The following is a 143,188-nucleotide window of genomic DNA, read 5'->3' as shown; positions in this document are numbered from 1 at the left end:
ACCTGTACATTTGCTAAAGGCCCCGCCAACCCTACCCCACCCCCAACCCCTTCGGCAAACCAAAAAATGAAGAGCCTTTGCAGATGTGATTGAGTTAAGGATCTTGAGATGGGTGGTTACCCTGTACCATCCAGGGGGAGACAGAGCAACCGCTGTGGTGCTGAACAGGGGGAGGCAGGAGAGTCAGAGTCAGAGGAAATGAGAGGACAGAGCAGAGGCCGGAGTGATGGAGTGATGCTGTTGCCAGCTCAGAGGATGGGGGACAGAGATGGGGGACAGAGCCATTTGCAAATGGCTGCTGCTGCTGCTAAGACGCTTCAGTCGTGTCTGACTCTGTGTGACCCCATAGACAGCAGCCCACCGGGCTCCTCTGTCCTTGGGATTCTCCAGGCAAGAATACTGGAGCGGGTTGCTATTTCCTTCTTCAAGGCATGCGTGCATGCTAAGTCACTTTAGTCGTGTCCAACTCTGTGCTACCCTTTGGACAGCAGCCCACCAGGCTCCTCTGTCCACAGGATCCTCTAGGCAAGAATACTGGAGTGGGTTGCCGTTTCCTTCTCCAGAAAATGGCTTCTAGAAGGTGGAAAAGACAAGGAAAGATTCTCCCCTAGAGCTTACAAAGGAAACCTAGGCCTGTAGAAATCCTTGACTGCAGGCCAGGAAACCCATTCATACTTCTGATCTCCACGACTAGAAGATCACAAATATGTGTCATTTTAAGCCACTGAGTTTGTGGCAATTTGTTACAGCAGCAACGGGACATAAATATAGGAATGTTTTGCTTTGTTTCGTCACTCACTAAGTTGTGTCCGACTCTTTGTGACCCCATGGACAGTTGGCTGACAGGCTCCTCTGTCCATGGGATTTTCCAAGCAAGAGTACTGGAGTGGGTTGCCATGTCCTTCTCCAGGGGATCTTCCCGACCCAGGAGTAGAACCCACGTCTCCTGCATTGGCAGGTGGATTCTTTTCCACTGAGCCACCTGGGAAGCCTGAAAACATGAATACGTATACCTTAAAAATGAAGAAAATCAGGGACTTTCCTGGCAGTCCAGCGGTTAAGACCTCGCAATTCCAGTGCAGGGGGGCATGGGTTCAGTCCTGATCAGGGAAGTGAGATCCCACATGCCCTGTGGCCAAAGAGAAAAAGAGAATCAGTCATCTATAGTCCACCTCCTAGAACGAACTCATGATTTTTAATATCTGTAGCTCAGCAGTCAACTGAGGACCAGAACTGTGAGAAGTCATCTATAAAAGCTAAGTGTCATATAGCTAATGCTGGCATCTCCCATTGTACCCACTAAGAGGGACTCGATGCTTCAGTTCAGTTCAGTTCAGTTCAGTTGCTCAGTACCTAGTGCCCAAATCTGGTGGTTCTGAATACTGTGCTCCATTAAAAGGAATCAGAACTCCATAGCAAAATGGCGGGTTTCAAGGTTCAGGCAGAAAAGATACAAGACGTGCCCCCCAAGTATTATTCCTCCAGACAGTGAGGAAGTGCCAAAGAATCTGAGGAACTATTAGAAGGATAAATGCTTGGACAGCTCCCATTGGAAAATCTGAGAGAATGGTATTATTAAATTATAACTATTCTTCCTTGATTCTATTATAAGCATAACCCAAAGTAAGAATCCACAAGTGCATACGGATATAATTATGTAAATAAAAATAAATATATAGGGAAAAGGGAACGTGCTTCCTTATGGTAGAATGTTGACTAATGAAGGGGTAATAGGATTAGACAATGCTATTTGGAGCTACCATAGTAACAATCCTGTCAGGAAGAATCATTAATGTATGCTACAGCGGGAGGTGAAAATTTAATGAGAAACAGGATTTGTAGATGGTCTCAAGTTCTTTCCCCACAGGATACTACAAAAGGGAAAACTATAACTTGCCAGTGGAGAAACCTGGCCACCATCTTAACCGAGTGATCAAAGTTAACGTGACCAGTGACGAGACAAACTGGCAACAGGTGGCTCTGATACGATTGCAACACAAGGACACAGCATGCCCGCGACACATAACCTGAGCTTCATCGTGAGGAAACACCAAACAAATCACAGTGAGAGACATTTCACAAAGCAACTGGCCTGCACCCTCCAAAAGTGTCTACACCGTGAACAACAAAGAAAGACGACATTGTTCCTTATTCAAGGGGACTAAAGAGGCCTGACAGCTGAATGCAAGATGAATTCTGGATTGAATCCCGGACCAGGAAAAAACAGTTTTTCCTCCCTTCTTTATAAAGGACATTAGTCATGCCACAGCATGGATGAACCTTGAGGATATTATGCTTAATGAAATAATCCAGCCAAAAAATGACAAATATTGTGTGATTCCACTTTTATGAAGTATTTACTTAGAAGAGTCAGATTCATAGAGGCAGCATAGACAGTGGTTACCAGGGGCGGCGGGAGGGTGTGTGTGTGGAGGTGGGGGCAGGATGGGGAGTCATGGTTCAGTCAGTAGAGAGTTTCAGTTCAGGATGATGAGCAAATACTAGAAATGGTTGGTGTTGTTCTTTCGTGTCTGATTCTTTGTGACCCCATGGACTACAGCACGCCAGGCTTCCCTGTCCATCAGTTCAGTTCAGTTCAGTTCAGTCACTCAGTCGTGTCCGACTCTTTGCAACCCCATGAATTGCAGCACGCCAAGCCTCCCTGTCCATCACCAACTCCCCCAAACTCAGGTCCATCAGAGACTTTTCCAATGAGTCAACTCTTTGCATAAGGTGGCCAAAGTACTGGAGTTTCAGCTTTAGCATCATTCCTTCCAAAGAAATCCCAGGGCTCATCTCCTTCAGAATGGACTGGTTGGATCTCCTTGCAGTCCAAGGGACTCTCAAGAGTCTTCTCCAACACCACAGTTCAAAAGCATCAATTCTTCGGTGCTCAGCTTTCTTCACAGTCCAACTCTCACATCCATACAAGACTACTGCAAAAACCGTAGCCTTGACTAGACGAACCTTTGTTGGCAAAGTCATGTCTCTGCTTTTCAATATGCTATCTAGGTTGGTCATAACTTTCCTTCCCAGGAATAAGCGTCTTTTAATTTCATGGCTGCAGTCACAATCTGCAGTGACTTTGGAGCCCCCCAAAATAAAGTCTGACACTGTTTCCACTGTTTCCCCATCTATTTCCCATGAAGTGATGGGACCAGATGCCATGATCTTGGTTTCCTGAATGTTGAGCTTTAAGCCAACTTTTTCACTCTCCACTTTCACTTTCATCAAGAGGCTTTTGAGTTCCTCTTCACTTTCTGCCATAAGGGTGGTGTCATCTGCATATCTGAGGTTATTGATATTTCTCCTGGCAATCTTGATTCTAGCTTGTGCTTCTTCCAGCCCAGCGTTTCTCATGATGTACTCTGCATAGAAGTACAGCCTTGATGTACTCCTTTTCCTATTTGGAACCAGTCTGTTGTTCCATGTCCAGGTCTAACTGTTGCTTCCTGACCTGCATATAGGTTTCTCAAGAGGCAGATCAGGTGGTCTGGTATTCCCATCTCTTTCAGAATTTCCCACAGTTTATTGTGATCCACACAGTCAAAGGCTTTGGCATAGTCAATAAAGCAGAAATAGATGTTTTTCTGGAACTCTCTTGCTTTTTCCATGATCCAGCAGATGTTGGCAATTTGATCTCTGGTTCCTCTGCCTTTTCTAAAACCAGCTTGAACATCTGGAAGCTCACGGTTCACGTATTGCTGAAGCCTGGCTTGGAGAATTTTAAGCATTACTTTACTAGTGTGTCAGGTGAGTGCAATTGTGCGGTAGTTTGAACATTCTTTGGGATTCACATCCATCGAGTTGTTGATGCCAACCATCTCACCCTCTGTCGCCCCCTTCTCCTCCTGCCTTCAATCTTTCCCAACATCAGAGTCTTTTCCAATGAGTCAGCTCTTCAGATCAAGTGGTCAAAGTACTGGACATCTGAGAAGTATCTAATACTGCAGTGTGTCACTACCGGACACGGTGAGAAGACGGCAGCCTGTGAAACAGAAAGCAGGTTCACCAGCTCCTTGGTCAGTGGCTTCCAGCTTCTGCATCTGTGAGGAACAGGTTTCTGTTTCTAGCCACCCAGCCGGCCTGTGGTATTTTTATTTTTATTATAGCATTCCACATGGACTAAGGCAGTGGTGATGGTTGCATAACATAAGAAATGTACTTAATGCCACAAATTGTACACTTAAAAATGGCTAAAATGGTAAAATATAATATATTTTACCATAATAAAAATAATTTTTTAAATGGCAACTTAGTAAAAGGATATTCTTAATGGCAAAATGTGTATAAGGTCTGTAGATTATACAACAATGGTGTACCATTGTTAATTTTTTCTTTTTGATAAGTGTTCTGTGCTTATGTAGAAAGTGTCCTTTAAAAAAAAAAGGAAACATATAGTGAAGTACTTAGGGGTAAAGAAGCAACATGTCTACAATCTACTTTCAAATGGTTTATATTATACATATTAAAAAAGTATATATTTAATGTATACACTTATATACAAATTATCCATGTCTGTATAGAAAGACTGGCAAAGCCAGCATTAACATTTGGGGAACGTGGGTGTAATGTATATGAGAATTTGTACAATTACCCAGACTTTTCTGTAATGTCTAAAATTATTTCAAAATAAGTTGTTTTTTTTAAATTAGAAGAGGGAAATAATTGGAAAGAAATGAAACACCGTCTGGGGAAAACACTTCTAATGTCTGTGGTTGAGATGCAGTGAACTGTCTGGGCCCCCCTGGCCCTGAGATGCCCTAACTCTCAGGCCCAGAAGTGATTGGTGGGGAAAAAATAAGGCAGATGGAGAAAGACAAATACTTATATGTGGAATCTTAAAAACAAACAAACAAGCAAAATAAAACCCAGCTCACAGATACAGAAATCAGATTAGCAGTAACCAGAGGGGAAGTGGGTTGGGAGTGAGCGAAATGGGTTCAACTGTACAGTGACTGATGGTAACTATTATAATTGTGATCACCTTGTAGTGTATAGGGCTTCCCTTGCGGCTCAGCTAGTAAAGAATCTGCCTGCAGTGCGGGAGACCTGGGTTCCATCCCTGGGTGGGAAAGATCCCTTGGAGAAGGGAAAGGCTATCCACTCCAGTGTTCTGACCTGGAGAATTCCATGGACTGTATAGTCCACGGGGACGCAAAGAGTCGGACTCGACTGAGCGATTTTCACTTCACTGTAGAGTATAAAAATTATAAAACGTCGAATTGCAATGCTGTACACCTGAAATATATAGTAATAATAATAGACAAGCAGAACAAATGGATGGTGATGGAAATCCCACCCATATGGGGGGCAGTGGGCATTGATTGGGAAGGCAGGAGTGAATTCTGGGCGGTCCTGGAAATGTTCTGTGTCTTGATCTGGGTGCCCAAGTTACAAGTTTCCAAGACGTTGTAATTAAGCTCTGCGCACTTTTTACCCTGTTGCGTGTATGCTCCATTTGAAAAGGTTTAGACCGCCCCCATCCCCACCTCGACCTGCGCGCTGAGATTGCGTCCACGTAAACAAGGCATTCCCTCAGACTCGATGGAGATTCGATTTACATTGTTTGTTATTTCGTTGCTAAGCAACACAGTCTAAACGGCACAACCAAGCGACGCCTACTTTGATAGCCAACCTAGGGGATGTTGCTAAGCCAAGGATCCTAGAGTGCTCAGCACGAACAATCCCCACCCCCAGCCCCTTTGTGCTCTGTGGTAGGGGGCTGGGAAGAGGTGAGGACCCCGGGGTGGACCAGCTCGGTCGCCCCGGCGGAAGTGGGCTGGCTGCAGCGAGCCGCCATCCCGCCTGCCTGCCGCATCTATCGCTATGGCAACTGCTCGCTGGGTTCTGGGGCTAAAATGAGGCTCCGTGGGTGTCAGTCCGTGATTGGTGGTCTCACCTGCCTGCGGAATCGTGTGGCCTCAGGAGGGAACTGATGAGTCACTGCAGGAAAATTAGACTGGATCACTCATGCAGAAACGGGACAGATTTGAGACTGGGGGGACCCAGGCCTCAGAGAATGTGGTGAAGGTTATCTGAAGGGCAGGGGTTGTCAGGGCATCAACAGAAGGAGGTGAGGCCCAGCTAAAACCGAAAAGAGGTTGACATAAGCAAAGATCACCCAAACGAGAAAAACAAACGCTGCTTATTCAGAGCTTGCTGATGGAGCAGTCAGCCACACTCCTGTGTTTGGCAGAGGCTCAAAGACTCGGGGAGGAGTGGCCGAGCGCTAAAAAAGAAAATGGGAAGCCTGCAGGTGTGCCCTGATCCGAGGCGGTTGTCATGGGGAAGCTGGAGGCTGCCTAAGGGGATGGGGGTGGGGGGTGTCATCCTGTGTGATTGGCCAGGATTGCGTATTTGGCGTTCTCTGATTGGTCCTGCACTGGAAACAGGGCCAAAAATTAGGGATGCTGACCGTTCTGGGTTGCTTGCTGCAGAGGCTGTGGTTTGGCTTCCCCGGGTTGTTTGCAGCAGCTTGTGGTCAGAGTTCTATTGTCATACGCGGCCTGGCTGTTGTCACTTTGAATATTCAGGGTTTCAGTGAATACCTAGATGGGAGATAGTCAGGAGAGGAGTCCTTGCAGTCCTGTTAAGGAGGGAGTGAGGTACTGTGCAGTGTGGGGGGGGGGGGGGCACCTCTGAGGCCCACCCCAGTAAACACCCATCTGAACTCAGAGATACAGGGTGTAGGGCACCTCTGATGGGGACTCACAGAGTCTCTTGTGAGTCAGGAACTCACAGGTTGTTACTGACACAGGGTTCGAAACGCCATGTGAGGCCACTTCACTGAGTAACTCACTGAACCTGAGTGTTCCCTTCAGACTGTGGAGAACTGAATGAGTTAATGTGGGTCAAGTTCACTGGACTGTGCCTGGCACTTGGCAAGTGATTGGTCAATGCTAAATTTTTTTAAAATATTATGTTAGAGTTTCTGAATAATTGGTGAAAAAATGAAATTAAGTGTACCATTAGGATTCATGTCAGTAGAAGGGTCTAACATCTAACCGCAGACTAGGGTGAAGAAAGGTGGTGATGAGTGGATTGAAGGGGCCAGCAACGGAAACACATCATTCGTGGGCACCAGGAGGATATATGTTTGGTTCAGCCTAGACTGCATGCCTTCCCCAGGGGCAGAGGAGAAAGTGGGGCATAGGCCAGTGGGGAGCCTGGCAAGTCCCCTAAAACTCTGAGTTTAGAGTGAAGAAGGAGCCATTCTCTGAAAGAGAGGCAGATCTTGTTGCTAGGAGAAGGGGGGATGAAGAGCTTTACACACACAGATAACACATCTGTGTGGTCATATGCTTAAAGTCTGTGCAAAAAGAAGACTTCAACCTAAGAAATCTAGAAATTTAGAACCTAAGAAATGTAGAAATTCTAGTTAGACCCCGGAGTTACATCTAAGCAGTCAGAATACTAATCATGACATGGGTTTTCAGAGTGAGGTTGTAAAAAGTTTTTTTTTCCCAGTAATGCTAGATGTGTGTGTGTGTGTGTGTGTGCACACTAAGTCGCTCAACTGTGTCCTACTCTTTGCAACCCCACAGACTGTAGTCCACCAGGCTCCTCTGTCCATGGAATTTTCCAGGCAGGAGTCCTGGAGTGGGTTGCCATTCCCTTCTCCAGGGTGTCTTCCCGATTAAGGGATTGAACCCTGGTCTCCTGCTTTGCAGGCAGATTCTTTACTGTCTGAGCCACCAGGGATGCCCTTAAAACTAGGTAGTCATACTAATTCAGTGATAACCTTTGAGCACAGGAATCAGGTCTTAGACATACCAGACGGGCTTATCTTCTGGGTTTAAAAACATATTTCACAAAATAAATGATCAGTAAATGTTTAATGATAATGAACATTTGTAAGGGGAGGCCTTACAAATAGCTGAGAAAAGAAGAGAAGCAAAAAGCAAAGGAGAAAAGGAAAGATATAAACATCTGAATGCAGAGTTCCAAAGAATAGCAAGAAGAGATAAGAAAGCCTTCTTCAGCAATCAATGCAAAGAAATAGAGGAAAACAACAGAATGGGAAAGACTAGAAATCTCCTCAAGAAAATTAGAGATACCAAGGGAATACTTCATGCAAAGATGGGCTCGATAAAGGACAGAAATGGTATGGACCTAACAGAAGCAGAAGATATTAAGAAGAGATGGCAAGAATACACAGAAGAACTGTACAAAAAAGATCTTCACGACCCAGATAATCACAATGGTGTGATCACTGACCTAGAGCCAGACATCCTGGAATGTGAAGTCAAGTGGGCCTTAGAAAGCATCACTACGAACAAAGCTAGTGGAGGTGATGGAATTCCAGTTGAGCTATTCCAAATCCTCAAAGATGATGCTGTGAAAGTGCTGCACTCAATACGCCAGCAAATTTGGAGAACTCAGCAGTGGCCACAGGACTGGAAAAGGTCAGTTTTCATTCCAATCCCAAAGAAAGGCAATGCCAAAGAATGCTCAAACTACCACACAATTGCACTCATCTCACATGCTAGTAAAGTAATGCTCAAAATTCTCCAAGCCAGGCTTCAGCAATACGTGAACCGTGAACTTCCTGATGTTCAAGCTGGTTTTAGAAAAGGCAGAGGAACCAGAGATCAAATTGCCAACATCCGCTGGATCATGGAAAAAGCAAGAGGGTTCCAGAAAAACATCTATTTCTGTTTTATTGGCTATGCCAAAGCCTTTGACTGTGTGGATCACAATAAACTATGGAAAATTCTGAAAGAGATGGGAATACCAGACCACCTGATCTGCCTCTTGAGAAACCTATATGCAGGTCAGGAAGCAACAGTTAGAACTGGACATGGAACAACAGACTGGTTCCAAATAGGAAAAGGAGTATGTCAAGGCTGTATATTGTCACCCTGCTTATATAACTTATATGCAGAGTACATCATGAGAAATGCTGGGCTGGAAGAAACACAAGCTGGAATCAAGATTGCCAGGAGAAATATCAATAACCTCAGATATGCAGATGACACCACCCTTATGGCAGAAAGTGAAGAGGAACTAAAAAGCCTCTTGATGAAAGTGAAAGTGGAGAGTGAAAAAGTTGGCTTAAAGCTCAACATTCAGAAAACCAAGATCATGGCATCTGGTCCCATCACTTCATGGGAAATAGATGGGGAAACAGTGTCAGACTTTATTTTTGGGGGCTCCAAAATCACTGCAGATGGTGACTGCAGCCATGAAATTAAAAGACGCTTACTCCTTGGAAGGAAAGTTATGACCAACCTAGATAGCATTTTCAAAAGCAGAGATATTACTTTGCCAACAAAAGTTCGTCTAGTGAAGGCTATGGTTTTTCCTGTGGTCACGTATGGATATGAGAGTTGGACTGTGAAGAAGGCTGAGCGCCGAAGAATTGATGCTTTTGAACTGTGGTGTTGGAGAAGACTCTTGAGAGTCCCTTGGACTGCAAGGAGATCCAACCAGTCCATTCTGAAGATCAGCCCTGGGATTTCTTTGGAAGGAATGATGCTAAAGCTGAAACTCCAGTACTTTGGCCACCTCATGTGAAGAGTTGACTCATTGGAAAAGACCCTGATGCTGGGAGGGATTGGGGGCAGGAGGAGAAGGGGACGACAGAGGATGAGATGGCTGGATGGCATCACTGACTCAATGGACATGAGTGTGCGTGAACTCCGGGAGATGGTTATGGACAGGGAGGCCTGGCGTGCTGCGATTCATGGGGTCGCAAAGAGTCGGACACGACTGAGTGACTGAACTGAACTGAACTGAATGATAATGAAGGCATACAAGAGGACAACAGGAGATTCAGCTTAAGAGCATAATGGTGTCCATAAATACAGGAGTGAGGGGTGCCAGGTAACCCCTGAAGTTTCCTTTGGGCTCCACACTACCTAAGGTAAAAATTTCTGGGAAGAACTCGCTTTAGGGCCACTACACAATTTCAGATTAGAACCCAAAGTATCAGAGAAAAATGCATATTTCAACAGACTCATCGATTAAAGAGACCACCGTCTGTTGGGGCCCCGGGAGCTGCCTCTGGAGGCTGCATGTAACCACACGTGGCAGAGGGTTGACCCTGGAGGTTTGGTTGCAGCCCCTGGAGCCAGTGAGTCAACACTGAGGTTCAGATGGGTGATGAGGCATGCATGTTAGTTTCCTGTGACTGCTGTAGCAAATTGTGGCAAACTGGGTGTCTTAAGACAATGGAAATTCATCTCTAACAGGTCTGGGGTTGAGAAGTCTGAGATTAAGGTGTTGGGAGGACAACGTTTCTTACAGAAGCCCTGAGGAGTGTTCATTCCTTGTTTCCTTCAACTTCTAGTGGTTGCTGGTGTTCTTTGACCTGTGGCTGCACCACGCCAATCTCTGCTTTCATCTTCACGTGGCCCTCTTCTCTGTGTGTCTCAGATCTCCCTCTGCCTCATTCTAATAAGGACACCTGCCAGTGGATTCATGGTCCACCCGGATAATCTAGCTCAGATGGCAAAGAATCTTCCTACATTGCAGGAGACCTGAGTTCAATCCCTGGATGAGGAAGATCCTCTGGAGAAAGTAATGGCTACCCACTCCAGTTTTCTTGTCTGGAGAATCCCATGGACAGAAGAGCCTGGTGGTCTGTAGTCCATGAGGTTGCAAAAAGTTGGACATGACTGAGTGACTAACACTTTCACTAACACTTGGATAATCCAAGATGATCTCATCCCCAAATCCTTAATTACATCTGCAAAGACTTTTTCTAAATAAGGTGACACTTACAGGTTCCAAGGATGTGTTTTCGAGGGCTACCCTTTAGCCCATGACACTCATCTTCCCAAGGCGAGAACATTAAGACGTTCAGAGTTCACTCCTGAAAATGCTTGTTGCATGCCATGGAGCTCCTGGAATGTTCTAGGGCTGAACCGATGAGCTCAAATGGAATAGCCCATCATCCATTCACCCTTGGAGATGGCATTCGTTGCCAGCCTGCGGTAATCTGACATAGCTGGGATATCCAACAGGGTTTCATGAAATTCCTGGGCTAAAGGATCCTCTGGATATGGAAGTTTTTATGGCCAACATAGATGATTTTCTACTCTCAAGGGTGGACTTCTTGGTCCATTTATCCTTGGGGGTCCTTGGGGCTTGTATGGCTCAGCATTTTGCAGACTGCATGCCCAGGCACTCCAGCTGTGTGAGATAGCCTCTGAGAAAAGAGTTCAGTGATTAAGAATGTGTGAACAACACTGGTGACTGTATCCCCGCTCTGTGGATCCTCAATACATTTAAATAGATTAAAGGTACTCAGAAATCCTATGGTGGAGAAGCCCAGTATTTGCCCCTCAGAAATCATACTTGGCTTTGGAAGGGAGACCTGTTGAAGAGGAAATGTACCCTCAGATGTTTGCACTGTGTCTTCTGTGTTGGCAGAATGAGGGAATGTCAGATTCCACCTCCTTCCTGGCTTTATTTGCAATCTCGGAACTTGTGCCAACTGCTGACTGTAGTGGACTCTGGTCTCTGTTAGCCACCAGCTTGCCTGCTGACACTCTGCTTTATCCCAGGGTTCAGCCGTGTTTGCCCAGGACTTACTGACTTGTTTGAAGTTACAGCAGAGAGTACAGAATCCTTTGTTGTGCACATCCTCTGTGGTCCTCCTCACATTTTGCTCTTTTACAATCATCGAGGGGCATGTGGGTGAGCTTTTGTGGCCATGGTACCAAATAGAGCATCTCCTTTAGCTGCTTCATTGAGTAAGAAGGTCAGATGTGGTAACTCAATTTAAATTTGTGGGACTTACACTCAACTTCTCTTTTTCTACCACGGGTCTCTTCAGAAGGAACTTTCAAGGCCCAGTTACATCACATGGACAGTCAGGATGCTGTCCCTTGGGAAGACCTGTAGGAGTCAACAGTGATTTGCCTTTCTTTTTCTGTCTCTCCTTCCTTCCTTTCCCTTTCTTTCTTTCTCTCTCTTCTTTTCCTTTTTTCACTCTTTCTTTGCAAGGATTAGGAGATGGACACAAACAGAACAAGGTTGTCTTTCATTGGGAAAATTACAGGAGAAGTTTTTAATAAAGAGCTTAAGAGATTTTGTAAAAATACACTTGTCATTGTGAATATCAAGAAAGTTTTTAATGGTAGCATGTGCTTTCAAATGAAAGAATAATTTAAAAATTTGGTTGTCCTACTCGTGAAAAAGATATAAGTGAAGGACTGTAGCTTTCATGTTTTACTCCACAGATTTTGTTTTTACTTAAAAAAATATGTTTTGGGGGCTTCCCTGGTGGATCAGTGGTAAAGAATTTGCCTGCCAAAATGCAGGAGACATGGGTTCGATCCCTGGTCCATTAAGATCCCACATGTCACAGAGTAACTAAGCCCGTGTGCCACAACTCTCGAGCCTGTGGTCTAGAGCCTCTGCTCTGCAACAAGAGAAGCCACTGCAAAGAGAAACCCATGCTGCTACTGCTGCTAAGTCACTTCAGTCATGTCCTAACCCCATAGACGGTAGCCCACCAGGCTCCACCATCCCTGGGATTCTCCAGGCAAGAATACTGGAGTGGGGAACCCATACATCAAGCTAAAGAGTACCCCTTGATAGCCACAAGTAGAGACAAGCTTGCACAGCAAGGAAGACCCAGTACAGCCTAAATAATAATAATAATAATATGTTTTTTGTTGTGCCACAGGCATGTGGGATCTTAGCTCCATGACTGGGAATCAAACCCAAGCCCCCTGTATTGGAAGCACAGAGTCCTAACCACTGCCAGGAGGGAAGTCCCTACTCTATTGATTATTAATGAATGGTGAGACTCAGTAACTATTACTTCAACCAACGGATCAACTCAGTAACAGTAATCATGGTCCAACCTGACATTCTGACTTCCTGATGTGCTGCTGCTACTGTGATGTGCTACCATATGAAAAACACATCATCTATGAAATATTCTTCTTGACGGTGAAAGTCGCTCAGTTGTGGCTGACTCTTTGCAACCCAATGGACAATACAGTCCATGGAATGCTCCAGACCAGAATACTAGGGTGGGTAGCCTTTCCCTTCTCCAGTGGATCTTCCCAACCCAGGGATCGAACTCAGGTCTCCCACATTGCAAGCAGATCCTTTACCAGCTGAGCCACAAGGGAAGCCCAAGAATACAGGAGTGGATAGCCTATCCCTTCTCCAGTGGATCTTCCTGACCCAGGAATTAAAACAGGGTCTCCTGCATTGCAGGCGGATTCTTAACTTGAGTTGCCTCAAGTCTCTAGGCTATCTTCCAGTTTATAGGAAATACAGAGGCTGAAGGAACAGTTAAATTAAACCAGGACAAATCAATCAGACAAATCTAGAATGAAGAATATTGTATAAAACAAGTGTCCTGTGATTTTCCAACAGGCATTGTCATCGGAAAATGAAAAGTACAAGGACCATTTTAGATTAAGGGAGACTACATAGGCTTAAATCAGCAGCAATGCATGAAGGTCAGTTGGATACTTGTTCGAAAAAATCAAAACAAAACTAGAAAAGACACTCTTGGGACAATTATAGAGACTTTAGGTTCTAGATATGATGGCTTTAAAGGACATTAACTGTAGGAGATACTTGCTAAAGTGCTTAGGCAGAAAGCTGTTCACACACATTTTTTCAAATGACACAGAAAAACACAATGATTAGAATACATGGCTCCAACTTCCCTGGTGGTCCAGTGGTTAAGAATCCACCTGCCAATGCAGGGAACATGGGTTCAGTCCCTGGTCCAGGACGATTCCATGTGCCGTGGGGCAACTAAGCCCACTAGCCACAAGTACCAAGCCTGTGTAACCTAGAGCCTGTGCTCTGCAAGAAGAGAAACCACCGCAATAAGAAGCCCACGCATTGCAACTGGAGAGTAGCCCTGGCTCGCCGTAGCGAGAGAAAGCCCACAGGCAGTCATGAAGACCCAGGGCAGCCAAAAATAAACAAACAAATAAAAAATTATTTTAAAAAATCCATATGACTAAATGTTAATAATTGTTTAACATTTAATTTAACATTAAAATAATTGTTTAATTCAATGTAAATAATTGAATTTAGGCTGAGAGCATATAGGTGTTTGTTGCGTTATTCCTTCAACTTTTCTGTACGTTTGGTTGGTGGTTTAGTCACTAAGTTGTTTCTGACTCTTACGACCGCATGGACTGTAGCCTGCCAGGCTCCTCTGACCATGGGATTCTCCAGATAAGAATACTGGAGTGGGTTGCCATTTCCTTCTCCAAGGTCTGTACGTTTGAAAATGTTCATAATAAAATGTGCAGGAAAAAACCTGGTCTTGAGGGCCTTCATCTCAGTAACACTTTGGCCTAAATTGCAAGTAATTTTTATGTGACTGTTGTATCTGAATGCGTTAGGGATAAGAAACACTTGGTACTCTGTTTTGATGATTTGATTCAATGTACCTCCTTGTTGAGACTGTTTGAAGCACTGAAATTGAATTCATTATTACTGAGAACAGATATAAAAGTACAGACACACAAACCTAATACATTGTTGTTGCTCAGTTGATATTTCAGCTGCCATATAATTGAATCTCTTGCTAAGAAAGGCATTCATACACATGTTGCTATTTCGGCAACAAAAAAGTATCTCCTGGAAAATTATGCTTTGCTTATTAAGCTAATATTTATTGACTTACTGCTACATGCCACGCCTGTGTTGGCCTAAGGGAAACATCAATAAATGAAAGATGGGTGGTTGGGGGTTGGGGGTGGGTGAAGGCACTGCTGTTGAAGATCCAAGGCCACAGACTTCCAAATGCACAAGGACAGAGGTAGCCTCATTTATGCTAAGTTCAGAATTCTCTAAAGATTTTGCTTGTGCATACCTTAAAAAATTATTAACTTCATTTCTTGATAAATAAAGTTTCTCATTGTATGTTTAAATGGTAGCAAAGATATAATTCTGGAGTAAAATTCCTATTTTTAAATTGTTCCATCACTTTAAGAAACGATCCAAGTAAGTATGATTTCTTTATAGTCTTTTAAAAATTATTAATTGGAGGATATTTACTTTACAGTGTTGTATTGGTTTCTGCCGTATATCAAGATGAATCAGCCATAGGTATACATATGTCCCCTCCCACTTGAACCTCCCCCACACCCCCCAGGTTCTTTAAAATCTTTGTCTGGTAATCCTCATATCTGAAGTCCTTGTTGGATGGGTTCTGTTATTTGTTGTCTGGTCTTCTTCACACATATATTTGGTCATGTTTAATGTGCAGCTCAACTTCTATGTGAGTCCATTTGTGAAAATTCTTTGAAGGCTAGTGTTACGGACTGAGCTGGCTCCCTAAAATTAATTTGTTGAAGCCCTAGCCCTCAGTGTGATTGTATTTGTAGATGGAGACTTTAAGGAGGTAATTCAGGTTAAAGGAGGTCATAAGAGGAGGGCCCTCATCCAGTAGAACTGGTGTCCCTACAGGAAGAGAGACACCAGACACGCATGAGCACAGAGCAAAGGTCATGTGAAGACACACAGAGAAGGTCTCCATCTGCAAGTCCAGGAGCGAGGCCTCAGGAGAAGCTAACCTTTATGGCACCTTGGTCTTGGACTTCTAGCCTCCATAACTGTGAGAAACACACTTCTGTTGTTGAATCCCCCAGTGTGTAGTATTCTTTTAGGGCTGCCCTAGCAGACTATGGTACCCCACTGCAATACTCTTGCCTGGAAAATCCCATGGACGCAGGAGCCTGGTGGGCTGCAGTCCATGGGGTCGCTAAGAGTCGGACATGACTGAGCGACTTCACTTTCACTTTTCACTTTCATGCACTGGAGAAGGAAATGGCAACCCACTCCAGTGTTCTTGCCTGGAGAATCCCAGGGATGGGGGAGCCTGGTGGGCTGCTGTCTATGGGACCGCACAGAGTCGGACACAACTGAAGCGACTTAGCAGCAGCAGCAGCAGCAGACTAAGGCAGCGAGAAATCAAGTGCTTTCCTCTGGAGAGAATTTGTGTTTGCTTTTGCCAGATCCTTAGGGGTCCCAGCAGCACAAGATCATTTTCAATGACGTTTACTGCTTGAGATTATTTGGTCACTGGGGTGTCATGAGTTTGAGATGCAATCCATTCCAGGGCTGGTTCATGGGTACAATTTTCATAAGGCTCAGCAAAACCAACTTTTCCTAGAACTTTCAGAGAGGGGGCTTGACTTTTGGTTCACTAATCCTCTTGAGATGGCAGCTCTGTGGGCCTTGGGGGAGGATCCCGGGAGAAGGTCTTTTAATAGTTGTTTCCCCTTGGGCAGGCTCTGGGCTTTGATGTTATTCTTGCCCCTGGAATCTGTCAATACACAAGTTCAAAGTTTGCCTGTATCAGTAGAGCAAAAGCCACGGCTGTGTTCCGTTTACATCAGGTCCTTAGATTCTGGCCTGTTAGTTTTTATTTTTTGTCAATGCGTCAGTGGTTTTACAAATATATTTTTTATATTTTGTCAAGCATTTTCAACTGTTGGTCTAAATAACCTGGCCTGCTATATTCTTAGAAAGGGGAAGTGAACATCATAATTTTTCTCAATACTTTAAGTGAGAAGTGTTGTGTTTGTTTCCCTCTCCAAACATATTTATTTTAATGGACGGAAAATCGCTTCACAATACTGTGTCGTCCTCTGCCATACATCCACATGAGTCAGCCACAGGTATACGTATGTCCCCTCCCTCTTTAAACTCCCTCCCAGCTCCCACCCCTTCCCATCCCTCTCGGTTGTTACAGAGCCCGGATTTGAGTTCTGAGTCATATGGCTAATTCCTGTTGGTTGTCTATTTTGCGTATGGGGTATACGCTTCCATGCTGCTCTCTCCATTCGTCCCATCCTCTTCTTCCCTCCCCCGCCATGTTCCCAAGTCTGTTCTCTGTCTGCATCTCCATTTTGCTCTGCAAATAGGTTCATCGGTACCATCTTTCTAGATTCCATACATATGCATTAATATACATTGTTTTTCTCTTTGACTCACTTGACTCTGTATAACAGGCTCTAGGCTCATCCACCTCATTAGAACTGACTCAAATGCATTCCTTTTACAGCTGAGTAATATTCCATTGTATATATGTACCCCAGTTTCTTTATCCATTCGTCTGATGATAGACATCTAGGTTGCTTCCATGTTCTAGCTATTGTAAACAGTGCTGAGATGAACACTGGGGTACATGGGCCTTTTTCAATTTTGATTTCCTCAGGGTATATGCCAAGAAGTAGGACTGCTGGGTCATATGGCAGTTCTCCTCCCAGTTTCTTGAGCAGTCTTCATACTGTCTTCCAGAGTGGCTGTATCAAATTACATTCCCACCAATAGTGCAAAAGTGTTCCCTTTTCTCCACAGCCTGTCCAGCATTTATTGTCTATGGATTTTTTTGATTAAGGCCATTCTGACTGGTGTGAGGTGGTATCTCGCTGTAGTTTTGATTTGCATTTCTCTCATAATGAGCGATGCTGAGCATCGTTTCATGTGTTTAGTAGCCATTTGTATGTCTTCTTTGGAGAAATGTCTCTTTAGGTCTTTTGCCCACTTTTTGATTGGGTTGTTTGCTTTTGTGGTATTCAGTTTTATGAGCTGCTTGTATAGTTCAGAAATTAATTCCTTTGTTAGTTGCTTCATTTGCTATTATTTTCTTCCATTCTGAGGACTGTCTTTTCAGTTTCCTTTGCTGTGCAGAAGTTTATAAGTTTAATCAGGCCTCCCTTGTTTATTTTTGTTTTCATTTTCATTACTCTGACCGCTGGGTCATAGAAGATCTTTCTGTGATTTATGTCATAGTGTTCTGTTTATGTTTTTCTCTAAGAGTTTTATAATTTCTGGTCTTACATTTAGGACTTTAACTCATTTTGAGTTTATCTTTGTGTTTGGCATTAGGAAGTGTTTTAATTTCATTCTTTTGCACGTAACTGTCCAGTTTTCCCAGCACCACTTATTGAAGAGACTATCTTTGCCCCACTGTATATTCTTGCCTCCTTTGTCAAAGATAAGGTGCCCACAGGTGTGTGGGTTTATGAGAAACTCTTTTAACCTGAGGTTTCCACATAGACTTGAAGGCATCCATGAACTCTCAGGAAACTGTATGCAACATTTTGAGTTTATGCAATTTTTCTGGGAAAAAAGCCCGCAGATTTTGTCAGATTGTAAGAGGTGCTTATGACTGAGATTCCCCAAATTTGAGAACCACTATTTCACAGTTCTATCAGAACTTAGCAACTTTCATTTAAAAAATGATGTCAGAAGAATTTCAGACTCAGAAGAGTTGCAAGTACAGTCCAAAAAAGCTCCCATATTCCTTCACCCAGATTCACCAGCTTTTAACATTTCTCTCTCTTTCTCACACTTGCACACACAAACACACATTTAGTCTTTTTCTGAACCATTTGACTACAAGCTTCAGACCTGATTCTACATCACCCCTAAATATGTGCATTTCTCTAAATGAGGACCCCTCAAGAGATCGAGAAATCAGCACTGATACAACGCTATCATTCAAAGAACCTATTAGAATTTCAGTTTTGCTACTTGTCTTGAAAATGTCTTTTCTGGTCTTCAGGTCCAGGATTTTCATACATTGTGGTTAGTTGTCATGTGTCTTCTGCCTCCTCCAATCTGGAACTGCTCCTCAGTCATTCTGTCTATCATGTCCTTGAGAGTTTAAGAGAATACAGGCCTGTAGACTGGCACTCAACCCAATTCCATTGGATGTGTCCTTATTCTCAGACTCAGGCATGCATTCCTGATAAACTTTGATTTTCTCATTATGTCAGTCTTTCCCATAGCTGATGACTGCAAACTTGATCATCTAGTTATGTTTGGTATAGTCACTGTAAAGCTATTATTTTTCTTTTTAATGATTGGGAAATGTTGCAGTAATATGCTAAAATGCTCTTCCTCATTGAAACTTTACCCATTGTTAACCTTTATTGACAACTCCAGTCTGAACCACCGTCAGGTTGGAAAGTGGTTTTTCTGTTTGTATCATTCCTTTTTACACTTACTGGGTGGCGTTATACTGCAGAGGAAGAAGTTTTTTCTCTCCCTACTGGTTTATATCACAATGAGCTCATGGATTCTTGTTTTATTCAATAGGCTATAATCTGTTACTGTAGTACGTATTTTCATGTTCAAATTGTCCCCAGCATGGCAAGTGGGAGCCTCTTTGGGCCAGTTTCTATATCCTTTTAGCATAACCCTGCCAATTTTTGAGCACTTCCTTAGCTTGTTCACAATGTTCTAGGCTTGTCTTTGGTTTTCCTGCCCTAGCCCTAAAATTTGACATTTCCTCAGAGTCTTGGTTCCTCTTTTTTCCCCATATAAATCTTTTTTTGTAAAATTTTGACCTTTATTTTTTTAGAGCAGTTTAAGGACCCAGGGTGCTCACGATGGTACCGACGGCTGAAACCTGCCTCTTTGTCTCCTTCAGGAAAGCGCTCAAGCATCTAAGAGTGAGTTGTTATGTGGCTGACTTTGTCTACAGCAATTTATTTTCTGAGTAAAGCATTTCCAGAGTGGGTTTCCAGGAAATGGCAACCCACTCCAGTATTCTTGCCTGGAGAATCCTGTGGACGGAGGAGCCTGGGGGGCTGCTGTCCATGGGGTCGCACAGAGCTGGACACAACTGAAGCAGCAGCAAGGTTCACAGAGAAGGGAGAGGAAGGTACACAGATTTCCACGTACCCATGCTTGTTGTTGTTCTGTCACTAAGTTACGTTCGACTCTTTGTGACCCCGTGAACTTTAGCACACCAGGCTTCCCTGTATAGTTGCCCCCCCCCACCCCCGCTATCAACATTCTCCCATGATATCTTTGCTACATTTGCTAGAATTGACACATCATAATCACCTCAAGTCCATGACTTGCGTTACACTTCACTCTGTGGGTTTGAGCAAATGGATAATGACATATGTCTATCATTATGGTATCATACAGTCTTGGTTCCTTTTAGTGGGACATGGTATTAGAGACCAAAGTCTGTATTTTCAGTGTGCTCATAGCTACTGGGACATCACTGCATGGAAATCCTCTCAGGGGACAGACCTAAGAAATATATATAACATATATATAACATTACATAATATATATTTACCAGTATATGTACTTAATGTCTGATATGTATTACATGTTATATTTGTAGACATACATATGCAGTTGAGCTTTGAACAACATGGCTTTGAACTGCATGGGTTCGCTTGGACTTTTTCAATAAATATGTACTATAGTATTACATGATCCGAGGTTGGTTGACTCCAAGGATGTGGGACCACAGATATGAAGGCTCACTGTAAAGTTATAGTCAGCTTTTGGACTGGGTGGAGGGGGTGTGTCCGTGCCTCAAACCCCCTACATTGTTCAGAGGTCAACTGTATATATTTTTATATCTGTTTATATGTTTAAAAATGAGTTCCTAATGATACCTATAGTTCCAGTCCAAGACTCAGGGTTCTTCCTAGCCTTCTCCTTTTCCACGTTAGTATTTTCTCTAACAATGGAAAATCTGATGGTCATTATTCAATGTAAAAAATTGTCCAACCCCACCAGTCTTCCCTTCTTTCTGCCACCTTGCCTCTCCCTTCAGCACCCATGTTCTTGCCCACATTACTGTTGTATCTCATCACAGGAAAGGAAGAGAAATGGAAGAGAAAAATGGAAGGGAAGATGAAATAAGAGGGAAAAGAGACCAGGAAGGAAGGTGAGTTTAATGTTAAGATAATGTCTTCAATAATTTGCGGATGTTAACAATGCTAAGCTTATAGCAAGGCATTTTGCTTAATTGCTGTATCAGAAGCAATTCTGTGTAACTGTTGCAAAGTCTTGGGTTCTCTATAAACATGGGCTCACAGTAAAAAGTTGAGAGTGTAATGGTAGTGTTAAGAGTATGGCTGTTAATGGGAAACAGGTGAGGTTTAAAAATCAGAGGTTTGGAGTCAGAAGGACCTGTGCTTTAATTTTGGTTCCTCTTCTACATATGGCCAAAAGCAAGTTACTTACCAATTGTGAGTCTCAGTTTCCTCATCTATAAAATGGGTATAATATTTTCTTCACAAATTGCTACTAATGTTCATTCATAATAGGGATTAGGGTTAATTATTGTTATTGTTAGGGTGTTAGAGTTAGTGCTCAAAAATTTATACTGTTGTCTTCCCCCACAAGCTCTGTTGCTCATTTTATTGCTATATGGAAACCCAGAATTACTATAGTATTCTCATGGCAGAGTAACACAGACACACACATACACACGCACATGCACACACACACACACACACACACACACACACTCAGGCTAGAACCACATATATGCTATACCTTTAAGTGTCTCTTTTGACTAAAATAACTTTTCCCAGGGTAAAATTCTGTATGAATTCTAATTGGTGTCCTTGGATAAAAGTGTGGCAAATTAAAATATTTTTTTACAATCTTGGTGTACTTGTTTGAAAACAATGAGAATTCTAACTATAACACCTCTCTATAGTTTTGGGCTCCTTTTCTCCTGGGAAATGCTTTTTCTGCACTTCAGCAACCGAGTTCATTGGCAGCGTACATATTCTTACAGACCCTCATCATTGGGTTCAGGGATGTGTACCTCGCTGGACCAATTAACTGTCCTTCCCTGAGAATTACTGACTTGGGGCTGGAGAGCGTCACCCTCAGCCTGTCTGATGGAGAAGCTGAAGATATGGCCTTGAGAGCTATCAGTCCCCAGCCACGTGGAGGAAGCTGGTCTGACCACAAGAAGCTGATGGACAGAACGAAGCAGAGCTGAGGGGTGTGGGCAGAGGGAAGACTCTAGTTCCAGCAGTTCCAGAGGCCCACTGGACCACTACACTTGTCACAGTTTGTTCATGTCAACAGTACACTCCTCCCTTTTGTCTGCGGGCTTAGTTGGGTTCCTGTCAACGGTTAACTGCATCTGCTAGCTGAGTGACTTTATTTCCAAGGCCCTGTTGTAAGGACCACTGCCTGACACATAGTAAGGACTCAGCAGATGTTACTTGATTACTCTTATCTTTAAACTCCAAAGGCTGAATGAAAAAACATTGGGGCAGTGCTTAATTCTTGAAGTAACTTTCCTTAGAGCACCACAGAAAGACGTAAAGACAAAGGCAGGGAGCCCTCCACCCACACCACATACCTTCCTCCAATTCTAACCCTGTTCTACTGCCCGGAGGTTCACATACCTGCTCTGACAGACCGCTAGCACGTCCCTCAGTAAATCTCAAAGTCTACATCTCAGAATCCTACCCCCTTTTGCTTTATGACACCTGAGACTGGGTCTGAACTGGTGGTGGTGAACTGCGCCCCTAGTCTGAGCTGAGACGTGCCCTGCCACAGGCCTCAGTGTGGACGTGCCTGCTCCACATGTTGGGTGGGAGGAGTGGGGACTGAGGTATGAGCCTCCTTCAGATACAATTTCTTGGGAGACAATATAGTCCAAACATATTTAAGGAAAAGTTTAAATATGTTCAATTCTCAAGGTCAGCCCTTGAAATTAGTGGGCCTCCATTACTGCATCAAGAATTTGAATTCTTTCCCACCTTGGGCAACAAGAGTGACTGGAAAAATCAATGGCATTAGTCTTCAAAGGCTTCTGTTTTTCTGGAAGTCCTCCATTATCTTTAATCTACGTCTCATTCTGATTGATGAGGCTTACAGGAAGCGGGGATCTTCCCAATTCCTTCACTCTCACAGATAGAAAAAGTATTGCTAGCATTCTTATTTTTGCAATTCATTTATATAGTCTTTGAAATATATTTTCTTAGGATTACCTATATCTCTAGTTCTACTCAGGCAATTCAAAGATGGTGACATAACTTGTATTTTCTAAATAGGTTTTTTTTTTTCTTTTAAATTGGAGTATGGTTGATTTAAAATGTTGTGTGACAGTTCTTCCTTTAGAGTAAAAAGCAGGAATTACAGTGAGGAAAGGTGTGTGCTGATCCAGGCAGGGCTGTCTTTCATCAGGCAGAAGCAATTCACCTCTGGCCAGGTAAACGTCCACAGCTCAATGTATCAAGCCCTGTGCACAACCTGTCAACTAAAAGGATGTAATCACAACCTGAAAATAGTTACCTGGTGGGAATGTTTAGGACTCGAGAAAACTGCTCCAAGGACGCAGGTGGGGAAGTCAGGCTATATACAAGTTTACAACCAAGGGAACTCGCGGTCTGAACATCAAAGATCAGGCTATCAAGTTAAGGAATTTAGCATTCCAGGTATAGGAAGATGCAACGCTCTGGGCTCACTGAATTCATTCCTTTCACATGCACCTCAGCTACGGGGGGCGGGGCGGGGGGTCAACTCCGTTTCCTTATTCACCTTGCATTTCCCCCAGCTCCTGAGCAATCAAAGGCGGGGTTGGGGTAGCAACATCCAGAGGATTGCAGTTTGGGATTCGTATTTGGAGGTCAGAAATTGCTGATGGCTGTGACACTTAGTAACAAAGTGAGTGAAGTCGCTCAGTCGTGTCCGACTCTTTGAGACCCCATAGACTGTAGCCCACCAGGCTCCTCTGTCCATGGAATTTTCCAGGCAAGAGTATTGGAATGGGTTGCCATTTCCTTCTGCAGGGGATATTCCGAACCCAGGGATCTAACCCATGTCTCCTGCATTGCAGGCAGACGCTATACTATCTGAGCCACCATGGAAGCCCCCTTAATAACCAATTTCCCTTAGAGGCGGATGTTACAGCCTCCAGCCTAAGCAGTTTATTGAAGCGGTCCTTCCAGTCAAATGAAGAAGTCTCCTGGGGGAGGGATGTCGGTAAAGTTAGGACTTGCCTTTCTCATACTAATGACATTTTAGCACTTCCTCAAAACGTGCATCAGAACTGCCCACAGGTGCGGAACAAAAGTGCCTATTCCTGGACCGACGGAGTATCGGGCAGGAAGAGGGGAGTGGAGCCGGGTGCAGAACTCGTCTTTTCACAGGCGCCCAGGTAGCTCTTCAGCCCCGAGGCCCGCCTGTGTGGTGCACCGCGGTGCGGCGGCGGGTGCAGGGCTCGCTCCCGCTGCCCTCCTCCCTTGGCTCCGTGCCTTCTCTGTCGCCGCCTCCCCGCCCCCACCTCGGTGTCATTAGAGTTCAGTTCCTTCTAAGGTTTCAGCCTCGCCGGCCGCGCAGCCCTCTGGACAAAGCCCAAGTGGCCCGCGGCCCACGACAGTGGCCACCCCGCGGCCTGTGGAGGGAGTCGGAGGGTGGGGAGGGAATGTCCCGCAACGCCCCCGCGGCCACCGCCCACTGAGCATGCGCACAGCGGCGCTACCGGAAGTGACAACACACGTCGCGGAGTCGCCCCGCCCCTTCCGCCTGCACGCCCCGCCCAGGCCTCGCCCCTCCGCTCTCCCCGCCCCTCCCCCTCCCCTCTCTCGCCCGCTTTCTGTCAGCCTCTCTCCCTCTCCCTCTCCCCCCTCTCTCTCTTCCTCTCTCGCACCTGAGCACACGCACCTGCCCGGGCCCGGCTCCGCTCCCTCCTCCTTCCTCCCCTTCCCTCCCCCTTCCCCGCCCCGGCCGGAAGGCTCCGGCCGCGGCCGCTGGAGCCTCGCGGCTGCGTCACCGCCGCCCCCCCAGACAAGATGGACACCGCGGAGGAAGGTAAGAAGGCAGCGCCCGCGCCCTGTGCTTGCGGCTCCCGCGGTCGGGTCGGGCCCGTGCCGGTTCCGTGCGGCGCTCGAGGAGGGCGGCGGGGCCCGGGCGGCGCGTGAGGTGGCGGAGTGGGCGGGGGGCGCCTCCGCTCGGGTCAGGGGCTCGCGATGACAGCGTCGCGAGCGGGCGGGACCGTGGCGGGGCCGGCACCCGGGCCGTTTGCTCCGCGGAGGAGCGGGGCGCGAGGGGCGGCGGGGAGCCTGAGGGGGACCCGTCGGCGCCTCCAGCCGTTCCCCGCGCGCCCGCGCGGGTCGTGGGCCGGGGGCGTCGGGCTGCGGTGGCCGGCGTGGCTCCCCGACCCACCCCCCCACTCCGTCCCGTCGGCCCCGGGGGGCGACGGCGCCGTCGTCGCGGCTCGAAGTCTGAGGGGGCGTTTTCTACGTCCTTCTCCCCCCTACCCCGCCACACTCGGTTTTGTCCGTCTTTTAACGTTGCTTCGCCCGGCCGTTCCAGCGGCCCGACCCCTTCGCGACGAAACTTCTTTGTTGACTCTGAAACTTCGCGAAAAACACCTCGCCAGGTGACGGCCGAGTGACCCCTATCTGAAGCCCTCGCCCTCTTGCTTGCGTGCCCCCCACCGGTAATTTGTTTACAGACGAGGAAGGAGCAGGCCCAGCGAGGTTATTCGAAGCAGGAAGGCTCTGAAGAGACTCCTTTTGTTTGGGTGCAGTTTATTTTGTGCTCAGCCCCTGACACCGATAAGCAGAGTTTGTGTGTGTGTGTGTGTATGTGTGTGTTTGCCTGGTGGGTGCGTGTGCTTTGACACCAGCTGACTCGTAAGCAGAATACAGAAGAGAAGACACAACTGAACATCTGTGGCTATTGACATGCATTTGCTTTATTCAGTGAAAGTAGTTAGGTTGTTTTTAAGCAATTTTATCTTCCTAGAGTCTATCGAATATTGAGTGAGTGTATAGATGAACTTACTAATTTGTTTCTTGTTTTGATTATCAGTGAAGATACATTTATGCTTGAGGTATCTTATGTGGGGATGTGATAAGCGTCTTTGAGCCTTTCAGATTGTGACTCTTGGTGATTTTAGATGAAGATCGTTGAGGACTGTCGTGGTATGCAATAATTAGTGGTAGAAAATATGATATTGTCCATATATGTAATGAGTGGAGGGGATCAATGTATCATTTTTTAAAGAAGTCTTTTATTAAGAACCTCAGCTGTAATGATATTTTCATGTTATACTTGACAGTTTAGAAAGCATAGTTACATGCCTTCACATTTGATCTTACTAAAAGCCCTGTGGAGTAGGTAGGTATTATCTTTTATAGATGTGGAAGTTATTGGTAGTTATTTTAGTTAAAGTTTGTCCAGGTTTCACACCCTAATAAGAAAGATTTAAACCTAGGTATCCTAATTACAAATAATTTTCCTTTCATTGTGTTTCGGCTGTTTCTATTATGTACTGTGAGTGAAGGAAAGATCATTGCCACAGGAGACTCCTTTGGAAACAGTCAAGTGAAACTGCTGAGATTAAGAATGACTTTTTTTGGACAGGTGGTCCTAGTGTGTAAATTTCTGTCTACATCCATACATCCTTTTGGGTTCAAATTTTAGTGACTCAACCTAGTAATACATGTGTTTATTGATTTATCACTTGATATATACCGGCATGTTTTATTAAGTTCTCATTCTTCGGGCTTATGCATTTAGTACCTGCATACACTTACCGTACAATAGTGGTGATTCAGGAATTGCAGAATCTCAGTCTATGTGGAATCGTGGAAGACATATTTTCAGTGTGCTTCTTAGTGCACTTTTTTTTTTTTTTTTCTTTTCTGTGTAAAATTATAATCAGGATGAGGTATAAATGATGTTTATGTACTAACTCGAATACTGTTCTCTATTGAAATAACTAACATTTATTGAGGGCTTGATGTATGGGCATGTCCTTCACTAAACATTTTACACACAACTCACATTTTACATACAAACACTTATCGGTAGGTAGCATTCTCTTTTCACAGATGAGGAGACTGAGGGTTAATATGATTAAGTAACTTTGCCAGGGTCATAACAGGTGACCGATGTCAGAGGCAAGATTCAAACTCAGTCCTGTCGGACTTTGTGATTACGTTAGATATTTCAGACCTCATGTTTAAATTAGGTATTTATAAGTGGATACTCTGTGTCTTCTTGGTGGCTCAGATGGTAAAAAAATCTTCCTGCAGTGCAGGACACCTGGGTTTGATCCCTGGGTGGGCAAGATGCCTTGGAGAAGGAAATTGCTAACCACTCCAGTATTCTTACCTGGAGAATTCCATGGACAGAGGAGCCTGGTGGACTGTAGTCCATAGAGTCACAAAGAGTTGGACACAGCTGAGCAACTTTCACTTTCACCTTGTATCCAATGTTGAGATAACTGAATTTTTGTTACTCTGTTTATAAGATGAATCATTTATATGATTGGCAAAGTGTAACTTTGAATTTGTTTTATGACACTGTTAGCTATGAAATGAAAGTGACTTTTAATACTTCTCATGCCTAATTTTGCAAAATTCCAAATTAGAAGTCTTCTGAAATTTTCAAATTAATGTAAACTTAACTTGAAAAAAGGCTGGAAAGAGCAGGAGGATTACAGAAGATTTCATGATAAAATGATATAGTGACGATACCAAAAAGCTTGGAAGCAACATCTGTTTGCTAAATGAGTTACTACAGGTTATTTCTTAAAAAAAATGCAGTTGGATTTTTATGTGATTATAAAAGAAACTTTCTTTTTGTAGGAGACTTGGAAAATATGGCTAAACATAAAGAACATAAAAATTTTAAAAATCTTTAAATTTTATCACTCATTGTTAATAACACCGAAGACATTGTTTACTTACCTGTTTTTTTATTATGTTAATATGAATAGATTGTTACTGAAATACCAACCAGCAAATAGTGTTAACTCTTCCATCTCTTTTAAAAATGCATGTTGCTTTCCCTTAATGGTACCATATATGATGTTATATGCCCAGAATGTTTCATATTTGTAGTAAAAACCCTGAATTGTTAGAAAAGTGATTGTTTGCCAGATTTTGACCCTTTGTATTGTTTGTTCTGTATTAAAGTGTTCAGTCTATTCAATCTTATTTTTGCAAAACCAACAGGTATATCATCATTCTCATAATACAGGCATGCCTTGATTTTATTGTGTTTCACTTTATTGAGCTCTGTAGATAATGATTTTTTTTTTTTCCCAACAAATTGAGGGTTTGTGGCAACCCTGCACCAAGTCTGTAGGTGCTGTTTTTCTAAAAACATTTGCTCACTTGCATGTCTCTGTGTCACATCTTAGTAATTCTTTCCGTATTTCAAATTTTCTCATTATTACTGTATTTGTTATAGTGATCTGTGATTTACTACTATTACAGTTGTTTTGGGGCACCATGAACTGTGCCCACAGAGAGAGCAAACTTAACTGATCAATGTGTGTTTTCTGACTGCCCCACTCACTGCTGTTGCCATTTCTTTTTTTTTCTCCTCAGGGCCTCGCTATTCCCTAAGACACTATAATATTGAAATTAGGCCGTTTAATAACCCCATAATGATCTCTTTTAAGTGTTCAAGTGAAAGAATAGTTGCCTGTCTCTCACTTTAAATCACAAGTTAGAAATGATTAAGCTTAGTGTGGAAAGTATGTTGAAATCCAAGATAGGCCAAAAACTAGGCCTCTTGCTTCAGCTAGCCAAGGTGTGAATACAAAGATAAAGTTGTTGAAGAAATAAGTGCTGCTGCAGTGAACATACAGATGATAAGAAAGAGAAGCAGCTGTATTGCTAATAGAGTCTTAGTGGACTGGAGAGATCAGGCCAGGCCCACACTCCCTGAAGCCAAAGCCTACCCAGAGCAAGGCTCTCACTCTTTTCAGTTCTGTGAAGGCTGAGAGAATGGAGGAAGCTGCAGAGGAAACATTTAAAGCTAGCAGAGCTTGGTTCATGAGTTTTAAGGAAAGAAGTTGTCTGTTTAACGGTGAAGTGCAAAGTGAAATAGCCAGATGTCTAGAAGATCTAGCTGAGATAATTCTTGAAGGTGGGTCACACTGAAGAGCAGATTTTCAGTATCCACGGAACAGCCTTATATTGGCAGAAAATGCCAACTAGGATTTTAATAGCTGGAGAGGAGAAGTCAGTGCTTGACTTAAAAGCTTCAAAGGACAGGCTGACTTGTGTTAGGGGCTCATGTCATTTTAAGTTGAAGCTGTTGCTCATTTACTATTCTGAAAATCCTAGGGCTCTTAAGAATTATGCTAATTCTACTCTGCCTGTGCTCTGTAAATGGAACAACAAGGCCTAGATGACAGCACATCTGTTTACGACATGGTTTTCAGAATATTTTAAACCCACTGCTGAGACCTACTGCTCAGAAAAAAAAAAAGATTCCTTTAAAAATGTTACTGCTCATTGACAGTGTACCTGATCACCAAAGAGTTCTGATGGAGATGTGCAGTGAGATGAATGTTGTTTTCATACCTGCTGACAAACAGAATCCATTCTGTAGCCAGTGGATCAAAAAGTACTAATAATTTTGACTTGGAAAATCAAAGTCTTATTATTTAAGAAGAAATTTCTTAAGCTTATAGCTGCCATTTGTTGTTGTTCAGTTGTAAAGGCATGTCTTACTCTTTGCAACTCCGTGGACTGCAGCATGCCAGACTCCCCTGTCCTTCACTGTCTCCTGGAGTTTGCCCTCATTCATGTCCATTGAGTTGGTGATGTTATCTAATCATCTCATCCTCTGTGGCTTCAGCAAGCTGACATGGAGATAATGATTCCTTTGATGGATCTGGACAAAGTAAATTGACGACATTATGGAAAGGGTTTACCATTGTAGATGCCATTAAGAACATTTGTGATACTAGAACAACATTGTAAATCAATCATCATTCAATTAAAAGAATAAATAAAAAATTTTAAAAGAGAACATTTATGATTCACAGGAAGAGGTAAAAACATCAATGTCAACAGGAATTTAGAAGAGTTTGGTTCCAACCCTTGTTGATTTTGAGGGGTTCGAGACTTCAGTGGAGAAAGTAATTGCAGATGTGGTGTAAATAGCAAAAAGCCTAGATTTAGAAGAGGAGCCTGAAGATGAGACTGAATTTTGTAATTTCATGGTAAAATATTAACAAATGAGTTGCAAAGGGGTGAGCAAAGAAAGTAGTTTCTTGAGACAAAATACACTCCTAGTGAAGATGTTATAAAAGTTGTTGAAATGACAGTATAGCATTTAGAATATTATGTAAACCTAGTTGGTAAAGCAGGGGCAGGGTTTGAGAATTGATTCCACTTTTGAAAGACATTCTGTTAGGTAGGTAAACTGCTCTCTCATTAAATCTGTAAATGTCAGAGCTTGAGAAGATCTTATATCTTTCTCATTTTGTCAGGAGTCTGATTCTGCAACACACTGAGGTTATCAGTTTCAAAGAAAAAATGCTGTCCTTTGCCAAAGGGTATGTACTTTTAAAAAGTAAAAGCACTGCAATATTGGAATTGATGTTGCAAGCAAGTATTGATGTATGAAACTCTCATTAAGATATTAAACATTTTGGCATAGTAGAGTGCTCTTATTTCAGCCCAGTGATACATAGAGCTGACGTTTTTCTTTTTCATTTTCCTAAATTACTGCTCAAACTAGCAAAACATAATATAAAATCTTATCAGCAGTTTTTCATGGACTGCCAAAGCAATTGTTCTTAATGCTTTGTGAATTGTATTCATTGGGAAGGGATGAAGCTCAAGTGTGTCATATTGATCGTGTTCTGTAGTATGGCAAAACCTTGAGATGACTTAGATTTGGAAGCAATGAGTTCAAAGGATAGGAAGTTGTCAGAAGCAGACAGCTAGTTACTGTCTTTCTGGAACCACATGGTCTTTTATCTGTTTCCAGTAATGTCTGCTTCATTGTTTTTGCCACGAATCAGCTGTCACTGCTTTGGCATGCCCATGGCCAGGCATACATGCAGTTATTTGACAAGTGCTTACTGAGCAGCTGTTACGAGCCAGGCACTATTTTATGCACCTGGGGTAGGTGGGTAGCAAAATAGACAAAATCCCTTTTTTCATAGAGCCTGCGATCTTGTCTTCGGCTTGGTAAAGGAGGAAGGGAGAACAGAAAATAAACGTAATAAATTATACGACAAGACAAGATGGTTATATGTGCTGTGGAGAACAGTCAGTTCAGAGGGAATGAGATGGGTGAGAGAAGGATGAGAGATGAAGGAGGATTACAAAGGGGCCTGAGTTAATTCTGGTGGTGATGGATCTGTCATTATCTCGAATGTGGTGACAGTTTTACCAGTGTCAAGCATATCAAGTGGTATCCTCTAAGTGCATCTGATTGTATGTCAGTTATCCCTCAGTAAAGCTGTTTTAAAAAATCCATTGTCTTTTACTTACGCATGACTTTGTATCATCATGTATTGATCATTTGGTAGCTATTGGATCAAGTTATGCAAATCTTCCAAATGTTGACATGTTTCCTGTATAATATAAAAGTCACATTGATTAAGGACACCACTTATCTCAGAAGGGCTTTAGATATTTGGGAAACTGTCATGCTTATTGTGGTGGAAACAGGTTTTCTAAAATCCTAATCTTTGCTTGAAAGTTTTGTCATTGGCAGCAAATATTGTCAGTTGGTTTCTTTGGTTCTTAGACTCACTTCATTCTTTTGTGACAGTACTTGCCACATACCTGCCTGAGTAACTGTTGTCTGTCAGGCTTTTTTTTTCCTTCCATAGTAAAAATGGTGTTTCAGTGGCGTAAAAGCAGTTCCAACTGGTCATACCAAAGAATAATCCAAGTGCTTTTTCTTGAGACAATCATTGCTGTTGAGCCTGAGCCCAAGAATGAGCCTAGACTCCCTGTATTTTTCAGTTCTTAAACTTTTCACTTGGTTCTTTAAATCTTCTTTTTTCTTTTTATTTTGTATTCAGTGAGGAGACTGAAAACACAGTAACTTAATTAGAGGAAGTTGAAAGAATTATTAAGCTGTGGTAAGAGAATAATTATAAAGATGCCAGGACTGCTGTAAAGGGTGTGGCTGGGCCTGAGGCAAAGTGCAGGTAGGAAGACTTGGGAGGGGTGGGACTCTTCCTCACAGCTGTGGTTCAGACTGCATTGGAGAAGTACAGAGTTGTCCAAGCCAGAGCTAGCCCACAGTTTCTGGGTGAGCAGGTAACACCACCTCCCCCCACCCCACCTCGCCCCCCCCTGCCCCAGGGCGTATGCAGGAAACCCAAGGTTGGTGGATGGCTAGACATGCACAGAGAGTTAGGGTACCGCTGTGGGTGCAAGGCCTGAAGTGTGTTGAGGTCTTATCAGTGGGGCTGTGAGAAGCTGGCAAACCCACTGAGAGTGCAGCAGGAGCAGGCATGCTCCAGGCCTCCTGTGTTGTCCCTCCAGCACCCTCTACTGACAAATCCTTTTCTGAGAACTGTTTTTTTAAAAGAGTCCATCTCTTATTACTGAACAAGTAGTACTGAAGGGTACGTTTGGAGCTGAGAGGAATCAGACTGATACTTGGCACACTCCTGCTGACACTTGGGAGTTACTGCCTCTACTGCTGAACTTGAATTTGCCCACTGCTGGGCAAAGCCAGAAGTAGAAAACGGCGGTGCCCCTTCCCTCCGTCTCTGGTCCCACAGAAGAGCGTCTCACCGACAGAAGGTAACTCAAGTCTAGTAGTAGTTTTCAGGCTGGAAACTAGTTTTGGGGCTTCTAGGAGCAGTAGTGCAGGTGAATGTTAATTTTGTAATGACCTGTAATCTGAAAGGATAAGAAATAACTAAGCTTTGGGATATATGGATTGGAATTTTAAATCCAGTTTAAATTGGAATTTAAAATTTTCAAGGCCTAATTACCAAATCCACATTTAAAAAGTATGTATATGTATATATACTTCCGCAGTCAAAAAGGAAGTGTTTTCCACAAAATTTTAGTTCAACTTTTTTTCTTATAGTTGTAAAAGTAGCAATGAAACAGTAGAAACTAGGGAAGGAGAAGAAAATCACCCATATTCTCATCTAACCCACTTTAGTGGCTGTCATTTGTGTGTCTTTTCTCTTTTAGGCTGTTTAGGTTTCTTACCTAGTTGGAAGAACAGTGTGTATTCATTTTTTAAATCTGTGCTTTGCTTATTTAATATTATGCATTTTTTCTATATTGTCAAATAGTTGTTAAATTTGCTGTTTTTAAGGGACTATAGACATTCCAAGTACTGAATGTACCACAGTTTATGTAGCCACACTCCTGATCTTGGCTGTAATATTTTGAGTATTGTGGCCCTGCCAAGAGACATGTAGGATTTCCCCAACCAGGGATGGAACCCACACCCCCTGCATATTGGAAGCGTGGAATCTTAATCACTTGACTGCTAGGGAAGTCCTGAGTAATACTTTTCAATAATTGTTTACTGTAATCATAGCTGCTAATTATAAGATTTTTGTCGATAATCAGATACTGAAAATCCCTTGTTACTGCAACCAAGTGAATCAGCGTCAACTTTAGCAGTCATACAAATCATGTTGTTAATATGTATCCTCTATATTATGTGATGAAATGGCACTCTGCCTGTGAGATTTTCCTTCCCAAAATATAGCTCCACTCTAATCATGAGCAAAAACCGTAAACAAATTCTGATAGAAGGGCATCTTGTACTACTCCTTGAAATGATAAAAGTTGTCAAAGACAAGCAAAGTCTGAGAAACTGCCAGAGCTAAGAGGAGCCTAAGGAGACATGACAACTAAATGTAATGTGGATTCTGGAACAGAAAAATCACTTTAGGTAAAGATCAAGGAAATCTGAATAGATTGTTGACTTTAGTTGATGATAGTGTGTCAGTATGGGTTCACTAAGTGTCATAAAAGTAACACCTTAATGTAATAGAAGTGTAACATCCTAATGTAGGGTGTTAGTAATAGGGGTACTAAGGATGTTAGTAATAGGGGTACTGGGTATGTGAAAACATTGTACTGTCTTCCCACATTTTCTGTAAATGTAATCTGTTCTAAAAAATAAAGTATATTAAACCATTGCTTATTAAAATTATCACTCATTTATCACCAGAAGGAAAGTGGAAACTTTTTGAAGTCTTAAAGAGCTTTCGGGGTACAGTGGTTTAAGAGTTAGGATGTACCCAAAGCTATGAGTTGGTCTGTATTTTTCCTTAGAATAGATGCTTAGAATGTATGTGGTGAACTGGATTGTTGGCTAAAAAAGACAAGGGATGGGCTAGCCCTAAATGGGTGCTGACTTGGTAACCTCACACTATTGGGCTTTCCCTCTCCCTTTCATCTCCTAGGCTGTCTCCTTGCTCAGTCACTCAGGATTTGAAGGTTTCATTCAGAGTACCTTAATTGAGCTAGGTACTGGGCTAGAAACTTTCAAAAGGTATGCTTTGTGAAGATACTTGTTCAGTCGCTCAGTTGTGTCTGACTCTTTGCGACCTCATGGACTGCAGCACACCAGTCTTCCCTGTCCTTCACCGTCTCCCAGAGTTTGCTCAAACTCATGTCCATTGAGTTGATTATGCCATCCAACCATCTTGTCCTCTGTTGTCCCCTTCTCCTCCTGCCATAAATCTTTGCTAGCATCAGGGTCTTTTCCAGTGAGTCGACTCTTCGCATCAGGTGGGCAAAGTATTGGAGCTTCAGCATCAGTCCTCCTAATGAATATTCAGGGTTGATTTCATTTTGTGAAGATACTAAATATTCAAATAAGCAAACAAACTAAGCAACAAAAGTTGCTACAGGATTTAACAGAAGTTTGCCCTTGAAAACCACTAAGAGCTTTTTTAGAGCTTTGATTTCTAAGTAGGTTTGTGTTCATAACCAGCAAAGTGCATTGATTTTACTTTGGCCTGAACAAGATTTGTAATTTTACTGCATGTAAATTTGATGGAGCCTTACTCCACCACTTTTCATTTTTAGTGAAGGGCCTCAGGCTGCATCTTTTGTACACTTAGCTCTCCTTTTGTACCGTTGGCCTTGTTATTCTGTTGAAGTTTCAGGTGGTGGAATTGATCCTACTAAACAAAATAGATTATTCATTGACTCCCTCCCCGCCCCCCCTTTCCCCTTTGAGGCATTTTATTTGCACGTGTTAAACTCCTTTAGGAAAGAAATTCCAGGATTTCTCTCCTGTGTGTTTTTGTCTTGTTTCTTCATGGTCCTCATGCCACTTGAGGTGGTCAGGACAATGAAACCAAGCTAACAGAATGGAAGTAGGTTATTTTGCCATTTTCTAGGTTTTCAGATTGCACTTCCAAATCTAGGGCTGGTCACTCCACACTTGTTAACTTGCCTGTGAGATTCACTGTAATTTTCCCAGCCCTGTGATCATCAGTGATTGGAAATTCACCAGTGTAAGCATGCTTCATCATCACAGTCAGAAACCAGATGATGACTTGGGAGCATAGCCTGATAAGGACCTAGTTTTGGTCTTTCTTTTCAGCATTGTTAATACTCTTGAGAGCATGGAAAGATGGTGGAAAGAGTTTTCTTTGAATTTCTCTGTTGGTGGTAGTTATGCTTGTTTTAGTTTTGTGAATCTGCTAAGATCCTTTATAAAAAAGGAAAGGTTAATTTATGTCTTAGTCACAAACTACCCCCAAACCTGAGCAGCTTAAACCAACAAAAGGTTGACGTTTCTCACTGACATCACATCTCAAAATGGTCCTAAGTTGGATCACCTGGAGATCTAGATGGGAGACCGTGTTTTTGATTCCACAGTCCATGAGGCAGGAGCATGGAGTGTGATGGAGTGTGTTCATCGGTGCCCAAAGCCTTCTGTCTAGAAGTGATGCCCATCACTAGACCTCATATTGCATTGCCCATAGCAGGTCACATGTCCATGTAGGGTTTCAGAGGTGACAGGGAAGTGCAGTCCCACCACAGACCCAGGAAGTAGAATGCCGGAAACATTTGATGACCAGCACTGATGATTCCCACAGTCCCTTGCAACATGGTTGGATGGAGTAAATGTGCTCACTGCCATACGTTTCACTCTACAACTTCATTAGACCACATTTTAGAGAGAGAACCAATTTTTTTCCATGTCATTACCTTTTCTCGTTTCCTGTTTCTCGTTTCTCATTACCTGTTCTTGACTCCTACATCTGTTTAGTCACTACCGTAGAAAATCTTTTGATCTTTTTCCCCCCCCAAGTATAATTAAAGTAAAATTTACCTTATTTAATGTCTGTGAGTTTTTGACAAATGCATGCAGTCATGTAGCCACCACAATCAAGAAGATATAGAATACTTCTTTCACTACTCAAAATATCTCCATGCTTTTTTATGGTCAACTCTACCTCCAGACCCTGGAACCACTCATCTGTTTCTGTCTATATATTAGGTTGGTGCAAATGTAATTGTGGTTTCAGACCTTGAATTTCAAATCATTATAATTAGGCTCAAACATATCTTTATTAATCAAAATAGGAACCATTATAATCAACATGTTTTTTGCCAGTGGGAGGTGCTTGTTTATTCTTGTAGCATAAAAGTCCATGCTTCGTGATTCAACAAACTCTTGGAAAGCATTTTCTTTCTCCTGCTGGTTGTGGAAGCATTTTTCCTACAAAAAGTTGTTGAGGTGCTTGAAGAAGTGGTAGTTGGTTGGCCAGAGGTCAGGTAAACATGGTGGATGAGGCAAAATTTTATAGCTCAATTCCTTCAACTTTTGAAGTGTTGGTTGTGCAACATGCGGTTGGGCATTGTCATGGAAAAGAATTGGGCCCTTTCTGTTGACTAATATTGGTTTCAGGCCTTGCCGTTTTTGGTGCTTCTCATTGCTTTGCTGAGCATATGTCTCAGATGTAAGGGTTATGCCGAGATTCAGAAAGCTGTAGGGTATCATATGGGCAGCAGACCACCAAACAGCGACTATGACTCTTTTTTGGTGCAAGTTTGGCTTTGGGAAGTGCTTTGGAGCTTCTTGGACCAGCCGCTGAGCTGGTCATCGCCAGTTGTCATATAAAATCCACCTTTCATCACATATCACAATCTGATCGAGGAATGATTCCTTGTTGTTGTGTAGGATAAGAGAAGATGACTCTTCAAAATGATAATTATTTTTTGATTTTCGCTCAGCTTATGAGGCAGCAACGTTTTTCACCTTTCCAGTTTGCTTCAAATGCCAAACGAGTGTAGAATGTTGACGTTGATTTCTTGGGCAATTTCTTGTGTAGTTGTAAGAGGATCGTTTTCAATGATGACTCTCGGTTGTTGTCACCCTCCGGTGGCTGGCCGCTAAACTCCTCATCTTTAAGGCTGTCATCTCTTTCGCAAAACTTCTTGAACCACCACTGCACTGTACATTCATTAGCAGTTCCTGAGCCAAATGCGTTGTTGATGTTGTGAGTTCTCTCCTCTGCCTTATGACCCATTTTGTACTCAAATAAGAAGATAGCTCGAATTTGCTTTTTGTCTAACATCATCTCTATAGTCTAAAATAAATATAAAATAAACAGCAAGTAATGTCATTAGCAAAAAAAAAAAAAAACCCAAGAAATGTGCATTAGAATGATGTATAATGTAACCACATTTAAGAATGTGTTCCAGCATCAAACAGCAAATTTCAACAATGCAAAAACCGCAATTACTTGTGCACCACCCCAATAGTTTTGCCTTTTCCAGAAAGTTATAAATGGAATTAAACAGTATGTAGCTGTTTGAGTCTGATTTCTGTCCACTTAATGCATTTGAGATTTATTCACATTGTTGCATATATCAGTAGTCTTATCTTTTTTTTAAATTGCTGAGTGGTATTCTATTGTAGGAATGTGCTACAGTTTATCCATGCCCCAGTTGTGGAATTTTGGGGTTGCTTGTTTCAAGTTTGGCAGAATTACACATGAAATTTACATAGATTTCTGTGTGAACATAAGTTCTCACTTTACTAGGTCAAATACCTAGGAATAGGATTACTGAGTGTATGATAAGAGTATATATGTTTTTGGTTTTGTCATTTTAACAGGTATATAGTGGTATCTTGTTGTTTAGTCACTTAGTCATGTCTGACTCTTTTGCAACCCCTTGGACTATAGCCCCCGCCAGGCTCCTCTGTCCATGGGATTTCCTAAGCAAGAATACTGGAGTCGGTTGCCAATTCCTTCTCCAGGGGATCTTCCAGACCAGGGATCAAACCTGTGTGTCCTGCATTGGCAGACGGGTTCTTTACTGCTGAACCACCAGGGAAGTCCGTGGTACTTTACTGTGGTTTAAACATTTTTTAAATGTGGAAAAACATACATAACAAGAGTTACCATCCTAACCATTTTTAAGTGTGTAATTCAGTGACATTAAATATAGGCACATTGTTGTACAGTTACCAACAACTTAATGTGATTTTAATTTGAATTTCCTTAATGATGTTTGCATTGCTTTCATGATGCTAACTTCTCTAGGTTAGCATAAGAAGCAGCTGTTCAAATCTTTTGCTGAAACTTTTTGGATTATTTTCTATCCTTAAGACACCAATTAGTAAGCTGGACGAAGGACTTGAATAATTGACAGAGAAAAAGAACATGGCAGAATGTGGAAATAATCTAGCTTTACTAGTAATAAAACTACTTAATTAGCTATTGTACAAGTTATTTTTGTCCTTATATTTAGTAATGCAGTGTGTTTTTATTAGACGGAGCAATCTACCATTCAAATGCAAGAAAATAAAGTTGGAGGGGAGAAAGCAGAGATATGTAGGATATTAACATTAAATTATGAAAATTTTAATGTTAATAAAATTTGGCCACAGGACTGGAAAAGGTCAGTTTTCATTCCAATCCCAAAGAAAAGCAATGCCAAAGAATGTTCAAACTACCACACAATTGCACTCATCTCACATGCTAGTAAAGTAATGCTTAAAATTCTCCAAGCCAGGCTTCAGCAATATGTGAACCGTGAACTTCCTGATGTTCAAGCTGGCTTTAGAAAAGGCAGAGGAACCAGAGACCAAATTGCCAACATCCGCTGGATCATGGAAAAAGCAAGAGAGTTCCAGAAAAACATCTATTTCTGCTTTATTGACTATGCCAAAGCCTTTGACTGTGTGGATCACAATAAACTGTGGAAAATTCTTCAAGAGATGGGAATACCAGACCACCTGACCTGCCTCTTGAGAAATCTGTATGCAGGTCAGGAAGCAACAGTTAGAACTGGACATGGAACAACAGACTGGTTCCAAATAGGAAAAGGAGTTAGTCAAGATTGTATACTGTCACCCTGTTTATATAACTTATATGCAGAGTACATCATGAGAAACGCTGGACTGGAAGAAACACAAGCTGGAATCAAGATTGCCGGGAGAAATATCAGTAACCTCAGATATGCAGATGACACCACCCTTATGGCAGAAAGTGAAGAGGAACTCAAAAGCCTCTTGATGAAGGTGAAAGTGGAGAGTGAAAAAGTTGGCTTAAAGCTCAACATTCAGAAAACCAAGATCATGGCATCCGGTCCCATCACTTCATGGGAAATAGATGGGGAAACAGTGGAAACAGTGTCAGACTTTATTTTTCTGGGCTCCAAAATCACTGCAGATGGTGACTGCAGCCATGAAATTAAAAGACGCTTGGTCCTGGGAAGGAAAGTTATGACCAACCTAGATAGCATATTCAAAAGCAGAGACATGACTTTGCCAACAAAGGTTCGTCTAGTCAAGGCTATGGTTTTTCCTGTGGTCATGTGTGGATGTGAGAGTTGGACTGTGAAGAAGGCTGAGCGCTGAAGAATTGATGCTTTTGAACTGTGGTGTTGAAGAAGACTCTTGAGAGTCCCTTGGACTGCAAGGCGATCCAACCAGTCCATTCTGAAGGAGATCAGCCCTGGGATTTCTTTGGAGGGAATGATGCTAAAGCTGAAACTCCAGTACTCTGGCCACCTCATGCGAAGAGTTGACTCATTGGAAAAGACTCTGATGCTGGGAGGGATTGGGGGCAGGAGGAGAACGGGACGACAGAGGATGAGATGGCTGGATGGCATCACTGACTCGATGGACGTGAGTCTGGGTGGACTTCGGGAGTTGGTGATGGACAGGGAGGCCTGGTGTGCTGCGATTCATGGGATCACAAAGAGTCAGACACGTCTGAGCGACTGATTTGATCTGATGAAAAAATAAAACATTCTAGAAAACTTGATCATATAACTGAGGTATGCATGATAAAGTTGAAAAGTTCTCCTTTGGAATTTGGGGCTCTGTTTTAATCCTCATTTCTTCATAAACTTGCTTGATATCGTTGGGTTCGTTTAGAACTGGAGTTAGCTGATCTCCGTCTGCTCCCCACTTTTCCTTGGTGTCAGAGGCAGTGGTAGGGTTGAAATTTTTCTTGTACTGTTTGGCTGGATTACAGCAGCAGTTATTGTCTATAAAGTTTTCTGGCTTACTGAGTTGCCCCTTTACTGGTCCTTTGGCTAGAGGGAGCAGGTTTTCATGGGGACTTTTTTTGGTCTGCTCTCGTTATTGTTTCTAGGTTGCCAGCTTGTCCACCTTAATCTCTAGTTCAGGCTCAGTTCATTTCAGTCATTCAGTTGTGTCTGACTCTTTGTGATCCATGGACTGCAGGACGCCAGGTCTGGTCTCCCTGTCCATCACCAACTCCCAGAACTTAATTCAAGCTCATGTCCATCAAGTCAGTGATGCCATTCAACCATCTCATCCTCTGTCGTCCCCTTCTTTTCCCGCCCTCAATCTTTCTCAGCATCAGGGTCTTTTCTAATGAGATCCAACCAGTCCATCCTAAAGGAAATCAGTCCTGAATATTCATTGGAAGGACTGATGCTGAAGCTGAAACTCTAATACTTTGGCTTCCTGATGCGAAGAACTGACTACTCCAGGCTACTTAAGGCAAAACACAAACCCAGAGAACTCACTACTCACTGCTGTGTCTGTTGTTCCTTGGGGCCCCAGCTCCTTTTGCTGGTCTGCCTTTGCTTCACTCTTTAGTCTTCTTATGTGTGTTTCGTATATAATATCCTGTGTTTTTAGCTGTCCTTGGCAGGAGGAATAGGGAGAAGACTATTTTATCTTGATCTAGAACTTTCCATTCTTTTCTAGTCTTTACTGCTGTCTTTCTCTAGGAGGAAACTTTATCCTGATTTTCTAGTGATACGTGTTTTTCACATTTTTGTATTTTTTTACATTTGGAATTACAAAGAGTAAGTAACTTTTTGTGTCTGGGGTTCTTTATCACTCAACATCATTTTGTGTTGTTGCTGTTCAGTTGCTAAGTTGTGTCCAACTCTCTGTGACCCCATGGACTCCAGCACTCCAGGCTTCCCTGTCTTTCCCTGTCTTCTGGAGTTTGCTCGAATTCATGTCCATTATATATGGACACATACACAAATATATGCAGTTGATCCTGAAACAACAGTGGCTTGAACTACTTGGGTCCCCTTTTATGCAGATTTCTTCCAGTAATTACATGGTGTTGCTCCTCATCCCTGTTCGTGGGTTTCATGTCTATAAATTCAACCAACTGCAGATCAAAATTTTCACGCGCCTTTGCTTGAATCCGTGGATGCAGACAGAACTTGCAGATGTGGAGGGCTGACTTTGGGACTTGAGTGCCCTGGAGTTTTGCCGCATGTGGGGGCTCCTGGAAGCAATCCATCCACGGATACTGAGGTAGAGGTGTACTATAGGCAGCATACCCATGTAAATTAAGGAAAGAACTTCTTTCCCCAACTGTGATCCCTGCAAAGTAGCAACTGTTAATAGCTCTTATCTATTTTTCCAGAATAAATGTTTGGCCATGACCTTGCTTTGTTTCAGGTTTTTCTGCTGAAATATGGATTGGCAGGGAAGAAGCTTCCATGCCTTCTACTCCATGTGCACAGACTAGCGAAGGAAACTTAGTTGAGGATATAGACCAAGCGCAGCCTAGCTCTTAGGCAGCTTTTCTTGGCCTCCAGTTCGCTCAGTCAAATCTGACTCTGCGACCCCGTGGACTGTAGCCTGCAAGGCTCCTCTGTCCATGGGATTTTCTAGGCAATAGTACTGGAGTGGATTGCCATTTCCTTCTCCAGGGATCTTCCCAAACCAGGGATTGAACCTGGGTCTCCTGCATTGTAGACAGACACTTTACCGTCTGAGCCACCAGGGAAGTACTGATAAAGGGGATCAGATCAGATCAGTCGCTCAGTCGTGTCCGACTCTTTGCGACCCCATGAATCGCAGCACACCAGGCCTCCCTGTCCATCACCAATTCCCGGAGTTCACTCAGACTCACGTCCATCGAGTCAGTGATGCCATCTAGCCGTCTCATCTTCTGTAATCCCCTTCTTCTCTTGCCCCCAATCCCTCCCAGCATCAGAGTCTTTTCCAATGAGTCAACTCTTCGCATGAGGTGGCCAGAGTACTGGAGTTTCAGCTTTAGCATCATTCCTTCCAAAGAAATCCCAGGGCTGATCTTCAGAATGGACTGGTTGGATCTCCTTGCAGTCCAAGGGACTCTCGAGAGTCTTCTCCAACACCACAGTTCAAAAGCATCAATTCTTCGGTGCTCAGCCTTCTTCACAGTCCAACTCTCACATCCACACATGACCACAGGAAAAACCATAGCCTTGACTAGACGAACCTTTGTTGGCAAAGTCATGTCTCTGCTTTTGAATATGCTATCTAGGTTGGTCATAACTTTCCTTCCCAGGACCAAGCGTCTTTTAATTTCATGGCTGCAGTCACCATCTGCAGTGATTTTGGAGCCCAGAAAAATAAAGTCTGACACTGTTTCCACTGTTTCCCCATTTATTTCCCATGAAGTGATGGGACCGGATGCCATGATCTTGGTTTTCTGAATGTTGAGCTTTAAGCCAACTTTTTCACTCTCCACTTTCACCTTCATCAAGAGGCTTTTGAGTTCCTCTTCACTTTCTGCCATAAGGGTGGTGTCATCTGCATATCTGAGGTTATTGATATTTCTCCCGGCAATCTTGATTCCAGCTTGTGTTTCTTCCAGTCCAGCGTTTCTCATGATGTACTCTGCATATAAGTTAAATAAGCAGGGTGACAGTATACAGCCTTGACGTACTCCTTTTCCTATTTGGAACCAGTCTGTTGTTCCATGTCCAGTTCTAACTGTTGCTTCCTGACCTGCATACAGATTTCTCAAGAGGCAGGTCAGGTGGTCTGGTATTCCCATCTCTTGAAGAATTTTCCACAGTTTATTGTGATCCACACAGTCAAAGGCTTTGGCATAGTCAATAAAGCAGAAATAGATGTTTTTCTGGAACTCTCTTGCTTTTTCCATGATCCAGCGGATGTTGGCAATTTGGTCTCTGGTTCCTCTGCCTTTTCTAAAGCCAGCTTGAACATCAGGAAGTTCACGGTTCACATATTGCTGAAGCCTGGCTTGGAGAATTTTAAGCATTACTTTACTAGCATGTGAGATGAGTGCAAATTGTGTGGTAGTTTGAGCATTCTTTGACATTGCCTTTCTTTGGGATTGGAATGAAAACTGACCTTTTCCAGTCCTGTGGCCACTGCTGAGTTTTCCAAATTTGCTGGCATATTGAGTGCAGCACTTTCACAGCATCATCTTTGAGGATTTGGAATAGCTCAACTGGAATTCCATCACCTCCACTAGCTTTGTTCGTAGTGATGCTTTCTAAGGCCCACTTGACTTCACATTCCAGGATGTCTGGCTCTAGGTCAGTGATCACACCATCGTGATTATCTGGGTCATGAAGATCTTTTTTGTACAGTTCTTCTGTGTATTCTTGCCATCTCTTCTTAATATCTTCTGCTTCTGTTAAGTCCATACCATTTCTGTCCTTTATCAAGCCCATCTTTGCATGAAATGTTCCTTTGGTATCTCTGATTTTCTTGAAGAGATCTCTAGTCTTTCCCATTCTGTTGTTTTCCTCTATTTCTTTGCATTGATCGCTGAAGAAGGCTTTCTTATCTCTTCTTGCTATTCTTTGGAACTCTGCATTCAGATGTTTATATCTTTCCTTTTCTCCTTTGCTTTTCACTTCTCTTCTTTTCACAGCTATTTGTAAAGCCTCCCCAGACAGCCATTTTGCTTTTTTTGCATTTCTTTTTCATGGGGATGGTCTTGATCCCTGTCTCCTGTACAATGTCACGAACCTCATTCCATAGTTCATCAGGCACTCTATCTATCAGATCTAGGCCCTTAAATCTATTTCTCACTTCCACTGTATAATCATAAGGGATTTGATTTAGGTCATACCTGAATGGTCTAGTGGTTTTCCCTACTTTCTTCAATTTAAGTCTGAATTTGGCAATAAGGAGTTCATGGTCAGCCACAGTCAGCTCCTGGTCTTGTTTTTGTTTACTGTATAGAGCTTCTCCATCTTTGGCTGCAAAGAATATAATCAGTCTGATTTCGGTGTTGACCATCTGGTGATGTCCATGTATAGAGTCTTCTCTTGTGGTGTTGGAAGAGGGTGTTTGCTATGACCAGTGCATTTTCTTGGCAAAACTCTATTAGTCTTTGCCCTGCTTCATTCCGTATTCCAAGGCCAAATTTGCCTGTTACTCCAGGTGTTTCTTGACTTCCTACTTTTGCATTCCAGTCCCCTATAATGAAAAGGACATCTTTTTTGGGTGTTAGTTCTAAAAGTTCTTGTAGGTCTTCATAGAACCATTCAACTTCAGCTTCTTCAGCGTTACTGGTTGGGGCATAGACTTGGATTACTGTGATATTGAATGGTTTGCCTTGGAAACGAACAGAGATCATTCTGTTGTTTTTGAGATTGCATCCAACTACTGCATTTCGCACTCTTCTGTTGACCATGATGGCTATTCCATTTCTTCTGAGGGATTCCTGCCTGCAGTAGTAGATATAATGGTCATCTGAGTTAAATTCACCCATTCCAGTCCATTTGAGTTCGCTGATTCCTAGAATGTCGACATTCACTCTTGCCATCTCTTGTTTGACCACTTCCAATTTGCCTTGATTCATGGACCTGACATTCCAGGTTCCTATGCAATATTGCTCTTTACAGCATCAGACCCTGCTTCTATCACTAGTCACATCCACAGCTAGGTATTCTTTTTGCTTTGGCTCCATCCCTTCATTCTTCCTGGAGTTATTTCTCCACTGATCTCCAGTAGCATATTGGGCCCCTACTGACCTGGGGAGTTCCTCTTTCAGTATCCTATCATTTTGCCTTTTCATTACTGTTCATGGGGTTCTCAAGGCAAGAATACTGAAGTGGTTTGCCATACCCTTCTCCAGTGGACCACATTCTGTCTGATAAAGGGGATAAGCCACAGCTAATCAGGTGTGTGGCTCGGGGCCTACTGAACAGTCAGTGTTTGCCATAAAGTGTTGTATAGCTGAGGCTTATCACCATTCTGGTTGATTTAGAGGAACAATCTTTGCTTTTCCATTTAGGGAAATATTCATACAGAAAGTATGCTTGAACAAAACTCATGTAGTCACAACTTTATCATGTGGGAAAAGACAAAGTGTCAGTACTACAGAAGAGATTTGTGATATTATTTCTTGGATCAAATTCTTTTTAGAGTCATTTAGATTACATGGTTTTAAATTAGAATTGGATTGTTGGTCTCATAGAAATAGACCTTTAGGAATGTTGAGACAGATTATTTAGATCTTATTCTGCTTTCTTTCCCTGATGAGGATATAGACAGTGAAGTTTGAACACATTTGTTTTTGGCCTTGCTGTGTGGCATATGAAATTCTAGTTTCCTGACCAGGGATTGAATCCATGTCCCCTGCATTAGGAGCTCCAAATCATAACCACTGAACTACCAGGGAAATCCCCTGACACATTTTTAAAAACATGATCACTAAAATAGGAAAATTGCTAACAAAAGTTTTTATATTTGTGTGTGTATATTAAATAAACCACATGGTAAGTCCCTCTACTAAAGAACTTCGTGATAAAATTGGACTTCGTAGTGTTTAGTAAAATAGAAGTTCAGCTATGGTATTTTCACGGAGAAGGCAATGGCACCCCACTCTAGTACTCTTGCCTGGAAAATCCCATGGATGGAGGAGCCTGGAGGGCTGCAGTCCATGAGGTCGCTAAGAGTCAGACACGACTGAGCGACTTCACTTTCACTTTTCACTTTCATGCATTGGAGAAGGAAATGGCAACCCACTCCAGTGTTCTTGCCTGGAGACTCCCAGGGACAGAGGAGCCTGTTGGGCTGCTGTCTACGGGGTCGCACAGAGTCGGACACGGCTGATGCGACTTAGCAGCAGCATGATATTTCCAAATTGCATGTTTAACCTTTGATTTATATAGTTTAAACGTTTAATTACATAAATTTAAAATTCTCACAAATAGATCGATGTAGTAAGCCATCATATTGCCAGCATCTCGATTCGACAGATACAAGCACGGCTGACAGTTCTCTTATCTCAACGCTTTCCCTCTTGCTTCCCCACACTTCTTTTGGATTGTTTTAAAGGAAATCCCAAATATGGTATCTTTTCATCAGTAAATGCTTATGTATTCTAAGAGAGAATAACATTAAAAAAACTAACCATAATACCGCTATCATACTGCTTACTGTCTTTATCCTCCCAAGTTTTAAAAGGCCTGTCAAGGGGCTTCCCTGGCAACCCAGTGGTTAAGACTCCACACTTCCTCTGCAGGGGGCACAGGTTCTATCCCTGGTTGGGGGACTAAGACCCCACATGCTGTTTGGTGCAGCCAAAAAAATAAATAATTAAAAAAATAAAAATGCCTGTCAGTATTATTGCTATTAACATGATGATTACTGACTTCTCTTTAGGTTATCTCTATAGTCCCTTTTGTCTTTGGATATAGCCTACTAGGGATGTATGATCATGTTATCAAGTCTCTAAAATAATTATTATCTGTGATTAAGCTTGATATACACAGGTTCATTTGTTTTTGGCTTATTTTCTACTTTGTTTGATTTTCACTTTTATTATTATGTAAAAGAGTTACATGATTCTAAAACAAGATGATTTAGAAGCCTAAATATTCCCTTTTCTTTCCTTTTATATAATCAGCGGAGCTTGTGAAGTCTCTGATAAAATAATAATATTGTGTACGTGTGTATTTTGAGAGAGTCATAGTTTACTGTCAATTTTACTGTGGGGAAAAAAATTATATAGGGCAGTGGTCCTCAAACTTTTTTGGTCTCAGGATTCCCATAAACTCTTCTGAAAGACTCAGAAGAACTTTTTATTTGCCATATAAGAGAATAAAAACATTTAGAAATTTTTATTCACTTAACACACTCATTATGTGTTAATATACATTTTTCTTCATGAAAATAACCATATATTCTAAAGCCAGAATATTGGTGAGAAGAGTGGATTTGTTTTATATTTGCATATCTTTTAAATGTTTGGTTTAGTGGGAAGCAGCTACATTCAAACAGTTGTGTTCTGTAGTCTTTGGAAACCTGCCACTGTACACAGGCAAGACAGTGAGAGAAGACTCTCCGTGTTAGAGCGGAGATAGTTTTGACCTTGCAGGGCCCCAGTGAGTCCCAGTTCTGTACTGTAGACTCTGTTGAGCAGAGCTCTGGGGCTGATTTAGATTTGTTATGTTTGCTTAGTTTTGTGTTCCTTGGTTTGTCCTTTAGAAGGATGGAATCTTCTGAAAATCAGTGTCTGGATCTAATGGAGATCCAGTCTTCCCAATCGCGCTCAACTCCAGCCCTGCCTGCCCCTTGCGGCCCTCCTGTGGAGTGTGGGGGACTGTGGTGCCCTGGTGGTGGATGGGCGCACCCCGCAGTCTCCGTGGTATTCCCGCCCGCAGCGCCCGCGAGCCATAGGGGCCTCCGCGTGCGTATCTAGGAGGAGTCAGGCTGACCGACAGACGTTTGCCCGATCCTTGGTGGTGGTCCGCACGTTACCTCCCTGCGTTCCGCTGGCCAAGTGTGCCAACAGAGGCTCTCCCTGGCCCAACCGCAGTCCTTCGCCGCATAACTGCTGGCTGCCAGGGCGACGGGAGGCCAGCGGTGTTGCCACTGCTTCCCTCTGCCCTGTGTCCTGCCTGCCACACTGTCTCTGCTGCACCCTACTTCCTGCCCCCGGGGCCGCTTGAGTGCTGGGGGAGAGACAGCAAGAGGTGGAACTACTTGCCCTGTGACTGTACCTGCCCGCCCACACTTGTACTCAGACTCCCCGTAAGTGGGGGATCTTGTGGTGGCATATGCCGGTCTCTAAAGTTAATCCACAGAGGTCTAGGCATTTCTGCTGGTACCAACCCTGACATAGCGAAGGACTTTGAGTGCAGGTTTGGCTTCTACCTGCAGAACCGTGGCCATTCTAGAACTCACCCACGCCCGTGGGCATCTGCAGCTCAGCTCTGATGATTCTAGGTCACCAGGAGGGCATGTCCTGTGGCCCTGTTAAGTTGTGCCGACCAGGGCAACTGGGAATTGGGTGATGAGGAACCCAGATTTGGTTCCATAGAGGAAGCCTGGTAATGGACTATCCCAACCAAGGGGTAGCAGACTTGTTACTCGAAACCCAAGGGTGGAGAGGCAGTGATGAAAAACAGAACTGGTCTCTGAAGGTCTGGTAATTGGAATGAGTCCACTTAAAATTCTTTAAGGTGGATCCATTGCATGGCAAGTCTAGTACCTGCAGCCGAGGTGGTGGTGGTTTAGTTACTAACTCGTATGCAACTCTTGTGACTCCATGGACTGTACCAGGCTCCTCTGTCTCTGGAATTCTCCAGGCAAGAATACTGGAGTGGATTGCCATTTCCTTCTCTAGGGGATCTTCCCTGAGAAGGAAATGCATTGCAGGCAGATTGTTTACTGACTGAGCTATGAGGGAAGCAGCCAAGGTAATCTCCAGCTTCAATGGTAGGGTGTTGAGTTCGGCGCAGTTAAAATACCGTGTGATCTGCCGCCTGGGTTTACAGATGGGGAGCCTCCGCCCCTATCCCCACGCCCTGCTTCTCGACCTCCTGGCTCCTAGCCCGGTTTCCCTGGGCTGACGTGTGGGAGCTGCCTGAACACTGCCGCTGGAAATCATGGCATGGGACCGTGGTTCTGTTTTGTGTTGGAACTTTGCAGAGGCCGATTAGACGCAATGGCTGGGACGTTCCTACTGCACCGCTAGAGCTCAAAGTCTTAGATTGATGCAAAACGGACCAGAGTGAAAGCTGTTGCCATGGATGTTTTTATTAATTAAGGATGAAGGTGTAAAAAGGAGGTTCAAAGAGATTCTGATCCCATATTGTCTCTCCATAAACGATGCCGACTGCCAGCGTTATTTCCGGTAATGTGCGGGTAGCTTACCGGAAAGCAAAGTCCTTCCCATGATGGTAGCTGCAGTGTCTGGTTCTAGAACTGAAATTTAAAGGCACAGTGGTGCAATCTGTGCTTAATTTGATACAATTCAGATAACTCTCGACTCCATGGGAACCAGGATTGACACTTTTGATAGCTTTTTCCTGGGTGGTGGTGAGTGGCTTTTCTGTCTTCCTGGAGTGATTTGTCTGGTTTGTAGATAACAGGGAGACTAGTGTGCTAACCATAGGTTACCCCAAGCGCTTGATAGCCTTAACTTCAACAAATATTGTTTAGTTGCCCAAGATTGAGCAGTCACAAGTCTGTGATGCCCTTAAGTGGCCAGAACCGCACCACACTGCTCAGCATGTGTGCTTCCAGTCGGACGGGTGCTGGAGATTTCATTATTAAATCCGTTAGAGGTAGGCTCTGGGTTGCAGTTGTTAACTCATTAATGAGGAATTCCCTGTAAGAGAGTAGATCAGAAGTTTACATCAAGTCCCTGCCCCTTGTTCACACTGCCCATTGCCCTTCACATTCCCACCTTGGGGTTGGTATTTGGCCTTGGTGGTTCGCTGAGAAGCCGTTCTAAATGAAAGTCACTACCAGGTTTTGGTAGGTGGTCCTGCGGAAGGACCACATTAATGAACGAGAGAGCTTGATGGCGCGCTTTCAGTCCTCTGCATGTCACCCACCACCCCAGGCAGACTGACGGCGGTGCAGTTAGAACCACTTGGGGCAGGAGTGTGAGGAGGAGCTGCTGCCCTCTGGCGGCAGACCCATATCCCTGCACTCCCATGATGAAGATGAAAGTCACTCAGTTGTGTCTGACTCTTTGCGATCCCTTGGACTGTACAGTCGGAGAAGGTAATGGCACCCCACTCCAGTACTCTTGCCTTGAAAATCCTATGGACGGAGGAGCCTGGTGGGCTGCAGTCCATGGGGTCGCTGAGGGTCGGACACGACTGAGCGACTTCACTTTGACTTTTCACTTTCATGCATTGGAGAAGGAGATGGCAACCCACTCCAGTGTTCTTGCCTGAAGAATCCCAGGGACGGGGGAGCCTGGTGGGCTCCCGTCTATGGGGTTGCACAGAGTTCGACACGACTGAAGTGACTTAGCAGGACTGTACAGTCCGTGGAATTCTCCAGGCCAAAATACCGGAGTGGGTAGCCTTTCCCTTCTCCAGGAGATCTTCCCAACCCAGGGATCGAACCCATGTCTCCCACATTGCAGGCGGATTCTTTACCAGCTGAGCCACAATAGTTTCTGCTTAAGGCGGCCTCTGGCTGTTTCTCTCTGGCCTTCGTGGTCTTGGGGTGCCCCCTCCACACCCTGATTGTGTGTGTGTCTGTTACAGTGTCTCCCTCTAGTGGAGGGTTGTCCCCAGGGCCACTCACTGCTGTTTCTATAAGTCCTGAGGTAACGTTTTTGTGAAGTTTAAACTTAGGACTGGACTTAGGACTTTAAAGTGTTAGGAGAAGAATGTGATTGATTTTTGCTTATTTCTATCTATAGTCTGTTAATTATGAGGGTGTGCAGTTTTAGAGCTTCCCTGGTGGCTCAGACGGTAAAGAATCCGCCTGCAATGCCAGGAGACCTGGGTTCGATCCTGGAGTCAGTAAGGTCCCCTGGAGAAGGGCGTGGCAACACACTCCAGTCTTCTTGCCTGGAGAATTCCATGGACAGAGGAGCCTGGATAGTTATAGTCTGTTGGGTTGCAAAGAGGTGTCACGACTGACCGACTAAGCACCATGCAGTTTTAAAGAAAACCACTGTTTCTGTCATTTTCAATTTTTATTTATTTACAGAACTCTGATACAAAGAAACAATTGACCTTTCTATATAATAGGGATTTTAAGTTTCAGATATATTTGATTATCATCTTGATCACCCTTTTCAGTTCTCCATGATGTTAATGATGTTTTATGTAGTGACAGAGTCTTACTTTGACAAGCAATATTTTAGTCTTTGGTGGTCTATTTTTCATAAATTATAACCAAAATAATTCAGTTCTTCTTTTTTCATTAATAGACATATGTAGAGTGTGTCGGTCAGAAGGAACACCTGAGAAACCTCTTTATCATCCTTGTGTGTGTACTGGCAGTATTAAGTTTATCCATCAAGAATGGTGAGTCATCCTTTTGGAAAATTTTTGCCTGAGCTTCACTTTTGTCATCTGTATAATAAAGGGAACTGTTTCAATGACTTTTTCTGTAACTAGATATTTAAAAAAATTTTTTACTATGTTTGGAGATTATCCCTATTGCTTGTTACCAAGCCATGTCATTTTGGTATATTGTCTTTTGCCCATTTGTTTGTTTCTACTGTGGGGAGCTTATATGTTCATGGGGAATATTACGGTTTTGTGGTTTTGCTTAGGATGGTTATAGCTTACATTGAGGAAATGCTTTGTGTCAGGGAATACTCAGTGCTTCTGTACATTTTAGCTCATTTAATCCTTACAACAGAACTGCGAGGTTGGAGTATTACTGTCATTCGCATGAGGAAACTGAAGCATAGAAAGGTTAACTTCTCGGTGGCCCAGCCAGCCAATTAGTGATAGGCCTGGCCACCAGGCAACAGTGTTATTAAACCAGTGTTAGAACTGATGCTGATGCTTGGAGATTCTTTTTATATTCAGTGTTTTTGAGGAGATTACAGTTTACATTAATTAATTGTTCAGTTTAATCTCAGTTGCTTTTTAGTAGTAGAAACTCGTGTTTTTTAATCTTTATTTGTTATAATTCTGTACTCTTCGAGGGCATCAGTGATAAAAAAAAATTAAAGATACTCGAATTTAAAATCGTAAAAGCTCTGTGATATGTAAAACTTTAGTAAAGCAATATTAGTTTTCAGTGAAACCTCAAAATTTCCTTGTCATAAATATTATACTTATGAATATGTTTGTAATTGCAGCTTAGTTCAGTGGCTGAAACACAGTCGAAAAGAATACTGTGAATTATGCAAGCACAGGTTTGCTTTCACACCAAGTAAGTTCTTCAGAAGTTTTCACTGCACTTCTAGATTATAACTGGCTACCTAAAGGTGTTTAAACAGTTTTAAAGCAACTATGTTTGATTTAATTTGTTTTTGATAGTAATAGAAAGTATTGCTATAGCATTTTGGAAAGCATTTTTTAAAATTACATGTTAGCTTTTAACACACACATGTGTGATTTAATTTGTGAGATATTTCTTTCTTTCCCTTTTGTATTTTAGATGAGTTCAAACATATATGAAGGTATAATGAACCTAAGTGTATCCATCACTCAGTTGCATCCATTTTCAACCCATAGCCCTTATGTGTAGTCCCCTGTGCTCTTTAACAGCAAGCATTTATTGTCTCATAGATTCTGTGGATCCAGAATCTGGACCCACCTTTGTTGGCTGTCTCTGGCTCAGCATCTCTCATATGCTTGCAGTCAGTCTTGTCAGCTAGAGCCCCAGTGTCATTTGAAGGCTTGGCTTGGGAGCTGTGGGGTGAGGTCTTGTTCTGATCTCGCTCAGGTGTTTGTTAGGATTCAGTCCCTTGCAGGCCGTTTACTGGGGGCCTGTCTCAATTGCATGTGGGCTTCTCTGGTGGTTCCCTATGCTCTTGTTCCCACATCTCCATTCTTATTACAGAAATTCTATTTATGATTTCATATGTACATATTTTAGCATGTACCTCCAAGACAAGGGTTCTTTAAAAAAAAAGAAACAAAACAGCTATAATACCATTATTTACCCAGAAAAGTGAGTAATTAATGATGCCTTAAATTTGTCAAATGTCCCATCCCTGTTAAAATTTGGGATATCTTTTGAGTTAAAATTGTGTTGGTTGTAATAATAACAATAATAATGACAAATATTTAATTCACTTTTTAAAAACAAGACTTTTTAAGCTCAATGTTTTGTAAGCCTATGGTAAATATTTTGCAGATCTTTAGAATTCCAATTATAATTTATAAGTCTTTTGCCTATTGATTTATACTTAATATTATATACTTTATAAATAAGTAGATGTTCATACTGGCAAGGTATCAAGAATTTGAAGCATATTTTCACTCTGGGATCCTAGTACATTGCTCTTCTTTCTCTTCTGCCCCCTCCCCCAAAGCTTTTTATGCTTTAGTGTTTGTTTTAAGCATCTTGAACTGCTGGGTGTAAATTCTGTAAACTAGTGTTAATTTTACTTTGTTTTTATGTAAAGAGTATATATGATTAAAATCATAACAGTTTACCCTTTGAATGTTGATTGTGCTAAAATGGGAGCGGGGAGTGGCTAATGGACCCCACTGGGCTGTTTGCTCCTGTAGGAAGTAGCTCTGCTGCAGATTCTTGTGCACTGTGAGTGCTGCTGCTGAGGCTAGTATTGGGGGAGGGTTCTTTTTTGAGGACCTCTGTCAGCTTCATCTTTTGCTCCTACCGCTTTAGGTGATCTTTGATAACTCTGGAAACTAGTTGGTTATATTGTTTGAATGCTGAAATGTGTGTGAGTTAGCCTTGCATAAAGTTCCTGGCTCTTGAGTGAGGGGATGTGTACATCTCTTGAATCTTTTTTCCTGCTCAGAGGCCTATTTTGTTGGCTTTTATATTTATGTGATTTGCTCTCATAAATGACTTCTGGGTAAATGTAGTATTATGTTGTAACTATTTGAATTATTTTTCATATGGGACAAAATACTTAAGTGCAATGCAAAGGTCAAAAGTTAGATAGTTCTATATGCCTACAAAGTAACCTATTTTTGAATCTTCATGAATTTGAACTTTTTCCTTTTCCCCCCTTACAGTTTATTCCCCAGATATGCCTTCACGGCTTCCAATCCAGGACATATTTGCTGGACTGGTTACAAGTATTGGCACTGCAATACGATATTGGTTTCATTATACACTTGTGGCCTTTGCATGGTTGGGAGTTGTTCCTCTTACAGCATGTGAGTATTCATTTCCCTACTGCTGGAGTTGTTTAAATATTACACAACTGTTTAATATTATAAAATATTTTTTTCAGTGATATTTATTAGATATTATAATGTTGTGTATTAGGAAAGCCTCATTTAGAACATGTTATTTACCTGAATGAAAAACCATTTTTTAACAAGTGAGCTTCTTAAATGAATGTGGGAAACACAGCATACAGAGGCTAATAATGAAAGTTCATGAGAGAATTAAAAAACCAAAATCAAAGCATAATTGAAAGGAAATTGACTTTTACTCTTTGAAGTTTATCAGAGCTTTCAAAAATGGCAAAAGATGTGTTTTTTTGAGATTTTTTTTTTTTTTTGTAATCCCCCTCTAAAAAACACATCCCCAATGGTCCTGGAGAATTGGGAAGTGTATTTTTCAAATATAGGAGTACTTCTGGGAAATTGGTATACTAACTCTTAGTTGATTCTCTCTAGGTTCTTTGTGTTCTTAAAGACATGGAGAGGAGTCAGTAGTATATGTGCCAGAGTATGTAGATAGGATTCTTTAGAGTTAAATGCAAACAAGATTTTTACATAAGTGTGATTAATATCCTCATATCTTCTTAAATAAGCTTGATGAATTATGAAAATCTTATGAGAATAGCAGAATAGGTACTATTCACTTGAAGAATGAATTAGTAAGCTAGAAGACTGAGCAAGTTCTCTGGGATATGACTCAGACAAGAAGTTGTAAGTATGAAGGAAAAAATTGAGAGATGGAGGCCACATCCTGTTGTTTCAGTATCTGACTAGTAACTAGTTCCAGAAGGTAAAAGAGAAAGCTGAGTCTGATAAAGGAAAGAGGCAAAGCTAGGCCCATTCTAAAGTTTTCCAGTGCTGAATAGGGTAGTGTATAGATATTATGCTTTCAGATTATCCTACAAAGTAATGACAGTCAGGCTGGCTGAATGTTAGAAGACAGCTGAAGCTTCAAAATTTGACAAAATTTTTGAACCTAAAATCTTCTAAAATTATTCAGATAGAAGGACAAATATAGACATTTCAATAGAGGCAAGGAGTTGGAAAGTTTACTACTTCAAATTATTTATGAAATAGTGTTTGAAGACATATTTTACTAAGGAGAGCAAGGAATCAAAGAGAAAGGTGTAATTTACAAAGAAAAACAAGTACTTCTTACAGCTAAATTACAATTGTTGTTAATCTACAATAATTGGAGTAGGAAATGGCTGCCCATTCCAGTATTCCTGCCTAGAAAATTCCATGGACAGAGGAGCCTGGTGGCTACAGTCCATGGGGTTGCAAAGAGTTGGACACGACTGAGCATGCATGCACTACAGTTTTTTAGGTGTCGATCTGAAACTAAAATTCTAGGTGATCTTCACATGAAAGAATCTTGTGAGGGGAGGATAGAAATGAGAGCGTTTTAGATTGTTTGTTTTACTTGTGGGGAAATTATAGATGCTTTAGACAAAACAAGAAAATATAGGCCTAGCCAAGTAAGAGTCCTGAACTAGCAAAGGTGATTAAGAGCAGAGGTGCCACCACTGTTCAGGGGAGGAAAGATGGTCATTTCAATAAATATATAGCATCAACTGGTGGGGCATATGGAGAAAAACGAACCATACCATCATCTCCCACCTGACCCAAGTTAATTTTAGATAGATCATAGTCTGATTGTGAACATTAAAATTTTAAAAATTTCTAAAAGATAATATGTTAGAATAACTGTAGAAGAAAACATTGAGAAATTTGACTTAATTAAAGTTAAGGTTTTTAATTCATGCTTAGATACGCTTAAGAGAGAAAGGCAAGCTACAGAGTAAGAAGGGGTATCTGCAGTTCATATATCTAACAAGGACTTGTATCCAGGATATTTGCAAGGAGTATATAATAAAAGAACTATTAAATCTAAGAGAAAGGCAGACAAGCCAATTAAAACGTGGACAGCAGATGTGAACAGGTGTTTCTGGAAAGAAGATTAAATAGCCAGTAAGCACGTGACAAGATGCTTAGTATCATTAGTCATCAGGGGAAGGTACAAGAAAGGTACTCTGCAGAATCAGCAGAATGGCTGAAGTTAAGGAAAAAAACAGTGCCAAATGCTTTTTATTAGGATGTGGATCATCTGAAACATGTATTCATCAGTGGTAATGAATATAAATATGGTATAACCATCTTGGAAAGCTGTTTGGCATTATCTTTCGGTGGTTAATATTTTCAATACATTATGACCCAGCAGTTCTATTTCTGGGAATATTGATTACAGAAATATTCACAGGACACAGCCTTGTGTCCACTGAAAGACTTGTATACAATAGTGTGATCACTGCAGCTCTGCAGATAGTAGTTTAAAACTGGAACCAACCAAGTAACAGTAGAATGGATTCTGTGCACTTATCCCTATAAGGATATTCTACGTAGTGATGACAAAAGGGCTGGCTGTCGTGACATAGGATAACATGGATGAACTTCACTTCTTTGAGAAAAAGAAGCCAGGCACAAAGAGTATGAATTGTATGATTGCATTTACCTGACTTTTTAAAATAGGCCAAACTGATCTGCAGTGATAGAGATCAGAATAGTGGTCACCTTGTGCTGGAGATACTGACTGGGAAGTGGCTTGAAGGAGCCTTCTGGAGAGCTAGAAATGTGGAGAATCTTATCTGGGTGGCAGTTACTTGGATATACAGTGATGTAAAAATTCACGCAGATACACTTAAGATTTATGTGAATTTTACCTTAATAAAAAAGTAACGAAACTTAGAGGTAATCACTTGGAGAATAGAAGTAAGATGGTGAGTTTTTATCCTAGGGAGTAGGAATAGGAGACAGTGAATAAAATTTGAAGTCCAACAAAGGACAGGAAAGACAAGAAGAGAGGACAGAGAAAGCTGAGTAAAAGTGATCACAGTAGCTGTGATCACTGTGTACATATGAAATTGTTCCACAACGAGAAAGAAGTACAAAACAGCCGGGGCTGATGTTGGAGAGATTTGTTAGCTAACAAAACACAGGAACAGTATTCACCAGCCAGATACTCTTCAAGATGAAACACTTTAAATGAGGAGAAGCATTTTATTTCATATTAATAAAAGAAAACTTAAGAATTTTTATGCATCAGCAAACAGGACTTAGAATGTAAAACATTCAAAGTCATAATGGAAAACTAACACACTTCTCTGAAATCAATAGATCAAATAATCAAAAATTAAGTAAGGACTTTGAGGATTTAAGTAACAGGTAACAAGCTTGATTTCTGTTCTGACTTGTTTACACATACACTCACACACAATTAAAATCTATGTCATACGTTAGCCAGAGAAGGCATTGGCACCCCACTCCAGTACTCTTGCCTGGAAAATCCCATGGACAGAGGAGCCTAGTAGGCTGCGGTCCATAGGGTCACTAAGAGTCGGACACGACTGAGCGACTTCATTTTCACTTTTCACTTTCATGCATTGGAGAAGGAAATGGCAGCCCACTCCAGTGTTCTTGCCTGGAGAATCCCAGGGACGGGGGAGCCTGGTGGGCTGCCATCTATGGGGTCGCACAGAGTTGGACACGACTGAAACGACTTAGCAGCAGCAGCAGCTTTAAGTTAGCAATGTGCCCATGACTGTCTTCATGTAGGAAGGTGTTGAACTGCCCTGTTTTTAAGCACACTAGTAAGGAGGCCTTTAATTTATGAATCCATTTTATCTGCAGACAATTGGCCTTCTGTCAGTTTTATTTTGCTATAAACATACTTGCTTTGAATATTTTATACACAGATAAAGCAATTTGTATTACAGAAAATCTGTTCCTATCTTTCTATTTTGACTTGACATTTGAAAACAGCCATTGAAGTTACTGTAAATTTTTGGTACAAGGCTATAGAGGATGCTTAAACTAACACACAAGTACTGGTTTGAAAGAAAACCTCAACTTTTGGGCCCCATTTCCAAATCTATTCCTGCATGTTCTGGTAAGAGGATAGGGAATGGCTGTATATTGACCTTTACTTCATATTTTCCCTTCATGGCCAGATTGAAGATTTTGTCCTTTAGTTAGAAGACCCTTGAATTTGTGTTTTTAAAAAATTGGTTGTTAGTTTGCTATTCATAGCATTGAAGCATGTACTCTACTGAAAAGTCCTTTTAATTTCAAAAAGCGTGTACCCCCAAAACTTCATTTTCATGAGCAGATTCAATGAATTTTGAAATTCTAGGTTAAAAAAAAATTCTCTGTATTATAATTTTGGAGATCTTTTCTGGATTCCTCCCCCTCTTTTTTCCAAACATCTAAGCTCATTCAGTAAACACAAGTAAGTAAATCTAGAGAGAATCTAAACTTTAAACATTATTGTGTAATACTTACTCTTTACTATCTCTATTTTTAATGCTTGATCTTTTTTTTTTTTTTTTTAGTTTAGTATTTTGAGATTCAAACTTGCAAAGACTGTTTATTTCAGTGGCATTCACACTTTCCCTCTGTTTAACTGAATGACTGAGTTGTGATGAGAGCTGTGACTGTGCTGTTGTGCCCTTTCTTGGCAGGCCGCATCTACAAGTGCTTGTTTACTGGCTCTGTGAGCTCCCTCCTGACGCTGCCGCTGGACATGCTGTCCACGTGAGTATTGAACCTCATGGCGGTGGAAGGCCGCGCAGTGGGAACGGTGCTCATCTTTTCTTCCACATGCTTGGATTTGTTGTGATTTGAAAAGTCCTTCTATTCCTCTTACCTATTCTAACAGCTACAGGGGAAGCAATTGATAAATGAGAATGATGTTTTAAAACATACCGTCTTAAAGGAGTATTTGGTAATAGTGGGAAAGCTAGTTAAGTAAGCTGTCACATAGTGCGAGAAAATCTGTTGTTACACGTAGATGCTGAGAGTTCCTTTAAACGTGTTTTTAACAACACAGATGTTTGAAGCCAGATATCTTTTTAAAATGTTTTTTTGATTGTTAGGTTATGGACTCTAAAAACTTGTTGACTGTAGCTTTATTGTATTTTAATTTGACATGAAGCATTATAATTGCAGTTTCTTGGGAAAGACATGTGACTTATATTTTTATTATTGATGTTAGAATTAGAAATGCTGTGAATGATTAACTGTATCAAGATCATTAGAATATTAAGCTTGCAAAAGATTGGACCTCTGCTAAATCTTCTTTTGTACCCAACTGACCTTAGGTTTCTGATCCCTAAGTAAAGGCAAAGAACAATATAAGACTGTTTTTTAGAATAGAGGCATTCAGATTATATTATGAAAACAAGCCAAATGACAATAGAAGAGTGCAGGAGAGCATGTTTCATTTCTGATAAACAAGAAATCAAGTCTCTGCATCGTTATTTTGAATTATGGTTGAAAATACGTAGAAACATTAGATGTGTCAGCAGCTTGGTTTTCCTACTGGTGGTTTTACCTGCTGGTTTTACCTTTTTGGATAAAACAGTTAAGTTATTTATTTCTGTGTCTTTGACAGTATAGGAAACAGAAAAAAGGTTTTGGGTTTTATTCACATTAGAACAGCTTCTGAAGTAATGTTCATAAGTAGATAGGAATCTTGGAAATAGGGCACTAATGGCTGTGGCCATGATAAAAAGGAGAAGCAGTGATTTGACACACTTGAGAATTTAGAAATAGTGTAATAATATTACCCTTTGTATGAAAATACTAACCTGTGAAGTGATTCAGTGGAAATAAATACGACAGCATTCCTATATCTGGACATCAGGTTTTTATCTCAGCCATCTAGAACACAATTGTAGTATGGAGGCAAGGAAAATCAATCTTAAATGGCTGAAGTGTCATTCATTATGTCTCTGTGTTTATGACATAACTCACCTCTGGCTTTCCTTTAGAAATTGTATACTGAAAAAAAGCTCATGTTAAAAATATCAAGGGAGGTCAGAAAAAAGTTAAAAGTGATGAAAGTTACATTTTAACATCTATGAAATAATAAAATAACTGTTTCAAACAGGGTGGTCCTGTTCCATTTAGTTTGAGCCTGAGTTGTATTTATCATTGTATCTTTTGAGAGAACAGTGTAGCAGCCAGTCAGTATCCTGATTATTTAGAAAAGATGACTTGAGGTCCCTTGTGTGCTGTTCCAGTAAAGTGGGCTGTATTCCTTCTTTTATGGTTTCTGTTTTGAGTGGCAAAATATGTTAATATTTGCCAAAGCTTAAATTGGGAGGCTTTGGCTTTGTGAAAAACCAGGTGCCTATGGAAACCACCATGTCAGAAGTTTTAGTGTTTTGGTCTCAGGGCAGTATTCTACTTGCCTACCGCCTTTACTGTTTGTTGGTGGGACCCTTAAACATCTGATTGTTTGGCTGGTGTGGTCATTTAGGTTGTGCACTGAGGTTGTAACGGAAGGAACCCTGGCACCGGAATAAAGTTGCAACTTTTTGGTGACCTTGGGCAAATCATTGGACGGTCTGAACCCTTGTTTTTTCATCAGACAAAATTCATACTAAGTTTTTATGTGTATTTGTGAATTTAATCTTTGAACAGCCCACTCTTCAAAGTGGGCTGAACCCCACTCCCTGAGGCACGTTTAGAGATTAAATTCACAAATATATGTGAAAACCGTGTGTGAATTTTGAGCACTGTTACTCAGTAGCACAGTTACCAGCAAAACGCAGAGCTGCTGCTTGCTTTACGTTGGCAGGCTCCCCTTTTCACGCCAGCCTGGTGGGTTAGGGCCACGCCTGAATTGCCTTCATGAGCTTCCTCACTGCCACCGGAAGAATACTGGAGGCTTGGTGGGGATCGTTGAAAGAAATTGTAAGCGTGGGTAGATTTTATAATCTCATGCTGCCTTTTAGAATGTGAAGAATTGAACCAGTTTTTCTGAAAGCACTTATAGTTAAATCACTTATTTTTTCTGAGTAATGTTTCATTTTCTCTATATTTTCTGAAAGTTTACTTAAAATTTCTTAGTACCTTAGCAGGCGCTACATATTCCATAGCCCAGGTCTTCAACATCTCAAGGCACAGTCTGTCAGTTAACTATTACTACAAAACGTGCTGTCTCCAAAACTTGGTGCCTTAAAACAACAAGCGTTTTAATTCACTCGTAATTCCAGGGGTTAACAGTTTGGATTGGGCTCAGCTGATCAGTTTACCTGTTGGACTTGCCTCAGTTATGCCTGTGTGTCACTGAGGTGGGATGGTCTAAGATGAGGTACTTTGGTTCTTGCATATGACCTCTCTTCCAGAAGGCTAGTGGGGCTTCCTTACATGGTGATCTCAGGGCAGCCTTCTAAAAGGGTGAGGATGGAATCTTGAAAGCTCTCTTCTAGGCTTTGGAACTCAGGAATTCTCATTTATGGTCCAGATGGTTCCCAAACCAGCCCAGAGTTAAGGTGTGAGGAAAAAGCAGAGGATTCTACCAGGAGTCTGTCACTGTTTCAAGTCTGCGGTGATCGGTTGCTGTTCTTACTACTGGTGACAAGACAGGAGTCAAGAGGGGTCCCCACCTATCAAAATTTTAATGGTCTGGAGGGTTCCTTACCAGAGGGGTGATTATCATTCCTCTTTCTATTAAGATATATTCCAGATAGTATCTGAGGACCACATTATTCAGTTTGCAGCTTAAAGGCTGAGGTCTCCCAAATTGACCCTTCCTTAAGTCTCTATGAAGGGAAAAATGTCATTTTATTATGGTAGTGAATTTTCCAAAAGCTCCCAAAATTGTTGAGTTACCTTTGAATTATTTTAAAATCAGACATAGACCAGGGAAGGATATGCTCCTTCAGAGAGGAAAAGAACAAAGAAGTGTTCAGCAGTGTAATACTCTGTGTATTGTCCTGTGGATTGCCCATGATCTGTCAGAATTTGTTGAGGAGCTAACATACTTTAGTGTATTTGTAGTTAGCGTCAAAATTCAGTCTGCCTTCTGAATGAGGCGTTCATAAAGCTTCCCACAGGCTTCTTGCCTCACGTGTTGTGACCTGTGCGTCTCTCAACCTTCCTGTAGTGTCTTTGGACCTTACTAGAGGCTCTTCTTTTTGATTTGCTGATTCTGTTCATTCTCATGGGTTTAAGTATGAGCCAACCAAGTTGGTTAAACTTGTGTGTAAAATAAGGATAAGAAAATTCTTAGTAAGTGTTGGGCAGAGTCATTTATCTTTAGTAAATTCATGCATTTAATACTTGACCTTTGTCCAGTATTTGGCTACTCTTATTTTTTGCTTGCTGCCTTCATTTTTCTCAGTCATCCTCAAAGAGGCTGGATAGCTGGTTTATGTAGTTCTGATGTTATTCTTTGCCTTCTGTAATATAAACACATACAATACAAATACATAAATACAAATATTTGACCCTCTTATAGATAAAGTGCCACCATCCTCAGAAATAACTCTTTTTGAGAGACTGATTTTCACCAAAAAGTTACCACTTTTCTGGCTGTTCTTTCTAGATTTTTGTATAAAGTGAATGTTACCTTGGTTTCTTAACTTGAAGTGTTCTTTGGAGTAATTCTATATACCTCTTTTTTTTTAAACAGGGACAACTTGTTGGCGGATTGTTTGCAGGGTTGTTTTGTGGTGACGTGCACACTGTGCGCGTTCATCAGCCTGGTGTGGCTGCGAGAGCAGATCGTCCACGGGGGAGCCCCAATCTGGCTGGAGCATGCCGCTCCGCCCTTCAATGCTGCTGGGCATCACCAAAATGAGGTAAACCCTTCCGTCCCCGAATTCCTTTGATCTGGGTGGGACTACGAATTATTGTCCCCCTCCAGGATCCAAACGCTTGACTCCCGTGTCCCTCATTGCGAAGCAGGACAATGACAAGGTTTGGGAGAAGTTTAAGGGAGAAGTGAAAAATCAGAAGCACGTGGCTGTGACTTTGCCTGTTAGTTTCCTGGTGAGATGGGGGCAGTATTAGGTTGTGTACCGAGTGCGCCTTCATTCCCTTCACCTGGGCTAACAGCTGCCTGGAACTTAATATCCAAATCTCCTTCATGTCCTTTTGACGTGCTCCTTAACATTAAGGAGGCCCCTTGCCCTCTTTGTTCATTAGTGTCTTCATGTGTAAAACAACTCAACCTTTGTCTTGGTAGAAACATTACCAAAAGTAGAAAAAAAGGAATACTGTTGATAACAGTCTTGTACAGTTTTTCTTTTTCTTAATGAGAGATGGCATGCAAGATGAAGAGCGTTTGCTTGAGGCATTACGAAGAGGACGGTATGATAAATGATTTTTAGTATCTTGTTTACTGAGAAACTACAGGGCTAAAGATATAGAAAAAAAAGAACTGACACATAAAAAAACAATTTGCACCTTGTAAAATTTTTATTATGAAAAAATTGACTATAAAATTAACTCTATAAATAGTTAACGACAGTTTTTCATTTAAGTACCTTCGCTTTTTCTAGTGTTAGGATTGATTTCATCAAATTCCGCCATACCCTTTTCTCTACAGATTTAAGGGTACAGCTTCTTTGAAAACTACACATGTGAAAAAATGGGACTATAAAGCAAGTATGCTTTTCTTAATCTAGTGTTAGTACTTCATCATTGTATCTCATATTCTCTTATTAGAGTCTTTGTTACCTTTATAGGAGTTCAGTGTTTTAATTAACTGCAACTGGGTCTTTGCATTTGGTGGGTTGCAGAATTCAGGAAGAGGCAGAGAAATGAGTGTGTGGGAACTGATGACGTTCCTGTGGACAGGCTTAACCTGCAGTGCAGACATGAGAAATCTTTCCTCAGGTGTTAACTGATGACTGAGAATTAAGTTATATATCAGTATGTGTGTAAACAAGTAGAGTGCATAAATACATTTTCATCCCTGAAGTGATCAGTAAAAACAAGAGATTGCCTTATAAAGAAGGATTATGAAATGATGTATTCAAAATAGCCAGATTTGTTCATGTATTTTCTATAATGCTTTGTGAAATGTTAATCTCTAAATTATACTGAATGAACGTGTATACTGTTAAGTGAGTTGTGTTCTTATATTACCAAGTTGGTACAAATTCAGATACATTTAGAAGAGATGCCCTTGAGAGCTGATTTTTTGGAATTTTAGTAGAGTTTTTGTCTGTTTGCTAGTTTTGTTTTTTTAGAAAGGAGAATACAATTTGGAAATACAGCAAAACTGAGACAAGTTAGCCAAATTTCTGGTCTGTTCTGTCATTTTAGGCTCCAGCTGGAGGAAATGGTGCTGAAAATGTTGCCCCCGAGCAGCCTGCTAACCCCCCAGCAGAGAACGCAGTGGTGGGGGAAAACCCTGATGCCCAGGATGAGCAGGCGGAGGAGGAGGAGGAGGAGAACGAGGAGGAAGACGACGCGGGCGGGGAGGATGCCGCTGACGCCAACAACGGGGCGCAGGGTAATGGCTGCGGCTTGTCCCCACCCTTCCTCCACGACCATGAGTCCGTTCCCAGCTCCCCGGGGAGGGCTGCAGTCTTCAAAACTTCATGGGTTTGAAGTTCTGTTTGTAACCTGATTTTACTTTATTTTAGCAGACTTGTATTTATGGGCATTCATAAGCATGACATTCGTTTTAGCTATGAAGCAGGGCATGTTTTGTGTTTTAAAATTCCTCACACAGGACTTTTTATAGGATGGATAGGAAGTTGGAGTAGATACTATATTTTTTAAAAAGAAATTTTTAAAAAATACTATATTTTTTAAAAAGGAATTTACTACCATTTTATCTTATTCCTTTGCCATCTTTATTGAGTCAGTGCAACTTCTCTTATTAAAGAATTCTTGAAGTGTATTCCGCAGGCCAGACATCACCCAGAGACACTCATTTTCTGGCAGTATGTAAAAACTCTAGAATGTAAAAGAATGTCTGAGACCAGCCCACCAGTCAGCTGCCAGTAGGTCACCATGTTCTTTTCTTTCTCTGGCCCCAGAGGTTTCCTGTCAAGTGCTGCACTGTCTCTGGGTCCACTTACCATTGCTGAGTGTTTCCTCTGCACAGGCATGCAGACACTAGGTCCTTGCCTTCCTGGAATTTCTGGTCTAGTTATGAAGCAGAAATACCCAAGTGAGCGAGTCTGTTATTACACAGTGTGATAAGTGTGCAGCTTACTCTGGGGGTGCTCCTGAGGAGAGACCTGTTTGAAATAATTCCCTGGGTAGCTCAGAGTAAGTGATAACCTGAGCTGTGGCTTGAAGGATGAGAGGAAGCCAGGTGTATAGTGGGAGCAAGGGGCCTTTGAAGGGAGAGGTGGGTGTATGTTCAGAGGCTCTGCGAGTACAGCTGCAGTGCCCCAGTGACAACCCTGGTTTCCGTCTGTTTCATGCAGTGGGTCCTGCCTGGACCTTCTTCCCTTCCTGTTCCACACAGTGTTTATACTGATCTCTTGCCCTTAAAATCTGTCAGTGATTTCCCCATTACACTAAAGAACAAAATAAAATCCAGGCTTCACTTTCCTTTTGTATCAGTATGATACGATCCCTGTCTGTCTTTCGTAAACATCCTCTACCACCCTCTTCCTCACCCAGAGAGTTCTAGTTGCCTGGGTTCTTCACTTTTCTCAAATCCACCAGGTTCATTCTTGATGCAGAGCTGCTGAATTCCTCTATTTCACATAATCCTATTTATGTCCTTTTTAGCACTTATGTCACAGTCTGGAATCATCTAATTTATTTTGTGCATTGTGTTTGTTTATGTTTTTAAAAAATTGCCTAACTAGCAAATACTCAGTATGGAAAAATTTTAACTTTGGTTTAGCCTATTTTAACTGTTGTGTTTAACAACAGTTATAAAACACTGTTAAACACAACTTAAAAGAAAATGTCTTATTATTTATTAAACTCACATTCCAGAAGTAATATTTAAATTATATTTCCAGATGACATGAACTGGAATGCTTTAGAATGGGACCGAGCTGCAGAAGAGCTTACGTGGGAACGAGTAAGAGTTCTATCTATTAAGTGTCCTAGTGTTTTAATTCTAATGTATGTCTTAACGTTGGCCGTATTTAGATGGATACACTGATTTTGCAGTTATATTTGATGAAAATAATTACCAGAACTTCAGTTTCTAGAGGAAATTAAGTGATACATTGTGATGAAAATACTACAAATACTATGATAAAGATATGTTAATGCCTTTTCTATCTTTTGGTACAAACCTTGTTTCACTTATGAAATTTATAACTTGAAATTGTGCACTTTTTAAAATGAAGTAACAATTTAAATATAAGTATTATTCTGATATTTCAGTTAACAAAACAGTATAGTGTATCTTGAAATCTTGACTGGCTCCATATCTAATGTAAGAATAAAAATCCAAGATGGAATTTTTTTTAACTTTATATAATTTGGATTAAAAGGATAAACAAAATATAAAACTCCTACGATATGTTTTTCAGTCTCTGAAAATGATAGGCTCTTTTGGAAAGTAGTGGGTAAATATTATGTTTAAAGATATTGAAAGGAAAATGAGCTTTTTTCATAAATAAAATTTATTTTTAATAAAATTTATTTTCATAAATAGATAAAAATCCTGTTGAATCTTGATTTAATGCTTATTATTTATTTTAGATGCTAGGACTCGATGGATCACTAGTTTTTCTCGTAAGTAAAGCTAATCTTTTTTAATAATAGAATTGTAACTTTATTTGTCTTAGTGATTCAGTGATCTCAAATTTACAGTATTACAGTATATGGTTGCTTTTTATACTAAGGTCAAAATGCCATTTGATTTTTGATTACTTGGTGTATTGAAGAAAGTCTTTTTTGTGTATTGAAAATATTGGCAAAGCATAAACATAATGCTATTTTAAAAGGAAATTATTAAAAATATTTGAATTTTAGAAAAGAAAATGAAATACAAAGTTGATGGTAATTCAGAAAACTTGGCCTTCTTTTAAAGTCCCAGCTTGCTGTGTTTTAATGCCTGAATTGGTGAAAACAGCAGCTTTGAGATGTTCACAGAGAAAGCCCTGTTTGCAGAGCCTCACCTGTGTTTACCTTAACGATAAAGAGTACTAGTCTAAGGTAAAGAGCAGTTCTTCGAAGAACTTGTTCTTTAAGGTGAAATGATGTTTTTTCCAGGTTCTGTGATATAAAGTCACAGAACTCGCCCTTTGGGATTTTTGAATAGCTTTGGTTATCAAGATGATTTTGGCTGCAGGTAGCCAAACTCCAACTGACTGAAACTGTTAACATGAGAGGAAGTCCAGAGGAAGGATGGGCTTCAGGTGTGCTTGATCCAGGGGCCCAGCAATGTCATGGACCCAAATAATTTCCCTCTGCCGTTCACAGTATTGGCCCTCCTCAAACTGCCTCTGGATGGAGCCAGAATAGGAATTGAGCTCATAGCTTGAGGATTTGAGGAACTCTATCTGATAATAATTCTCAGATTAGTAAGAAGGTTATATTCGTGAGCTCCTATTCAAGGTTAGATCACAGTCAGTATCAGTTCAGTTCAGTCGCTCAGTCGTGTCAGTCTCTTTGCGACCTCATGAACTGCAGCACACCAGGACTCCCTGTCCATCACCAGCTCCAGGAGCCTACTCAAACTAATGTCCATTGAGTCGGTGATGCCATCCAACCATCTCATCCTCTGTCATCCCCTTCTCCTCCTGCCCTCAATCTTTCCCAGCATCAGGGTCTTTTCCAATGAGTCAGCTCTTTGCATCAGGTGGCCAAAGTATTGGAGTTTCAGCTTCAACATCAGTCCTTCCAGTGAACACCCAGGACTGATCTCCTTTAGGATGGACTGGTTGGATCTCTTTGCAGTCCAAGGGACTCTCAAGAGTCTTCTCCAACACCACAGTTCAAAAGCATCAATTCTTAGGCGCTCAGCTTTCTTTATAGTCCAACTCTCACGTCCATACATGACTATTGGAAAAACCATAGCCTTGACTAGACGGACCTTTGTTGGCAAAGTAATGTCTCTGCTTTTTAATATGCTGTCTAGGTTGATCATAACTTTCCTTCCAAGGAGTAAGCGTCTTTTAATTTCATGGCTGCAGTCACCATCTGCAGTGATTTTGGAGCCCCCCAAAATAAAGTCAGCCACTGTTTCCATTGTTTCCCCATCTGTTTGCTGTGAAGTGATGGGACCAGATGCCATGATCTTAGTTTTTTGAATGTTGAGCTTTAAGCCAACTTTTTCACTCTCCACTTTTCACTTTCATCAACAGGCTCTTTTAGTTCTTCTTTACTTACTGCCATAAGGGTGGTGTCATCTGCATATCTGAGGTTATTGATATTTGTCGTGGCAATCTTGATTCCAGCTTGTTCTTCATCCAGCCCAGCGTTTCTCATGACATACTCTGCATATAAGTTAAATAAGTAGGGTGACAATATACAGCGTTGACGTACTCCTTTTCCTATTTGGAACCAGTCTCTTGTTCCATATCCAGTTCTGTTGCTTCCTGACCTGTATACAGGTTTCTCAAGAGGCAGGTCAGGTGGTCTTGTATTCCCATCTCTTGAAGAATTTTCCAGTTTATTGTGATCCACACAGTCAAAGGCTTTGGCATAGTCAATAAAGCAGAAATAGATGTTTTTTGGAACTCTCTTGCTTTTTTGATGATCCAGCGGATGTTGGCAATTTGATCTCTGGTTCCTCTGCCTTTTCTAAAACCAGCTTGAACATCCGGAAGTTCATGGTTCATGTATTGCTGAAGCCTGGCTTGGAGAATTTTGAGCATTACTTTACTAGCGTGTGAAATGAGTGCAATTGTGCAGTAGTTTGAGCATTCTTTGGCATTGCCTTTCTTTGGGACTGGAATGAAAACTGACCTTTTCCAGTCCTGTAGCCACTGCTGAGTTTTCCAAATTTGCTGACACGTTGAGTGCAGCACTTTCACAGCATCATCTTTTAGGATTTGAAATAGCTCAACTGTGATTCCATCACCTCCACTAGCTTTGTTTGTAGTGATGCTTCCTAAAGCCCACTTGACTTCACATTCCAGGATGTCTGGTTTAGGTGAGTGATCATACCATCATGATTAACTGGGTCGTGAAGGTCTTTTTTGTACAGTTCTTCTGTGTATTCTTGCTACCTTTTCTTAATATCTTCTGCTTCTCTCAGAGCTATACCACTTCTGTCCTTTATTGAGCCCATCTTTGCATGAAATATTCCCTTGGTATCTCTGATTTTCTTGAAGAGATCCCTAGTCTTTCCCATTATATTGTTTTCCTCTGTTTCTTTGCAGTGATCACTGAGGAAGGCTTTCTTATCTCTCCTTGCTATTCTTTGCAACTCTGCATTCAGATGTTTATATCTTTCCTTTTCTTCTTTGCTTTTTGCTTCTCGTCTTTTCACAGCTATTTGTAAGGCCTCCCCAGACAGCCATTTTGCTTTTTTGCATTTCTTTTCCATGGGGATGGTCTTGATCCCTGTCTCCTGTACAGTGTCATGAACATCTGTCCATAGTTCACCAGGCACTCTATCTATCAGATCTAGGCCCTTAAATCTATTTCTCACTTCCACTGTATAATCATAAGGGATTATGATTCTATACAGTCAGTATAGAAGCTTGCTATTGTTTAGTCGCTCAGTCGTGTTTGACTCTTTTGTGACCCAATGTGCTGTAGCCCGCCAGGCTCCTCTGTCCATGGGATTTTCCAGGCAAGAATGCTAGAGTGGGTTGCCATTTCCTTTTCCAGGGAATCTTCCTGACTCACGAATCGAACCCATGTCTCCTGCATTGGCAGGCGGAGTCTTTTTCACTGAGCCACCTTTTGTCCTTTATTGCGTTTAGTTTCTCATAGATGAGAGACCTTAAAGAAGGCATAAAAACACACTGAACACTGAAAGAAGTGCTGTGCAGTTTACATTAATATGTTCAGAAATAACGTGGTTTTCAAATTTTTCTTTATTTGGATATTTTAGTGTTGTGATACAAGTGAAATCTGGTGTTTATGAGAATCTATACAGTTCATGGTATATTATTAATTTCTGAAGAGGAAGTGTTTATGGATTAATTTGATTTTTTTAATATGTGACATGAAGAACTTCGAGTTCTTTAGGTTTAGTTTTAGGAGCTACCTGGGGATTTCCAGGTGGTGCTAGGGGTAAAGAACCCACCTGATAATGCATGATATGTAAGAGTTGCATGTTCGAGCCCCATGTCGGGAAGATCCCCTGGAGGAGTGCATGGCAAGCCACTCCAGTTTTCTTGCCTGGAAAATCCATGGACAGAGGAGCCTGGCGGGCTATAGTCCATAGGGTCGCAAAGAGTTGGGCAGAACTGAGCAACTTAGCACACACACATGAGCTATCTAATGAAAAATGAAAAGTTGCATATAATTTCTGAATGAAATCTCAAGATTATAGTAAAAATTTCAATCTTCTTAAGTAAGTGAATTAAATGTAAATCCAATAGGAGATGAATATGTTTTATTAATCTTTTTTTTCTTTAGGAACATGTCTTTTGGGTGGTGTCTTTAAACACATTGTTCATTCTCGTTTTTGGTAAGTGGTGTTTTGCTTTTATTTATGATATTATGATAGAAGTTTAGTTTTCTTGGACCTTGTTACAGGTTTTGTTTTGTTTTAACCTTATATGAGATATAAGAATGGAATATTTGAATGGAATTTATATGGAGTATATGAAAGGAGTTTTAGATAGTCATCTGGCATAGGAAGGCCCTAGGTATACAGATATTTTCTTTCCTGAGCAGCACTGACTGCTGTTACTGCCAGCTCTACTTCTGTTGGGCATTTCTGTGTCTCTTCTTGTAGCAGCTGGTTTCAGACTGACTTGAGAATACACAGTGTCCCACTTTTGAAATTAATTTTGTGCTGGTTATCTCTGTGTTCTTTCCTGTGGCAGAAGGTCTTGTTTTTAATCTGATAAAAAGTCCTGACCAAGACCTTACCAGAGACCTTGGCTTGGGAGCTGTCGCAGAGCGAGATATGGGTTTGAGGAAAGACAGTGAACTTAGCCCGAGTGTCACTCCCCTCAGAACCAGATTCTAGTAATGCCATGACTTCCAAACACTTCACAGCTGTACCTGTGAGGTTTGTGTGACAGCACTGAGAGTTCCTCCAGTTGGGAGTCATGAGAGAAAGAAAGGCAGAATTCAGAGGTAGCTCACAGGTTTTTCTGCTTTGGGGGAAGATAGTGAAACTGAGTCAAGTAACTAAGGTTCCTCCAGCAGTTCTTCAAGGTGGAGTCTGATAGACTTGGGTCATTGGTTAGACCGTGTTTCGGGTCTCCCAGAGAGAGACTGCAGGCTGCAGACTGACCTTAGAATCCTCTTAGTGCCTCACCATCTGCCCCTTTCTAATTGCTTCTTGATGACGTCTGCTACCTTGCTCCTTTGTCTCTGTATTTCCTCTAAACTGGAAGTTAGATCTAAGACCCGATTTCATTCAGGGTCAATACTTGTAGGACAAAACCTTCACTAGTCATACGTTGCCTGATAATACATGTCAGGAGGTACCTGATGTTCGGTTCTCCACCTTTGTCTTTGGTTCAGGTCATGGTATCTTGAAGCCATTATTATTAGGTTTCATGTTTCCCTTTAACCACCAGAGAGTAATCTGTGGGAGGTGGTATTTTAGTATCATGCAAATATCTAGTGTTCCATCAACTTTTTACCTAGTAATTTTATTAGCCATTGATATTTGCCTGGATTAATTGATTTTTATTAGGCATTGCAAAATGGTAATTTTCAAATTTTAAACATTCATTGGCTGGTTTTCCTATGAAGAAAAGCTTGTTCTTACCAGTTGGAACCATTTAGTTAATCTGAAGCACCAGGTCGGATGTGCAGTTCTTTCCCTTTAATTATTAGCACAAACTGCTTTCCTTGCTGATAAAAATGTTTTGTGTTATGTTGCTTTTTTTCCTCTTGTGGTTTTTGGCACTCCCTTTTTTGAATATTATGAACTCATGCATTTGTATATATTCTGTATTTTCTTTAGTTTTAGGGTTCTTTTTGACGCTCATAGCTTCTTCTCTTTGGCCTGTGAGACCCTTTTCACAATGGATCTTGTGTCCTTTCAACATGAGCTTATTAGAGCTTGATAACTTTTTTGTTCTCTGGTTCTAGAGAATACCACAGGCAGTACATTTTTGGTTCTGGGATCTTTCATTTCTCTAAGAAGCCTTTGTTCCTTTTAGTGGGGTTGGTACTAGGAGTGTTCATTGTTTTGATTTTGAAGTTTTCATTGAGTTTTTCCCCCCTTTTAGCATTTTGCCCTTACCACATCGGTCACTTTTCCCTTGTTGGTTTGGGATTTGAAGAACACGTGAGTATGATACTTTTACAAACTTAATTTCAGTAATTAAACCCCAAATTTAATGTCTGTTGAGTAAGTAATAATATTGTAAAGAGTTACTTCATTCCTGTCTGCCTTACATGAAGGAGTAGTTATCCAGCACCACCTTGTTCACATCTTGAGCCAGAAGCGGCTCAAGACATAGAAATGCTGGGAGGTGTGGAAGGTGTTCTCTGAACCTCGTGAGGCATAGTCTTCCTCCCTGTGGGGCAGGTGGGAGACACACCGTGGGGAAGCTTTCTTACAGACTGACCTTTCACCTGACCACTGGCTTGTGAGCTCTGCTCTCTCCCTTTTCCTGAGTTGCCTCATAGTGAATTTAGAAAGGTAACGAGATATTAATCAGTTTTTTAAAATGTTGATATGTGTCAGAATGACGAACTGTATTATCTTCTAAATAGTTTGCTCTAATTTTGACATTTATGGTTATTTTCCAGAGGTAGATAAATATTGGGATGCACAACTACTGTTTTCGGCAGGGGGGTCCCCAGAAAGAGTTAGTTCTTTAAGGACAGCTAGCATAGTTGGAACATTCTGGTCCATTTGTGTGTGTGAATCCTGAGAGATCACATTCTGAAGTTTCCGAAATGGCAAAGAGACATGTTTTGGTATTTAAATACACCTCTCCAGATTCTCACTAGATGAATGCGAGAACTTGAAAAGTCAGATAAATACTTTGATATATTTTAATAGCACTTGCTGTGTGAAACTCAGGAACCAAAAGGTGAGCAGTGTTTGTCAGGATCCAAGCTCTTGCTCTTTGTAAGCTGAGAATGAAACAGATTTAGAGAGCAAAGAAACCTGGAACCGTGGCGGTAGGAGAGAAAGTGGCTTGGTTGCACATGGCCGGTGAATAGCCCAGGCCGTGTGCTGCTGCTTTCAGCACTCAGCCTTTAGCAGGTCCACTTCAGCGTGGACTAGAGTGCAGACTGTTACAGCTTCTTCTTATTTTTGTAAAATTTAATTCACTGTACTCTGATTTTGTCTGCTTGAGCAAAGTGTTACTCTTTAATTTCTCCTCATCTTTTTGTAGTAAATCTCAGTCAGTGGAAGAATCCAGTTTGCTGAGTTGTCATCCAGAGGGGATTTTATGGACGTTTGCTAGTTATAGGGAATTATATAGTGAACTTGGATTGTTTAATAAACATTTTTTAACGGATATAGGCCATGTAGTAAAATTAATATTTTATTTATTTTCTTTTGTCTAGGTCCAAGCATCTCATTTTGAAGGCCTAATCACAACCATAGTTGGGTATATACTTTTAGCAATAACATTGATAATTTGTCATGTATCCTTTAATGAACCAGGTTGGTGTTCAGTGATGTTATTATTATTAATCCAAGAGTTGTTCTTATTAATGAAAACTATTTTTCTCCACTAGTCCTTTTTAGTAGAAATTGTGGGTATTTGTAGTGAGGATGAGAGCAGAAAAAATATGAGATAAATTAATTCTGTCTGTCAGATAGTGCTGAGTGTTGCCTAGTTACCTGTTTCATTGTGTCTTTATCATTTTTAAATAAAAATTTTTTTTTTTGGTTGGAGTATAGTTGATTTACATGTGTTTTACAGCAAAGTGATTCAGTTATACGTATATATGCATTATTTTTGAAAATAATTCTTTTCCATTATGATTTATCATAGGATATTAAATGTTTCTCTGTGCTCTACAGTAGGACCTTGCTGTTTATCTGTATCTTTTCTTAAATGTTCAGTTTTTCCTTGACGACATGCTGTAGGGGTTGGCAACTCTTGTTAAATTTCATAGGTCTCGTCGCTTGCTGGGAGTCTGCTATATTGTTGTGAAGGTAATTAATTCCTTTTTATAAATTGAGACTGGAAATGCTTTCTCCCCATTTAGGTGATATTGATGACCTTTATTTTTACTTAAGGTCTCTTTGTTAGTGGTGGTAGAAATTGGAGTTTTCCCTCTCATTTGTGGCTGGTGGCTGGATATCTGTTCCTTGGTGAGTTTATTTTTCATTATCTAATACAATCGAATAATTTAAAAGCTTTTTAAAAAGTCTTTAGAATGGGTTCCTTTTATTGGAAAGCCAATATTTGATGATAATTTATTTTTTTTTGAGAATGTATCATCGTAGATTCTCAATGTTGCTAATTTTTCCTGAGTACCTGATTTTTGTGAGGTTTTGTACACATTTTTGATGTTCGAGTGTTTTGACTGGAACCTTTCTAATAATTAGTGAAGAACTTTCTTAACTCTTCTCACTTTTATAAAGATGCCAAGATGTTATAAACGTAAAAAGAGTAAATCAAAGGAGCTCCCTGGTGGTCTGCTGGTTAGGACTCAGCACTTTTACTGCTTATGGTCCAGGTTCAGCCCCTGGTTGGGAAACTCCTCAGAGAAAGAAAAAAGGGGAAAAAAAAAAAAAAAGCAGTCTTATAAGAAGACTACCTTTATAGTAGTAAATTCAACCCTAACCATTTGTTTTAACTAAGATGCTCAGTCTTGATTAAAATCTTTAATGGCTGTCAGTGATAATCAGTTTCTTCTCAAAAAATATTTAAATATAGAAAAGCTGCCTTTTCTGAGGTGACATTTTCTCTCATACCATAGTATTAAAACCCACCATTAATTTAGATCTGTAACCAAGAAAAGAAGGTATTATGGTAACATAAATGTTTCTTTCACAATGGCAGTATTGGTAAAGTTCTTATTCACAAATTGGTCTGTCAATATTGCCTCTTTTAAAATTTTCAAAATGTCATGTATGTCTTTGAAATAGCATCCAACCCTAATATTGTTTGTATTTCTGTGATACTATGAAATAAATGCCTTTAAGGGAACAGTAATCCTAGAAACATCAGAACTTACATGTATGGTGATTCATTCACTTCCTAGAATGTGAAGATGTTAATTCAACAGAGGTAAGTGGTACAGATCTCTCTCACCTGTTCTGTCTTGATTTAGGAAATGTTTGACGCTACTCTGAAAGATCGGGAGCTGAGCTTTCAGTCGGCCCCAGGCACTACCATGTTCCTGCACTGGCTGGTGGGAATGGTGTATGTGTTCTACTTTGCCTCCTTCATTCTGTTACTGAGAGAGGTAAGCTCCACGGGAAGTGCCAACATTGCACATTCATGGAAAGGACTTCTGCTTTAACCACATGGCATGCCTTAAAGGCTATGATGATTTCCTAGCTAAGTCTTTTTCTCTTTTTCTTTGTTCTGAGAGGGAATAGCTATAGACTAGTTTGGCTCAATTGCTTTAAACCATTTTTTAGTAATTGGTCTCAAAAACTGGCAAGTTTTATTATTTCCATCAGTTTGAAATATGAGTAGAGTGAGGGGAAAAGTTAAATAAAAGCACATGTTTTACTTGGTATGTATTTTAACCATCCTCAAATATGTGTTCTTGGACTTTTTATGTGATATGAGCCTGTTTTGGATTTCATTCAAGGACATGCTAGAAATTCCCAAAGGGTATGGTTTCACAGGATCAGATATATACAATGGTCTTGAAGCCGTTAATACTTCTTAAGTATAGTGTTATAGAGGGCCTCCTTTATGATTCTGGTTCAGTCGCCAGATGGGAACTTTTACTAATCCTGTTTTCAGAATACGGTCCTTACTGATGTGAAGACAGTAAAACAGTGTGAGTATTTGACTAGGATGCATCTCATGCTTAGTCATCTGGTGCAAAAGGAAGTGTGAGACTTGAGTAGTTGTAATAAATGTACTTTTTGCTCTGAATTCTTTCCCCAAATAGTACTGTACACTTACTCTGTGCCACCCTCTGTGCTGTATGCTGGGGTAATCGTGAGAAACAAGGACAGTGTCTACTCAGTGTTACATTCTGGGAAGGAATACAGCCATGGAACAAATCTGCTTACTCTATGAGAGCAGTGTGGAGAAGTGGGGCTGAAGGAGCAGGCTGGCGACTAGTCCAGTGTGAATGGAATACTAACACACAAAGGTTTAAAGCTGTTCATGATTACTCTGCTCTTCTGAGAGATTTGAGGAGCTAGGGATGAGGTGGGGTCCAAAATATTCTCCTGAAACATAAGAGTATAAGTTCAGTAAATTCTGTTTGCAAATAAAGCCTGTATTCTTGTTTTGAAACTAGTGATTAAAACTAAGTGTATTTTTCAAATTGTAATTTTATGTGACCTCTAAATTACATTGTTCATTGATAAAATATTTTATACTGAATTTTTTCATTTTATCAATGTGGTAGTTTTTTGTTGATACAGAATCCTAGTATTTTGGAGTTAGATGGAAACTTAAAGGTCATGTGTAATAACTGCTTTGTTTGGAAGATGGAAAAATAGAATTTGGGCAGATGAGAGACTTTACACAGGGCAGCTCAGTGAGTTTGGGCCACCCAGAACTAACCCTCAGGCTCATCCATTGCCCCATCACCTACAACCTCTAGAGTTGATGCTTTCTCCTGAGCCAGCGAAAAAGATGTAATAGGTAGTCACTTAAGATACTGAGAAGCGAAGGGGTTTCTTAATTAAGGTAAGTCTTCTTGGAAAGTGTAAGACTGAAATCACATCTTTTGTTTAGGATAATTATAAATTATAACCAAATTCTTCCCAGATTATAGAATATAGTTATAATTTTTCTAAAAATACTAATTTTTATAAAAATACTTATTGTTCATCTTGGAGGTCTAGATTTCTTGACAAATTATACTTAGTAAATTTTTTCCATTGAATGGTTAAAAGCATCAGAGAACATCAGGCACAGGATAGTTTTAATTCTGATATAGGAACTTCTTTTCCAAGTAGAGTAACATGAATTTTCTAGGGCCAATTTTTTAAGATGCTAAAATAATTTTAAAAGCTTCTCTGTTAATGTTTTAGCTCATATGCAGAAGCGGAAGACATTGATGGATATTTATAGCATTTGAAATAAAATTTTCAGGTACTTCGACCTGGTGTTTTATGGTTTCTAAGGAATTTGAATGATCCAGATTTTAATCCAGTACAAGAAATGATTCACTTGCCTATTTATAGGCATCTTCGAAGATTTATTTTGTCAGTGGTAAGTGTATTTTTTTTTTTTTTATTGATTTTGAAGTAAAATGGGCTACCCTTGAGTTTTTTTGTTTTTTGGTCAGAAGGACTGGTAGAGTGGATTGAATAATTTAGGTTTATCTACGCCTGTGGAAGTTGGTTATCAAATACTTATTTTGTTGGTTACTTTGATAAAATAAAATGTTAGTAAACAAAAATGCCTTTTAGTTCTTTAGAAGTATAATTAATTGCCAAATTATGGGTTTCAGAATTATATTTAATTTGCATTTAAGCAATAGAGACTTGTTAATAGCTTCTAAATTAAACTCTTGGGACTTCCCAAGTGGTGCTGTGGTAAGGTATCCACCTGCCGATGCAGGAGATGCCAGAGATGTGGGTTCAATCCCTGGGTCAGGAAGATCTGGAGGAGGGCATGACAATTCACTGCAGTATTCTTGACTGGAAAATTCCATAGACAGAGGAGCCTGGCTGGCTGTGTAGTCCATGGGTTTGCAGAGAGTCAGACACAGCTAAGTGACTGAGCACAGCACATTAAACTCTTAATAGAACCATCTCAAAATTTCTTCCCTGGGTGGAAAAAGAAATTGCCTAGTTAAATCTTAAGTTTTTCCAAGATAAAATTCTAAAAGCAATATTGTGTGCCCTTTGGAAACTTGTGCCATTAGTATGGGTTCTCTCTTATTGTCACTGGTGATTTATTATGAGACAGTTCTGATCCTTCATTGTGAGTTTCTAGCTCTCTTTTCATATACCATGCCATGGTTATCCTTTGTGGCTCCTGTCTGAGCCCTTGTGTCCTAGAGAGAGAGGAGCAGCTGTCCTAGGAACGCGTCTTCACACAGAGTGACCCAGGTGTAGTGTGTTGAGTGAGAACACTCAGTGCCCTGGGCATACGTCTACCTAAACAGGAGTCTGCCATCTCTCACGGATAGTGACAGTGGTGCCCGGCCTGCCCTTTCTCCTGTTGCAGATTGTCTTCGGCTCCATCGTACTCCTAATGCTGTGGCTGCCTATACGGATAATCAAGAGTCTGCTGCCTCATTTTCTTCCATACAACGTCATGCTCTATAGGTAAGTTTTTGACATTTGGAAGCTTTACTAATTAAAAGTCTGTTAGGGATTTGATACTCAGAGTACATACATTTAATAAAACATTTCATTTCTCACAGATGTTAACAGTCATCTGATAACTAAATTTTTCCATATGAACATTAGCAGTTATATTTTCCAAAGAAAGACTTTTTTCTGCAAATACAGTGTGCCTTTGTTTAGCATCAAAATGTTAGCATTCCTAATGAGAGATACTTAGTAATGTCATCTTTATATGAAAAGTATTACATCATAGATAAGGTAGCCATAGTTAAACATGTAATTACAGATGAAGATAGGATCTAGGGCTTATAAATGGAAAAATATTATTTTGATTTAAAGACTAAAGTAACCTGGAAACCTAGTCTCCTACATTTCCTTCTTCAGTGATTTGTATCTTCTCTTCAATCATCTAAATATGCCAGGCAAATTGAATTTCTTCCTCAGATTTACTTGTAATTGTCTTTAAATCTTGTCAGTTCTAATTCTTTATGATCTCTTATATAAATCAATATGATATACCACTTAGTATTTTAGGCCTTTTTCTTTTTCTCCATTTATAATCCATCTGTAACAAATCTGCCTCTTCCTCCATAATATGCATAGTAATATCTGGGTAGTTTAGAATGACATACAAGGCTTGGCATAATCTCACACTGCCTTTTGAGCATCTTGTCCAGTATCGTCTGACTGGAATTCTACTCCACAGCCCCACGCAGCCTCCATTGAGTCTGCCCATAAAGGCCTAGCTGTTCCTGGTCTTTCCCTCTCTGTTTGTAGTGACCTTCTGCAAGCTTTTGCTGTTTCTCCTCAGAATCCAAATTGAGGTTTTATTCTCTTGAGTTTTTTGCTATCTAGAGTAAGTTACCTCCCCGTCCTTGTATGTTTCAGTGGTTGTAGGGAGAACCAGGAAGCACAGTTGGTTTTATGTATTGTTGAAATAGTCCCATTTTGGTACTGGATTATACCTTGAAGTTTAATGGAGATTTTGTAGCAGTGTTTAGTGCATTCTTACATTCAGCAAGATTGAAGGCCCATCATATACTAGGTGCTTCTCTGTGTACAAGGGATGTAACAGTGAACAAGTCAGAATCAAGAAAAATCTGTGTCCTTCTGGACTTGTTTTTCAGTGGGGGAGACAGCCAATAAAATAGGTAAAATATGTGATATGTCAGAGAATCATAAGTGCTGTGGGAAAAAATGAACAAAGAAGTGACTAGTGAGGCCCTGAGGTGACAGTTGAGGAGGCCCTGAGGAGGTGACAAGGGAGTGAGCCACATGAATCTCTGAAGGCAAAGGGCCCTTTGCAGCTGGGCAGGCATGTGCTGCGTCATTGAGTTTGGGTTGAGGAGCAGCCGGAGGCCAGTTTGGCTGCAGTGAAAGAAGGAGAAAAGTAGTTGGCTGTGGGTCAGAGAGGTCGTAGGAAGCTGGGTCCTACAGAGCCTTGTAAGCCACGGTAAGCACTTCGGCTTCGAGTGATTTGAGGGGTGGGGGTTTTGGAGAGGTTGAGCAGAGAGAGGAGTGATCTGACATAGGTTTCCCGGGGATCAGTCTGGGTACTGTGATGAGAAGAGCCAGGGTTGGGATGGCCACGGCAGAAGCAGGAAGCCAGCCAGGAGGGTAGTGGCACATCCTGGTGAGAGGTGAGGGTAGCTGAGATGGAGGAAGTGGCTGTGGAGTCAGGAGAGGTGGTTCGATTTAGGGTACGATTAGGGTACAGTCTGTAGGATTCTCTGGGTGTTTGAATGAAGGGTGAAGAACTTAGGCAGCGAAGGATCTAAATTTCTGTCCTGAGCACCTGAAGGGTGGAGTTGCCATTTACTAAGAAGAGGGAGATTGTGGAGGAGCAGGGTTTAAGGAGGAGTGGGAATTTGATACTGAACACGATCAATTTAAGGTGTCTTGGGTGTTCTGTGAAACATTGGGTTGGCTCTTTGGGTATGTAAGTTAAGGATTAGGGCAGATGTCTGATAGTACATAGAAGTTTACAGAAACTTGCTGTCTTAAGCCACAGGAGGTTGCGTGCATCCAAAGAGCACATGCAGATGAGAATAGAGAGATCAGGGGAGCCTTTCATTGTGTCCAAGTCAGGGAAATGAGGAGGAACCAACACGCCTTGGCGAGGTGTCCATGGAGAAAATGTTCTGAGGAGCGCAGAGTGGCCAGTGGTGTAATACACTACTAATATTGCACGTGAGTTGAGGACCAGGACCTGCTCGTCATTCTAACAACACGACGGTCATGGCAGTCTTTATCAGGAACAGTTTTGGTGATGTTTGAGGGAGATGCCTTGTTGTCTTCAACTGAGAGTGGATGTGAGGTGATAAAGGCAGTAAGTTCATGTGACTCTTCAAGGAGTTTTACCATCATTCCATTAAATGTTTAATATGGTACAGGGTGGGGGTGACAATGGAAAATTGAATCCACGTTGTGAATTATGGCTTTTTGTAATTGTCTTAGTGATGCTCCAGTGAGTGAACTGTCCCTTGAGCTGCTTCTGCTTCAGGTTGTCTTACCAGCGTTACTCGAACAGGGACACACGCGGCAGTGGCTGAAGGGACTGGTGCGAGCCTGGACTGTCACTGCTGGATACTTGCTGTAAGTACGGCAGGTACCTCGTAGGCATATCATTTGTTATCGTTTAATAACCGTTTTGAAAAAGCATGCCCCACTCAGGAAGAGTTAGTTTTAATAAGAGACATTTTGATGATATCTGCAAGTGTATATAATACTTATTAAAACTTTTCTCATCATTGCTATCCTTTTAAGGAGAATGTATACATGTTTTGGGAGGCTTCCAAGGTGGGTCAGTGTTAAAAATCACCTGCCATGCACACTTACTGGATTATAGTCAAGTGTAAACATAAGTTTTATATACACTCAGAAACCACAAGTCTTGACCCCTTTACTGCAGTGTTGGCTTTGTTGTGGTGTCCCGAGCTAGACCCACAGTACCTCCAGGGGATGCCCGTGTGCATTGGGTTCCACTTGAACATGTGTCCTTCTCTGACGGCTCAGTGCCTGCCATGCCTCCTCCCTCCCCATCTCATTTGTGGCTTGGAGGTTTTAGTTGAGCTGCATGTCATAGCAGACACGGTAGTTATCTATAGTGAAAAGAGAAATTGATACTTTTTTCCCTAAAATTCTTCACATAGGGTATCTTGTATATTGTACACTTTGAGTATCTTGTATATTGTACACTTTTTTTTTTCCAGTTACTGATTTTTCTCAGATGTTGGCTGAAGAAAACATAAAATAGATCGAATTTATGGGGTATTCTGTATGTTAATTAACTTTACATTTGGAAGGGTTTCATTTAAAGCAGGCAGCAACATTTAGAGCAGATTAAGGTAATGGTAATGCTCTGCATAGATTCTACTTAGACCTTTTCTTCCCTAAGTAATAATTATTAAGGGTCACCAATAATTATAATAATTGTTATTAAAGACAGTGTCATATCTGCTGTTTTATTCTGAGTGAGAATTTTCACTGATGCAATTTTTACACAGGGATCTTCATTCCTACTTGTTGGGAGACCAGGAAGAAAATGAGAACAGTGCAAACCAACAGGTTAACAATAACCAGCATGCTCGAAATAACAACGCTATTCCCGTGGTAGGGGAAGGCCTGCACGCAGCCCACCAAGCCATACTCCAGCAGGGCGGGCCTGTTGGCTTTCAGCCTTACCGCCGGCCTTTAAATTTTCCACTCAGGGTAGGTACTGTACAGACTTAACAGAAGATCTTTCAGATTTCTGTTGAGAGCTTTTGCTGCTGTTATTGGTGCTGTTAGTATAGAGTCCTTGGTATAAACACATCTTACAGTCTTCTGAGGAGAACCTACCTTTCACTCCTCTCATTCTACAACACGTTATGTATGTAAATGTCAGGTAAGTTTATCAAATTAGACGTGGGCCATGGAGTTGGGCTTCCATGTGCCATTGGCCCCTGCCATTTGTAAGGAACAAGAAGACCCTAGATCAAATAAGAAATTAACATTCTTGATTCATATCCGTCAGGAACTGGAATCTGCATTTTAGAGTTTTTCTCTCTTTAATCCTTGCAGTATTAATCCCAGTGCTCCAAGGAATGAGTAGTAATCTTTTATTTATATCTGATAAAACTGAAGACCAGATTGGTTAAGGAAGTGCCTGCCAAGGTCACCAAGACCTTCCTCCAGATGCTACCAAAACTAATCCTTCAGGGGTCTCCAGGGACCTTCAGGGTGTTAAATTCAATGGTCAGGTCTTAGTCCTCACCTCACTTGCTATATTAGTAGCATGTTACATGATTGCCCACTTCTTGTTCCACAAAACACTTTTTTGGAAGTTGTTCAAGAAGCTTCATGGAGGAGTCGATACTTTTAAATCTTTAAAGTTAGGAGATCAAGCAGATTTAAAAAAGCAGGTGGGAAAAGGCATTCCAGGCCCGTTGTCAGGATAGGAGGCACGTTAAGATGTATGGACCTGCAGGGAAGTGAACGGATGGAGTTGAGGCAGGAGGTGTAGGCGAACTGCCAGAGATGGAGGAGCTGTGAGAAACGAGGCTCTTCAGTTGACAAAAGATCCTTTCCTAACCAGATGGTACTTTGTGGTCCAGATTAGAGAGAGGACTACCACGGGGTCTGTCAGGCAGGCAGTGGAAGCTGACCGAGTCTCCATGCCTGGTCGTGCAGTGTTATCGCCGGTGCTTGCCGTCTCCCTGCCGGAGCCTTGCCCTCAGGGCCTGGTTGGGTCCCGGCAGGAAGCACTCTTTATCTTTCTGTCCAGGATGGCCACTTCCTTCTTGCCTCAGCGTGTTTCCTTTCTGTCTACACTTTTCCATATAGGAGCCACCAGCTATAGCTAGGATGATTGTTTACTTTTAAACTTAATTAAAAATAAATACCACTTGTAGACATGTGGTAAATTATCTTGAATGGTGGGTATTCCTTCACAGCATATATGTGTGTGAGATCACATTGAACACTTTAAATATATTATTAATATAGTTTAATTTGTCATTTATGTCAATTAAGCTGAAAAAGTAAAAAATAAAATTCTTGTAGACATACTCTAAGTACCTAGAATTTTAAATTCCGGCATTCATTCGCACTGATCCCCGGTGAAGTGCTGGGTGGCCTCATGTACCCGTAGCTCCTGTGTCCAGCAGTGCAGGTGTAGACATCTCCATCATCAGAGTGTTCTGATTGGATGGCATTGTTAGACAGTAAGCTTTCTTTTCATGAAAAGTTGTTTTTGAGAATTTGATAAAAATAAGTGACTATTTTTAGTTTTAATTAATAGTGAGGGAAAATGTAAGTTGATCGTGTTTTATCTTTGTGCTCTCTGATTTAAAATATGTTTGCTTGTTATTTGCTGATGTATCTGATTATATGAAAGTGGAAGCAATTTCCTTTTAGCCAGAGTTATAGTTAATATTATCTAAAATGAAAATTTCCTTTTTATGTAAAATGGAAGGAGTCCTGGAAATACCAGTATAGACAGTTTGTTTTTACTGAGAGAATTGTGTTGATTCTTTGAGTGGTGTCCTAAAATACATTGAGCACATGTGACTACTGTTTATGCACTGCTGTGTTTTGCCTTGCAGATATTTTTGTTGATTGTCTTCATGTGTATAACCTTACTGATTGCCAGCCTCATCTGCCTTACTCTACCAGGTATGAGCTTATCCTAGCTCTCTGCTAATGACATCATGAAAAGATGCTACGTTTTAACAGGGTATATTTTGCTGAGATGTGATCTTTTCATCAAATATAAACTTGAAGCACTTTTCCCTTCATTTTTATTGAATGTGGGGTACATGGGGACAGAGTTGAAAGTCACAAAGTATCAGAAGCAGCTCATTGCCCCCCAGCCTCCTTGTTAGTGCTTCATAGCAGCAAGAAAATCCTAAATCATACTGATGTTTAGTCACTTAAATCATCACTAAGTGGAAGATAAGACTTTTCAGGTCTTAATCAAGTATGCAAATGTATAGTGAGCTAGTGTCTTGATTATAGCACTCAATATAACTTTATAAATCAGATTCACCTTAAATACTTGATTTTTTTTCCCATGTGGGCTAAGGCTGAGGAGGAGCAACTAGTTAATTTCAAGTGAGGTTTCTTAAAAAAATTATTTTCTGATTTGTGTAAGAGTTGTGATTTACCTTAAACTGGTAAAAATAAAGTTGTTTAAAATTTTGTTTTATTTTTAACTGTTTCTTCACTGATTTTTGACTGTTAAAACTTTGCTCCTGAGTTCACTACTCAGATCTCAGCTGTTAAAATGACAAAGCCTAGTTAACCATTGCTAAGTCACTTGAGTGTGTCTGACTCTTTGCAACCCTGTGAACTGTAGCCTGCCAGGCTTCTCTGTCCAAGGGATTTTTCCAGGCAAGAATACTGGAGTGGGTTGCCATGCCCTCCTCCAGGGGATCTTCCTGACCCAGGGATCAAACCCACGTCTCTTATGTCTTCTACGTTGGCAGGTGGGTTCTTTACCACTAGTGCCACCTGGGAAGGTGCAGTGAAATAAACATATTTTTGAGAAAACTTAAGTTTTTGAACTTTGGACAGCTTTGTGGGTTTTATGTTCCGTTTTCGTTTTTATCAGAAATATTAAAAAGTTAACAAAGGAAAGAAATCCAGTTTTATTACTTGAATTTGGCAATACAAGTACTTTAATCTCGTTAAAGATTGTTAAATACTTCCCTGTTAATCCAGTCCCAGCATCTGGGGGAAGGAATGCAGCTGTGTTTAATTATAGAAATACTTGTCATAGTACACATTTAAGGTGGTAAGGATGCTGTTTTCCCATAGGTTACCTTCCTATAGCTACATTTTAACTAATGTTAAGTTACTACAAACTAGAAACTAATCTGACCTCTCAAAAACACTTTAGAAGTATGTGAAGTACAGAATTAAAAGAGGGCTTTAAATTTTTTAAAACCAGCCAACCAAAACAGAACTAAAACTTTGGAGTAAAAATCAGTTCAGTTCAGTCACTCAGTCATGTCCAACTCCTTGCGACCCCATCAACTGCAGCACGCCAGGCTTCTCTGTCCATCACCAACTCCCAGAACTTGCTCAAACTGATGTCCGCCAAATCGGTGATGCCATCCAACCATCTCATCCTCTGTCTTTCCCTGCTCCTGCCTTCAATCTTTCCCAGCATCAGGGTCTTTTCCAGTGAGTCAGTTTTTCACATCAGGTAGCCAAAGTATTGGACCTTTGGCATCAGTCCTTCCAGTGAACATTCAGGACTGATTTCCTCTAGGATTGACTGGTTTAATCTCCTTGCTGGAGTAGAAATACATATACATATAGAATGCTTGACATTTTTACAGAATTATCAGTGATACTTTTAAAGCTTTAACAAGCATATATGTTTATTTCATGTGACATTTGCATGTGTTTGTCTTTAAAAATTACTTATCTTCATACCCAAGCTGTTTTGTGATATTGCAGAGAAGTCTGTAATATTATTAGCATTATGGCCTATAAACTTGACTGTTGAGGTGGTTTGATTGGGATTGGAGACAATGTGGATCAGTGATCAAGAGCATGATCTTGGTCATGTAAACGTGAGTTCACCTTCAGCCACCACCCTTGTGTGCCCTTGGTTGGGGCCTCGGTTTCTCAGTTTTCAGAATGGAGGGTCGTTACTACTTGGCAGGGTTGTTGGCTAGATTATTGAGAAAATGTATGGAAAAGTTCAACCCTTTTAGACATTCAAAAATAACACATAAGTTTAAACAAAACAAAACAGATAACTACTGTGTCAAGGAGAAGGGGACACTGGAAATGGGGTCTTGGTCTTCTCTCCAGCCTTATTAAGGAGTAACCATGTGAAGAAATTATATAAATGATCTTGCCTGATAGATTTTTGTGGGTACATTGTGGAATTTATTTGTAATAGCTCTTTGTTTGAGGCCATCCCTTAGACAACTTTCACGTATTTCCTAAGTTTCATTTTATTTTTTTCCTGAGAAAATTAGTGAGATTCTTTTTTTTATTGTGCCCACTTATTAAAATAAGCTTAGTTTTCTATCTTAATGAATGAGCTAAATGAAAGTAAGTTACTCTAAATTCTTTGTAATGTTGCTGCTAAGTTGCTGCTAAGTCGCTTCAGTCGTGTCTGACTCTGTGCGACCCCATAGATGGCAGCCCACCAGGCTCCCCCATCCCTGGGATTCTCCAGGCAAGAACACTGGAGTGGGTTGCCATTTCCTTCTCCAGTGCATGAAAGTGAAAAGTGCAAGTGAAGTCGCTCAGTTGTGCCTGACTCTTAGTGACCCCATGGACTGGGATTTTCCAGGCAAGAGTACCGGAGTGGGGTGCCATTGCCTTCTCCTTTGTAATGTTACTAAATATTAAAAATATTGACAACACAAATAATAGAAAGTATATTCTCCATTTGTGTCCTGTTACGTGCACAATCATTTCATTTGATGATCAGACAGCAAGAACGCCCCACTCCGCAAGTCCGTTCGGTCCCCATAGAATAAGCAGTTGGCCTCGCAGGTCACCATGCAGGTCACAGGCAAGCTTGTACCCAGTGACTTGCTGTGGCTTGGTTGTATCTTAAGTTATGACATTCTTTAGAGTTTGGGGGATTTTGTTTTTATTTTGTTTGCTCTTAATGAAGACACTGATACATCAAAACATGTTGTCTTTTTAATAATCACTTAAAATGATCGAAAATACTAGTAGTACAACATTGACATCAAGATTAGAGTTGTTTTTGCACGATCGCATGTCTCATTTATCAGCCTTTGTATTTTCAGTATTTGCTGGCCGTTGGTTAATGTCATTTTGGACCGGGACTGCCAAAATCCATGAGCTCTACACAGCTGCCTGTGGTCTCTATGTTTGCTGGCTCACCATCCGGGCGGTGACGGTACTGGTGGCGTGGATGCCACAGGGACGCAGAGTGATCTTCCAGAAGGTTAAGGAGTGGTCCCTCATGGTAGGCCTTTCTAGTCAAAACTGGTCCTGTCTGATAGCAGTGGTAAATGTTTTTCCAGAGGTTTCTTTAAATCTTTTCACTTTGTTTCTTCACTGTGTTGATTGTGTCAAGAGAGTTGAGTTTTTGAATTAAAAGGAGTATTCCTTTAAGGCAGTAGTTTTCAGGTTTTACTCTGAAAAATACAGTCCAGATATATCTGAGGGTTAGAAGAAAGTCATGCTATTAAATGATCCAGTAATGCCCTTGAGACATAAGATAGTCTGTAGAATTTAAAATCAATTTGTTTAAGTAGAAATTTCCTTGAAAGTTATTTTTTTCTAAAATTTGATTAAATTCTTTTAAACGTGACTTCAGGTTTCAGTCAGTGTTTTCTATATAAATAAGATTCTTTTAATTATAGTCTGTTGTTATTCAAGAATGTCCTGGCTAGTGTGAAAGTATAGTAGGTAATGGGAAGTATTACTCTCAGAAAAGAACTTAGTTGTCACAGGAGTGGGGGAAAATGTCACTGTAAGATGATTGTCTAAGGGTGGCAACTTATTGATTGATCATAATGTTGATTATGATTGATAAATATGTTTAGGTCACTGCTTTATGCTTTTTCATTTGTATAATCAACTGTAGTCTTGTATCTGAATTTTTATTTTGATTTTACTAGAAGTTTAATAGCTATTTAATGTTCATGTTTAAAGAAAACCACAAGAGATTAATTGTATATTAAGAATGGACGGATTTGATTGCTATGTCATCTGTAGATAATGAGACACTTAACTCTATTTAAATAGAGAAACTAGCCAGTTCCAGTTTCCATTCGATACTCTTCCACATCATATTGCTATGTAAAGAAATAATTACTGTGTCTTAATGCACACCGTTTTAGTCTGTCGCTGTTGAAACAACTGTCCTCACTGAGGCTCCCTTAAGAAAAAGGGACATCAAGGCCACTTTAAAACTGATTTCTTTGTCAGGATTTCATAGTGGCTCTTACGTGTTATCTCTTCCTTCTTTTTGTGCCTATTTTTATTTTGCCACTTTGTCCAAATTCTGTAGCTGTGCTAATAGAGTAGCCATGTGACTAACGACTGCCATCTTGCACAACACAGATAGAGGTCATTTCTGTCATCTCAGTAAGTTCTGTGGGACTGTACTGTTCTCAGGGGAGCTAATTTGATCAGCTTGGTTAATTACCTTAACTGGGTTTATACAGAATGCTTCAGCTGTATCAGTCCATCTCAGAGGTCACAGGTCAGCCTATGGGTGGGACAACCAGGGAGATGGCAAACACTGGCAGTAACACTCCAAGACGGGGTGTGGAGACTTGGTCAGTTTCTTGGACGAACAGAAGCCTATTCCTGAGGCTTAGATTGAGAAAAGTAGCACAGCCACTTGGTTAATATATGTAATAAGATAAAGCTAATGGAGGTGATGGAATTCCAGTTGAGCTATTTCAAATCCTAAAAGATGATGCTGTGCAAGTGCTGCACTCAATATGCCAGCAAATTTGGAAAACTCAGCTGTGGCCACAGGACTGGAAAAGGTCAGTTTTCATTCCAATCCCAAAGAAAGGCAGTGCCAAAGAATGCTCAAACTACCACACAATTGCACTCATCTCACACGCTAGTAAAGTAATGCTCAAAATTCTCCAAGCCAGGCTTCAGCAATACGTGAACCATGAACTTCCAGATGTTCAAGCTGGTTTTAGAAAAGGCAGAGGAACCAGAGATCAAATTGCCAACATCCGCTGGATCATCAAAAAAGCAAGAGAGTTCCAGAAAAACATCTATTTCTGCTTTATTGGCTATGCCAAAGATTTTGACTGTGTGGGTCACAATAAACTGTGGAAAATTCTTCAAGAGATGGGAATACCAGACCACCTGACCTGCCTCTTGAGAAACCTATATGCACGTCAGGAAGCAACAGTTAGAACTGGACATGGAACAACAGACTGGTTCCAAATAGGAAAAGGAGTACATCAAGGCTGTATATTGTCACCTTGCTTATTTAACTTCTATGCAGAGTATGTCATGAGAAACGCTGGGCTGGAAGAAGCACAAGCTGGAATCAAGATTGCTGGGAGAAATATCAGTAACCTCAGATATGCAGATGACACCACCCTTATGGCAGAAAGTGAAGAGGAACTAAAGAGCCTCTTGATGAAAGTGAAAGTGGAGAGTGAAAAAGTTGGCTTAAAGCTCAAAATTCAGAAAACGAAGATCATGGCATCTGGTCCCATTGCTTCATGGGAAATAGATGGGGAAACAGTGGAAATAGTGTCAGACTTTATTTTTCTGGGCTCCAAAATCACTGCAGATGGTGACTGCAGCCATGAAATTAAAAGACGCTAACTCCTTGGAAGGTAAGTTATGACCAACCTAGATAGCATATTCAAAAGCAGAGACATTACTTTGTCAACAAAGGTCCGTTTAGTCAGGGCTATGGTTTTTGCAGTAGTCTTGTATGGATGTGAGAGTTGGATTGTGAAGAAAGCTGAGTGCCAAAGAATTGATGCTTTTGAACTGTGGAGTTGGAGAAGACTCTTGAGAGTCCCTTGGACTGCAAGGAGGTCCAACCAGTCCATTCTGAAGGAGATCAGCCCTGGGATTTCTCTGGAAGGAATGATGCTAAAGCTGAAACTCCAGTACTTTGGCCACCTCATGCGAAGAGTTGACTCATTGGAAAAGATTGATGCTGGGAGGGATTGGGGGCTGGAGGAGAAGGGGACGACAGAGGATGAGATGGCTGGATTGTATCACTGACTCGATGGACTTGAGTCTGAGTGAACTCCAGGAGTTGGTGATGGACAGGGAGGCCTGGCGTGCTGCGATTCATGGGGTCGCAAAGAGTCGGACACGACTGAGCGACTAAACTGAACTGAATTTTGTAGCAATATAGTAATATGTTTAGTAGAAATTTCATGCTTTTGTTAAGTAGCTTGAATTTTTGTAGTTATACATTCAAATTTCATTTAAACATGTAGCAAAAGGTGAGTTGTTTAAGGTATGTATTTGTTCTTTTAGGCGTCAGGTCAAAGAAAAATAAACTTCACGTGAGATAAGGTGTTTGGCTAGAAGTTAGGGAGACTCTCTAACTCAATAGCCTTTGATCTCCCACTAGATAATGAAGACTGTGATCGTGGCAGTGCTGCTGGCTGGGGTGGTCCCGCTTCTTCTGGGGCTTCTGTTTGAGCTGGTTATTGTTGCTCCCCTGAGGGTTCCTTTGGATCAGACTCCTCTTTTTTACCCATGGCAGGTAAGTGCATGTCTTTTGCTCATTTTTCCTTTTGTATTTGGAATCAGAAAAATTCTCAGGTGTTTAAAGTGATTTTAAGCAGCTTGTTTAGAAAGACTCCTTAATTTTTTCTATCGTAGGAGCTCTTGTAAAATTGATCAGATGATGCATTGTACCTTTTGAAATACGCAGGTCATATAAAGTAAATACCTTACTTTATCGGTTAAAATGTCACTATAGGCTTCACTAAAAATGCAAGCTAACGTGTTGGTCTTTTCACTTTTAGTTAGGTTGATGAGTTGCTCCTTTTAGTTTTGAGCCTTGAAGCGATAACCTACATTTTTGAATAATTACACATTTTCCCCCACAAGAGTCACAGGCTTATTAAAAAGAACATTCTGAGGGTAACTGTGCAGGTCATAGCAAAGGCCTCAAAATACACTTGGAAGAAGAGATTTAACTTTTCTGTCATACTTAGAGCCTGAAGTTAACATCATAGACCTCAAATTTTTAAGAGAGATTAGGGAAAGAGTAGATCTTGACTTCAGTCATTCAAAGCCTTTTCAGCTTTGAATAAACTTTCCAGAGATGAAAATTTTGTCTACTTTCCTGATGAAGAACCTCCGTAAACTTCAACAGCAGATACTTACTCGAGTGCTTTAGTGTGTGCCCAGACCCTGTGCAGTGTGCCTCAGACGGGAGTGAGGCTAACGCGAGGACTCCTGGGACCTTGCAGGCTGGTGGGAGAGACAGGTAGACAGTGCTGTGGTGGGGCACGCGTGAGGAGCACAGCATTAGGGGGCGAGGTCCTCACCCATCTGGGGGGGTTTTACATACAGTTTTCTGTAGAGACGACGTCCAGGACAACATAGTAGAGTGCAGAGGAGTGGGTGAGAAAAGAAGTATATTCCAGGAAGGAACGAGTGGGCAGGCCTTGAAGTGAGACTGCACATATAGGGGACACTCTCATCTGGTGTGCTCGTAGGTTACAACCTGAGTGAAAGTGAGCAAAAAAGGGAAATTGTTACGTGTATGTGATGCCTTCCTGTAGGAGCTGAATTGCAGTGTAGTGTAATAGCATCAGGGATTGAAGGAAAGCTGTTTTTCACAGAATAATAGCAGCTGTGAAAAAGAGGAATTAAGGGAATTAAGAAAATCATTATTTTGCAATAATTAAAATAATTGATTCCTCTAATTGTCAGTGGATACTGAACCCATCAAGTGAAAGTTGATGGGTCAGTCTTTGGTTACTGTGGTGCAGTAACAAGTTACCTGACAGCCCCGGCTTACTGGCTTAAAACAATCATTTAGTTTGTGCACAGAGTCTGTGGGTCAGAAGTTAAGCCAGGGTGTAATCCGCTCATATCTGATTCACGTTCTCTGGGGTCTCATGTGGGAGACTCAGGGCTGAGTGTGATTTGACAGCTTTAGCTGACATCATTTGAAGATGTCATCACTCATGTGCGGGCTGGCGCTGGTCGTTGCCCCTCATTTGGGCTCTTGGCTGGAGCCGCTAGATGTATTTGAGCTTTTTTATAGCTTGGTGGCTCGAGGTACTGGGGCTTATTCCATTGCACTTCAGGGAAATGAGTGTCCCAGCCAACAAGGCAGAGGCTACATCAGCTTTCATGGCCTCCTCTCACAAGTCCTGCACATCGCTTTTCACTGCCTCCTACTGGGTACGAGCAAGTCACAGGTTGGCTCAGACCTATGGGAAGTGGACATAGACCCCTACCACTCCATGGGAGAAGAATTTGCAGTCATGTTTTAAGGCCACTACAATGCAGAAGTGGTCGTTTGCATGGTGACAAAGTGTCACCTTTCAGATTACTTGATACCCGAAAGGGAAACAGCTTCGTAGAGGAGGGGTCAGCAGACACTACCTTGATCCATGTGATCATTGCAGATGTGGCCAACAGATGCTCTGTGCCTCCTGAGGTTGTGTGGTATGCTGCACTAAAAACATCAGAACAGCCCGAGTCCAGGAGCTGTGCCTCCTGTTGGATATGAACAGTTGACGGAACATCAGCATTATACTGCCACTCTGTGACCATGATGGATCACAACAAAATTAAGGCCGTAATTAAGGCCGTAAAACAAAATAATCACGTCTGAATGCAGGCAAAGCGTGAGCATTGTCCAGACCACACAAATGATCAAATGTGCCCATGCCTGGCTGCTCCTTTGTTTCCAGCGGCAGTTTTATTAGCCTCAGTCTGTCCTGTCTTCTGGGTAAGATTTACTAAAATATCAAATTATAGATTACCAGGACTTTTCTAATGGGCTTCCCTAGTGGCTCAGACAGTAAATCATCTGTCTGCAATGCAGGAGATCTGGGTTTGATCCCTGGGTTGGGAAGATCCCCTGGAGGAGGGCACAGCAACCCACTCCAGTATTCTTGCTTGTAGAACCCCATGGACAGAGGAGCGTGGTGGGCTACTTTTCTAAATAGCATCTGGAATAGAGCAAAGCCCTGCTTCCTTAAATTCTCCTCAGATCACTTCACACAGGCCAGAGAACTATCATAAGCCTTTGCTAACACTCGTACTCAGGGCTCTGAGTCCTCCCACTGTCTGTTCTGCCTCACCGCGTTGAGTAGTGATGCAGCTTGTTCGCCTGTACATGTGTTCTTGGTGGTCTTGATGGTGTCCGACATCCTGACCTTGGCAGAGTAGTTGAAATTACTGTTTCAAGAATGCTTGTATGTTGTGACCCATCAGTTTCACTTTTCAGAAACCCTGCAAAGAAATATTTACATGTGTGCAGGAGACGTGAACAGGGTTGTCCTGCTGTCATGTGGTTTTTATGATGTCAGAAAACTTAGAAGCAAGCCAGATGTCCATCAGTAGAAAATGACTAAATCCGATACATCTTTGCTTTTGAATTCAGCGCAGCAGTTAAAAAGAAGTCACACTGTGTGTTTCATTTTTTGCTTTTGTTTTGCTGTGTGTTTTAATACAGCTTGCTCTCAGATACATTTTCGAGTATAGGATAGATATAAGTTGCCAACAGCATGATATCCTTAATATTCTGGATAAAATCCCAAGTTTGAAGGAACAACTTGTGTTTTGTTCATCCCTGACTCTAAGCTGTTCTGTGGGAGTTTGGGCTCTTCTGGAATTCTAGCACAGTAGGTAGTGTGGTGTGTTTTGTTTTGTGGGAAAGAACTGCAAAGCAGAGGATTTGAAAGAGCTGGAACCTCAATGTTCTGTGTTCCTCCCCAGGTGAACATTAACTTCACTTGGGTGCCTTCTAGACTCCCAAAGGCCACGAGAGAGCTGAGCTGGTGGGTTGAAGCTTCTCTGCCTGGAGCCTGGAAGGATAGAGAAAAAGCAGAGAGGCTTTCTCCATGTTCTCATTGGCAGGCTGTTGGCTTGCTACCTTAGAGGTCTAATGAGCTAAAAGATCCTTTTGCAGCCTTGTAGGCTATTCTCAGTCTGAGCCTCTGAGCCACATTGAGCCTGCAGAGAAAAGTAACAACTGTTGTATGTAAGGAGGGGCCCAGCAGCCATAGAAAGAAAAGGTCCAGTGACAGGGAATTGCTTGCAGAGCTGTGAGCATCCAAACAGAAGATAAAAACACAGGCGATTAGGATATGTGTGAATGCACACACAGCAGCACCCGTAAAACACAGTGAAATTGTCGTGGTGTTTTATAGCATGGATTTGAAACAAATTCAATAAATGAATTTAAAATGTGACCAGTCACCATTAAGGCTCAGACTGGAGATCTGGAAGACCAATGCCCAGTGCACAACTGAAGAGCAGATGATTGAGGGGAGAAGAGGTGGAGGATACAGCCAGGAGACTCAATGACACTCATAAAAAGGGTTCTACAGTGCGAAAGGCCACATTGAAACAGAAATAGACGTTCTTAAATGAATGGAAGAAAAGAACTAATCTGTAGGTTGAAGGAGCTTATCAAGTTTGGTGAAATGGAAATTGATAAGGAAAACACATATTTGGGTACATCTTGGTAAAATTTCTGAATTAAATCACAAGCTCCAAAAAGAACCGTACTGGCAATGGACTTTGTACCACTGAAACCATAGAAGGTAGAAAGGTGTTTAGAGACCACTAAGATAAAAGGGACAAAAACTATGCTTCCTGTACCCACACAAAATGTCATTCAGTCATTCATCTGTCACGATAGAGTGGTGTTCGAGGTTATGCAAGAATTCAGTGCATGCCTCAGCCTCCCACCCCATTTTGAAGATGTTTTGGAAAACCAGCCAACCAAACTGGAAAATCAGAACAGAACAGTATGAGCAAAATCCATGTAAAACAGGTACTACATATTTCCTGTGGGACATTACACGTATAGAAAATGGTTGGTGCCTAGGGAAACCAATGTAGAAGATACTTAGCAGATGTTAGCTGTGGTTACTGCTGCGGGGTGGTCACAGAGGACTCCAGCCATCCCTGGAAAGGTTTCAGTTTTATGTAAGAGTAGATTTAAATATTATGTGATACTTTAAAAAAATACACAGATATTTTAAGATAAACAGAGAACAGATTATGAAGGACTTTGTGTGCCATGTTTAGGGTTGTAAGCAGGGAAGGCTCTTCAGATGATCTGATTTGCACTTTTAAGAGATCCCTTGGGTGGTGGGAGTGGCAGTCGCTTTGGCTGCCTGGTGGAGAGTGGGGTTGGGCAGGAGGCCCCCGTGAGGAACTCCGTGTGGCAGTGGGGGTCCTAGTAACAGTTCAGCAGAAGTGTCAGTGCACCAGCTCAAAATGCTTTGAGCCCTCGGGATGGCTTCTTTAGGTCAGACAGGGCTTCCCTGTCCAAACCAATAGAACAGCCTGAGAGTGGTGTGATGAAATAAAAGCAGGGCACTGGTTTATTTATTTGCTTGTTGAGATCTCCACTAAAGTAAATATGTTTCTTAGTTCTCTTGGGAAAATAATGCAGATTTTTTTTGGGGGGGCGTAGATAATAAGAATGAGTTTTGGTAGAAGCGTTGAACTTTCCTGAGTTTTTTTCCAGTGTATTTATTACTCTTATATAAAATTGTTACTGGTCCAACAGAACTTGTGTTTTGAAGTAAATAATGTAAGAAAATTGTATAGCCTTTGTGTTGGGTTTATTGCTAAAAACAAAACCTGTTAAGTGATTTTTATTTCCAGGACTGGGCACTTGGAGTCCTGCATGCCAAAATCATTGCAGCTATAACATTGATGGGTCCTCAGTGGTGGCTGAAAACTGTAATTGAGCAGGTAAGCAAGTTTGACTCATGGGACCTTTATTTTCCATGTTCCCACTTCTCTTCAAGTTTTCTACATTTTCCTTAATGAGGATATAATTTTTTTTTTTTTAGGAGAAAGGCACTTTTTACTCTTACCATCAACTACTCTTAAAACTTCCCTTACCTGAAGTTAACTGGTAGCTTAAAGTACCTAGAAGCCTGAGCAAAAGTAAAGGCAGAATTTAGCACGTGTGCTTTTCTTTGTTTTTTAGAGCAGGGATTCAGGTTTGTAAATCTGTAGTAGAGAAAAGAGGTCATTGTGTAAGGCAATAAAGAAAAAGGCAGGAAAAGAATAGATTTTTAAAATAGAGCTATTCTAGCTACGTAGCACCTAAGACAGTTTTATATTATGGAACTGTCAGATAATTTGGTCATTGTGGTGATAACCTTGAAAGAGATAGGTTGTGCTTCTGTACTTCGATAATAAGGCTAGGAAGTAGGATAATTCATTTTAGGGAGATTTCTTCTAAAATAACCAATGTAGTAAATTTTGGTACTTCTTTTAAGTTTGGTTTCCTAGAGGATGGACTTACAAACAACCTACTTGTCCTTAGGGCAGCACCAAATTAATCAGGTGTTACAGTTGCGTAGCACTAAAGGTACACCTCCTTTTGATGTATAGGAAATAGTTCTCAGTCCACTGTGCACAAAAAACTAGTCCAAAAATTCCTGTACCTGGAGATGTGTGGGAGCGGGAAGAGCTATTATATGTGTTTGCATGTATCTCTCAAGAGAGGGCTGATTCTGAAGTGAGATGGATTGTGGGGTACATGGCAGCATATCCATTCACTGTAGGGGTATAGACCAGTTCACTTCAGAGGTTCTAGGTGAGACCCTGACCCTCTTGGAGAATAAACATTGTTGATCTTTATGACATTTTTCTCTCTGATGCATTCTTTCTCATACATGTGTCTAAGTCTTTAAAATGATTGAGAAACAATGAGCTGCTTTGCTGCATTAATTTAAATGCATTTGGGTTAAAAGGACTTTGAGGGGGTCAGAGGAGCTTGTGTGTCATTCACACTCTGATGCTCTGGCTCGTGTCCGAGGGATCCAGGGCCTGGAGTGAGCTGCACCGCACTGTGTGATCGAGCGCCAGGAGAGGCTGAAGCATTGGGGAACACAGTGCTCTTCAGTTTGGTTCCCTTCTGCACACCATGTTTGTTTTCCATTATTCCCAGGATCTCCCCACTGCCATCCTTTCTTTCCTCTGCAGTACTACTCAGTAGAACTTTCTGGATAAAATGATGGAAATAGTTTAGAAATTCTTGAATTAAAAAAAAATTTCACTGTAGCATTCTTTCATACTGAATTGTTATATAAATTACCTTTTGATTTGTTCAAATATGATTTATAACTAGATTTTTAGAAACATGCTTCCTATTTGTAATGTTTTCTTATATTCAGATAAAATGAATGTAATCTTGAGTAGTAACACAGCTTACTCTCACACAATTTATATATAAAGTTAGTTCAAGTTATGTGGTCCTCAACTAATGTTACGGATGCCACCTGGTGGTGTATAGCACAAAGCTAGTATAGCTGTTATTCTCGATTAGATCTTACTACTTCATCTCTTAGCAGAGTTAACTGCAAAGTTTTAGGAAGTAAATGCATGTCTTTTAAAAATTTGTGGACACCACACCTATGTTGTGTTCCAGAATTTGCCTTGACTTCTGAAAAAAAACAGCCACGTTGAATCTGTTTGAGCTAGTAGATCCCGCCCCGTGGCTTGACTGCGGTAGAGATCGCTCTTTAGCCTGGAGGAATTTGTCTTGTATATTGGCTCTCACCCTCCCCCTGTGTTTCAGGTTTACGCAAATGGCATCCGGAACATTGACCTTCAGTACATCGTTCGGAAACTGGCAGCGCCAGTGATCTCTGTGCTCTTGCTTTCCCTGTGTGTACCTTACGTCATCGCGTCCGGCATCGTTCCTTTACTCGGTGGGTTTATCCACATCAGTACATTCTTGTCCCTTCCAATATGAGGTTACCTGGCTCCAAACGCTTTATTGTAAATATAAATCCAGCTAAAACAATGATTTTCAAAGACTATTTTTTTTAGATTTCACTAGTCAGGGCAAGATAAGGATAATAAAACTCTCTGTCACAGTTTTTTTCTCTAGGCAGGTAAGAAAGTGTTGACACGTAAAAAAATCTTCTTTAGCATAAAAGAAAAACCAAAGAGGAGATGCTCATTTGTGACACTTAAACATGTAGACAGCTGAACAAGCCTCACACGACCTTAAAGCACATGTTCAGTAATATAGACAGTTTTCCCCTCCAGGTATTTTTCTTCTACTGAGTTCCCTGTCTCAGTTACCTCCATGATCATCCAACAAATAGCATGAATCAGAGACCTTGAAGGTCTTACATGTCACCTGAGGCTCCGCTCTTCTGACTCAGCTGGCTTCTGAGTGCTGCTGATCTGACCCCAGGAACCCGTTCTCTCATCTGTTAGCCCTTGCCTGCCTCCTGTTGAGACAGAGATTGGCTCTCACCGCAACCTCAGCTGTCTTGTCTCTGGGTTTCTCTGCTCAGAACCTGATACCACTAACTCATTCTCCACACTGCAGCCACAATGACCTTTCAGAATAACAAGTCTTACTGTTCAAGACTTCCTGGTGAACATGCTTTCTTTGGTTGCTCTGTGGCCTTCAGAGCACAGTCTAGCTCCTGGGGTAGTTCACGGGGCTCCTCTGGCTAGGGCTGGCCCCAGGCACTCCTGGCTTCACTCTGGGTCGTACAGGATGAGTTTCAGTTAAGCTCCCCTTCCCTCTTCTTAGGGAAGGGATGTATTTTCATTTCACTGTCTTTCTGTATACACTGTATATATACTTAAGAATTCTCCTTTCTTGTTGTTTTACAGGTGTTACTGCGGAAATGCAAAATTTGGTCCATCGGCGGATTTATCCATTTTTGCTGATGGTTGTGGTGTTGATGGGAATCTTGTCCTTCCAGGTCCGCCAGTTTAAGCGCCTTTATGAACATATTAAAAATGACAAGTAAGTCCAGACTTCATTGGTTTATCTGCCCTTGTTAAAATGTCGTGTATCTTAACTATTGTGTCTGATGTGATAAATCACATGAGGGAAAAGTGCTCAGATTCTGGATGTATTTTGAGGTAGAATGAACAGGATTTGCTAACAGGTTGGGTGTAGAAAGTAAAAAAGAGAGTTATTAAGTACTTGGCTTGGATCAAACAACCAAAAATACAGAATTATTGATGGAGATGAAAAAGACTGAAACTCATTTGGGGGGGTAGATTTTTTTTAATGTCCATTTGAAGTACTTTTCAGTCTGTTTTCAGATGTCTTGGTCTGGCAGTATATTAAGTAGTTTTAGATAAAAAATAAGAAACCTAAAGAGAAAAAAAAAGAAACCTACACTAGGAGCTAGCAGCTGTGCCCAAGCCCTTCCTGTAGCCACGGGCCAGTGGGTTACTCTGCCTGTGGCTGAGAGAAGAGGTTGAGGTTACGTTAAAGTGTTGTGCTGCACTCTCTTTTGAGGAAACGCTGCTACCTGCCCTCTACGAAAACCCCTTCTGGGGTAACAGCCCTTTGACCCTCTGTCTTCTACTGGAAGGCGGAATCCTCTTCTGCTTTAACGGTGTCTCACAGAGGAAGTGCGTCTGTCATTCTCCGTCCTCGTCTGCCCGGGAGAGTCCCAGTTTACACGTGCCGCCTTCGTGTCTTTGTTAGCAGCCACCGGCCCCCACCCCCCCCACCCCGAACCGGCTCCTGTTTAGTCATGAGAGCCAGCTTTGGACAACAGATTATTTGGTCACCTTGTTACTCTGAGGACTCTTACTTAAGAGTAACTTTTTAAAGAGTGAAATCTAGAGGGTTCAGGGCTTCTCCAAATGACTTACTGATGATGTAAACACTAGACCTCTTAGGGAGTCAGAGTGTAAGTTCTGTCAACCATGAAAGAATGGGGAGGGGTTTGGCACGATTTCAGCACGATTCAGTGCTGAAAGTCAGTTTGTCTCACCTCCCCTGTCTTGGCAGTGCAGTAATACTGCAGTAACACATAGGAGACACGCCCTCAAGGAGCTGCCCGCAGCCCAGTGCACTCTGTTGTCTTTCCCCTCCATCTCTCTGTGCAGGCGCCACGGAGGCCACATCCTGTTTGCAGTGTATATCTCTCAGGGCTTGATCCCTGGGAGGCGCCGAGGTTGCCTGTGTGTGTGGGGGACGAGGGTACCAGGACTGCCTGTGGGCTCAGAGGCGTCTTTTTCTGCCCCTACTTTTTGGGTCCTGGGCACGTTTACTTTGCTTTTCTCTGTGTGCTTGATATCTTGATATGGTTTGAACTTCAGGTGTGTGTCAGGTAGTGCCCTATGGATTATGTCAGGTACTACTAGGTTGGCATTGTCTAAAACATTTACAAAATCCTCACAGTTTGAAAAAAACACTGTTTAGTTGGGGAACAGTGGGATAAGGAATGGTTACCTTCAGAAAATAATCAGGAGGACAAAAAGAAAGGGCTTAAACAGTGAGCTCATGACAAAGAAGCTGTAGGATTAGTGGAATGTTTTTAATAAGCTCCTTGGCATAAACTGCCAGAGCACCTTGTGCGGCATATGTGTTGGCAGAAGAGTGATAAGATGAAAGTCAGGGTGGGGAAAATCATGGTGAAGAAGAAAAGCTGCTGAGTCCTGAGTCCTCAGCACATGCCAGGCCTCTGTCCCTTGGGCTTTTGTGTGCTTGCTGTTGGCTGCAGCAGTGCCCAGTGCCCTGTCACGGGCTAGCTTCCCTCTCCCACACTCACACCATCGGGTCAAATCCTGCTGGGCACTTCTGGATCTCTGTTGCTGACTCCAAGTGGGTGCACTTGTTCCCAACCCCTGGCCCAGCTTGTTGCCATCAGCTTTGCACCCACTTTTCTCCTGGGGTCAGCCTCCAGGAGAGGCACATTCCTGCTCCTCCTCCCCAGCTCCTGCGGTTGTTACGGGAACGCTGTCCCTGGTAGGGGACTCCAGCCTCGTCACTCCAACTGCAGGAACTTCCATCTCCATCTCTGCAGCCCTGCTCCATCTGTCGTCACCTCCCTGCCACCACATCGCACAGGTTACGGACAGTTAGTCTTCTTTCTTGGACCATAAACTCCTACCTTCTGTCAGTCCCTTGCACACACACTTCTCCGTTGGACCTCCTTGAAGACTTTGCCTTTTGATTTCTCCTTTTCTTCAGAGCTGGAGCTTTTCAGAGTTTGACTCTCCTCCCTACCCAGCTTCCCGGTGATATTTCCAGTCCATTTCTTCAGATCTGTCCACTTACCTGTGTTGTAAAATATGATCTGTATGATCTGTAAGACATAAATCCCCTGAATAAGTGTACTTGACCTTACCTACCTCTGGCCTCCAGGGCTCAGTTTCTGAGGGCCCCTGGCCTGTGGACCAGAGCGTATTCTCCATCACACAGCATCCGAGGCCACTGACCTATGAGTCTCTGTCTCCCATAAGCCGCATGGCTTGCTATGAAATGCCTGCTTTTGTGCTCATGGTCATTCTAGACCCCCCATTCTACCTCCCTAAGTATTGAAGGGTTCTAATAGGGAGTGAAGTGATGTGATTTACAGTTTTAAAAATGTATCACTGGCTACCCCGAGGAACGATGTTTAGTAAGGAAGATGACAGAAGAGAGTAACCAACCTGTTTTTACAACCCAGGTACCTTGTGGGCCAGCGCCTCGTGAACTATGAACGGAAATCCGGCAAACAAGGCACATCACCACCACCTCCACAGTCGTCCCAAGAATAAAGTGGTTGTCTCCACTACCTTGGCCTTCCCCTTGCCTTCACGTGTCCTTTTTTGTGGACTTCTCTCTCTGGAGATTTCCCCAGTGATCTCTCAGCGTTGTTTTTAAGTTAGGTGTCTTTGACTTGTGTGCTCAGCACTCAGCGAGCAGCAGCGAGACCCTGCCACCCTTGCATCTTCTGACATCACTGCTGTCCGAGGTCTGTACATGTGTAAATAGAAGTTCCTGGATACCCTAGAGCCCTGGATTAAACAGAATGTGCATTGTACATCTTTAAACAAAATGTATATTAATTTATTAAATCTAGTTGTCACTTTATTTTGGACCTGCTGTGATCTTGACAGGAAATGTGCCACAGAGCTGTAGTGCAGAGGCAGACTTGTTAATGACGTCTTTTGGAGCACACTGTCCTGGTGTTCCTGCAGTTCTTTTTAAGTGAACTGTGTGTTCTGTGTGTCCTGGCTGTTCAGACCTTACCAAGAACGTAAAAGGAAACAAGTAGAAGTCAACAGTGAGTGTCTGTGGTAAGGAAACATGAACTTGTGCTTCACTGTCAGTCGTTTTTGGAAGTTATTTTGTATAACACCAAAGCTGTTGTACATTTTCTACTGCCTGATTTTTTTTCATATGTCTGTGTTTGTAATATTGTATAGTATCTTGTGCTAGGTGAGGAAATTATTTTTAATTTTGATAATTTAATATTCCTAGTGATCAGCATCGGGAGTTGGGGTTTTGTGCTTGTTAGGGGCATGTCTACACTTAGGAGGAAAAACAAAAGTCCAAAAGTTTTTTCCTTAGGTCCCCCAATTCCGCTTTCCCACACACAGCTGTCCTTTTGGCAGCAGTGGCCAGGAGTCACTAAAGATCATAAATCTTAAGAAAATAACATCACCAGTGATCCTACATCTTCCTGGAATAAGGACATACTGAATGTTTGTCCAGTGTAGCCAGGGTTTGTGGTCTTAGGTTGATAGCATTAGATTGTGGGCTTAGATTAGAGGAGACTGGCTGGAGCCCCAGGTCCCACTGGCGAGCACGTCCCTGGGTGAGGATTAGGGCCAGTGCTGTTCTCCAAAGTTTCTGAAGCTTTTTGTTTACAGAATAAAACTGTCAGTAAAACCAGCTTGATTTTATTTGACCAGGAGGAAGCTGGCCATGCTGGCCTTTTAACATAGGAGTGTAGAGTGTATTTTATTGGAAGCGTGCTGTAAAATCTCAGAAGGCAGAGCACTTAGAGACTTGGTTTTCCCGTATAACCAAAGCTTCAAGTGAGAAGTGGAGAGAGAGAGTGGTCGGGCCCGTGATCCCAGTGTTTGATGGTGATGGTATATTGTAAGGGGAGTGTTTGTTTTATGAATGATAACTTAGAAGTTCTCAGAGAAAATGATCAGCAAAGGTCTTAAGAAACCATAAAAGAGTTCCCATATAGTATTAAAACCTATATGCTTAAATCCAAGGATTTTTAAAGTATGAGAGTCAGCCAAACATAAGCTACCAAAATCAAAAGCACCAGGTTCTGATTGTTTCATATTTCAGCAATTTTTCCTGAAGTTGTAAGTGAAAACTTTAAAACATCAGTATCAAAAAAAGAAAAAGCTTGACATAGGACTCAGTGTTACAGTTTCCACACTTTGTAGTGGCCCTTTCTCATGTTTGAAATAAGGTCTTTGCTAGCCCTACCTTCACTTAGAAATCTAGTCCTACTGTAAAAATTAGGAGCATTTTTTTAAACATAATGCCACTTGTTATGGTATATGTCTATATAAATTGTTCTCTTTGGGGAAAAACATATGATCAAATTGGGCATATAACTTTGATTATGTTAATTTTGTTTCTTTTTAAATTTTTCAGAGAATTTGTAGATCTTGATACAAAGTTATTGGAACACACTTATCTGTTTTGCCAGAAAGAAATCTAGACAGATACCACAATAGATAAAAATTGTTACTCTACAAAATTTTAAATGAATCTTATCAGATATTTTGTAAAAAAAAAAAAAAAAGAAAAGAAAAAAAGAATGGCCAGAAAGTAGCCCTCCATCTCACTGGCAGATCCCTTTGTCTTCTCTTACTTAAGGTCTCCCCTGGGTTTCATTTATGCTTTGTCCTGTTGTTTTCAGTGAGGTGAATACTTTCATGAAGAAAGCATTTGCTGGCATACTATTTACTTGGGTAGCATCAAGATTTTATTATTAACTAATAGTATTATAAATGTTTAAACTTCTAGTTCAGAAAGTGCTAGTATTGCTACCCTTCTTCATGTAGAATTTTTTTAAAAAAAAGTCTAGTTCTGCATCATTTTACATTGGGCTAAAACTGTCTTCAAGGAAGTTCATTAGGAAAGACCTTTTTGCTTTACTTTTCCTGTTTATAAATTGAAGACAAATCAACATTTGGGGTTAGTTTTACGTGACCAGTTATCAAATGGTCACAGTAGGAAGTGTGCAGTTGTTCATTATTAGCAAATTATGTTTGATTTTTAAACTACTATTAAGTACTAATAGTTGAGATGAAAGCTGAAGAAAAAAATGCCAATGTGAAGTTTGTGTATAGCTAGCCTTAAAAAAGCTCCATGTTTTTAGGTGATTTTTTTTTTTCCTGTTAGTTCTCTGGAAAAACAATGGAGATTGGACATCTCAATTCCAGATGTAAATGAAAAGTAATTTTTATTTCAACATTTAATATAACTGTTATTACTGTGGATTCTTGTCTTATGTTTTTTCTTTCCCTTATTCAAGTACTAGAGAATAACTTTTTCTCAGATGATTTGCTCCTAGATGGTATGTCCTTTCTGTATTGGCAAAATGCTACTATTAAACTGTAATTCTTGAATTTAGGATGAATTAATGACTTTTTAAAACACACACACCCTTACTCACTCATTTACTTACTCTGAAGAATGTTGCACCAGTGTAAGAACATTGGCATTTTTAAAATGTTCAAGTGAGCTACTTATTCTCATTTTCAGGACTGAATATTTTAAGCTCTCTTACTGTGATAAATGTTTTATATTGTAAAATTAAATGATTATGTTTAAAATACTCCTTAAGAATGTTACCTGTTCAGTCACCTTCAAGAAGAAAACAAATGTCTTAGCACAAGCACTAGGAGAAGCCTGACTTGGGAAGACTCTCTGACTTCCTTGTGTCTCCTCATGAGCTTGCCCTGCAGTCGGATGCTTTCCTTTCAGTCCGTTACTGCCCTCTGTCATTTTTAAAACAGCCATCATGAGTAAACAAGGGCTTCTTTCAGATGCTCCCCAACAAAATCTTGGGCATTTAATGCAACCTGAAGATAGGATACATCTGTTTTCATTTCCATCTGTTTTGTATGAGTGCCTCATTTTGTAGTCATGAAATTAGTACCTTAAATGAAAATGTAATGACCATAGGGCCTAGAAATTACTGTTGTAGAAGCTCAATAAATAGAACATTTATGTAGTTGGGATGTCAGTTTTCTACTAAACACAGATACACAGACCAACTTCATGTGTACATAAAGTGCTCCCTTTTTTATGTGGTCCTTTGTTGCCTTCTGAGTTGAGAGAACAAAATTGAATAAAAATGTTAGTTGTAGTCTAGCTTTTTGGTTCGTTTATTTGTGCTTTGTGGCATGGTTGCTTCAGAATTACAGAAATGTGCATTATTATTTGGCAGAGGCAGATAATCCAGACCGTTAAAAATATAATAATTATGAAAGAGAAAACTCAAATAACATGTGATTATAGCCCCTCCAGTCTGTTTTAAGGGTGAATTTAAAAGTATAGTTGCAGAAGGGACACCCTCCCTCCCTCCTTGCCTCTCTCTCCACTGTGATTACAGACCATCCTCACCAGGAATAGTGAAGCCCAGCTCCGAGCCTTCATTGCAGGGTCCCAGCATGAAGCTTCCCCAGGTGGGCTCTTAGTGGAGATCTGGATGGAATGAAGCCAGTCAAGTCCACCACACATACTGATCATGTGTATCGGAGAAAAAGGAAAGGACCGCAGTGAGGGTTACTAAAGTGCCCTTTGTGACAAAATTCCTTTTTTCCTAGGTTCAGTTTTGTTTTGTTTTTTTCTATGATTTTTTTTAAAAAAAATCAAGTGTATGTGTATTTTATATGCAATAGTGGTAGGTGAAATGCTGTTTGACCCACAGGGTATGTATAAGCTGTGAAGTTGAAATTTCACAGCAGAGGATGTTGTGCGCTGAATCTCAGTAAGTGGTCATCAGTTCCCTCCCCCTCACTGTGCGACTTGCAGCCACTCTTGTTGAAACGGAACCCACATCACAAGTGCCATAAGGGTCTGCGGAGGTAACACTCACCTCACCGCCACCCTCATTTACTGTGGTATCTGTCTTGTTTCCAGCACTGTCCTTAGTACCATAGCGGAATGAAGTATGGGATCTACCTTCAAGGAGCCCAGTTAGAATGTAAAAGAACAGGAAAAAATGAGCAAAAGGTTCTATTACAGGTATGAGTAAAACGCCAGGAGGAACACAGAGCAAGGACGCACCTGGCGAAGTCTGTGATGAGTTGACTGCATCCTTCATTACTGTCACGTGAACATAGCACCCCAGCTCCCACACACCCACAACTCCTCTACACCCTCGTGCGGTCGACTTCTGCGCAGACCCACGTGGCACCACAACTGTCCATATGTCAGTACTTAGTAACCCATTGTACATTGTTTAAGCATCATCTTTTTGAAATTTCTTCCTTTACATATATATGTAACAGGGCCCCAGCCTTTCTGCTCCTCCATGTTTGTTCTGTAACTCTAGGACAAGATGCTTCATACCTGGGAGCCCCATTCATTCACTCATTGGTTCTTTGCTTAAAATGATCAGTCCCTTCTTCTAGCTGCACAAATCCAATGCGTGATGGAACATAAGAGCCCAGAAACAGACCTACACACGTGGTCTGGTTTTTGACAAAGGTGCAAAAGTGAACAGATGGTGCTAGAGTAATTGGAGATCCAGATACAAGATTAAAAATTGATCCATGTCTCAACATTTGCAAAAAGTAACTTACAGTGATTACAGTCCTAAATGTAAAACCCTAAACTGTGTAACTTATAGAAGACAAAGGGGAAACTTCAGGCTTTGGTTACAACCCCAAAAGCACAATCAATCCCTGGAAGAAAAATTTGATGAATTGGGCTTTATCCGCTCTTTGAAATACACTGTTTAGAGGACAAGAAGACAAGTCATGGAGTGGCAGAAAATATTTGCAAAACATTTCTGATGAAGTGCATTTGGAGTAAAGAAGTCTCTCAACTCAGCAGTAAAATCTATTTGCCTATTTTAAAAATGGGCAAAATTAATACTTAACTAGAAAGTCTATATCAGTACTCTTGCCTGGAAAATCCCATGGATGGAGGAGCCTGGTAGGCTGCAGTCCATGGGGTCACTAAGAGTCGGACATGACTGAACAACTTCACTTTCACGCATTGGAGAAGGAAATGGCAACTCACTCCAGTGTTCTTGCCTGAAGAATCCCAGGGACGGGGGAGCCTGGTGGGCTTCCGTCTATGGGGTCACACAGAGTCAGACACGACTGAAGCAACTTAGCAGCAGCAGAGAGGCTACATAGATGACAAGTCAGCACATGAGAAGATGTTCAACAGAATTAGCCATAAGTAAAATGCGTGGTTAGATAGTATCACGGACTCAATGGACATGAGCAAACTCTGGGAGATAGTGGAGGACAGGGAAGCCTGGCATGCTGCAATCTGTGGGGTCTGCAAAAAGTCAGACGTAACTGAGCAACTGAACAACAGTGCAAATTAAAGCCACAGTGAGACACCACTACATACCTAACCTATTACTAAAAAACACCATCCCACATCCTGATGAGGTGGAGGAAGTGGAACTCATACTGTGCTGGAGGGAATGTAAAATGGTACAACCACGTTGGAAAATAGCTGCACAGTTCTTAAAACATAAACTTAACACTCCTAGTTATTTGCCAAAAGATAAAGTCTGTATGAAGAGTTCTATATGAATGTTCATAGTAGCTTTATTTGTAATAACCCAAAGCTGGCAACAACTCACATGCCCATCAATAGGTAAGTGGATAAATGATTATTCATATAATGAAATATTGCTCAGCAACAAAAAGCAATTCACTATCTGATACACAACACTGATACACCTCAAAATGCTTATGTTGAGTGAAAGACAAAAAATGTATGCTTTCATTTATATAGAATTCTAGAAAATGTAACCTACAGAGATCTGTAAGTAGCAGATCAGTGGGAGTGGGGTTTGGCAAGGAGGGATTTGAGGGGTTTCAAAGGTGCATGAAAAAATGGGGCAGGGAGGGTGTGTGTGTGTGATGGATGTTTGCTGTCTTGATGGAGTTCTGGTTTGACATGTCAGAATTTAACGAGTTGTGCAGTTTGCTGCATGTTAAATTACAGTTCTACTTTAAAAAGTAGTATGTTCATACATTCTCGCCAGTGGACCATTTCATACATTCTCTTTCTTTAAAGCACCTCCTCCTCCTCCTTCCAGACTTTTGGCTGATGTTTTTCCTATTTCAGCTAGAAGATAGACGCAATCAGAAGAGAACTTCTCACAGGCTCACACCATCACCCCCGCCCGTTGTGTTTACCAGTCCCCAGGCAGCCTCCCCTTCTCCAGAACAGGTCAGACCTCAGGACGTTTGCACTTGCTGTTGGCCATACATTAATATCCAAGCTTTCCCCAACCTCATTTCTACACTAAAATGTCTGTTTTAGGGAGTCTCATCTAAAATTGTAGCTACTGGAGCACTCCTGTCTCCAGCTTTTTTCTCTTTCATATTTAGTAATATTGTACAGTTTACTTATTTGTACTTGCATGTTTTTCCTCACTTGAATATAAGCCCCAGAGATTTAAAAAAAAACCAAAACTATTTGGGGATTACTACACAGCTTCCCTGGTGGCTCAGATGGTAGAGAATCTGCCTATAATGCAGGAGATTAATCCCAGATTAATCAATCCCTGGGTCGGGAAGATCCCCTGGAGAAGGGAATGGCTACCCACTCCAGTATTCTTGCCTGAAGAATCCCGTGGACAGAGGAGCCTGGTGGGATACAGTCCAAGGGGACACGACTGAGCAACTTTCATTTTACTTTTTCTTTTTTTAACTGTATTTCAGGACTGGGCCATATTGGGCATCGAGTAAATATTGTTAAGTAAATGAATGGATCAGAATCAAAATAATGTATATATGGTTAAAATAAAACCTGAAAACCATCCTCCAGAGGCAAGCACTTGTCAGTAGTTTGGTGTTTGTTCCAGACTCTGTGTAAGCATGTGTCCACAGGTACTTTTATCAACACCTGTGTCAGGTGGCATGAGCCCCGGGCAGCTCTGTGGCGTGCTTCTTTCCCTTCATATTACTGAACATCTTTTTATCTCAGTACATAAGTAGCTGTCCCATTGAAAAATTTATAGCTGTATTGTATTCCATTGTGTGAATAAGATTATGATTTAAGTTTTCTGAAAGTTAACTCATTTTATTACATGCTACAGTAAACATTTTTGTCCATATTACTTAGTATTTCTGTAGGATAAATTCCTAGAAGACTGCTAATCATCAAACATATTTAAAGTGCCACGTTGCCCCATTAACACTTCTCTCTCTCAGTGTATGAAATTCCTTGTTTTCCCATAACGTTAAATAGTGCCTATTTTCAGTTTTGCAAGTGCTCTGAATTTCGAATCGTGTGTCTTCACTTGCCAGGTAGGCTTCATTTTAAGTTGCCCAGTCGAGGAGTTGTGTTTGGGGCCTCATGCCTCTAGGGAAGGAAGGAGGGCTTGTCGGTGGCCCCTCCTGGATATAGTTCAGTCTATTGATGTAGCAGGTGTTCATCTTCGTGCCCAGAGAAAGCAATGGCACCCCACCCCGGTACTCTTGCCTGGAAAATCCCATGGACGGAGGAGCCTGGTAGGCTCCATGGGGTTGCGAAGAGTTGGACACGACTGAGCGACTTCACTTTCACTTTTCACTTTCATGCATTGGAGAAGGAAATGGCAACCCATTCCAGTGTTTTTGCCTGAAGAATCCCAGGAACGGGGAGCCTGGTGGGCTTCCGTCTATGGGGTCGCACAGAGTCGGACACGACTGAAGCGACTTAGCAGCAGCAGCAGCAACAGCGGCTTCGTGCCTGGAGGCGGGAAAGGAGAGGTCGGTCTCAGGCCTGTTTTTCCCAGTGTGGGTGTTAAGGCCACCTCGCAGCAGCCAGCCAGGAGACCCGGAAACTAGGCTTCACACCTTATATGCTACCCTAGTCAGCATCCACCAGAATGGAACAGTTTCTCCTACCCTCTGACTCCAAAGCTATCGTATCGGGGGAAAAAAAAAAAAAAAGTAACTTATTTTCTCCCAGGCCCAATTAGATCGGCTCAACCCCACCATCTTATTTAGGAAAACAAGTTAAAATCTTTCGGCTGGAAACTGCCACTCTCTAAAGTGACTTTTAAACCGTTATCTGAAGAATGAGTTTACCGAGGGTGCCGACTGGGTCCGGGCCACTGGGAACAGCGCGTGCGAAGGCGTGGAGGTCAGACACGTGCTGGACAAACGGCCAGGGGCTAGGTTCCCGCAGGGAGTCTCGGGCCGCGGGCACATGTCAGCTCCCAGGACCTCAACGGCTTCCTTCCACGGAGGCCAAGAGGCATCTCGTTCCAAAGCTTCACCGAGCCAGTGCAAAGGAAAGGAGGGCATTTTTCGAATTCGCCGCTCACAGTTGGTAGTGAGAAATCGATCCAAACGTCCTCTTATTTTAATTGAAATGTTCCGCTAGTGCATCTGTAAACTACCCGTTTACGCAAAGCGGGCGCCGAAGCCAGACTGAGCAAGCACATCGCTCCCCGGACACCAGACCAGCACAAGCGGCCAATCCCGGCTCGAGGCGTGTGCGCCTGCGCGACGCCAGAGGGGCGGAGCCCACGCGCGCGTCTCGGTTGCCTGGTTACCGCTGCGCGACAATTAGGAAGGGCAGTTGGCCCTCATTTTCAGAGGAGCCTGCGGAGGAGCGGTAAGATCCCTTCGCCGCCGCCCGCGCCTCGGAAATTCGGACCCTTGGCCCGCCTCCAAACCCGAGACCCCCCGCCCCAGTCCGCGCCCCACTCCAAACCCAGGGAGACACGGACGGCCTGGCCTGGCCCAATTTAACTCCGGGACCCCGACCTGGTTCCGAATCCGGGACCCACACCCCCAGACCACCGGCCCCGGCCAGGCTCTAAACTCGGGACCTGGGACCCCGGCCCCGGAGCCCCTTGGCAGGCACGTCTCCCGCGCGCCCCAGGCTGACGGATTCGCCCTTCCTCTCCCCCTTCCCCCCACCTCAGCACACCTTGGTTCTTCCAGCTTGGTTCTGGTCTGCGGAGAGCGATGCCGCTTCCCGACACGATGTTCTGCGCGCAGCAGATCCACATCCCCCCCGAGCTGCCGGACATCCTAAAGCAGTTCACCAAGGCTGCGATCCGCACCCAGCCCGCCGACGTGCTCCAGTGGTCCGCGGGGTAAGCCCTCCTTGGGCCAGCCCTCCTTGGCCCAGCACCTGCAAGAGCCGGCCCGTCGGCATGTCCAATCGTGCCTAGTGAACCCTCCTACCTGGACCAGTGGTCCAACCCTCAGGACACAGACCGAGTACCGATAGAACTTAACATCGGTGGCATCTACACCTAAGTATCTGTCTAGGAAACATCATGCATTATTGACCATGAGACCAGAAATTACTGCACAATGCCCATTTATCTACGTAGTGACACCTCCATTCTTAGAGAGTGGTGTTTATGCAGGTAGACTGAATAACACGGGATAAAAAGGTTTTGCATTGTGTTATAAAAGTCAAACTGTCACAGTCCCTTTATTTTACTTGTGAAATGATTTTACAAAGAGAAATCTTACGCTTATGTTCCTTGTCATCAGAGAATCCCCCAGGATTAGGTACTTGTTGAGTTTGTTGGAACCAGAGGGACTGGCTCCAGTTAGAGTAAACATCCCAAGAATGCAGTAAGGTTAAACTGTCCATCATAGTTCGCAGCACAAGAGACTTGACAGTTTCTTGCAGCAAACATTCTAACCATTTCCAGGAACAGATTATCAATACTTTTAAAGTCACAAGTCAACAGACCTTTTGTGTGTGTGTGTGTGTGTGTGTGTGTATGTGTGTGTGTGCGAGCGCGCGCGCACTCAGCCTTGCTCAGTTGTGTCCGACTCTTTGTGACTCTCTGGACTGTAGCCCACCAGGTTCCTCTGTCCGTGGAATTTTCCAGGAAGAATACTGGGGTGGGTTGCCGTTTCTTCTCCAGGCAGAGATCTCTACCCAGAGATTGAACCCGAGTCTCTTGCGTCCCCTACATTGGTAGGAGGATTCTTTGCCCCAGCAGACTTTAGAATCATTAAAATAAATCGTGATGCTTTTACAGGAAAGCTCTTTGTCCTTTTGCAGTAAACAGACTCAGATTCAGAAACTCAAATCTGTGGTCACAAGAATCAGTAGAAATTTAACTTTTTTTTTTTTTTTTTAGTAATGAGAGTGTCAAATTTTGCTGAACTTCTCTATGAATTGTATGACCAAAGTGAATTATTATTAGGATGGCTGTAACAGATAACCACCAAATGTGATGGCTTAAAACAACAAACATCTCTGTTCTCACAGTTCTGGAAGCCGAAAGTCCAAAATCAGTTTCACCAGGCTACACTCAGGATATTGCCGGGGCTTTGCTCTCAGCTGGTAAAGAATCCGCCTGCACTGTGGGAGACCTGGGTTTGATCCCTGGGTTGTTGGAAAGATCTCCTGGAGAAGGGAAAGGTTACCCACTCCAGTATTCTGTCCTGGAGAATTCCATGGACTGTATAGTCCATGGGGTCACAGAGTCGGACACGACTGAGCGCCTTTGACTTTCACTTGCTCTCTCTGGAGACTCTAGGGAGAATTCGACCCCTCCACTTGCCTTTTCCAGCTTCTGGAGCTGCATTCCTTGTGTTGTTGGGCTCCTGGGTCCTTCCTCCATCACCAGCACTGTGGCGTTCTCACATGTACCTCTGCCTCCCTCCTCTAGGAACACTTGTGATTGCATTTAGGAACCATCCAGATAGTCCTGGATGGTGTTCCCAGCTCAAAATCCTCTCTCAAATACATGAGAAACTTTGAGCAAGTATTTGCTCAAAATACATGCAAACTCCCTGTTGCCATGTAAAATAAGATCCGCAGCTTCTGGGATCAGGGCCAAGGTATCTTTGGGGCCCTCACTGCTCCTACCAGACGAGGCTGCTGGTTACCCAGTACTTTACCTCTGACAAATGCTTCTGAAAGACTCTTTAAAGGTTCTTGCCCCAAATCATGGTCTCTGGGTTTTTTTTTTAATAATTCATTTTATTTATCTGTTTTTTTCTTTTTAGTTATGCTGAGTCTTTGTTGCTGTACACTGGCTTTCCCTGGTTGTGGAGAGCGGAGGTTACTCTCTAGTTGCTGTGCTCAGGCTTCTCACTGGGGTGGCCTCTCGCTGCAGAGCACAGACGCTAGGGCGCACAGGCTTCAGTAGCTGCAGCATTTGGGCTCAGTAGTTGCGGCTCCTGGGCTGTAGAGTATGGGCTCCGTAGTTGTGGTGCATAGGCTTAGTTGCTCTGTGGCATGTGGGATCTTCCCGGACCCGGGACTGAACCCGTGTCTCCTGCATCGGCAGGCAGATTCCCATCCCTTGGGCCACCAGGGAAGTCTGTGGACTCTGGTTTTAACCATTATTCAAGCCTAAATAAAAGATACAGCTGTTTCAAAAGAGTTTATTCATATTTTACCAAACCTTCCAAGATTTTTTTTTTTTTCTTCTTGGAATGTTATATTTGGTAACACTTTAGAGGCAGCGCTTTTAAGCTTCACTTTAATTGAAAAGGCTTAATCAAGAACCTTCTGAATGTTCCATGCCACTAATTTCATTTTTAAGAACAATTTTGGAGTTGAGGAGAAAAAGCAGGCATTGTTCACGTGTCTCTGCTCACTCAGAACAGAATCTGTTAGGCAGAGATGTTGTTCAGGAGAACGTAAAGTGGTCTTTGAAAGATTTTGTAACAATTGGGGTTAAGACAAGGCAGGAGAAGAAATAGCCTATGACACAAGGACCACGATAGGAAGGAAAAACAACGAGAAACCAAGCAGGGAGCCAGGATGCGTGTGGAAGTGACTGCTGCGGAAGGCTCTAGCAGGCACTCACGGGAGGGTTCTTGTCAGACGAGGTTGTCAGGAGGCAAAGGTGGGCCAGCCTGGCTCCCAGACTCTGCTGTGACTCCGCAGCCCATTGGCTGCACCTGATTATGTCATTGAGCCCTAAAGGCTTTTGCTCAAGTGCACCTTCTGTGCATGTGACATAAATTGGCCTGGCCGCTCAAGCAGGGCTCCTCCACCCTGGCTCTGATGATGCTTTGACTATCCAGACCTTTGTCAGCAAAATGATGCTTTTTAATACACTGTCTAGGTTGGTCATAGCTTTTCTTCCAAGGAGCAAGCGTCTTTTAATTTCTTGGCTGCAGTCACCAAAAGCTCCCTGGAGGAGTGTGAGGCTGTCCTGTGTAGGCCCTTAGCAGCCTGCTGACCTGCACCCACCAGGTGCCAGTAATACCAGTCAGCCCCAGCTGTGAAAACCAACGGGGCCTCCAGGCACTGCCCGTGCCTTCTTGGGGAGGGGGCATTGCTCTAGAGGCTGCCCCAAGCCTGGGGCCTGCTCTGATGGCTGATGAGGAATAATCTGGGTGGTGGTTGTTCAGTCGCTCAGTTGTGTCTGAATCTTTGCGACCCCATGGACTGCAGGACGCTAGGCCTCCGTATCCATCACCAACTCCCAGAGCTTGCTCAAACTCATGTCTATCAAGTCAGTGATGCCATCCAACCATCTCATCCTCTGTCGCCCACTTCTCCTCCTGCCTTCAATCTTTCCCAGCATCAGGGTATTTTCCAATGAGTCAGCTCTTTGCATCAGGTGGCCAAAGTATTGGCGTTTCAGCTTCAGCATCAGTCCTTCCAATGAACACCCAGGACTGATCCCCTTTAGGATGGACTGGTTGGATCTCCTTACAGTCCAAGGGACTCTCAAGAGTCTTCTCCAGAACCACAATTCAAAAGCATCAATTCTTTGGCACTCAGCCTTCTTTATGGTCCAACCCTCTCATCCGTACATGACCATTGGAAAACCCATAGCTTTGACTATACAGACCTTTGTCAGCAAACTGATGATTCTTAATATGCTGTCTAGGTTGGTCATAGCTTTTCTTCCAAGGAGCAAGCGTCTTTTAATTTCTTGGCTGCAGTCACCATCCACAGTGATTTTGGAGCCCCCCAAAATGAAGTCTGTCACTGTTTCCATTGTTTCCCCATCTATTTGCCATGAAGTGACAGGACCAGATGCCATGATCTTAGTTTTTTGAATGTTGAGCTTTAAGCCAACTTTTTCACTCTTTTTCGCTTTCATCAAGAGGCTCTTTAGTTCTTCTTTGTTTTCTGCCATAAGGGTGGCGTCATCTGTATATCTGAGGCTATTGATATTTCTCCCTACAGTCTTGATTCCAGCTTGTGCTTCATCAAGCCCAGCATTTTTCATGATGTACTCTGCATACAAGTTAAATAAGCAGGGTGACAATAGATGAAAACCCCAATTAGGATTAACATGGTCACATGAAGCACCCTTCCCCCAGCCTGGCCCTTTAGGTCTTCGGATCTGCATTTGTCTAACTCACAGCTGCCTGCCTCTTAACTTTCCCTCAAACTATCAAGTTAACGAAATATGACTGTATTTGTCCTAAAAGCATGAAAACAAAATTGAATTTGAGGGGTGGAGAGAGAAAAAGGGTGTGAGATATAAAATTCCTTTTAGTCTGTTGAATGTCTATTTACCTACACTTTGTTACATGTTCTGAGATGTTTCTAATTATTCACATATCTAAAAATTTTTATTGGAATAGAGTTTATTTACAGTGCTTTTTTAGTTTCGAGTGTATAGAAAAGTGATTCAGTTATATATATATCCATTTTTTTTAAGATTCTTTACCCATATGTAGGTATGTGTTTGTATTAGTCGCTCTGCTGCTGCTGCTGCTAAGTCACTTCAGTCGTGTCTGACTCTGTGCGACCCCATAGACGGCAGCCCACCAGGCTCCGCCGTCCCTGGGATTCTCCAGGCAAGAACACTGGAGTGGGTTGCCATTTCCTTCTCCAATGCATGAAAGTGAAAAGTGAAAGTGAAGTCGCTCAGTCTCGACCCCATGGACTGCAGCCCACCAGGCTCCTCCATCCATGGGATTTTCCAGGCAGGAGTACTGGAGTGGGATGCCATTGCCTTCTCCGATTAGTCGCTCAGTTGTGTCCAATTCTTTGCGACCCATGGACTATATAGCCTGCTAGGTTTCTCTGTCCAAGGAATTTTCCAGGCAAGAATGCTGTTGTGGGTAGCCATTCCCTTCTCCAGAGGATCTTCCCAACCCAGGGATCGAATCCAGGTCTTCTGCATTGCAGGCAGATTCTTTATCATCTGAGCTACCTGGGAAGCACCCTTTACCCCTATAGGTTCTTAGAGAATCCTGAGTAGAGTCCCTTTGCTATACAGTAGGTCCTTGTTATATATATTTTTATGTAGTAGTGGGTGTATGTCAGTCTCCCAGTTTATCCCTTCTCTCCACATTTCCCCTTGGGTAACCACAGTTTTTCGTATCTTTTATATTATTCCCGTGACCCTGGATGGTTTGGTGTTTTATTTTCCTGGGCATATCATTTCTTTGATGGTGGGAGAGTGATGTGGGCAGCAAATGGCATTGTTTCAGGAGCCGGTCTGCACTGACACACGCCCCGGGGGAGAGTTTTGCAGAGACCCCACGTGGCACCCCTCCCCCTCCCACAAGAAACTCGATGTGCACCCCTTCCTGAGTTGTTGCCCCAAACTCTCTCCACGCCCTGCTTGTTCCCAGGATTAGCAGCCATATCCACGTCCCAGAAAGGAATAATTAAGGGGATAAAAAAGTACCAAGCAGGAAAAGTGAAGGGTAGGGAATGTCAGCACCTGACTCAGCCAATCAGGTGACTTCCCTGCTCCAGGGGGTTTCTCAGACCTGAATAGGCAGAGATGCTTGAAATCCTGCCCCTCAAAAAGCGGCAGGGCCAAGTCTGCAACTGTCCAAGTGGCATGACCTTGCACGCGACCTTGCACTTGAGTTCATATGGGGCCCTGACCTCCACCTCCTCTGGCAGCGTCTCTGGCCCTGGATGGGTGTTTGGTTGGTAAAAGCACATGTTATTGGAGACCCCCAGGCGTGCCAGCCGGGGGGTCCCTGAGTCTGGAGCTGCCGTTGTCCCTATTGTGCAGACAGGGAAACTGAGGCACAGGAGAAGGTGCAGTCCAAGAGCTGAGTGGAGAAGCCAAGAGGGGAGCCCAGGCCAGGGGCCCCAGCCCGGTCCTCCCTCGTCACGGCCTCCCTCTGGGGTCGGTGATGAAAGTGCCTGAATTTGAGGGCTGCTTGTGTGTCGATGAATCCACCTGTCAGTGCAGGAGATGTGGGTTCAATCCCTGGGTTGGGAAGATCCGCTGGAGAAGGAAGTGGCAATCCACCCCAGTATTCTTGCCTGGAGAATCCCACGGACAGAGGAGCCTGGAGGGCTACAGTTCATGTGGTTGCAAAGAGTTGGACACGACTGAGCGATTGAACAACAACAGCATGTGTCGATGAAGCTTCAGAGATGTCTGTTGTTGTTTCAGGTATTTTTCAGCTTTGTCAAGAGGAGATCCACTGCCTGTGAAGGACAGAATCGAAATGCCCATGGCCACTCAGAAAACAGACACAGGCCTGACTCAAGGACTCCTTAAAGTTTTGCATAAGCAGGTATCAGAGTCTGTGATCAGTCAGCTGAGCTTGAGATAAAGCTTCAAGACCTCCATGGTCATCTATCCACAGCCCTGTGTCCCCTGCAGGGAACCTTTGAAATTTATTCTCAAGGAGGGAATCTTGAATTCAGTGACCTTCCTCTGGTTTAAAGAACCCAAGATCACTGTTCACAATTATATAGACATACATTTTCTTTTTTTTAAGTACTTGCATTAAGATGCAAGAGGCTGTTGGACCAAAAAGAAAGGTTTGAAAATATGGAATTTCAGACATGGGGTTTGCAAGATACTTTTTGAAATATGAGTTTAAAAACTATGCTAAACATGATAAGCTGCCACCTTCTTCATCTGAAGGGGTATCTGGTTTCCAGCCCTCCTGAAAGCCCTCGAGACCCACCAGCTCACTTGCAGAGTTCGTAGAAAGTGTGTTTTATCGGAACGATCCGGCCGTATTGCCAAAACTGAGATCAGTGGTAGAGCCCTGAGTTTTAAAGTAGCTTGTCCCCATTATGTGTTCCTGACCAGGGTGCTGACTTCTACACATGGGATTCTCCCATGGCTTTCTTGCTTAAGGGAAAGCGAATAACCACAGAAAGGGAGAGGTAATCTGGGGAAAGACACGAGAAAATTGCTCAAAGCTCTTCCACACAGAATACTGCTAGCAGATCACAGAAGTCACCTATTTTTCATCAACTTGTCTTAAAATAGTAGAAGGAATACATTTATTTTCTGGGTTGAAATTTCTCCCGTTTAACTGTCAGCATGATGCAGAGTTGGATTTCATTTGGTCTGTTGAAGTTTATTTGTGTTGTGAAGTGTTACAGACAGACAGACAGACAATCAGGCTCCTCACGTCCGTGTGCTCATTTCATTAAGTCGTAACATGATGCCGTGTTCGCTTCACAGTCCTTTTTTCTCTCAAGAGGTAACTTGTTGCCAGTCTCTAGTTCCCAGTACCACCCTGCCCTCCGCTTCCCTGCTCATGCACCCCAGCTCCCACGGCACACACACAACCCAACCCCCCTCCCCTCCCCTAGTGGTGGGCTAACGGTGTAGTGAATTCAGAGTTCATCTTTGAACGGGGATAGGTACTCTATTTAAGTCTTTGCAAGCATTATGTGAGTTCTTGGGTCCTCAACTTAACATCGGTTATGTCATGCTGTGTTTTCCAAATAGTGTAGCCACAAGGAATATGTGGACTTAGCAGATCTTGAGCAGAAATGGAAAAATTTGTGCCTGCCTGTAGAAAAATTCAGAGCTCTCCTGCAGCTGGATCCTTGCGAAGACAAAATCGAGTGGATAAAATTTTTAGCACTTGGATGCAGCATGCTTGGTGGGGTACGTACCTACAAATAGCCTATTAATAATTCTGAGTGATCATGGGCCTACCATCCAAATAACTTAGGTGTTTCAGCAACTGTAAGAACACTCTCACTTTAGTAACTCTCATGACTTTAGTCATTTTGTCTTAGGCAATTTTTTTCAGATGCTTATTATATTTTAGGCTTGTAGTTACTTTAACTTACAGAAGTTAAATACTTATGAGTGCCTCAATGTAAAAGATGTTAACAGTAGATAAAATATGTAGATACTGTGAAAATGTGTTTAGTGTTTAGAAGAGAATGCATCAATGACTTTTATTAAACTATACATCATTTGACAAATTGATAGGTTTCCCTCCTGTACAAAAAGGAATAAAATTATCTTCTATTTTAGTTAAAATCTATTATTAGTAACTTAAAGCAGTTAAAATCGATTATTAGTAACTTAAAGCAGATATCTTGCTGATGTTAAGAAGTATAACCCATACGGGTTTAGGACCGAAGACACAGACATCCCTCCAGTCTGTGAACTGAGAAGGGCAGTGGGTTTGGTGGGGAAGGGCTGGAAATCTAGAGCCTGTCTTCAGCTCTAGAATTTGAGTCGCCACGTGAAACACAGGGGTCAAGTCCACTTTCAGTGTGTGAAGAAAAGCGCTGAGAAGAGAGCCAGCTCCCTTTACCGCGGAGACCAGGCGTGCAACCCCGTCCCTTGAGTCTTTGGACCCCAGAGCACATACCTGGCTACTCCTTAGTCCTTGCTTCACGGGGCACCCTCATCTTGGGTCCCCGCACAAGCCTCTTTGATTCCATTTTAACTCTTTAGAAGTACTTCGTCTGACACTACTTCACAGGACCACTGACAGCTAAGCGCCTGCAGCTAACCTTCCATCCTATCCCTGCACTGCCCTCCGCGTCAAGCCTCGGCTGCCCTGAGCTCCTGCTTCCCGTTGAGCGCATATGGACCCCCAAGAGATACTTGATTTAATTTTAGCTGGTTTTAGCTTTATGTTGTTACTAATCTTCTGGAACTTTTCTTTGATTCCAAATTCGATTTCTCTTTTTTCCTCTGCCTGGCTGTAGACGCTATGGTTCATTTGCCCCACCCCTCTGCTATGTAGTGCCTGCTCTGTGAATATCGTGCCCTTTACCACCTCTGTTCATGGCCCCAGTGAGAAACTCGGAAACCCCAGAAAAGTCAGGAGTCAGGCTGGCTGCTCCCTTTTGTGGTGTCCATGCCCACAGGTGGTGTTTCCCGTCAGCCCTGGGCTGGACAACCCAGACCCGGTTGCCACCTGTCTCTGGGCTCCGAGGCCACTGAGGAGAATCACAGCGGGGTGTCACTGAGAAGGACAAAGATGCATTTAGTTACTGGAGGAAATTTTATGTGGCTTTGTTCATCCGGAGCTCCTGGAAAGGGAGATTTTAATAACATAAAATGAATACCTAATATTTGATTTGATGGTTTATTCCTCTAAACTTGGTTTATGAGGCTTAGATTTTTATAAAGATGGGAAATCAGAATATTTCATCTTTGGGGGAATCCATCTTTGTAAGTGCTCCCTCCCAACTCAGGAGAATCAGGCGCTAGATTTCAAACCAGACCAGCTCGTGTTTTGCAAGAGGAGGCCTCTTAGCCGTGTGTGAGGCGTGACGCTAGATGGAGACATTTGTTAAGGATGGAGCTTCCCTTCCGGACTGAAGTCTGGGCAAGTGACAGGGAAGGAGCACACTCGCTTCTCTCTTCTTCCCTTAACGTGTCGCTCAGCCCGTCAGCCCGTCAGCCCGTGGGGGTCCGGCACTGGCCCCTGACTAAGCCGCCTGGGCCCTGAGTCTTTGCTGTGGGCCGTTGACTCTCTCCTATTTCTCTGCAGGGAGCCGACCCTGGGGAGGGGGTTCAGGTGCGAAAGTCCCCTGCTCCTCTGCCAGGCAGAGTTCAGAGCCTGGGGTGCCCTCTCCGTCCTGGCCTGCCCCCCCAAAAAAACCCAGGGCAGGGCTAGCTGTGTGCCACGGGGGCCGTGATGGGCCAGCCCCAAGGGGACGTGTGCTCTGTTGACCCACCGATGCCCGTGTTGGTGGGACAGCTTGGAGATGTCCCAAAAGCCTGGCGCTGTGATTTCCGGGAGATGGCTCTTCAGGCAGATTGGCACCTTAGCACTTGTCTTTATGCTTAGAAGAAGGAAACGTTCAGAAAGGAGCCAGTGAAGAACTGAAGCAGGATGAGGAGGAGGAATTCCTCATGGATCACTGCAGTCCACTTCCTCGCACGCAGGACTGCCGTGAAGCTGGAATCTGGTCACTCTGCCTCACTGTGACGCAGCAACTCTGGCTGCCCCACCTGTGGTGTCTCTTGGCTTGTGGCTTTTCAGGATCTCTTTGGAGTCTCTCTAGTTGGATGGGTTGAGTCCTCTGCAAAGACTGGAACCTTCTCTGAGATTTCCAAGCCATATGTCTCATTCCTTCCATGGATGTCTGTCGATTGCAGCTTGGTGTGGGCTTTGCTCTGAGTGCCAGGGGATCTTGACACCCCACGGGCGACATCTGGTATATCCTCTGAGCCCCAAGTGCTGCTCTGGTTCTCGAGTGCAAGCTTCAGATGTGACTGGGGGCAGGGCATGGGAGCAAGAGCATCAGGGGGCTCTGCCCCAGGAGCCTCGGCCATGGGCAGAGGGCCTGTCTCCCAAGGTGCATGGTCGCTGGGTGAGATGACCACAAGTCTGTGTTGTGACCTTCAGCTTACATTTCTGCTGTCCCATCAATGTCCTAAGAGGTGGGTCAACATTTTTCATCTGTTTTTTTTTAAGTATGGAGATCTTTTTTATAATATGAAAAAGTTGAAAGTGGACCATAAGGAAGACTGAGCACTGAAGAATTGATGCTTTCAAACTTGTGGTGTTGGAGAAGACTCTTAAGAGTCCCTTGGACAGCAAGGAGACCAAAGCAGTCCATCCTAAAGGAAATCAGTCCTGAATATTCGTTGGAAGGACTGATGCTGAAGCTGAAACTCCAATACTTGGCCATCTGATGTAAAGAACTGACTCACTGGAAAAGACTCTGATGCTGGGAAGGATTGAAGACAGGAGGAGAAGGGGGCGACAGAGAATGAGATGGTTGGATGGCATCACCGATCTGATAGACATGAGTTTGAGTAGGCTCTGGGAGATGATGGACAGGGAGGCCTGGTGTCCTGCAGTCCATGGGGTCGCAAAGAGTCGGACACGACTGAGCGACTGAACAACAAGAGCAAAACCGTTGTGGACCAAACCCACCTTCCCAGCTGCCCCGCACAGGACTGAGAAAAGTGCAGTGACGAACTACTCCCCCAACTCTGGTTCATCTTTGAAATTCCTCATTCATGGGAGTGTCCCTCCGTGTGTACAGCTGAAAATACACGTGTGTCATCTGGACGTACTGCTTATGGATGGCCGTCGTCTCCAGTGTTCTCACCAGGTGTGGGAATGTTTGGAGCCCTTGTCTGTTTTCTCTTTAATCCTCCAAGCAGCCCTCTGAGGAAAGCCCTGATCTCGGAACCCGTGGGCTGGAGGGCTGAGCGGAGCGGAGGGCAGGGGGAGGCGGCGGAGTGGGATTCGAACTCAAACCACAGGCTCCGGAGCCGCCGCTCCTGGTGGACACGGTGGGTGGAGGGACCCCTGTGATGACTCTGTAGCCCAGGCAGTGTGCCGCCCACCGGTTGGGACATGCCCCAGAGAGTGACAACTCCTTGGTCTTCCCTTCCGTACCATTTTATACCCTTAAAGTGAAAAGAAGAAAGAAAGTGAAGTTGCTCAGTCATGTCTGACTCTTTGCAACCCCATGGACTGTAGCCCACCAGGCTCCTCCATCCATGGAATTCTCCTGGTGAGACTTCTGGAGTGCTTCTCCAGGGGATCTTCCCAACCCAGGGATTGAACCCGGGTCTCCCGCGTTGCAGGCAGATGCTTTACTGTCTGAGCCACCAGGAAAGCCCTGTCCTAAGGTGATCTGCTCCCAAAAACACTGTGTGCCAGCCTGCCAACAGCATTCACCCTGGAGGCCTCAGGCCCCCGTCCCGCCCAGCTGCGGGCCGCCCATGGGCTCTGGTGTCTCTGAGCACCCGTCTGGTCCCCTCCAGGCCATGCTCTCCCCTGGTTCAGGTTCCCAGGGGGGCCTCCGGAGCCCGTCTGGAGATGCTCACCTGTGAGCCTCAGGCCACAGGCTCATGTACCAACTGCCTCCCAGCTAGGAGACAGCTGCCCCTGCCCACTGCACCCCGGCTGAGCATCCACTCTGTGGGGCCGGGGGTGGTGGGGTCAGCAGTTGCTGGGCGTGCTGGCCCCTCCGTCCCTCCAGCCCGAGGCACCGGCTTCACTCACATCCGAGAACGTGGCACTGGCCACGAGCCCCAGGCCCGCGCTGTAAATGAGGAAGCTTGTGAGGAAAGGAAGTGAAACGGGGTGGGGGGCGCTTCTTTAAAAATGAGACCTGGGGGTCAGTGCCACTGCCCGACATTGAGTCGGGTGTCCCCCCGGAGCTCTGGCCGCAGGGCGGGAGCGAGTGCCCCCACCGTGTCCTGACTGTGTTCAAAAGGTCAGGCAGAGTGTGGTCCATGTTGTTCATTCCCGGCAGCTAAAAGGGACCCAGTGGGGGTGATAAGGTGGATCGAGGTGTCGTCGGGACAGCAGCTGCAACTCGGAGACTGCAGGGACCCACGGGCCCAGCACTGCACGTGCTCGGGAGGCCAGGTCTCTTCTGTGTCTCCACTCGCATCTGAGATGAGGCTTCGGCATGCACGGGCTTCCCTGGTGGCTCAGACAGTAAAGAATCCACCTGCCAACGCAGAAGATGTTAGAGACGCAGGTTTGATCCCTGGGTCGGGAAGATCCTCTGGAGGAGGGAACTGGCAGCTCACTCCAATATCCTTGCCTGGAGAATCTCATGGACAGAGGAGCCTGGAGGGCTATGGTCCCCGGGTTCACAAAGAGTCGGACACGACTGAGCAACTGACACTTTCAGGCATGCACGCTGGGCTGGCAACACTGCAGCCGCCACCTCCTGGACCAACCACCAGCCAGAGAATAACGAGCAGCGGGTTGGTGGGGCCACTGCCCAGGAGATGGGTCCTTGTAGCTGGCAAGCAAGTAGCCTTAGGACCCACGACCCTTAGGGTGAGAGAGCTGTTGTAGGGAACAGAGTTCCCAAGCCAGGCACATTGCCTAATGAGTCCTTGTGGACATAGAAACTGCTGCGAGTCTGCGTCGGAAATGTTAGCACTGGTAATGTCATCGCATCTTTGCGGGGGAAGTGAGGCCAGCTTGTTTGGATGCATGTTTCTTTTCCCCCTAAAATACCTCTTCCTCGGAAGCGCTGGAGCAGCAGTCATGAAGAAGAGCGTCTGCTCTGGCTCCATGCCAGCTTCCTCCACCCCTCAGCTCTGCTGTAGGCCCCCAGCCCCGCCTCGATGACTGTCATCCGGTGTGTGGGCTCAAACAGCAGGATCTAACAGAGCGACTAGTCTCTGAGACATTTCAAGCAGGGAACCTGTAAAATACACAACTTTCTGTTCACCCAGTCCTCCCTTGGGATGGTCTTTCGGGGAGATGGTGCGTGCGGTGGTCCCTGCAGAAATGAATAAATGAACGCCACCATTGTTTCTAACTAGAGCATCCCCTCACCCCCAGAGCTGGGCGAACATCAGGACTGTGGGGTTGTCCGCTCACCCCCAGCATCCCGTCTCAGCGAGGGCCATCGGTTGGGGTCGGGGTGGACGGTGGTGGTTTGCAGACACCTCGAGTCCCAGCAGCTGGCGGGGGCGGGGGGCAGTGTGCACCCATGGTCCAGGCTCACCCCTGGCCGGTGTGTGTCACCCCCTGCCACCTGCTCCCCGAGCCAGCCCAGAGGTGGGATGTGCTGGTCAGGGCTGGGCTCAGGATGCCGACTGCTGGATTCCCGTCCCAGCTGGCTCACCTGGGCGAGTGACCCGGCCTCTCGGCTTCCTTGACCCCATCTTGCACGGTCACCATGAGGAGTGAGTGAGATGCCCAGTCCATCTCTCAGGGTTCCTGCTGTGTGGTGATGCCAGGCCGTTAGCACTTTCTGGGCACATTTCGGTGCCCCTGCCTTGCTCCTCCCACTGTGGAAAGCACCACTGGTTTCTCTCTGATGCTCACTGTGAGACCCTGGTCCAGCCCCTGGTGGTTGACGAAGCTGGTGTGTAGTAAGAGGACCTCAGGGAGGCCCTGTATCAGGGCCTGTTTCAGCAGCCCATCAGAGCTCAGGGGGGCTCTGGCCAGCAGCTGGCCAGAGGCCGGTCCCCCTTGTGGTCTTATAGCCTCAGGAAGTGAGTTCTGCCCACCCCCTCGGGAAGCTGGCAGTGGGTCCTCCAATAGTTGAGCCTCTGGGTGAGAACCAGACCTCTGCCACCACCCGACTGGCACCTCAGAGGAGCCGTGTGGCTGGGTGGTGGCCAGATAATGACTGTGTTTAAGGCCTGGCCCCGGCCCTCTGTGTGTCCCTGAGCTGCGGGACTCGCTTCCACATGGCTGCTGCTCTGATCCATTCGGTCTACCTGTAACCTCCCCTCCACCTGCTGCCTCGCCCCCACCTTGGGGGACTGTCCTCAGCAGCTGGCCACCCGGGTTTTCCTGGCTCTCTCTTCCTCGTGAGCATAGCCCACGTTTCATTCCCTCAGGAGCTGCCCTGGAGGGCTCTGGTCTGTCCCAGAGGCTCGCATCTGCGCTCTGTAGGCCCCACCGTCGCCGTGGCAGCCCTCCGTGTCAGCTCCCTGAGGGCAGGACAAGGGCCTCGAACACAGCAAAGACATGCCCACTGAGGCTGATTTCCTACCATCTTGCAAAACTGCTGGGGATTTAAGCCTTCAGTTCAGTCGCTCAGTCGTGTCTGACTGTTTGCGACCCCATGGACTGCAGCACGCCAGGCCTCCCTGCCCATCATCAATCCTGGAGCTTGCTCAAACTAATATCCATCGAGTCAGTGATGCCATCTAACCATCTCATACTCTGTCATCCCCTGCTCCTCCCACCTTCAATCTTTCCCAGCATGAGGGTCTTTTCCAAATGAGTCAGTTCTTCACATCAGGTGGCCACAGTATTGGAGTTTCAGCTTCGGCATCAGTCCTTCCAATGAATATTCAGGACTGATCTCCTTTAGGATGGGCTGGTTGGATTTCCTGGCAGTCCAGGGGACTTTCAAGAGTCTTCTTCCAGCACCACAGTTCAAAAGCATCAATTCTTCGGCATTCAGCTTTGTTTATAGTCCAACTCTCACATTCATACATGACTACTGGAAAAACTATAGCCATGACTAGACAGACGCGTTTGACGTGGACGTGTTTGACATGGGCCAGGGCTCCCCTGACCCTCACCCTCATGCCCTGGTGACTAGAAGGGGTCGAATGGGGGAGGGTCAGCATGCTCTGGAATGTTCTGGAAGCTCGTGCCACGTTTTGCAGGGAGGAGTTCTGGCTGAAAGTCAAGGATGCCGGTGGATGGTGGTGTTGAGGGGGTTGCTGACCCAGGTTCGACACTGCCCCCAGCCTGCTCAGGGCCCTGCCAGTCCCACCCCCTCACCACGGGTGGCCCAGTTGGGGAGAGTTTGCTCTGTCTCGAGGTATGTTGTGGGGCCAGAGGGACTGGTGTGCAAGTTGCCTTGTCCCTCGTCAATAAGATCGAGGCTTCCTCTTGTGTAAGAGTCATTCCCGTTTAACATGAGAGAGAATCTGGAAATCAAACTCTTTTTCAGGCCAATTACATCCTGATCAACCCTTTTCTTTTTCTTTCTTGTGGCGATTGTAAATTCCCGGTAGTTCTTAATTTAGACCGCCGAGAACATACTTGGGGGAGAACTTCTGTAGCTATACCCAGGTGTCTGTGGGCGGCTGTCTTTGCTGTCCGTCTTAGCGCATCGCAGCGGTAACCGTTTCCCCGCCTGCTCTCTGCCGTCTCCAGTCACTGAACACTGCGATGAAGCACCTCTGCGAGATCCTGACCACGGATCCCGAGGGCGGGCCCGCGCGCATCCCTTTCGGGACCTTCTCCTACGTCTACCGCTATCTGTCGGGGCTCGACTCGGACATCCCTGAGTCGGACACCGAGGCCTACCTCTCCTCGCTGAAGGAGAACGCGTAAGTGCGCGCGCCGGGGTTCTCGGCTCTCAGACGACCGATCGGGCCTTTGACGGGAGGGAAGGAGCACACGCCGAGCCCCCAGCCCCGAGGTGTCAGGTGTGGCTTGGTGGTGTGAGGAGGCCGGGCGGGGGCGCCGCTCAGCGCGCAGACTTCACATCCCGCCGGGGCCTTCTTAAGCACGGGATGTCTGATGGTTTAACACCAGGGCGCGTTCAAAAAGGAGAGTTCGTTTCTCGACAATGCAACACGGAAATGGGTCCCCGCAACTGGAGGGAGTCCAGACTCCCCGCGTGGGTGAGGAGCAGTGGGGAGCGACCCCGTGCACCCCGCCCCCCACCTTCCCCCAGTGCTGCCTGCAGGGGCTTCTGCCCCGCGAGGGAGGAGCCCCACCCAGGTGTCGGCTCCGCACCCAGGTGTCGGCTCCGCCCCAAGTATTGGCTCCGCCCCCAGGTATCGGCTCCGCCCCTCTGCGGGTCGGAAAGGTGGTGCTCGAGGGCCTTCAGACGGCGGGGCCGCTCCCCAGGCCCCCAGGCGCCGCTGCCCACAGCCCCCCGAGCCCCCACACCCGCCACCTGGAGCCACAGGAGAGGTTTGCGGAGAGCCACGCGTGCCGTGCCGGGACGTAGTGGCGGTGCGCGCGCGCGTGTGGTGGTGATAGATCACAAGACGGCAGGGCGACGGAGCCGCTGATGGTGACACTGACCGTGTCAGTCGCGCTGCCCGGCCCCCGGGAGCCCGCACCAGGCAGGCCCGTCCCCACCTCCCAGGCTCTCGTCCCCTCCCCCTGCCCCCCCAACCCCCCTGGGGTGCTCCGGCGCTGGCCCCTCCCCTCGGCCCCTAAGGGGACCCTGGCCCCGCCACAGCCCTCACCTGGAGCTCTTGAAACCCCTTCCTGGTCCTCCGTCCTTCAGATTCGCATTCCCTACCCCCCACCACCCCGTTCCCCCGCCCCTCCGGCCACGGGAAGGGGCGAACGGGGTCGCTCCTCACTCACGCAGGGAGTCAGGACTCCCCCACCTGCAGGGACCCATTTCTGTGTTTCATTGTTGAGAAACGAACTCTTCCTTTTGAACGCACCCTGGTTTTTAAACCATTTGACACCCTGTGCTTAAAAAGGCCGGTGGCGGGATAGCTCGCCTCCCTCTGAAGTCCCCCTCCCCGCGCCAGCCACCAGCTGAGCCCCAGACCCTGTGGTCCCCGTTTTCTTCCCGCTTTATCCACCAACTTGAAAACCTCTCCCTCCTCCTGGAAGCTGCCAGCCCTCCGTCCCTCTCTCCTCCGGGGACACTGTTCCTGTCACCTCACCCATTCTCATTTTCCAGTCCACTCCCATCGGGGATTTCCCTTCCAACCAGGCCCGGGGGGCTTCCCCTCGCCCCTCCCATACTGACTGGACTCCTCCTGTGCCTCCCTCCCTGGGACGGGCCCTCCATCCCGGGTATCTGGGCTCCTCCAGGCTCAAGTTGCCCGTGGGTTCTATCTGGCGTTGGCCCCCAGCTCCAAACTCCGATGTCAAGTGCCTACTGGACCTCCCCTCGGGCATATCTGGTGCACCCGTCAGGCTTAAAATGGTCCCACCAGAAATGCATGTTTGCCCAGCCTGAAAGTACAGGTAACTGCAGGCTGCAAGGTGGGAGTTTATAACCCGGTGTTTACAATTACAATTACAAAGACAGTAACCGAATTCTGCCTAAGCAGAGTTTGGGCTCCTGAGGTGGGAGGTCCCTGCACGCAGGAGGGCAGGTGGTCAGGGAGAGGTCCGCTCTCTATTGCCAGGTGGCTCCAAATGGGAGGCTCTTCCTGAGGTGTCATTCCCCTGGGCCCATAAGAAGTGGTTCCTTTTTATGGAAAAGTATATTTCGGAACCACTAACTTGTGTTCCTATTACTTTTAAATATGAGCCCTCAAGGCAGTTCTTATGTTCCCGCTGACATGGAAATGAACATTGTTCCAGTTCAGTATTTTTACATCTAAGATGCTTGTAGAAATTTACTAACGTTCACATCTTTAAGAAATAAAACTATCTGTAGATAAGGAGAAAAGTCAAAAGATGTTGTCAGTGCCAAAGTTTCATAGATTTAAGACACTCCTTTGAGCTCTACTGGATCAACTTTTAAAATACTAGAAAGATCCTCTTATTATACTAGTGACTAAATTTGAGTTGTCAATAAAGAAAAAATTTTAAACCTAGTACTAACTTTTTTCACCTAGAAATATATATGCATTTTTCAATGTAAGAAAACAGACTCCTTTATTTTTAGAGGTAATAATTACTGATTTGAGACCACAGTCAATTTTTAAGGTAAAGCTAAATTATGCTATATTGCATAGAAACAGTAAGAGATTACTAATGGGTGCCTTTGTTTCCCATTTAGAGCTGCTAGAAAGAATGGTATGATAGGTCTTTCAGATTTCTTCGTTCTAAAGAGGAAAATTTAGAAAGCCTTGAAGAGAAAACTCAGAAGACAGGCCATTAATACAGAGAAGAACACATTTTAATGTCAAAATAGTGCCTTTCAAAACCTTGACACCAAATACAACATGTCATTAACCACATACGTATGTAGTGTGAGTTTTTCTTGTAATGGAATGTGACCAATGCATCATGGGGCCCTATTTAGTGATTAAAAGATGCGGTCTGATTTAGGGCTCTGTCAGGGCCCTAAAATTCAAACAGAAAGAACTTGACCCAGAAACATTAACTTGCCTTTGTCTAAGTGAAACGGCAACCCACTCCAGTATTCTCGCCTGGAGAATCCCTTGGACAGAGGAGCCTGGTGGGTTATAGTCCGTTTTGTCGCAAAGAGTCAGACACAACTGAGTGACTTTGCACGCACAAAGGGAGGGCGCTTTTCTGTCCCACTTTTGCCGGAGCACCTCAGTGTCGTGCCGCTGTGTGTCCCCCCTGGATCGTCCGCTCTTCAGCGGCCAGCTCCCAAGCCTCCAGACAGCGGCCTTAGCTCACCCCTGTCCTCGTGGGGACATGGGCCCTTCCTATGACACAGCTGAGTCACCCTTGTTCTCCTGCATGCCCTGCATTTTTTTTTTTTTTTCTGTTTTAAAACTTGTTGTAGGAAGCTTGGCTTCCAGTCAGATTGTTCATGGTCTTTGGAGGGCTCACTCAGATGGTTTAATTAATAACTACAAGCTTTGTTGCAAGTACCATTAACTAATCAACGTGCTGGATAAAATAAACCATTCAAGCAACTGAAATTTTTGAACAGAGGAGCTCTAGACAGAGACCAATTCCTCTTTTCTGCGGGAGCCTGGGGTGGGTCCAGTAGAGCCTGGACTGTGAGGGGCTGAGGGTGAGGGCACAGGTGACCCCATCTGGGTTTACCTCCTCGAGAGAGAGAGACGTTTCTGAGTAAAGTCACTTAGAGAAGAGACTTTGACGATGATGGAGACTCAGCATTCAAAGAGCTTCCCAGGTAGGTCAAGAGGTAAAGAATCCGTCTGCCAATGCATGAGGCATAGGAGACCTGGGTTCGATCCCTGGGTGGGGAAGATCTCCTGGAGGAGGGCATGGCAACCCACTCCAGTGTTCTTGCCTGGAGAGTCCCTGGACAGAGGAGCCTGTCGGACTACAGTCCATGAGGTCACAGAGAGTCAGACAGGACTGAGCACACATGCACAGCATTAAAAACAACAATCCCTGGCATTTGTGAGCTGTGGGTTTGGAAAGTACCTGCTCTCCCTTGATGGCACAGGGGTGGGTTGGGGGAAAACAGGATTGGAAAAGCCACAAACGCAAATTAGCCAAAGGTGACTTTGGTCTTAGGAACTGGCTGTCCCATTGAAAGCACCACGTCCCTGCAATGCAACCGGCAGATGAAAGGATTTTCAATCTATTGTCAGCTTCTGTGTTTTTCCGCTTTAAAGAAACTGAGGTTTGTTTTTTTTTGGTTGGTATTCATGATGTATAAGAAAGAGAAAAAGGCAGAAGTAGCAATGATTCTGGAAAAAGACAATCCCCTGGCAGGATGGAGTTCACTGGGGAAGACCAGTGATTTTGTTCTTAAAATGCTTGGGTTTCAGGAGTTCCCTGGTAGCCTAGTGGTTGGGACTCTGGGGTTTCACTGCTGTGGCCGGGGTCCAGTCCAATCCCTGGTCTCAGAACTGAGATTCTACAAGCCATGTGGCCACACACACAAAAGATTTCGCTGTAAGTCACTCATTTAACTTGCGATTAGCCGTTATTTCCTGGCAGGCACTGGCATACTTGTGAATTCTTGTGACATGAGAAAAATCTATCTTTACAAACAGTTTTCAAATGCAGTGAGATTTTGATGTCTACTCAATTTAACAATTAATGAAGAGTGAATATATAAATTAATCATTTGTGGAATTTGATTTTGCTATTGCTATTTCCATAATCTGCAGACTATCATTTTTTTTTTCAAGACTTAAACATTTTCAAAGATCCTTGAAGCTCTCGTTAGGCCCGAGGCTCTGTGCCTTAGTGTCCGAAATGAAAGCGGTGCAGTCGCTCCCTAAGGAAAACCCCAGCTCCATTACGTCCCTCTGTGGACTTTGTCCTCCTTGGTTATTAACGTGGATTCTCTCCGGAAGCCCATGAGGTGGGCTGCAAAAATATAATTAACCCCCTTTCTGGGGCCTGAGCCCTAGAACTAAGAGGGCAGGGGCATCTCAGCTGGTCTTCCTGCCCCGGGCTCAGGCCCACCCTCCTGGCCTCACACTTCTGTCCCTCTCGACTTCTCCCACATCAACCAGCATTTCTTTTCTTTCTTAAAGTATTTACTTATATATTTGGCTGCCCTGGGTCTTAGTTGCAGCATGTGGGATCTAGCTCCCTGACCAGGGATGGAACCCGGGCCCCCTGCATTGGGAGTATGGAGTCTTAGCCACTGGACCACGGGGGACGTCCTTCAACCAGCGTGTCTAATACCCACCCCTCCATTTCCTTGGTGCTGGCTTTCCATGAGGTTGGAAGACCCAAAGGTAAAGTAAACTGAAAGGCGTTGCCATGTCCACCTGCAGCTTTCCCCAGGACGGCTGCATCCTTCCAGACATCTCATGGACAGCTGGAACCTGATCCACTAAGGTGAGGCAGGAGTCCCGTACTTTTCAGGGCTGAGATGGAGCCACTGACGTGGGATGGAGAATGGCTCCCTTCTGGACACACGTTCCATCAGTCACCACCCCAAACCCAGCCCGTGTTCAAATCTGCCTTGACCAGGATGGCCAGACAGGACGTGAAGATCCCTGGCAGAGGCTGCCCGGTGGGGCCTCAGGGACACTGGGGTTGGGATAACATCTGGCTTAGATGAGAAAGCATTTAACCAGCACCCACTAAGGGCTGGGCCCTCTACTAAGGGGCGTGTTCACAGCACAGTGAGTTTTCACACCACCTGCAGGGGTTGGTTACTACCACTGCCGTCACAGGTCAGAACAGTGTCTTTGCTCAGGTGACTCAGGTCAAAAGTGGCAGGGCTGTGACTAAACCCTAGCACTCTGACTTCAGAGTCTGGGGAGCCCCGACTCTAAAGAAGATGTGAAGGGAAATGGGGAGGGGACAGTAATTGGGGCAGAATTCATTTCTTGATTTTCTATTGAAAAAGTGTGTACAGTGGGCCCTCTAATAGGGATAGGCTCACCTTGTTGGAGAGGAGGTGTCCCAGAAGACTTTATCAAAGTGCGGGGAGGGTTAAGGGGAACCCACGGGGGAGGGTGCAGGGCCCTGGGCCAGCCAGTGTGGGGGCTTTATGTAGTAGAGGGGCGGCTGCCTCTGGGGTTTGGAGAGACGGCAGGAGCTATGAATTTAGTAGAGGGGTAGCCATGCCTTGGGTCTTCCCAGGTGGTAAAGAACCCATCTCTATCAATGCAGGAGATGTAAGAAACTCGAGTTCGATCCCTGGGTTGCCATTTCTACTGGAGTGGGTTGCCATTTCCTCCAGATGGGAGGAAATGGCAACCCACTCCAGTATTCTTGCCTGGAGAATCCCATGGACAGAGGAGCCTGGCGGGTTATAGTTCATGGGGTCGCAAAGAGTGGGACATGACTGAAGTGACTTAGCATGCAAGCTATGCCTTGGGACCCACATGGTGGCAGCTGGGGGAATAAATACTCCCCTCCCACTTGCCTCCGGGCTTCTAATCTTCCGCCAGGGCCTTAAGTGGGTCAATCACAACTAGAAGCAGGGGCAAGGAAGTCCCAGGCCACAGAGATCAGTGCATCTGGCTTTGGGAAAGGGCAGAGCGAGGAGAGGAACACTCAAAAAAGTGGGAAACATCCACACACAATCATCTGTGTGGAAAAAAGGTGCAGGAAATTTGTATCTACATCTCTATGCATTGATGTGCATGCTTACAGATGCACAAATTATTTCTGGAATGTTAACACACACAAAAGGCACTGGTAGAAACTTCTGAGAAGCAGTGGCCTACTTGCCACGGTGCAACTTTACCTACTGTTTGATTTTTATCATGTGCATGTATTATACATTCAATCCATCCATCCACCAATCATTAACAAGAATTGATGTTCTGGGTGCTCTTTGGGCTTGGGATGCAGCCAATAGGGGCATGCCTGTGATCTATGCTAGACCAATCACAACACTCCCCTCCCCTCCTGGCCACAGTGATTTGTCAGCAGGCTGGCACATGACCCACACTCAGCCAATCAGAGCCTCCCTTGAGCTTTTCTTCCTGGAGCTGGGAGGGAGAAGTCCTTATGCTTTCCTGTGGTTGAGGCATCATTAGGAGGTGGGCCTAGAGCTGTAGGTAGTAACCTTAGCTAACAATTACATGATATGGGGGCTTCCCTGGTGGCTCAGACAGGTAAGAATCTGCCTGCCATGGGGGAGATGTGGGCTTGATCCCTAGGGTTTGGTAGATCCCCTGGAAAAGGGAATGGCAATTCCACTTCAGTATTCTTGCCTGGAGAATCCCACAGACGAGAGCCCCGTGGGCTAGAGTTCATAGGGTCGCAAAGAGTCGGATATACCTGCAAGACTAAGACTTGAACTGTGTTCTGCTGAAACATGTAAGTTACAGATCGACTCCATTTTTCATCCCTAAATGTCAGTTTCATCTCATTTAATCTAATACATGCCAGGCCATCAAGGAGAGGGGACTGTGAAGGGCAGGTTCACCAGCGTGGTGGGAGTTTCAGAGCCAATTAGAATTCTACCTACTTTACATACATGGCCTTATTTAACCTTCATAATGACACCCCATAAAGAGAGTGTCACTGTGATTAACTTCATACTATAGGTGTGACAACTGAGGAAGAGAGGTTGAGCGTCTTGTGTAGGGTTTCAGAGGTCTCTGTGCTCCCTTACCTCCCCATCTGCGGGACCCCCCTGGGGCCCTGGTCTGGAGGAGTCTCTCTCCAGGGCAGAGCAGCAGTGTCCTGGGGGTTAGGATCCTGGCCCTGTGCCTCTCTAGGGGCACCTTGGCCAGGCTCACCAACCAAGGCCTCCCCACCGTGCTCCCGCAAGATTGAGGCAGAGCACTGATCTTTGCAACTGATGTAAGTGGACTTCTAAATAAATAGTCTCCCAATGCAATCGGTTGAATAGTGACCCTCTGAAAAGATAGTCCACGTTTACTTATTTTTATTTTATTTTGGCTATGCAAAGCAAAAAATAAACAAAACCTGGCCTGTTGTATGTGGGCTCTTCATTGCAGCATGTGAGTTTCTCTTGTTGCAAAGCACAGGCTCTAGAGGGTGTGGGCTTAGTTGCCCCATGGCATGCGGGATCTTAGTTCCCTGACCAGGGATGTAACCTTCGTCTTTTCACTGAAAGATGAATTCTTAACCCCTGGACCACCAAGGAAGTCCTTAGACCATGTTTTAACCCCGGAAGCTGTGAATGTGGCCATGTTTGGAAAAGGCCTTTGCACATGTAATTAAGAATCTTGAGATGAGATCATCCCTGCTTTAGGGTGGGCCTCCAGTGACTGGGGTTTTTATAAGAGAAAGACAGAGACTTGAGACACTGCAATAAGGCCACGTGAAGATGGAGACAGGGACTGGAGAGATGCAGCCAAAAGCCAGGCGCACCTGAGGCCACCAAGGGCCCGGGAGAGGCGAGGAAGGACCCTCCCCTAAGCCTCTGGAGGAAGCACAGTCCCACCCACACCTTGATTTTGGACCTCCAGCCTCCAGAACTGTGAGAGAATAGATTGTTGTTTTATGCCCTGCAGGTCGTGGTTATCTGATACAGCAGCCTTGGGAGGCTAGTATACCTGCCGACCTCTTTTCTTGCCAACTGTCCAGAGGGGGCATCAGAAATAGAATAGAACTCTGCTCTTTATGTCTGTATCTCCATTTTTGCTCTGCAAATAGCTTCATCAGTACCATCTTTCTAGATTCCACATATATGCGTTAATAGACGTTGTTTGTTTTTCTCTTTCTGACTCACTTCAGTCTACAGACAGGCTCTACCTTCATCCACCTCATTAGAATGGACTCAAATGTATTCCTTTTTATAGCTGAGCAATATTTCATTGTGTATATGTACCACAGCTTCCTTATCCATTCATCTGCTGATGGTTATCTAGAAAATAAATAAATTAAAAAACAGAAACAAACAAAAAAAAAACAACAAAAAAAGAAAAGCTGCTAAAAAACAAACCAAAAAAAGAAAAGACTAACCTCTGGCATGGCCAGATCTGGATGTTTTTCTATTGATCCCTAAGAAGAAAGCCCTTTAAATTCCAGATTTGGGGAATGGGGGTTGGTTTGAGGATACAGGAAGTCAAAGTGTAATGAGGGAATCCTGGCTCATTTAGAAGATCAGAGACATTTCTAGAATGGGGAGAAGCTAGACTTGCTCTTGATAATTTTCAAATTGTCCCAGACTTTCTATGAGTCTCCGCAGCAGGCAGAATTCTGAGATGGCCTCCAAGATTCCAGCCCTGGTGTGCACTTGCTCTGTGATCTCACGGCCTTCAGTGTGGGTAGACCCATGATTACAATGGGATAGGTGCTCCCTTGGTTGTGTTACATTATTTAAGACTCAGAGGTGTCTGACTAGAGAAATGCTCCCGCTGGCTTTGAGATCTTAGCTGTCATTATCAGAGGCCTAGGTGTCGAGGACCTGAGGGTGGTCTCTGGGAGTTGAGAGCAACTTCCAGCTGACAGCGGCCAAAGAGCTGTGGAGCTCAGCCTGATGAGGGGCTTCCCAGCTGGTGCTAGTGGTAGAGACCCTGCCTGCCAATGCAGGAGACCTAAGAGGCAGGGGTTCGATCCCTGAGTCGGGAAGATCCCATGCAGGAGGGCATGGCAACCCACTCCAGTATTTTTGCCTGGAGAATCCCATGGACAGAGGAGCCTGGTGGGCCACAGTCCATGGGGTCGTACAGAGTTGGACACTGAGCCTGACCCGAAGTGACTGAGCCTGCATGCATGTGGCCCTAGGACCACAAGGAACTGAATTCTGTCAACAGTTCTGATGGCTTGTATGTGAGTCCTGCATGTCAGGTGAGAGAGCAGCCTCAGCCCTCACCTTGATGAGGTGTCTGCCAAGTGAGCAGAGACTCGGCCAGCCCATGCGTCACCTCCCGATCCACAGAAACAACAAATTAATGAATGTGGACTGTTTGAAGCCGCTATCTTTGTGACCACGGGTGATGCGCGATAGAAAACGAACGCAGTTTCTGACCAAAGTCCCTCCCAAATGGTAAAGAAGGAACACTGCTGAGCCTTGGTGATCCCATATTAAACGTGGTTGTATATTTTTAAGTTGTGTTTTAAGATGAATCACACATTAGTTTTAAAAAAATTGGAAGTTTCTAAGGATAATAGAGACCTTTCTGGGTAGCGCTAGCGTTAAAGAACTGACCTGCCAAGGCAGGAGCCCTAAGAGATGTGGATTTGAACCGTGGGTTGGGAAGATCCCCTGGAGGAGGGCATGGCAACCCACTCCAGTATTCTTGCCTGGAGAATCCCATGGACAGAGGAGCCTGGTGGGCTACAGCTCATGGGATTGCAAAGAGTTGGACACGACTGAAGCGACTTAGCACTCACACTCACGCATGCAAAGATAAGAGAAAAAGATGTGCAAAAGTTGATTGTTGCTGGTTCACAAATGTACTCTAAATGACCGGTAGTTGTCTGCTCATTATCCTTTGTGGCCAGCAGCTTCCCTAGAGCCCCGTGTGGTTTCAGAGCAGTGAGGTGTCTCCTGTGACTCTTTCCCTGAGTCCCCAGAGGACTAGTTTCTGGCAAGTTCTCCAGCACAGAACCATAGATCTGGAGCTTGGCCCCAGGGCAGGGGTGGGGGATGGGGACGCTTCCAAGTGCCCTGGTCCCACACCTGGGGCTCACAGCTGCTCCCTACAGCTGCTAGTCAGATGGCCTTCAGAGTTCTCTTTACTTCTTTCTATCCTGTTCCTCGTACCCTACTCCTGTTACAGCGACTGATTCTTCTATTGTACGTTACCTGTTTGTCTTAGTCTGTGGTTTCTCTCTCCTGATTGGACCCAGGCTGACACACTGTTCCCAGCAGCATATTGGTGTGCGTGCGTGCAAAGTCACTTCCGTCGTGTCCAACTCTGCCACCCCATGGACTGTAGCCCGCCAGGCTCCTCTGTCCATGGGATTCTCCAAGGCAAGAATACTGGAATGGGTTGCCAGGCCCTCCTCCAGGGGATCTTCTTGATCCCGGGGTCCAACCTACGTCTCCTACATTGGCAGGTGGGTTCTTTACCACTAGTGCCATCTGGGTAGCCCATGGGCACCATGTGTTAAGCACTGGGTGGATTAATTCAGAGGCTGAGGGGACACGGGCTTGTCTCCAAGAGCAAATATAATGCCCATGTTAAGTGGACAGAGCACAGGGCTCCAAGTTCAGAGGTTGCTTCAGACCGGGTTCTGCAGCTAAGTGTGGGGTTGGCATCAAGGGGTGGTTGGCAGATCAGCCAATCACTCAGCTTCCACCTCCGCTTCTGTAGGCCGAGAGTAGTGGGCTGCCCGGCTGTGGGTTAGTTAGAATGAAAGCTAAGCCACTGTGACAAAGTGTACCCTGCATCGCAACGCAGATACCCAACCGTTGGGCCACCAGCAAAATGCCCCCTCTGTGTTGCTTTTGATGTCAGGATTTGTAGAGTTTGCAAGAATGTCCTTTAATGCCGAAGAGTAAGGAGGTGGCAGGTGTGCTTAACAAAGCACCTCTGTGCATCTGCTGAGGAATACGGATTTTTTTTCTCCTCCATGTAACAAATTAGAACCCAGTTGGGATTTGAGAAATCTGAGTTAAGGTCTCCTGGATCTGTTTGTCTATGGACCAATAATGAAAAGTGAAGGAAATGCAGAAAAAAAGGAGAAAATGATAAGTTTGTGTTAAGTAAAATGAAGACTTGGAAGTTTTTATTCATCCTACTCTGGTGTAGAACGATGCAGGATTTAGGGAGACAGGATTAACATGAAGACCTGAAGATAACTTAACCCATCTATAGTATTGTTCTGTGCCAGGCACTGTTTTGAGACCTTAGAATGATAAGTTGTCTAATTGTCACAATAATTAGAAATAACTTGTGTGTCCATTTTAGAGACGTGGAAACAAGAGAAGAGAGACGAAAATAACTTGTCCCAAATCACAGAGCTAGTAAGTAGTGGAGCTAGGATTTAAAGTTAGGTCATCAGACTCCAGAGTCTATGCCGGGGGCCAGCAAACTTCTTTAAAGCATCAGCTAGTAAATATTTTAAGCCTCGCGGGCCACGCGGTCTCCATCACAGCTACTCAAGTCTTCTGCTGACCAGTGAAGACAGCCACGGTCTCATGGAGACTGAGAAGTGTAGTTGTGTTCCAGTAAGACCTTACCTATGGATAATACTGTATTTCATGGAATTTGGACAAGTCACAAAATACTCTTCTTCAATTTGCTTTCCTCGTGCTTGCATGTGCAGTCGTGTCCAACTCTTTGTGACCCTATAGACTGTAGCCTGCCAAGTTCCTCTGTCCATGGGATTTTCCAGGCAAGAATACTGGAATGGGTTGCCATTTCCTCCTCCAGGGAATGTTCCCAACCCAGGGATCAAACCCATGTGTCTTGTGCCTCCTGCACTGGCAGGCAGATGCTTGATGCCTCTTGAGCCATTGGGGAAGCCCCAACAAGGATTCTGAGGTCAAGGGCTCTTTCGCCCTCCCCTGGTCTTGCAATTGACTTTGACTGTCAAGGTCAAACTCTTGAAGATGCAAAGTGTTTCAGCGCGCTGGCAGCACCGGGCACCCTGTGAAGGCCTTTCTAGGCCCCATTCCCCATTTACGGACTCGCTGCCTTCATCTGGGAGAAAGGACCCATTACCATCATTCACATTCTGCAGACGAAAAGAGTGGAGAGTCCCCTGGAGAAGGCGGAGGAGGATGGACAGCCGCTGAGGACCAGTGTGGAGATCTGACGATGCAGCGGCAGGAAGGACCTGGACTGGCACCAGGGCACTCCTGCAGAATCTGGGGGGAAAAACGGTAAGAAGATCTCCTGATCAGTCTTGTCGGAATGAGAGGGAAGGGAGGAAGTAGGTGCGGAAGAATGGGAGGATATAGGACCCATCGCCTATTTGTCTGACCACTTCCTGGGGGAAGAAGGCGCTGTTGAAGGGGTCGCTGGTCCAAGTGAGCGCGGGAGAACCCACAGGCCTTTCACTGATTGGTCAGATGAAGCTCCTCCTCCCACAAGTACAAGCAGAGATGGGGGAAGGGGGCGATGAGGGATGGGCAGATGGGGCATGGGGGGACGGGGAGGACAGACATCATGCTGGCTCCTTCCTGACCCTGTTCTTGGTTCCCCAGAGCGTTTGCTCCCTGGGATGGATCAGAAGGGACCAGAAGGGTCCTGAGCCTTCTCTGAATTCCTGAGTGGCAGCCCTGGAGCATTCTTGAAGCCTCTGCAAGTTTCCCTTCTGGGTCTCCTGGTTCCCAGGTCCTGGTTGTCCTTCCTTATTCGTTTCCTCGGGCTGACATAATGCAGTACCATATAGTCTGGAGGGCTTAAAACAATAGAGACGTGTCCTCTCACGGGTCTGGAAGCAGGTAGTCCTAATCAAGGTGCCTGCAGGGTCGTGCTCCCAGGACTCTAGGGAAGAATCTTTTCTTGGTCCCTTCCAGGGTCTGGTGGGATTTCCTGGTAGCTCAGATGGTAACGTGTGTACCTGCAATGCGGGAGACCTAGGTTTGATCCCTGGGTCAGGAAGATTCCCCTGGAGAAGGAAATGGCAACCCACTCCAGTACCCTTGCCTAGAAAATTCCATGGATGGAGGAGCCTGGTGGGCTGCAGTCCATGGGGTCGTGAAAAGTCGGACTTGGCTGACCAACTTCACTTTGATTTTTCTAGGGTCTGGTGGCTGCAGCGATTCTTAGGGTTCCCTGACTTGTGTCTGCATCACTCCAGCCTCTGCTTTCCTCTGCACAGGGCCTTCTCCCCTGCATGTATTAGTGCGTCTTCTCCTCATCTCGTAAGGACAGCAGTCGGTGGTGATTCTGTTCGAGGATGACTTCATCGTAACTAATCATCTCTGCAGAGACTCTATTTTTCCAAATAAGGTCACATTCAGAGGTTCTGGTGGGACCTGCGTTTTGGGAGGGGACATTATTCAATCCACTACCTTTCCTTACCCAAATATTGTTGGATTCTCATGTCTGAAAAAAATTTATTAATTGGAGAAAATAATAATAGTTTCAATCCTTCTGTCAGGAATGAGGACAGATGGTAAAATGAGTGTCAATTTTGGAAAGAGTCTGCAGTGCCCTGGAAGCATGCCTGGTGATGACAGGGATCATGTTTTCTTGTATTAGCCGCCTCCTGTCCTCACAGAGGCATCGAGAAGATTAACGCCTTGGAAATCTTCTGTGTTCTAGTGCTGTGTTACTTTTGTTACACTGATGATTATCCCAGTGCTTCCATTTTTGATGTGGCTGATGGAATTAGGGTAACCAGTGTGGATATTTTAGAAAGATTTCACGAGTGATTAAGCTGCACATTAATCCCTGGGGCTGAGCAGTAGCTCCTCCAAGTTCCAGGAGTATAACTGGGTGCTGATGTTCAATTCAGTCACTCAGTCACGTCTGACTCTTTGCGGCCCCATGGACTGCAGTACGCCAGGCCTCCCTATCCATCACCAACTCCCGGAGTTTACTCAGACTCACGTCCATTGAGTCGGTGATGCCATCCAACCATCTCATCCTCTGTTGTCCCTTTCTTGTCCCGCCTTCAATCTTTCCCAGCATCAGGGTCTTTTCCAAATGAGTCAGTTCTTCGCATCAGGTGGCCAAAGTATTGGAGTTTCAGCTTCAGCATCAGACTTCCGAATGAATATTCAGGACTGATTTCCTTTTAGGATGGATTGGTTGGATCTCCTTGCTATGTTTATGATTCACACATGATTCATGGGGAAACTGAGACCCAGTGAATTTGAAGACTTGCTCAAGTCCTTGGCATGGTCAGTGTCAGTTCTGGAGCTCAGCACCCCTGTTGCAATGACTACCCTCTTTCAGATATTTTTACAGGCTTAGAACGTGGGTTTGGGTGCAGCTCACACGTCCCACATTTTTTCATTGAGTGGCTTATAAACGACCATTTGGTCCAGTGCGCTTGGTGCTTGGTGGAGATGCAAATACAGGGACGAGGCTCCAGCGTTAATACCTTCTCTCTGGAAGTGGGAAGAGAACAGGTGGATGGAGGAGGACCCTTCCTACTTGGCTTCCTGGAAGCTGTGGAGAGCGGAGTCCACGAAGACAGGAGGAGCTGGCACTGGCACTGGAAGGCTTCTTTGGGGACAGCCTTGTGACACTTCCTGGCCACTCTTATCCACCTTTATTGCCTTGTGACTATTTTAAAAAATGTTCTTATTGAGTGAAAGACTCTTTAAATTCTATGTTGTTGTTCACTCACTAGGCCGCATCTCTTTGTGACCCCATGGTCTGCAGCACGCCAGGCCTCCCTATCCTTCACTATCTCCTGGAGTTTGTTCAAATTCATGTCCATTGAGCTGGTGATGCCCTCCTACCATCCTGTCATCTGTTGCCCCCCTCTCCTCCTGCCCTCAATCTTTCTGAGCATCAGGGTCTTTTCCAATGAATCAGTTCTTCTCATCAAGTCGACAAAGTATTGGAGTTTCAGCTTCAGCATCAGTCCTTCCAATGAACATTCAGGGTTGATTTCCTTTAGGATTGACTGGTTGGATCTCCTTGCAGTCCAAGGACAGTTTTCAAAGGCCTTGTAAATATTCCTGGGGGCTGGGGGCCCCAACTGTCAACCCGTTGGATGCAGGACATGACTCTGCAGTTCATAGGCTGAGAACTGTCAACTCTTTAAGAACGCTCAAGGGAAAAAGAAAAATGCACTTTTGTGCCTGGGAGGTGCTAAAAATAGGAACTTAGCTTCCTGAAGAGCAGATCAATGAATAAATAGGCCATAAACAAATGTGGTTATTTCTGCCGGAAGTTTTCTTTTCTTTCCATTTTCCCCTGGAGCTGCAACACACACACTCACAAATTGATAGGATTTTTTCATTAATTCAAAGCATGTTTCTTGGGCCCCATCTCTGTGTAGGGTGCTGGATGCGGCAGCAGATTTCTGAGAGTTTGGAGGTTGCCTGCCTGAGGCAAATCTTCCTGGGGATGTTAGGAGAAGGATGGAAGTCAGGGCCCTTCTGAGAACCCCATCTTCTGTTCCAGAAAATTCCTCAGATTCCCTTGGGAGTCACAGCCTCCAGGGCCCCTATGTTTGTTGCTGAGTTAATCCACACTGTGGAATTGAGGCTGTGTGTGCTGGGGTGGGCTAGGGGACATGGGATTCAACATGGGACAGGATGGTGCTGGTGGCTGGTCAGAGGAAGTCCTCTGGGCCCCATCCTCCAGGTGTACCTATAAATGTGGGCCTTGTGTCACATGCGTCTCTAGACACCTGCTCCAAGTGTGGTCCCAGCATGGGCTTCCCCAGGAGCTCGCAGATTCTCATGCCCCCATCCAGACCTTTGGGACCAGATCTGCCTTTACACAAGCCCTCAGGGGAATTAAAATCTGAGCAACAGTCCCAGTTGTTCTAGATTTCCACAGCTGGACCTGGCGAATCCCCTCTGGCCTCAAACCTGCTATACCTTTTGGAGAAGCTGTCCTTTTTTGCCACTAGATCTTCTATTTCTTCCTTCCAACACCACAGCTCTTACAAAACCTACTGCAGTACAGGCCTGGGTCTTGTCGGAACTGTAAGAGTCTGAGAATCTGCCTACGTTCAGGCTCACAAGATGTCCTGTCAGTTTCATGCAGGCTGCCAGATGCCAGATGACACAAGACTTCTGGGTCAGGAACAGGAGCCTTTATTACTCATAGCATAGCAAACAGCATGAGATTTTAAAATAGAGTGTATTCATAGAACACTAGGGCTTCTCTGGTAGCTCAGATGGTAAAGAATCTGCCTGCAATGCAGGACATTTGGGTTCGATACCTGGGTTGGGAAGATCCCTTGGAGAAGGGAATGGCTACCCACTCCAGTATTCTTGCCTGGAGAATTCCATGGACAGAGGAGCCTGGTGGGCTACAGTCCAGGGGATTGCAATGAGTCAGACAGGACTGAGCAACTAACGCTTTCGCTTTTTCATAGAACGTTTGAGACAGAGTAAGGATGGACATGAGTGTGAGTAGGCTCCGGGAGCTGGTGATGGACAGGGAAGCCTGGTGTGCTGCAGTCCATGGGGTCGCAAAGAGTCGGACGTGACTGAGCAACGGAACTG

At 43.6% G+C, this 143,188-nt stretch overlaps 2 protein-coding genes, 1 long non-coding RNA gene and 1 other non-coding gene across 8 annotated transcripts; 2 read left to right on the top strand and 2 right to left on the bottom strand.

Annotated features, from left to right (window-relative positions):
• The first annotated feature begins 24,300 nt into the window (after positions 1–24,300).
• MARCHF6 (membrane associated ring-CH-type finger 6) lies at positions 24,301–104,782 on the top strand. 3 transcript variants are annotated; one of them, XM_070774850.1, is made up of 26 exons: positions 24,302–24,543; positions 50,846–50,942; positions 51,731–51,804; positions 53,586–53,729; positions 58,259–58,331; positions 62,221–62,389; positions 63,861–64,050; positions 65,528–65,589; positions 66,222–66,254; positions 70,059–70,110; positions 71,837–71,895; positions 73,134–73,214; positions 73,663–73,731; positions 73,816–73,890; positions 74,856–74,990; positions 76,814–76,933; positions 77,897–77,997; positions 80,476–80,613; positions 81,525–81,729; positions 83,604–83,673; positions 86,784–86,965; positions 90,080–90,214; positions 95,323–95,412; positions 97,253–97,385; positions 98,311–98,446; positions 101,115–104,782. In XM_070774850.1, exons 1-26 carry the CDS (start codon positions 24,525–24,527, stop codon positions 101,203–101,205), a joined length of 2,733 nt encoding a protein of 910 aa, XP_070630951.1. In that variant the 5' UTR covers positions 24,302–24,524; the 3' UTR covers positions 101,206–104,782. The 3 variants fall into 3 exon arrangements, with proteins under 3 accessions (XP_070630953.1, XP_070630951.1, XP_070630952.1); XM_070774851.1 differs by lacking the exon at positions 24,302–24,543 and adding an exon at positions 24,973–25,114; XM_070774852.1 differs by lacking the exons at positions 83,604–83,673; positions 86,784–86,965 and having other exon boundaries at positions 24,301–24,543.
• TRNAC-ACA (transfer RNA cysteine (anticodon ACA)) lies at positions 41,624–41,695 on the bottom strand. Its single transcript has one exon. It is a non-coding gene; the product is annotated as a tRNA-Cys (tRNA).
• LOC139178027 (uncharacterized) lies at positions 103,194–110,037 on the bottom strand. The gene is made up of 2 exons (XR_011562462.1): positions 109,684–110,037; positions 103,194–109,342 (listed from the first exon to the last, which is right to left on the bottom strand). It is a non-coding gene; the product is annotated as an uncharacterized lncRNA (long non-coding RNA).
• A 24-nt stretch (positions 110,038–110,061) lies between these two features.
• On the top strand, positions 110,062–138,925 carry ROPN1L (rhophilin associated tail protein 1 like). Of its 3 annotated transcripts, none has more exons than XM_019983121.2 (6): positions 110,062–110,215; positions 110,529–110,702; positions 116,922–117,045; positions 118,224–118,385; positions 126,310–126,485; positions 128,864–129,044. In XM_019983121.2, exons 2-6 carry the CDS (start codon positions 110,572–110,574, stop codon positions 128,925–128,927), a joined length of 657 nt encoding a protein of 218 aa, XP_019838680.2. In that variant the 5' UTR covers positions 110,062–110,215; positions 110,529–110,571; the 3' UTR covers positions 128,928–129,044. The 3 variants fall into 3 exon arrangements, with proteins under 3 accessions (XP_019838680.2, XP_070630955.1, XP_070630954.1); XM_070774854.1 differs by lacking the exon at positions 128,864–129,044 and adding an exon at positions 138,784–138,925 and having other exon boundaries at positions 110,077–110,215; XM_070774853.1 differs by having other exon boundaries at positions 110,119–110,215; positions 110,548–110,702.
• Positions 138,926–143,188: the final 4,263 nt, after the last annotated feature.

The sequence above is a fragment of the Bos indicus genome, chromosome 20 (genome assembly GCF_029378745.1).
Source record: "Bos indicus isolate NIAB-ARS_2022 breed Sahiwal x Tharparkar chromosome 20, NIAB-ARS_B.indTharparkar_mat_pri_1.0, whole genome shotgun sequence".
In the NCBI taxonomy this organism is placed as follows: Eukaryota; Metazoa; Chordata; class Mammalia; order Artiodactyla; family Bovidae; genus Bos; species Bos indicus.
This window is presented reverse-complemented; position numbering and strand designations above follow the sequence as displayed.

Coding starts and splice junctions, on each gene's coding strand:
- MARCHF6 (XM_070774850.1), top strand. Junction 64,051..65,527: donor CGCCAACAACGGGGCGCAGG/GTAATGGCTGCG, acceptor TTATATTTCCAG/ATGACATGAACTGGAATGCT. Junction 76,934..77,896: donor GAAGATTTATTTTGTCAGTG/GTAAGTGTATTT, acceptor CTCCTGTTGCAG/ATTGTCTTCGGCTCCATCGT.
- ROPN1L (XM_019983121.2), top strand. CDS start 110,572: ATGCCGCTTCCCGACACGATGTTCTGCGCGCAGCAGATCCACATCCCC. Junction 110,703..116,921: donor GTGCTCCAGTGGTCCGCGGG/GTAAGCCCTCCT, acceptor TTGTTGTTTCAG/GTATTTTTCAGCTTTGTCAA. Junction 118,386..126,309: donor GATGCAGCATGCTTGGTGGG/GTACGTACCTAC, acceptor TGCCGTCTCCAG/TCACTGAACACTGCGATGAA.